The sequence below is a fragment of the Thermobia domestica genome, unplaced genomic scaffold, assembly GCF_964235325.1.
Source record: "Thermobia domestica unplaced genomic scaffold, izTheDome1.hap1.1 HAP1_SCAFFOLD_449, whole genome shotgun sequence".
In the NCBI taxonomy this organism is placed as follows: Eukaryota; Metazoa; Arthropoda; class Insecta; order Zygentoma; family Lepismatidae; genus Thermobia; species Thermobia domestica.
This window is the reverse complement of record NW_027656159.1, coordinates 28,151-150,432: the sequence shown is the minus strand read 5'-3', so window position 1 is coordinate 150,432 and position 122,282 is coordinate 28,151. Positions and strand designations below refer to the sequence as shown.

Below are 122,282 nucleotides of genomic sequence, written 5' to 3'. Positions count from 1 at the left end.
AGACACTAAAGACATAAAACATGGATTGTTGATGACTAGAAGACTGTGATATTGTCCGATGGGTGACCTTTCTCTTATTTCCCAATAACAGGTAAAATGTATAATGAACGCCGAAAGAGAAGTAATACACTGGATTATCTAATTCCCATCGTATAATGGCGGCTTTGTGTTGGTATGGGATAGAAGTGTCCACGTGCGGGTATTAGGGCGTAAGTTGAACCTATGAGAATGTTTAGAGGATATTGAAAATTATACAATAAAACTGAACAATGGTAAATTTGAGGAAGATAAAGATATATTTGGGACTTACAATGGTATATTTATAGGGATAATGGTAAATTGTGAGAAAATGGTAAATTTAGGACAAGAATGGTAACTTTCTGGAGAAAATGAGAAATTTGTTAGTTGCGCCCTTGAAAGGGATGGGTATCCCCTGTATGGGCCCCATGGACGTTTTAAATGATCAGATGCGCCGTATGGTAGGCCATATAGTTGCTGTTTCCTACAATAACTCAATACTACAAGATTACAATGCGCGAATACACGCATTCACATGAATACACGCATGCTCAGAGATGGTTTGAGGAATATCAATATAAAACTTAAACATATCCACTGCTCATTTTATCTGTCTTCAAAATTATTGAATATCTATGGCTATGGCTAGTTTTAAAGGAGAAAGTCTAGCGCAAATTTAACTGACGCAGCTGAGTGGTTCACTGCATCAAGGACAAACCATCTTGAAACGCTTCGATTGTAAATAGTGACAAATACGAGCTGTATTAAAGCCTAACCGAAAAGGTCCCTTACATTTACTTTCTGATTATATGATTATGTACTGCTTACCTCCTATGCATCCAAAATGTCTGTGTGGGTTCCTCCATGTTCGTAGCATAGCCTCATGCTCCCCTATGTATTTCCGAGTGTTCAGCCGCAACAGCATATCAGAGGTGGCTTTTTGAAATGGTACACGACCTATAACTTTCAGTTCCCACTTCGCCGAGGATCAAGAACAATTCCTGTTGCAAATGCTTTTATTTGCGATCCAGTAACATTGGTCGTGAAGGTGCTCCTTTGCCAAAACACATCACGAGTAGTTCATTGTTTAATACATTGTTTCTAATGTGATTCCACTTTAACGGCCACTAAAGAATCGTCCACCGTGAAGATGTTTGTATCTAGCATTATAACTAACTGGACTGAACTGTTTGCTTGTTTTTTGTGTCACCAGAGCACAAAAATTAAGGCAGCAGTACCAACTGCACTATAAAGGAAACAAGAGCAAAACATTACTGTCAGTTTAATATTAACAAGAAATATATTCATTAACCTTTATACGATTTGATAATATAATGTAATATTGACTGTGAAGAAACTTCCCAACAAGGCTGTATAGGTTAACGATGGTCCAAAGTCGTAGTAACGAACCAAATTGTAGTTTTATATTTCACTGTATTACTTTGATTAGTGTCTGTGCATACACATATAGAGTTATACTCAAGTGTACGAACGAAAATGTCAATATTACAAGACACTTACAAAAGAATTTAATTTAAATATTGATCCAATACTAATATTACTTCTGGCTTTATATCTTTATTTGTTCGTATATCTCTGTCTATATGGCTAATACATATGCCTCCAGCTCAGGAGATTCGGGTACGATTCCTGGTGGGACCTAATGTGATTGAGTCGTGGGAGACTCAATCCACGTCTTATACAGTCTTGGTACTGAAAGGATGTAAACTTTGAATTAATGAAATCAACCGTTACATTTGTTTTACTGCTTATAAAATTCAATATTTATTCTGTATTTCTAATATTCCATGAAAATAAAGTTTTCTTTTTTTAGTTTACTAAGTTTTCTCAGTTTATTTCAATTTGTAAATTTAACTTTCACTCAGTTTAACAAAGTCGCTAAATGCTATATAAATAACATGTTACCTTTATATTAGTTTCAGGTATTAATATTATTTTGCCTTTGCTATGAATTTAGAAGTAACAAGTCTGTCTCTTACAGTACAATGGTTGTAATTTCGTTCACAAAATGGCTGAATTTTGGGCGTCTAGGGTTATCTATAACAGCTCGGAAGATGTTTATGAAATTAATGGTGAGTAGCAAGTTGTCAATTTTATAAATATTATAATTTCATGATCTGTTCTTAAAAGATGAAATTATTACAATTGTGATTCATAATAACAGTACGTCTTAGTATTTTATTCACGTTCAGTAATAGCTCACAATAAATCTAATTGTAGTTGCTTGCTGAGAAGCTTGCTACTTGACATCAAAAGATATCGCTAGTGTCCAGGGAATTTGCAGACTATCCGAAACCTTGATGGGAAGAACTAGAGTGAATGTAATAGATAAACAAGAATTGAATAAAACAAAGTTACTTTGTATCTATATATAATTGTGCATTAATTTTTATGCACTTTAATCATAAATCAATAATAGATCATTTTAGCAATGAGTTAATACAGTGAATATAACTCATAGCAGAAAAATATTGTATTCAGCTACTACAGAGTTATAGTCGAGCTGTAAGTTAGTCTGCATAATTCTTCAACAGTAAAATAAAAGAAGAGTTAGCAGAATTTGAAGAATAATCAATAATATTGAGTGTGGAGTTGATCATAAACATAAAATCTTCCAGGATGTTACTTTAAAAAGAGACGTTTGTCTACTGGTAATTACTTTTTCTCAACTTAGATTACTGCAAAAATGAAGTCGACTTAAAACTAAACAGAAATAGAAAACAAGCGTCTCATTTGACTGGTTGGTTTCACTAGGTCCCTCCTTCAAACCTGATTGGTATTAATTCTTGACCTGAGTGATCTCCTTCTGTGTGCCTTTTGAAGTATTTGATCCCAAATGCTGAGTGCCTCAAAAACAATAATGTAATCAATGCCCTAAGTGGTCAAATCAATTGCTTTCATATCCAAATCGAATAGTGTGGTTTACTCTTGATCTAGAGGTTCGTTGCCTACATTTTATACTAGGTTTAACGTGCTTGCTTTAATTATTCGGGGTCCAACTTAATTCCATCTATAATTCTAGAAATATACTTCTGACATTCGTGATATGAGTTGTTTCTTTAGAAGGAATAGTAATTATTCGTTGGACTTTAGGGCCCCTTTTCAGCACCTGTGCTATGTGAGACGTGGAGTTACAGTTTACGCTGGAATCCAAACCACCATAATCTATTTAAGTTTCAAAGTTATCTCAGTGGAAATCGAAACCTTAAACCTACGCACCAAAGGGGCGCGCGCTGACCACTAGACCAGCGGAAGGACTGGTGTACAAGTATATGAATCAATTAAACAAAACTAATGTTCCATGATTAAGAAAAAAATACATAATTTTGTGATATGTCACTGATTTGTGTTTTATTACCCTCTAATCGTTAATTCACAATTCTATGATTTGTTGCCCCATATCACAGAATATGACTTTACCTCTTACATCACCAGCGCAGTTAATACTTACATCAGTGAGGTGCAAAATCTATTTGCCAGGACAGTCCAACGATTTATTATAGATATGCACTAAGACATCGTAGCCGCATGGAAGGTCCTCAATTTTTCAGAGATAGCAGAACAATGTCGGCAAGATACTTAAACACTATTAAGTTCAACTAAAATAAAACTTACTACTTTCACTTCACATATTTTATATTTAAAGTCTTTCTGGCGCAAACTTTGATGTTATTTTTGAAGTAAATGTTTTACATGATCTATAATGGTAGTTAACGCAGTCCTGTAACTGTCCTCGAGCAATCTTATATATAAAACTTGTGGCATCTGCGAGTCCTGTATGCCTGAACTTCATCTTCTTCAGAAACATCGTGGATGCAAACCCTCGGGAAAATATTTGTTCTATTACAGACGAGTTAGGCATACACCATATCACTGTTGTTCGCCGGATCAATACAATTTGGTAAGATGAAAGAGTTGGACTCGTGGGGGTGGACATGAGTTCACACCGACGAACAAGAACTGCCATCTAAAGATATGAAGTTCTCTGAGTATAAAGAATATCCGGAAGATTTACCTGTATATGATTGCCAGTTTTTGTGAAGAAGGAATCTACTACCACACTCATAAATGGTCAGGACAATGTTGGATCTTGATCAGAGTCCAAGACGTTTTCCAAAACTTATGGATGATGTGGATGCTGACATCATGATCTATGGTGGGGTTGATCCTCTATGTCTTTCTCTATCGAGGGGAAAGCATCAGTACAAATCGTTACAGTGGTGAAGTCCATGAAATGAACCACAACATTACTTTCTTGCATCCAGAAACGTTCAAAAACATTATATACTCATATTGCAGGACAATGCAAGCAAAAATCGTCGTTGTTATCTCAGATATAATTCAATATCATCAATGCAAAGAATAAATTATTTGTATAAGATCAACTTGATGAACTCAAAAGAGAAAGGATTTTTGTAAGCATCAAAATTGACGGCGTAATGTTGATATGTACCGCTATGATATTATCACCACGATTTGCACAAATACAAAGTACGGCATTTTGCCTTTGTCATTATTCCTGTTCAAAAAACAATATTTTCTTAAAGCAAGACAAACGATCAATAATGTTCGTTAAAAAGAAAGCTACGCTTCGGAATAAATTGTAACATAAATATACATTTTTTGAAATGTAACTCTATTATTCTTTTATTGAAAATAACATAAGCAACTCAAATTACAAAATACTCTGTTTTATCATTCTTGTTATTGATTTCAAAAACAAACTAAATTTTGTACAAAATACTCCGTTAAATTTTAATGCGTGCATTAAACGATTGTTTCATATTTGAAAATCTTTACAGAAGATTGTTATTTAAATTCAATACATTTTTATCCAAGATTTGAAGGAAAGAATGCTATTAGAATAATTAAATTTTCGTCTGATTTGTGTATCGCTATAGTTACTATTTTGAAAAAAAATTCTGAATATTTGTTTTTTTAAATAAGTATATTTGAATCTCATGCTTAAAATTAGCACTATTTCTGGCCCTTAACAAAATCTTTTGTGGGTCTTGGTTTGTTAGTAAGACAATAAACTATAGTAAGCTTAATACAATGAGAGTATCTTTTCAGTTCTAATACTTCTTTTCTTTCCTGCTAAAATGAAGAAATTAAAAGTAGCACTCACAAATAAACAAACGTGATAATCAATTTTTCTCTGTGGATGATGATATAACTTTATATATAATTTTCATGATCGATTTATGAGAAAGGAAAGAAAATATTTATTCAAATTAAAAGCGTTTGGAGGAATTATTTGAGCACTTGTGGCTGAAGTATGATAGCATTTTACACACTAGTTTATTCTTTCATTATTTATTTGTGTTGTATAGAGAGTTCGTTTCCTACTTAACACGTGTTGGGAAATATGAAAGTTACGAAATAAAAGGTTTATTTTCTACTTCATTATATTTCTTAATATTTTTATTTGTTCCTTTTTATTTACACTTACAGACGTAATGGGACCAGATGAGGACCATTCAAGAATTAATAACTCTGTTTTCACAAATGTAGTGGCTGGTTATTCATTATATTTATCACAGTAAGTTCAATTCTAATTTAAATATCTTAGATTGAAGTTACAATTAACATTTAGGTTTTCATTCTCTTCGGATATGCACTGTGGCAATTGAATTCCAGCATTACTTTCATGAACTGAATATTACCTGCAGGTGATATACCTTCAGCTTTCTATGTAATCACTTCCACTCTTGATGTACAACTTTCCTCGCTAGTGCAGTGACTGGACTTGTTGAAGAAGTATCTTCCTGGATGTTCTTCAGCTTATTAGCCACAACTGATTTGATGGACTCTACGTTCTCAAATATGATTAACTTGAGGTAGAGTTTTAACTTCGGGAACAAAAGTAGTGTTCTGAACCCAAATCTAATGGTTACAATCTATGTACGATGACTGTCACCTGTTTTTGGCCAAAAAAACTACCTAACAGCTGCACTCTTGGTATCAATAAAGGCAATCAACTAATTACTTTTAGAAATGATTCCTGGTTGATACTGTCGTTTAGTAATAGGATTGTATTTGATTATCATGTTTCATTCCTTGTGACAGTGGTGTTAAGGAAATCTGAAAACGGGTCCACTGTTGGGATGAAGATTTTGCAACTTGTTACTCGTTGCCTCTTCTGTTTAACATTCATATTGTTTGTTACAAAACAGGCGAGCAACTTTCTTTTCCCAAAATCTTCATGGATGTTACACGTAATGGTGCTCTTATTGGTGGTAAGGATACTGCAAATTGTCCATAGGCTCTGATGATTGTTCCAGTAAGAAGGTTCCTGACAGAGTCCACAACTTTGTCACATCTTTGTGTGCTTGGACGTCTTATTCTTTCTTATCCTCCAACTACTCTGCAGAAAGCAGTATTCTGTAGAAACCAGTAAATATTCTGTAAAATGCAATACTGATCTTTCCAATTTTACGCAAATTCTGATTGCAGCTCCCTGATCCATACTGGAAAAGAACACGTTCGAGTACTCTGCTGTATGCTGTTCGGAGTGTGTTAATCGTTACTCCAATTATGGACACTAGCGGCGCTGTTATCCTTTCTGCAATAAACCGGTTTCTCTTTTTGCAATAATAATAATAATAATAATAATAATAATAATAATAATAATAATAATAATAATAATAATAATAATAATAATAATAATAATAATAATAATTCAGAGAATTTTATTGCTGCATATTATAGTATTATACTTTATTTTGTTCTTTCTTTTAAGATGTTGTTAGGTTTTCTTCTATTGATACTTTAGTGGAAAACGCTGCTTATGTTTGTATAATGTACATGTGTCGTGAATCTCCTAACGTAGTGAAGAACACAAAACGCATAAAGATTGATATATTAGTTTGTACCGTATGACAGAATTTCAGCACCTATTGTATTTTGAATTAGATGTAATTATCAACTGCGCAAAACTGTTATTGTTGTTTGTTGTATTGTAGATCCAGTTATTTTTAATGTTAGTTGTAACTATTTTGAATATCTCGTGTAGATATTACATACTGTATTCTAAATTATACAAGTAATTTAACTATCTTTATAGCTTAAGGCATCCAGAGATTCTATGCCGCCTACCATTTGATAATATTTTGTGCTAATCCAATCCAATTTGGAGCATTATTACCAATTTCCGTAAAATCCTACCTCATATTATCTACCAATCTTCACATCGTGTTACTAAAGGGCTTTACCTTTTCTTGTGTTTCAACTAACATTTTCTATGGTTTGGGTACAAAACCTCGCGGCCAGAACCTCGCGGCGACAACCTCGCGGACCAAAACCTCGCCTGGCCAAAACCTCGCCTCCCAAAACCTCGCGGGCCAAAATCTCGCCAGGCCGAAACCTCGCCTGGCCAAAACCTCGCCGCCCAAAACCTCGCGGGACAAAATCTCGCCAGGCCAAAACCCCGCCTGGCCAAAACCTCGCGGGCCAAAATCTCGCGGGGCCAAAACCTCGCGCCCCAAAATATCGCCATACCCAAAATCTCGCCTGACCAAAATGTAAATGTTCCAACAGATGGTAAGGATGACGGTATAAAAGACGCTGTTTCAGAAGAAGTATCACGGGTATTTGACCAAGTCCCGCGATACCATATGAAAATTCTATTTCTGTATTAGAGGATTTCAATGTGAAGGTAGGGCGACAGGATGTTTTTAAACTGGTTATAGGGAAAGAAAGTCTGCATAAGGAAAGTAATGACAACTAACGAGGTTAGTTTCGTGAACTTTGGAACATCCAAAAACTTAAAATTTTAACAAAAATCTAATAATATTTATGAAAGTATGAAATAATATATGAGTTTTTACGACGTCCCTTGATTATGTCCTATAGGTTAAAGGAGACGTAGATGACCAGGATGAAGGAAATGATCGAATAAAGAAAGTGGGAGGAAACGGGAATAACCCGAGAAAGCCCACGCACACAATGTTTTGTATATTATTATTATTATTTGTAATGTGGAATTGCATATTAGGAAACACATTGGGTAAATTTTAAAGAAAAGTTTCATTCGCGGTGAGGTTTTGGCCCGGCGAGGTTTTGGGCGGCGAGGTTTTGGCCACGCGAGGTTTTGGGCGGCGAGGTTTTGGCCACGCGAGGTTTTGGCCCGGCGAGATTTTGTCCCGCGAGGTTTTGGCCGGCGAGATTTTGGGCGGCGATGTTTCGGCCGCGAGATTTTGTCCGTATACCATTTTCTATACCTCAATATATTCCATGCAACCCATTTTACTCGCCAGTAATAATTATTTCCACACAACTCACAATGTGTAATAACATGTATACATTATAGATTTGAACATTGAGTAATATTCTGTTTTCTCTTTCTTAGTTTAATTTTGATCTAAGTAATTCCCTCAATTCTCAGGACTTCACTCTATAATGTTGTACATCGTTTTCTGTTTTTACATGTATACGTCCGAGTTTGATCCGGAAGCTTCTAGAAACTTGGTGCTGTAACATTGTATGGTTTTCTCCTTGCTATCTATGGTTTTCTCCTTGCTATTCGTTCTCTTAATGCTGGTTTCAACATTTTCCTCAGAAAAACATTATGCAACTTTCTGGACTTTATCTAATATTCCATTTGTCTACCTAACTTTGAATAAAACTTTAAATTAAGACATTTGTGTGTTCTGAAGTTTTTTTTCATTTAATGTTCCACTGATTGCTCTTTTGATGTTTTCTCAATGACTTCTTCTCCTACACTATGTAACGTTTCCTCTTTTCCATTTGTTGGTGTTTCCTTTCACTAACTCTTTTCTCTTCCATCTTTTTAGTCTATACTTTTCCCTATGAGTTCACCCCAAATTCTAAGTGTTTATGTTTCAATTAGCTAAATAATGATAATGTAGATATTTATACATTCTTGAATATTCGTAACCATTTTGGTCAGGATGTTATTCTGTCATTAGTTACTTGTTGTATTCTACTGTTCTTGGTATCCATTGAAATTACTCCAAAATATTTAAATTTGTATACCTCTTCTGCTTTGTTAAAATCCATTGCAATATATACGCTTTTCAGAAATACTAGAGTATGCCTAGGTACATTTACTATATTTAGTGTCAGAATTATTCTTAACACGCTTTTAATAATATTGTTTGGGTCTCATGCCTTACACAATTAATTATGTGTGATAATATCAAGAATGACAAAATTTGAATTTATTAGTTCTCGAACTGAACTTCTGGAAAAAAGCAAAAAAGGTTATTTATTTGAAATTACGAACACTAAATACAGATAGATAAAAATCGAAATTATTTTTTAATTTCTATTTCTTTTCAGCGCAACCAACAGTTCAATTACATTACAGACAAGAAAAATTTCTGTTTTATATTAACTTGTTTCTTTATGTATAGCTTTAAACTAATAAACTTGAAGGTTGTTTCCTTTGTCCATATTCCAAAAATCACCTTGCCATTAATCTTCACTTATTAGATGTTCTCGGCGATTCTCCAACGATGACTCTTTTGGATTACCGTTGTCCTTCTACAGGTAGATGTTCTACATGTAATTGATGGACAGATGACTAGGATGAAGTCCACGCAGATGCAAAAGAGCTTGGTTTCAGCGGCAATGAACATACCCAAAGTACAGACGATTTTCTGAATGTCGTGTCACTCTTATAAAATATCAAAGAACGTAAATATAAATGTTACTTTTATTATCCGTCGGTAAAACTTAGACTTAAAAATCACAAATCGTGAACCGAGCATGTACAGTGTGCCACATAAATTCTTGAGGTACAAAGTCCGTGAGTTAGGCAACCCAACTAACGCCCGCTCCAAGATCAATTATGCCTGGTACAGCAACTACAACAGCAGCATGAAGTTGCCCCCACCTGTTAACAAATCCTAAAGATTTTCTTTGTGCAGGAGTGAGGCAAAACACTGGTTGACAAAATGACAAAAGCGATCTTTCCATACTTGTACTCACAGTACACAGCACAGTACCAGGAAAAAATATACAGACACCAGAGGCGCCGATGAGAAGATAACAGATGGGAACATAAATAATTTTATAATTAACTCAAACGAGGGATTATATAAACAAGTTAACTTACTTCAAATTACTATACATATATGCATATCAAATAATATGTGGACAGATTATGCGGTATATGTAGTACCGGTGTGTTATTCTTTTAAATAAAAACAAAACCTTGCGCTGAGTTTTGAAACTATTAACAGTAGTCCTACCTGCAAATCAATTAAAGTATGGATGGGTCATTCAGGGGAAGAACCCAGCCCCTAATGAAAATTTTGGGGGTCTAAGAGGATCAGAGCTCCTAGGCTTCGGCTGATTGATACGTAATGTTACTTCGAAAGGAGGTCTTGTCTGATTTCACTAATCGTTAAATTACTTTTGAGAATGCTAAATATTGGCATACAGTAATTTATTTGTAAATATTAAAAATGCAAAATTCGATAACACTTAAACAAGTTGGAGAACTTATCCGTACTAAGCGTATTTCCCCCTAGGTTGCAAATATAACGGAGAATTCCTGATTTGTATAATATTTGTGAAAATTTAAACATTGAAACACAAGGAGAAAAGAGGAAAATATAGTGTCAATAAACAACAATCTAAAAATGCATGAAATTAACGGTTAATATCAAATATAGAACCATTAACAGAATTAACTTTGTAACACGTTTTCTCCATTCATTTTCTTCCTTTATTTTCAGGATTACATCATCACTAAATTTCTCCACTGGAGATTATCTTTCATGTAGCAGCATCCCTGTAAATGAAACATTTTAAAAAGTGTAAATGTCGAAAGGGAGAATCGAACGCGGATTGCTGGATTAGGAAACCACAACGCTAACAACTCGTTTAAAATGTTACTTTCTCTGGCTCGCCTAAATAAAGAGTCTTTTCTGTTCTCCCAAAACAGTAGCCTATTAATAGTCAAATTGTTTAGCAAAACACAGAAATATGTAATTGAGAGCTCGGAGGGCATTATATCACTGTATTCACTAAATTATCAACATTACAGATTCTTGAAAAACAAAATACAAAACCCCTTTATTTTGAATCAAATACAGCGCGTATATTGTTCACGTAAAAAGCTAAAGACGAATCAATCACTGCGTAGTAATCGTGGTTTAGTGGTTAAGGCGCTCGACCAGTAATCTGAAGGTAATCGAATCGAATCGGATCCACGAACGACCAGTACTTATTTTTACTTTAGAATTTTTGGTGACGATTGATCGGCGATGACACATGTTTTATTACCTTCAGATATTTGAATACTCGGATGTTTCAATACTTGAACTATCAAATTTTCAGTAATAATAGTAATAATAGTAATAATAATAATAATAATAATAATAATAGTAATAGTAATAGTAATAATAATAATAATAAACTAATAATAATTATTATCTCACAGAGGATTAAAGGTTAGGAGCTTATTATCTCTCAGGGCATAACATTACAACCAGAAATGTAACATTTGGCAAGAATATTTCGGTTTTGTTTAGTGTTGCTCACAAGAAGAGGAATTTCTCATCTCGTTTCTAAAACAAAACAAACAAAATTGAGACTAGAATTAACATTCTACATTCAAGACGGACAAAGCTAACTCAAATAATCGTTTCGCTTTGGAGATGGGAAACGAGACGAGACGAAAAGTTTCGTAAACATTTCTCGTTTTATCTAGATTCTCGAAATAGTGTATACCCATTTTTTAACTAACAATTACCTTGTAGAGTGAATCTTATATGCTATTTTCTTACTTTGTACTTCGAAGCTCATTGGATTTATTATGATCTGTATTTATTATGATCTGTATAAGTATTTTTGTAGCATAGCTTTTATAATTACTTCTGCATATCCTAAGAGTTAGTTTATTATATCCTTACTGTTCAGTTATATTCAGTTATTTTTATTACAGTTATTTCCCTCAAAACGTACAGTAGAATACTTTCTACATGAAAGTTTAGTGTAACGCTTTTGTTTAAAATTGTGGTAGTTGCAGAAGTGTGCCCAGGAGGTCCGATCAACCTCCCAAAATCCCGACTTCTCGGTAAGTTTTGCCTAATTTTAGGGCAACTTTAAAATTTTAAATAGCATTATTATTATTATTATTATTATTATTATTATTATTATTATTATTATTGTTGTTGTTGTTACTGAAGATTTAAGACCTCAATATTACGTTCTATTGCAATGTAAATAAGCATACTACAGTTGATAGGAAAAGGAAAAAAAAGAAATTTTCGAAGGATTAGTGTCCGAAAGGAAACGAGGGTTGAGAAAGAAGGTGTCAGCTCCTGGACAGTATTAATATCGAAACTTCGGAAACATATCCCTAAAATGTTCACAAATATTATACAAATCAGGAACCTTCCGTTATATTTGCAACCTAAAGGAAAATTCGCTTAGTACAGATAAGTTCTCCAACTCGTTTGTGTGTTATTAGGCCAGTCAATCAAGGGTCGAATAAGGAAAAAATGGTGGAAAGTTGGAACAAATTTTATTTTCTTTATGTAAGGGTCTGTAACAACATACTAATTTTGCACCACTCTCCCACCCCGGATTTGGCCGCCATCTTGGAAAAATTGAGCCAACTTTTTTTTTGTAAATATCTCGCATGGAAAGCGTTTCAGAGCAAAACATGTTATTACAAAAAATAATCTACATTAAATTCTCTACAAGAAATGTTCTCTTTATTTTTTCTCTAGGATGCACCGTTTAGATGTTATAGGCGTGGCAAATTACGCATTTTTCTTTCAGCATCGCTTTATAGCAGGACCTTAAGAAAATTTTTCTGATGCTATTTTGTTTATTGATTTTTCTTATATAAAATATAAATTAATATATTTTTCATTCATTGCAGGTGTGACTAAGGATAAATAATCAGGTCTATTAGATCATCTATGTTCAAGATGTCAGCTAAAAAATGTTTTATCTGTGAGAAACTTCTCGGTGATGGTGTTACATGTATGGTAAAAGAACATTAGTAGACTGCAGTATTGAAGTGAAAGATGGAAACGGCTGTAAACTTAAGGGACTGAGAAGTGTTACACTTCCTGAAAAGAGTAGCAACGTTTAACAAAAACAAGAAGTAGCAAAGCGTTGTTATTACAACGTACTTCATCACCTACGCCGATAACCCTTAGGTCAGAAGTCCTAAGATTTGATTTTCAAGAAGCATACCTGCTTTGTATACAGTGTTAATCAGATGGATTTTTAAAGGGACAGGATAAAAAATTGTGAGTGATCGTAGAGTGTACATCGTGCCAAGTTAAAGATTCTATTATGGAGGCAGCCCACAGAAGAAATGACGAATGGGGCAAAGAAGTTAGTATTAGGATTGTCAATGTAGGTGCTGGTGAAGCCAGATATCATTCCTCATGCATGAAAAGGTTCTACAAGATTTTCTCTGGAATGAAACGTGGTCGTCCGAAAGATAATGTTTCAGATCTAATGTCTTATGCTTTCAACTACCTTGAAGCTCACAAAGAAGAGTGTCAAATTTAATTCAGTGAAATTTTTCAAGATTATAAAGATACACGGCCAACTGAAAAAGCAATAAGAATTAAACTAAAAGAAAATTACTCAGAAGATATTTTGATATCAACAAACAAAGAATGTAGGATGCAGAAGAGCCGAAACTTGAAAGAGAGCTTCCTCAGAATAAGGTGCACACAATCCTAACGAAGAGAGGACACTAATAAAATGCTTACTACCATACTTTTGATTAAGATGCACCGCAAGTCCTACTTGCAATGAGGCTGAAAGATATTTCGGTGTAGCTGCTGTAATTATGACATTAGAAATTGTTATCCTTTTCTCCCCCATTTTGTGCTATTCCCTGTCTTGTTTTTCAAGATAATAGTATCGAGAAGGCATTTTAAGGTTCCAGAAATGAATGAATCAACGTCATTCAAAGATTATCTGCTGATGGCTATTCATCAGTTTCATAAATCTGAGATCTGGTATCTTCAGCAATTATTTGCCCGGCTGTCATTATGATTCTCAACTTCTTTTCGTCCATATACTTACGCTTTTGACGATCATACCATGCATACGTGAGAATTGTATGCCCTGTATCACGGAAGCAAACTATGGACTTCATGTTTTTTGTTTGTTGGTATAATAATATCTTCTGAGTCATTTTCTTTCAGTTTCGCTCTTATTGTTTTTTTTTTCAGTTGGTAATGCAATCATTATAATCTTGAAAAATTTCATTGAATGATAATTGGCACTCTTCCTTGTTAGCTTCCATAATAGAATCTTTAACTTGAAAGGTTTCGACGCGATGTACACTCTTACGCTCACTCACAATTTTTTTAGCCTGTCCATTTAAAATTCATCTGATTAACATTGTCTACAAAACAGATAGGCTTATTGAAAATTAAATCTTAGTACTTCTGACCTAAGGGTTACACTAGCCAACAACATTTCACTTTTTTTCTGTAACTGGCATGAAAACAGCTAATCTTTATGTTTTCGGGTATGTTGATAACGAAAATGTTAATAAAAATGCAAGATTAGCTTTCGTTTGGAAGTCACGGTAACTTTTAAGTTATTGCCTATATAAAATTATGCATGTATTTTCCTTGTTATTATTCCTCGGAGAAAGGTCACTGAAGGCGCAACCGCTTTGCCTGGAGTTTGTAGTTTTCTGCTTGGGATTCAGTGATTAGTGTCCAACAATAATGAGCTAACATTGAAGTACTCCACATTCCCTAGTATCTCATTTCCATGTCCGAAATTTGCTGGTGGAAGCATTCCTTGTGCTCGTCGCTTACAGCAGCACCATAGTTGTCAGGAAAGAAGTCCTTTTGGAAATCTAAGAAATGTAACCTGTAAGAACATGTTGCATCCCAGTCTATCGTAGTAGTGCAGAAGATTTGCCACAAGGTCCTTACAGTTTCCTGCCCTCTTATTTCCTAGAAAATTTTTTGACACTTGGACAAAGGCAGGTAGGACATGAACAGGCAGTCCGTCTGCGTGAGGCACTGGTCGCATGGCCGACGGTATGTTAGGATATGTCAAGAAAGATTTTTCTTCTTGGAAATACCATACGTTTATGGAGTTGTTATACAAAAGTAATAATCATTCGCATGGTTTGGTGATTCTCGTCATATCATGGGAATATCAAAGTCCATTGAAGGTCCTTTACGATACAACCACGAATGAAGACTCAAGACACAAAATTGCAACATACTTGAGGAGCCCAGGGATTGTCGTGGTCCCTGATTTCACAGCCGAAGTACGGTCTGTACGCATTCATAATATATGCCGTTATTAGTCTCCTTTGCGATTCAATATAGCCTGCCTGCTATGTAGTAAAATTTGTCAGTACTGTTTACACATTTCCGAGGCGTAATGAATCACAGCAATTAGTGACCACAAGCGCTAACTACACTTCAGCAACACCTTTTTCCAGAACACAATTTGTAACAGACTGAAACTACAGTTAAAGGAAACATGCTCCGCTCCTCTCTTCTTCTTCCCCTTCCCCTCCCCTAGTTGCTATGTGCCCGGGCTAAAAATAGCAACAAAATACACATAGCTATGGCTGCCTTGTAGGTAACTTAATCAGTCTGTCTACCATCAACGAGTTTTTGAAGCCTAATGGGAAGGAATTGACAATGAATACAAATAAAATAAATAATACTTATAATTAAATGCACGCCCCCTTTAACTTTCAAACGAGAGCTAATTTGAGTTTTTCATTGTCGTTTTCGTCATCAGAGTAGTCGATATAGTTAACAAACATCCATTTTATTCCAGTTAATTTTTATTGTTGAATAGTGTTATCGGTGTAGGTGATGAAGTACGTTGTAATAGCAACGCTTTGCTACTTCTTGTTTTTGTGCAAACTTTTCTACTCTTTTCATGAAGTGTAACACTTCTCAGTCCCTTAAGTTGATATTCAGTTTCACTTTAATACTGAATACTACTAATGTTTTCAGTCCCTTTTCTTGTACTATACATGTAACACCATCACCGAGAAGTTTCTATCAGATAAAATATTTTTCAGCTGACATCTTGAACATAGATGATCTAATAGACCTGATTACTTATCCTTAGTCGCACCTGAATTGAATGAAAAATATATTAATTTGTATTTTCTATAAAAAGAATCACCAAAACAAAATAATATAAGAAAATTTTCATTAAGGTTCTGCTACAAAGCGATGCTGAAAGAAAAATGCGTAATTTGTCATGCCTATAACATCTAAACGGTGCATCCTAGAGAAAAAATGAAGAGATCATTTCTTGTAGAGAATTTAATGTAGATTATTTTTGTAACAAAATGTTTTGCTCTAAAACGCGTTACATGCGAGATATTTACAAGAAAAATAAAATTGGCGCCATTTTTCCAAGATGACGGCCAAATCCGGGATGGTAGAGTGGTGCAAAATTAGTATGTTGTTACGGACACTTGTATAAAGAAAATAAAGTTTGTTCCAGCTTTCCACCATTTTTTCCTTACTCGACCCTAAATAATCCTTTATTGACTGGCCTATATCGAATTTTGCGTTTTTAATATTTACAAATAAATTACTGCATACCAAAATTTAGCATTTTCAATAGTTATTTAACGAATAATGAAATCGGGCAAGATCTTCTTTCGAAGTAACATTACGTATCAATCATTGGCGCCGGAACCTAGAAACTCAAGTCCTGTTAGACCCCCAAAATTTTGATTAGGGGCTGAGTTCTTCCCCTGAATGATCCATCCATACTTTAATTGATTTGCAGGTAGGACAACTGTGAATAATTTCAAAACTCAGCGCAAGGCTTTGTGTTTACTTTAAAAATAATCTAATACATATACCGCATAATCTATGCGTACATTATTTTATAGGATATATGTATTGTTATTTGAAGTAAGTTAACTTGTTTATACGACTATAATCCCTCGTTTGAATTGATTGTAAAATTATTTAAGTGCCCTGACTGATATCTTCTCATCGGCGTCTCTGGTGTCCGTATATAGTTTTGGTACTGTGCTGTGTACTGTGAGTACATGTATGGGAATACTCCCTTTTGTCATTTTGTCAGCCAGCGTTTCGCCTCACTCATGCACAAAAACACTTTACGATTTGTTCTTTCAACAGGTAAAGGCAATTCCAAGGCAATTCCAAGGCTATTCTAGCTACTCTACCAGGCGTAATTAATCTAGGAGCGGGCGTTAGTTGGGTTCCTTAAGTCACGGATTTTGTACCTCAAGAATTTTTGTGGCCCACTGTGCATGTTCGTCAATGTCCGTATTGCCTCCAACTCTCCCTTTTCGTCACCAATCTGTCGGTTTTGTTCTGTGATCTCTGTCATTTTTTTAAGCTTAATGAATTACCACACAGATGGAGAAAACGCAAGGTTTAACATTTTTCCATCACATTGATTACACAACCACATAAAACATTATAATGTTCTGTTCAGCGGATCCCAGGCTATGTATTCGATGTAGCTTGTTATACAAAATCCAAACGAAACCCCAGGACAACATACTGTGACAACTTTTTATGGTCGAAAAACTTGAGCGATTTTGTGTAGTTAGGATACAAGTAACACAGTCACACAAAACACAAAAGTTCTGTGCAGCAGAATCCAAGCTATGTATTCGATGTATTTTGTTACGCCGAATCCAAATTTCGAAACCCCAGGACGTTTGAAGGTATCAATTTTTTATGGGCAAATAAGTTCAGCGAATTTGGACAGGAAGGATACACATGTTTCGGCCATAAAACAAAATTGACACGGCCAATCAACCTGAGGTTTTAAAATTTGGTTCTGTGTAACAAAGTACATTGAATGCATACTCTGGGACCCGCTACAAAGACCTTTTTTTATATTCTTTTGTCCGTCGTGTTATCTCCGATTACTTCATCAAGATATTATGATAAATTGGAAGTTGATATACACCCAAATAATTATTTTAAACTTCACATACAGTATTTTTTTTTATTAGTTGCATTTCTTACATCTTATACTTTATGAAATGTTGACCTCCTTTAAGATTAGTATAGAATGATTTACCCTAACAGTCAACAATGTGACTTGGTCGCTTCCGGATACATTTTGCCAACAACTGGATACACACCATGTATTTCGATAATTTGTGTATAACACTAAACGTCTATTTTATTCCTCCATCAATTTCTATCTGCCGACTCCTCTTTACCTTTTCTCTAGTAGTTCCAGTTTTTAATTTATTCGTTAGAATCTTTCTTTTCTGTTTTATGGGAGTAACCATATCGAAATCACGTGAATAAAGATTTTAAGCTTTCCCAGTACACGTTGAAATGCGAATGAAGTTTGCTGGCGTGAGTTCCGGCCACGTTATGTACAAAAGAACCCACGTGACCTCTCTTAGGCAATGAGTTGCTTAGAGTAAGCTCCTTCTGCACTTACCTGACCTACAAGAAACACAACAGTGCCGTATTTTTAGTAGTAAAGCTTAATTGGTCGCCGCTTATGACAATTTGTACTGTGCATCTGACTGACTTGTTATGTTGATGTTTACTTATAAACTCTATTTTGATTTTCCGAGTATTCAGTTTTTAAGGAATTGTAATCTTGTTTGCTTTCTTTTCCTTCGACATATTTAACCTTTCCCATCCATCACGGCTCGCGATCGTTCATCCTTCACAATATTACTAATAACAAAAAATAATATAAATCAATTTTCACTTCCAAACATTCAGTTGCATACCTAATTAAGGACATCTTCTAATAGCTGTCACAATTGAAGTCTATTTGTCCATCTCTTAGGATTTATTTTGAATGTTTCCGAAAGGAATAAACCAGAATAGAAAATACAAGATTTTTCAATTATCCTGAGAACTATGTCTAATATTGTCTAATGTCTAATATTGTAAGTGATATGTAAATCCTAAGACAAAGAAATACTCTGTAGTTGTTTGCATACAACAACATTATTGTGTTAAACATAGTGTGTTATGTATGGAGTGCTTTTTCCTCAAGGGTCTAAAACAATTTCTTTATAATAGTTTTTTTTAAATCTTCTTATGGGTGTTGAATACCTGTATAATCTACGAGTTTTGGCCTTCTAATTTATATAGTTTTTCTTTGATTTTCGATTTGATTTTAACGTCCTTTTCAGCAGCGAGGCTATATGAGATGAGACCTACTGATTAACGTGGAATCCGAACCACATGAGTTCCCGCCGGGAATCGAACCCTGGTCTCTCACTCCAAAGGACGCGTATGCTAACCGCTTAGCCACGGAGAAGTTCACTTCTTTTCAAATGAACTGAAATTTGAATGTTATTATTTTTACAGATTTCTTATTCAAATCTCTTTTATTGTTCCACTCTTTAGGATAATTAAATTTTGTGGCATATTATTTTAATATTTATAATTTAAATTCAATTTATATGATATCAAATTTATAAAATTGCACATGGATTTTTACAAGACAAGGAACGTTTATTGGATTTAAAGAAGATATCAGTTAAATCAAATCATTAAAATTTCAATTTAAATGAAGTATTATTCAGTACACTCTTAACCTGTTACAGACATTATTTGGAGTTGTCCTTTCGAGCTTTATGGTAAATACGCAGACAATGAAATTAAAGGTGCTTGCTATCTGCTAATTCAACAGAAAGCTATTCTTCCGAAGTGAATGCTATTTGTATGCTAACTTAAGATTGTTAACATGACATTTTACTAATTACTTAATGTTCTGATAAGGTACGCTTCATGTTTGTGCCAGGACAACATGACATCTATCTCTGATGAGTGGGCAGATATCGCATGGAAACTGAAATTACCATTTGATTCTGAGAGACAGTATCATCCCGAATATGATGGATATCCTTTCGGTAAGATTTCGAAATTAAATGTAATACTAATCTCAATATATGTGGTTGAACATTTTAGCTCTAACTAGTTTAGAATCACTACTTAAGCATTGCATTATACGGAACAAAAATAAAATTCGAATGTGCTAATAATTACTTAGCTCTTGTAATAATAACTTAATCCAAATATTAATATTTGATCTAAAAAGATTCCTTAATTAGTACAATGCTGCCGTTTCCATTAAACGTTTATTTACTTCAGGCGCGTCAACACCTCTCAGATAAGATGTTCTTATCCTCCAGATAATTTCTCACTGGAAACTGAGCTTTCCCGCGCTGAATTCGGTAACATTAAGCACGTATCTAATAAGAGGCTCGTCAAATAGATAATGTAATTTAGTATTTTCTATCTATTCTTAGGTTTGCTGCTTGGATATTTTTATGTGAAACTAAGTAATTCAACAACAATTTTACTAACAATTAGTATTCACGGTAGTATTTATTATTATTTATTACATTTACATAGTATAAAATTATATATATATATATAAATATATATATATATATATATATATATATATATATATATATATATATATATATATATATATATATATATATTATATAGAACTACATTCATAGTAAAATGTTTCATATAAAATATATTATACAAAATTTTCTTACGTACAGGAATCTCAATTATTATTAATTTTAATATTTACGAAACGAAAATATCAGAAAGCTTTAAGGTAAAAAAAATCATAAAGAAGTGAAGCAGGTGACTTTGTACCACAGCTGAGAGTTTACAACAGGACAAATGTCTCTAATAAAGTTCTAATATTGTGAGAAAATGAACATTTTTATGGATATGTTGGCGCTTCACCGCTCTCAGGTTTTCGAGCAACATAGAAGCTACGGCACTAATGTTATCATAATTCGTAGACCTTACATTTTTTTAAGAGAACAGCTTTCCATCATGTCAAGATATTTTTAAGTAATTAGTGGAATCTTGATGTAAATCTTGACATGTTCAATTTGTTTCAGTCATATTCGTTTAGTTGGCTTGCATTGATAAATGTTTAATGCCCCTTTGCAGCTTCAATGGTAGGTCTTATATGAGACAAGATCTACTGTAAAGTGGGACCCGAGCCACTACTTGGGCTTGTATGCCAGGTAGAAACCTACTTGCACCGAGAATCAAACACAGGGCTATGCATGCAGAAAACACATGCGTTAATTACTTAGCCAGGACGAAGCACTACAGTTTCGTTTGAACTAATATAATTTCACATAAATCAAAGGAGCTGTTTCTAATAACACAAATCATTTGTCCTCTTGCAGTAAGATTCTTAAGTGTATCGAGCGTAAAACTTAAAAAAAAAGAAAAAAAAACATGAGCGTCGCCGCTGTTCAAATGGCTTCTTGTCGCAATAGCCGAGAGGTTTCGGGAGCTTTGCCTGGAAATGAAATTAAATCTTTGAGTTTTACGTCCCACGGTTATGCCGGTTAGGCTAAAGGAGACGGTGATGATGAGTAATGAATGAAATCGTGGAATGAGGAAAGTGGGAGGAAACGGGAGAACCCCTAGAAAACCCACGCACACGATGTTTGTCCACTACAAAGTTCACTTGGCGGGGGCTGAGATCGAACCCGGAACCCCAAGCACCTGAGGTGAACGCTCTACCACTGAGCCACCGCGGCCCCGGAGCTTTGCTTGGGTCACAAGCTGCAATTCATTGTGAGTTCAAGATTAAAAACATACATGTTTAACTGCTCTCGAAATTTGTGTGTTCGTGACTTCAGCAAAAGTGTTTTTATTATCGAAATAAAGTGAGAGGTTAATCAGTTAACATTTTTTAAAGTGGCTAGCGCGTGCGCTTTTCGTGCATTAGGTCCCGGGTTCGATTCCCAGTGAGAAAACCTTGGAAATTGAACATATTACACTGGTATAAATTTTACCTTAAATTGTGGGTCTGTCTCTCATAGCCGCTGTGCTGAAAAATGTACTAAATTCCAATCCGACCAATAACCCACAAAGTTGTATTTCAAGGAATTATTATTATTATTATTATTATTATTATTATTATTATTATTATTATTATTATTATTATTATTATTATTATTATTATTATTATTATTTTTAGACGATCGAAATGAAAAATAGTAATTGGTTTACTGTGAAGGTTAAATCACATGTATTATACAATAACCTCTTAATAAAATTTAAACTTTTCGTATGATGGGAAGAATTCAGTATCCGAAATAGAATAATTTCATTAAAGAGTACAATTTTTGACTGATGTCTCAGTTATCAAATTGCAAGGTTACTAGAAGGAAAGGTTGGGCTATACGCACAGACGCTTCGCTCCTCGTTTTGCGTGACGTCACCAGCGAGGAGCAGCAAGTAGGTATAGAGGTGTACGAAGCAGCTAGAATATCTTTTTTCTTTCTTCATGCATAATATTTTCGCTGTCACAACATTCTCCTACACACAAACTACAAATAAATAAATAGATAATAAGCCAGCAATAAATAGAACATCTTCTTAACGCAATTTATATTATGGAAAATTAACGATGTACCTGTGTTTCATGATCATTTATTTATTTTTTGATGAGATAGATAATTGTTGAATTATAATTACCATTTAAATGTATTTATATCTGAAATGTTACTGTGAATGTATTTAAGCAAAGTTGCAGATAAATATGTGTTTTACCAGGACAATCTGAAATTTCCGTTGCCTGGAGTTAAAGTAAATGCGGAACCAATGTTAAGGTGAGTCCCACACCCGGCATAAATAGATTACTTTGTGATTACTGATAGCAATATCTCAAGAAATACTTAAAACCACGGATAATAATAATAATAATAATAATAATAATAATAATAATAATAATAATAATAATAATAATAATATATCGTTGATGCATTCACTTGCGGAAGCCCTTTGATGCCTATCAATTTATTTTGTTCAATATACAGCACTCAGGCTTAAAGTTTAAAATTGCCAATTCATATCATCTTCACATGATTATTAAAACGGAACCCATCCGTGTTAAACATAATGTCGACTATCCATCACAGATTATATTTAATGTAACGATTGTTGACGCTATGATTGCACTTCGTGACATTAATAGTATACAGTCCTGAAAAATGTATTTGGTTTATATCTAAATATTTGTATGTTAACTAGTGTTACGAATCGAGGCGAGACGAGAAATTAGGTTTTCTCGTCTTGTAGAATCGAATTTCGAAAAACGCTTTTTTCGTCTCGCCTCGAAGTTTCTCTAGCCTCTTGTATAAATTTGTGTACAAAATTTGTCCTGACTTCCTAAAGTCATGAGAGATCCACGAAGGATGAGATATAACAACATTTAAACCATATTTATTATTGGAGTATATTGTGCATCTTCGAATGCTCTTCATTGTGTTCTTACAATCACTTTATCAATTTATAGTTTTTTTTTTTTTTAAACGATGAACCATGCAACACTAAATCAGTGTTTAAGGTTTAATACTTGGGTGAACTCGTGTTGCCAATGAGGCTCATGAAGCTTCTCATCTTGCCTCGCAAACGAGACGAGAACTCCCATATTTTTAAATTTAAACGAATTTAATAGATTCTTCTCGTCTCGAACTGCAGACGAGACGAGACATTTCTCCCCCCCCCGGTCTCGTCTCGTGGACAACACTAATCTCAACAATGAATTAGAAATAGTTAACCTGCTAGTTTTCCTCAACGGTCAAACTCTTCCATTCTGTGGTGCAAGGCGTGGGGCAACAGCCCCACCTGTTCTACTCATACGACGTCCCGGAGTTTTACTCTGATTTCTAACTCAAGTAAAGATCTAGAGGACCAATAAGCAGAAAAACTATTGAAAAATAATTTTAAATTATGAACTTCATGCGTACATAGAATTTTTTGAAAATGAATAAGGAAAATAAACTTACTTTATTTTACTTTGAAATCGGGAAATCGGCTCCCCCTAGAAAATTTTCTTCGGTGCCTATGATCCTGACTGAGGACCTTTGTCTTTTCTTCACTATTTTGGCATGGAGGGACTAAAATTATCAGTTGAGTATGAATGGTGCAAATCAAAGGCGTATACATGCATAAAGAAATCGATTGATTGTACACTTGATAATAATTTAGAACAACTTTTAACTCTAAAACAAACCGATGAAATATAAGTGTCACTGTTAATATTAAACAAACTGAAAATAGTTTGAAAAATATATCGGTAAATATCGGTGTTTATTTGCCAATGCCGATACCGATACTCCCAAAAGTGGCTGATATTACCGATACCGATATATCGGTACATCCCTAATTCTATAATGTGAAACACTTGGAGATGAAAGATAAATACACGTAAAAATACATATGTACACACGTACTCAAGTTCACACTATCTTACAATATTGCATGTCTGTACACCCAAGCCCACGTAAAGAAATCTTCCGAGATATAGACCTTTTCTCTATTAAATAATATTCGTCCACTTACACTGCTAGGAAAGAAAGCAACACAATTCAACATAGAAAAAAAACAAAATAAATAAAGAGTTGTTTGTGGTCTTACTAGCAAATCTTCGCGCGCCAAGCAGACGACAAGCTCTAAGTTCCTCGCTGGTGACGTCACTGTGAAGAGAGCGTGAAAGTAGAGGTTCTGGACATAGGTTAAGAGCACCCCCTGATCAAATTGTATGCCCAAGCTCTTGTTATGATAAGTTTTCTTTTTGCACACATCCTTGATCAGAAGTTTAGATTAACGCTGATTTTTTTTAAAAATTTCTGTAGGGGAAACAATCAAACAGGGAGACGTGGTTCTTCTTGGCTATCCTCTGCTTTATAATATGGATCCTCAGGTTCGGCGAAATGACTTGGAAGCGTACGAAAACGTAACGAGGGAAACTGGCCCGGCCATGACATGGAGCATGCACGCTATTGGTCACTTGGACTTAGACGAACAAGAAACTGCTATTGTGCTTTTCAATCGTAGCTTCCAGGACTATTTACGAGAGCCATTCAAGGTACACAGTTTAGAAGTTCATTTCCAATATAAATATTGAACATATTTAATCTTTATTAGGCTATCACACGTAAATGATTAATATTTCTTTCCTGGTTGTTTGTTTTGCATTTATGTCGTTTGTCACTAGCGATATTCGGAAGGACATCTACAGTTTTAGTTAGTTGGATTTGAGTTTAGCGTTCCGTTCAGCGCCGAGGCTATATGAGACGTGGATCTTCAGCTTAACGTAAGATCCGAACCACATGAACTCGTGCTGGAAATCGAATCCGGGTCTTCGACATCAAAAGTGCGTAACCTATCCACATAGTCACAAGAGAGCTCACGTGCAGTTTTACAATGGGATCTGAAGCAATGAACACTCTCTCGCATCTGGATACAAACAACTTAGAATTTCGTACAACAAAACTGGTTATATAAGAAACGGCTTACATGGGTATTTTAGTGATGTGTGGTCAGTACTCTTGACGTTAATTAGATGAGTCAAATAATTTCGTCACTTTCTGTCACAAGAAAAGTTTAAGTTTCTAATAGTTGCATTTTCGGTTTCAAATAGTATGGATGGCAAACAAGTAAAACATAAGCTTATATGCGAGGCGTTCAGAGCACAAGAAAAGAAGTTCAAACGTCAAAGTTGTCAGAAAAAGATAAATATAATTGTATTGTACGCTTCAATATAAGGAAAAATAAACAGTTTCTTACATTACAAGAGTTATTTACAATCTTTTTGGACACTAATAAGCTCTAGAAAGAACTTCAAGAGGAGATTTCAAAGATGAAATGTGTCCCAAATGACCAAAAGTGGACTTTATTTCCATGTTCAGTTTATGTTTCACATTTATTTTAACGCAATATATTTCCTTATCTTTTTTACCCTTTAAAGTGTATTATTATGGGAAATAGAACAGAAATTAGAGTTCTCTATTTTTAATGCTTATTAATCTACTCGAAACGTAAACATTGGAAGTGCCACATGTAGCATGTTTCTTTGGAAGCTAAACGTACTAGGGGAAGTAAGTCATACTTGATCTTTCCGCTTAAAACACTAGAAGGACCGGATGAGTCAAAATGACCCATTACCATATTTTAATATTCCACTGTAAACGTACTTGAAATACTAAGTGAATAATATTTTATGAATTTGTTAATGCTATTGGCCTTAACAAATTCATAAAACATTATTCACTTAGTATTTCAAGTACGTTTACAGTGGAATATTAAAATATGGTGATGGGTCATTTTGACCCATCCGGTCCTTCTAGTGTTAATACATTTGTTTCAAGACCACCGAAAAAAATGAGGTAAAAGTACTGGATGAAGTACGCCGTGCCTGACCTTTCTATTTAGGACGTTCTTTGAATTCACCGGAAACAAATGAATCTGAAAGTAGTGGTAGAAGTTTGTTATGTTCGATTCTTTCATTAAACACATTTTTTTAGAATCCACTGAATATATTGGAAGGCGAAAGTATTGGCGATCATACGTCATGATTTACTCATCCAATGAAATGCGTTGTCTTCTTGAAAGCCTAAAGACAAAAAATACAGTGAAATTATTGGAGAACAGATCATTAAGAAGATGAAGTATGCAGATGATATGGTTATTACATAGCTAGAACCGAAGAAGGACTACAGGAGATGATTGAAAAAATGAGTGGACACTGGAGAACTAGGGGAAGATGGGGTAATAAGGGACAAAATGGCTGGTAATTCGGTTAATCATCAGAAAAAACGAAAAACAATCCACAGCTTACTGTATCCTTCTGTGTACAAGTCTAAAAACACTCATTGCTTTTAGGTGACTTCTTTACCTTCTTTTCTGAGTTTCAAAAAGTCTCTACCAAAAACTTTAGGTGCCTAAAGTCAGGTTTTTTCGTGAAGATTGTTTTACTTCCTACTTGCAAATGTTTTTTTTTTTAATTGGTTGCATAAATTTGTCCAGCAGTAATAAATGAGCTTGCCAGAAAATGCACTGTCCTCCTCATGATGATATTCAGAAAGTGAATAAAGTGTTTATCTTTTATGGTCCTGTAATTTTATTAGAAAATGATCCGTTTCTTTTTAAAAGAGCTGTACTTGTAAATATTAACAGGCTTTATTCTGTTAAAAAAGAGAGAATCTTTGGTTTTAAAAGTTTGTCTAGGCGTGTTTTCTGTTTTAGGGCTTAAAGTTTTATTCAATTATTGTTAAAAGTATTCAGGCAGGCTATTTTTTATTTCGGTATAGCCTAATTAATTTTGTATAGCCTGCTGTGTAAAAAGTCACTGCAGCATAAAGAGTAGCTTTACGATGTAGGCCTTACCTTTTTGATTAAAAAAAAAAAGGTTTATATGACTACAATGTGTAATTTTGTCATTCCAAAATGTTCAGAATGAGTGAAAAACTTCACAAATTATGAAAAGATGTAATTTGTGTAATTAAAAGCATTCACTTTGAAGTACGCTTTTCATTAACCTTAATTTTCACATGGCAATTGGCAGAAAAGTAGCCAGAACAAAAACATGTAAAAAGGTAGGGCAATAGAATACATCTTAGACATACCCCTTGTAACTCCATTTAATGACTAGACACAGTACGAAAGAAATCTGGGCAGCTTCTCTTATTACCCCATACGGGTAATGAGAAACAACAACTGAAATTTTAAAACAATTTTTTTCGCAGGCTTCCTGTACATTGGAAAAAATAAAATAGTTTTCTATTGAGTTGTCTAGTAACAAAGTATATATATACAAAGAACCAGAAATGTGACTTGAAAACTGTTAACACTTTAAATTGCTTTTGTCTCTTACTACTCGAAGAGTCACTTATTACCCCATCTTCCCCTATAAGGAATGGAAATCAACGTCAAAAAGGCGAAAGTCATCAGAATATTCCGTGCAAACGCACCCTTACGGAACAGAGTAGAACAAAGAAAACTTGAAGAGGCCGATAATTTCAAATATCTGAGAAGTATTTTGACGAGAGACGCTTTCTTCACCAAAGAGACCAGGTCAAGAGTAGTCATTGGCAAAGAAGCACTCAACAAGAAAAGATCACTATTAACTAGCAGGCTCAATATTGGACTTAGGAAGAATTTGGTGAAGTGCTATATATGGGACATTGGACTGTATAGTTCAGAGAAGAAATATTGAGAGAACTTCGAAACGTGGTGTTGAAGGAAAATGAAGAAGATAAAATATACAGAGAAAGCAACAAAGGAAGATGTTTTAAAACAGAGAGGAAAGAAGATACTTCTAGCCACCATCCTTCGTAGGAAGACCAATTAGATTGAACACATCTTGCAATGAAATTATCGTCTTCATAGAAGGAAAGATGGAAGGAAAGCGAGAAATATGAACAAGAACACAACTGATCGATGAGGTGAAAATTCGAAGAAAATATTCGGAGTTGAAAGAGGAAACTGAAGATAGAGAGACGTGGAAGAAACATTTCCGGGTCCAAATCTAAAAATTAAAAAAAAAAAAAAAAAAAAAAATAGTCTCAGGATCTGCCAAAAGGTAGAATACTTAATAGGGTGGTTCGAAAAAAGATATTTTTCTATTTCCGGAACGCTATAGTACGCAAAAGTTATCATTGGTATAGACAAGAAAGAAAAAGAAAAAGTTTTATTTACATATCTTCGCATCGCCGTTGAAATGTGAAAAATCCGGTTAGAACAATAAAGCTTCATTTTTTTTAAAGAAAAAAAAGGACTGAAGAATATAGGACGAGGACCCTATATGGCCTAAAAGTTTCTTCAAGTATGTAAAAACAACTTTAAAATAAATAAACTACATTTATATGATATCTTCTGGTCGCGCATCGCTGTCAAAAATGCGCACAATTTGCAAATTTAGCAAAATTTTAGAGTTTAACATTTTTTAAATTTTCTTCAAACAAGTAAGAGAAGGACGCTACTCACCACCAGGGGGTGGCTATACTTGAAATTCCACTACCTAGCCAGCCATACAATGATTATGGTGTATTATTTACTATTGTATTTACTAATTTATAATTTCATATAATTCGTCCCCTACAAATTTCCATTTGCCCCTTTATTTTTGTCCATTACTAATGATTTTAAACTCTGATTTATACGAGGGTAGAGGGGTCTCAGGGTAAAGCGTTCACTTCTGGTGCATGGGGTCCTTGGTTCGATCCCAGCTCGCACTAAGTGAACTTTGTGGTGGACAAACACCGTCTGCGGGGTTTTCTCGAGATTTTCCCGTTTCCTTCCACTTTCTTCATGCCACCGTTTCATTCATTTCTCATCATCACTGTCTATTTTAGCATAGCCGGCATAACCGTGGGATATAGAACTTAAGGATTTAATTTTTTTCTGATTTAGAAAATATTTTAAAATGTAGGCATTGATGATCTTGACAATAGTGTAGCTCTGATGAAGCCTCTCTAGCACTGTGTCCACACACTCTACAAGTTATTGAATTTGAACCTATCAATTGTATGATTCCTGAAGTAGACAGGCAGATACTCAGTAAAGAAAAACTGTATTTACTAGACATATCAAAAGTCATCCAGTTAGGACACTGCTCTGAAGACTTTTCAGTTCGTGACTCTAACTCTTTATCACATTCAAAATGGCTCACTATAGCTAATAGAGTTCTGCGGCTATACATTAGTGTGGAAAGTCCTTCAGATAATGAGGCAAATTGTCACCTTTATCTTAAAGTTATATATGCCTATATAATTTGCCATTACGTTGAGCAACAATTTGACTGAAAGTCCACAACATGTTTACGAGATCAGAAAACGCGGTATTTTACCAGAAGAACTGAAATAAGTTGTAGACCCCGTTATAGAACGGAATGCTTACTTTGCTCATCCCGAAAATTTGCTTTTGGCAATGGTCATTGATGGTAGAAACCACATTCGAGAGCTTAGGTACAGACGACTTTTTGAAGGCAAGGCTCTTGAAAGTGATCCTGTTAGACATTTTTTCCACCAAACACTAACTTTGTAATTAAAGGTTACACCGAAATAATATTTGGGATACTTGCAATCTTACTTCTCCTCATCTGTTAAGACCATTCAATAATGACTAAATAAGGTAGTTTATAAGCAGATACTAAGCTAGTTATGAATTTCAAGAAGTTCCCATCTCATACTCATGTTGTCGGAAAATGCGTTAAGCTTGTGGCGGAAGTTTTCGGTATAGTGCATAGGCACATTGCTAGAGATGGCTTCATCAGAGCTACACTATTATCAAGATCATCCATGCCTAAATTTTCACTTAGATCAGAAAAAATGAAAAATGGAGTCTTTTAAGTTTTACGTCCCATGCTTATGCCAGCTAGGCTAAAGGAGACGGTGATGATGAGATATGAACGAAATGATGAAATGCAGAATGTGGGAGGAAAAGGAAGAATCTCGAGATAACCGACACACACGGTGCTTGCCCACCTGAAAACTCACTTGTTGCGAGCTGGGATCGAACCAAGAACCCCATGCACAAGAGGTTATCCTCTACCACATTGCCACCGCTACCCCCACATAAATCAGAGTTTAAAATCATTAGTAATGGACAAAAATAAAGGGGACGAATTATGTGAAATTATAAATTTGTAAATACAATAGTAAATAATACACACTAATCATTATATGGCTGGTTAGGTACTGGGATTCCAAGTGCAGCCATCCTCTCGTGGTGAGTAGCGTCCTTCTCTTAGTTGTTTTAAGAATATAAAAAAAAATGTTAAAAACTCAAATTTTGCTAAATTTGCAAATTTTTGACGGGGATGCGGGACCGGAAGATATCACATAAATATAGTTTATTTATTTTAAAGTTGTTTTTACATACTTGAAGAAACTTTTAGGCCATATAGAGTCCTCGTCCTATATTCTTCAGTGTTTTTAGAAAAATATTGAAAATGTATTGTTTTTACCGGATTTTTCAAATTTCAACGGCGATGCGGGACCGAAAGATATTTAAATATGTTTTTTTTTTTTCTTGCCTATACCAATGGCAACTTTTGCGCACCGGAAATAGAAATACCAATAGCGTTCCGGAAATAGAAAAATATTTTTTTCGAACCACCCTAATAATAATAATAATAATAATAATAATAATAATAATAATAATAATAATAATAATAATAATAATAATAATAATAATAATAATAATTATTATTATTATTATTATTATTATTATTATTATTATTATTATTATTATTATTATTATTATTATTATTATTATTACAGTGTTTTACATTTTAAATAAAGTATACATTGATATACGTACAAAGTAAATAAAGGGGAAGAAAGAGTATTAGCATTAATGTTGTGAAAAATGAATAAAGAGGGAGAGGACACAACAAGAATAGTATATATCATGTCAGAGGGATGTAATAAAATATGCAGTAAACAGAATAAGAAACAGTTTGTAATTAATCGAGCGATATAAATCTATTGCTTGGAAGGAAACAAAAATGTTAAAGGTTATAACAATGCATTAATGCTTCGGGACAAGAGAATTGACAATTACTATAGTTTAATAGCAAGCAGTAACAATTCAAGAAGGTAAAAACTAACCCAGGCTATGATAGGTGAATCATGAGTTTACTATAAACTTTCAAAAATATATAAATAATGCCTTAAATAATTTTAGGTACTTAAAATAATGTGGGGGGGGGGGAAGGCTTTTCCGGCCCCGAGCTAGAACCGCCACTGATGACAAGTTACCTAAACGTATGTAGCTGTTTATGACACTTGATTTTCAGTTTCGTAAGCAAACGTGGATGTAGAAAAAAATAATAACATCGAATAAAAACAGTTCAGTTTCTAATTGTTAAAATTAAAGGGTGTAATAGACACAGAATGCGGTTGCTTGTTTGACCTATTTGTTTATTGCATGTATTTTGATTTTAATTAAATTGCAGGTGTGGACAGAAGTAAAGCCTCCTTACCTTGGTGCTGTGAACTTTCTCACTGGGATGGGAGGATTCCTGCAAGCGGTTATATTTGGGTATGGTGGCATTAGAATACGCTTGGAATCTCTTGAGGTTAATCCCAAGCTTCCACCAGAAACTACTCTTCTCAACATTACAGGTAAATAGATAGTTTGGTGAAAATAAAATCAAACACTTATATTTTGATAGTGTCATCACAAGAGTAAAATCATTGTTGCAGTATAAATAGGTGTTTAATAAATTGGGTTGAGTTGGGTTTAACGTCCCGTTCAGCAGCGAGGCTATATGAAACGTGGACCTTGATTACCGTGGAATCCGAACCACATGAGCTCCCTTCGAAGTGTTTAATAAAATGCACTAGGATTTGTGGAACTTATATGCTCATGACATAAAAATCCTGTTTAAATTTCCGGTTTAAGATTTTGCGGATTAAAACAAAATATTTCTACAGGATGAGTTGCTATTACTAGTACACTGTTCACAATTTCTCAAAAGTAGGATATTACAGACAAATGAATATGTTCTTTTATGTTTCTTGGATGATATCTCCGAGCAATATTGACTATATCTTAAGCATATGTATATATATATAAATAATCTGTTATGATATGATATACACAAAGATCATTATCACAGAAACAATTTATCATAATTTATTCTATGCTATTTATAACAATAACATATGCTGTTTAAGAAATATGGATGGAATTTAGTACGGTGATACGTTAATAGGGGCCATTAACTAGAATGTTAGTATGCTAAGTATACTAGCAATTTTCATATTGCACATTTTACTAGTGAGTTTGCTCCGCTCAATTTTCCATTTCTAATACTATTGCCTCGTATATACATGGTACAGTATAATAAACTAATAGAATATAACATACTTACTACAATCTTACCTAATACTGATCAGGATTGTAACTCATATTCGACTCACCCACCAGACTCTAAAAAACTTTGAAGCATGTATTCAAATAATTTTTGATTTTAAAGAACTTTACATACAGGTATTGCTTACTGCTACTAGCAAAGATAACACTTTCACGAAGTGGTGTAGATAATTTCACTGTTGTAACAGATGCTCAAAATTTTGTCTAATTTAGGGAGTTATATTCTCTAATCAGATAATTGAGCTCTTCTTCGGCTGATTGACCTTCGGCTGATTGGATTCGTTCTAGTTCTCGACAACTCAAGTACAAAAAAAAAAACAAAAAAAAACAATAAATTGAAACTTTACTAGGAAACTTGTCTCGAACCAAGTTGTTCCGAATTAGACCCCAACATCCTATGACCGGCCCTGATGAGAGGGGTCTGTATTTGCAATTAGTCTACATTTAAGGAAGCTAAGGAGTTTTGTTCCTTGCAATTTGAAGAGAGAATATTGTTTAGTCGGAGTTCATAGACAGGTTTTCTGGAGGTTCAGAAATAGGTACTTCTTTGTCATGAAGATCCAGGCCGAATCACATTGGGAATATTATACACATTTTTTTGCTTTTTCTTCATGGAGTTCCATTTCTCAATTGCGGGAACTACACAGAAACATAATAATCAGTAATCCTAGCGCTAGACTTCTACTAGTTAAACCAATGGGTACTGCAAATGGCACATACAACGTACCTTCTATTATATTAACCCATGCGTTCAATTTCTACGTAAACGTAGTACAGTACACGAGTGTCCTTTTTTTCTTCTTGATTCCCTGTCTAACAGCCAAGATTCACACACACAGAACGTCATTTCTACAGATCGCTAAATTGAACTCCTCTTCGAAACAAATGTTATATCACACCGCTAATACAGCAGAAATAGTTCACAATATTGAAACACTTCCCGAGATGTCTACTTCACTATAACAGAAGAATTACAACTGAAACCATCACAACGCAGTTATCATGGAAGCACATCGCGATGTCATTAAGCACAATATTACTATAATACAATTTTCATACAATTTATATGAACTAAAAATTCTTAATAGATGGAAATGCTAAATACGCATCATACGATAAATATATGTACAGCGATAAGAGCTGGTAACATTAAAAGTATGATATTTCTCATTAGAATATGATCCATTAGCTAGTATTACGAAAAATATGACACGCTCTCGCAGTGTTTATATCTTCATTTTTATGAAACTGGACTTGATTCACTCTTGCTTTTCAACTTTATCAAAGAGTGATAAAGAAGATAAATCCTTATCATAAAACAGTGCAAAGTAAATTTTATTTATTCACAGCTTAACTGTATAATCATCAGTTTTTGAATAAATTTCAGGTATCAACTACCTTGGAAGTGTTTTTGGTATGGAGATAACCGATGATAATGTAACCATTCGCCTTACCAAGGAAAGCTCTACTTATCCACTTGTGATTGTTGTAAATGATGAAGAAATACCGTTAACTGATACAGGTTAGTTGTGTCATGTCATTATCATAGTATCAGACTAACGCACAAAGATGAGTCAAAAGTCTTGCAATATTTCCATAATTCAAATATCAGGCGCGTATATACGTCGTGATCAACTGTAAGTACAAGATTAAACTTGACCAAGATATAATGTAACGGACGTACGAGTACGTCTCTAGAATATTTAAGCAATAAGCGCAGACCAACACAGTCTTGGAATGGTGCAAATCCTGATGACAAAGCAAAAATATTTACTTAAGACACTTATTAACAACTATATTTTTTTTTTTTTAAATTCTCCACGTTTCACACCAAATTTAGTCCTTTAACGTTTGAGAAAAAATCTTTCAACTAACAAGTTTACGAGTGTAGAATATAGCACCAATTACTTTAGGATATATATATATATATATACAGGGTGGCCCAAAAGTAGATACACAATCCCGTACTGATCAACTATTGTTTTTTATATAATTTCTTATAGTTATCCATCAGGTAGACTTAGTTTCTTTATTATTTGTTCTTAATATCTCTTTACATATATCTTAACCTCGGAACAGAAGAAGCAAATACACCTATAAGCTAGAATGTTATACTTGATCAATGCAAGGGTGCATACCTACTTTTGGTCCCCCCTATATATATATATAGGGTGGTAAGAAAGTATTGGACAAACTTCGGGAGCTGATTCCTGGCACCGAAACAAGTAAAAAAGTCCTGTGGAACTTTGGTCAGTGAGGGATAGTTTCGGCGATATATTGTGCCAACAGCGTGGAAAAATAAACATCAGATTGCTGTTACTCAAAAACAACGCAACATAGAGAGTGCGGTTTAGACTTTAAGTCATACCTGCTCGATTAAAAAATGTATGCTTCAAACCTCAAAGGAACGTAGAGGTTACTTGTCAGGTGCTATTCAACAGGTTCGTTAGAACCGGTTGTTAAAACATTTCGAGTTCGCAGAACTGTTTGTTATACTCAGACATAAACACACATACACATGACCTAACCAAGAGTGAAAGAAGCCCAAAAAAAAAAAAAATAGTGAAGACACCTCTGTACTTTTCCCGCTCGCTTGTATTGTAAGGGATCGTCCACATATTACGTAACGCGGCAATGGGTAGAGGGAATTCGGCTTGGCGTTACGAAGTATGTAAGGAAGGAGGAGGAAGTTAACGTTTTCGTTACGTAACGTATTTTTTTCTGTAATCTTTATTTTTATTCCCAGGTTTATGTGCACTCTTTTAAACGAAAAATGTTTTTCAGTTCTTTTCATTTTTATAAATAAATATTTATATTGTTTGGATAATTGAGAACATAAGGCCTGTATAAATTGAATCATGCAGAAGGGATCTGAAGACGCTACTAGACACCAGCATGACTGGTAACGAACCCTGCGTGTATTACAATACAATAATGCTATGTTTTGTGGCTATCGCTGCAATCCATTTACTGTACACGCTTTCCTGGTGTTAGTTGTTGGCGATCGTAACCACTGCTTGAAAATGCCCTCGCGTTCCCACTCGTATCAAGAATAGATTTAAAACTTCTTATTATAATCATTACCCACTCTATTCTTCCAAGAGGTGTAGCATGTGAAACACAAGAAAATCTTTTTCAGGAAATAATATTTTCCGCGACGATGCAAGCAAAATAAGATATTAAAAACCGAATTCGTCGGATATTCGCCTTTTACTGTTAAAATATTATTATGGTGCTATCATCTTCTAATAGTTTAATTTGTTGGCGAAACCACTACAAATATATTCAAAACACAAGCGTTTTGTAATGAAAAGTTCTGCCATTAAAATTTTTTTTTTTTATTGTGATGACCCCTAAAATAAGCAAAATTGTGAAAATACGAAAATCGAAAAGCGTTACGTAACAAAGGGTTTGGGGTTCAGCCTTGCATTACAAAGTGTGACAAGAGAGAGGGATAGAATTGATCAAAAACAGTGCTACGTAATATGTGAACGGCCCCTAATGCCTATTACGTATGTTACCTTTCTGCAATACGTTTCAGTATGATAACAATGTCTTCATTAGATCTCGAGATATGTACTTTCGAAGCAATGCATACGAACTAAAGTGGTCTTTTCATCGATATCTCAATCGATTGCTTGTCATGACCAATACTATCATTCCTCACAATATGGCACTTTCCTGATGAGACGCCATATATGTATATGTATCCGATTCATACACAGCGATGTTGAATATCTCCATATACCTGATTTCAGATTCATAGCATGTTTCCTTGTAATTTGGATCCGCCATTTTGATTTGTAAACATTTGATGTCAGATTCGTATTCAGCTACCTTTCAAACCTATATATACCACGTCTCAAAACAATTACGTCATAGCGTCTTATTTTATTCATGTTTTCTGGTGTTTCGGAGCGAGCCTTGTTCTGAACTTTAAATGGCCGCCACGCCCCCCCCCCCTACAGACCTCATTCAAGCGAGATATTTCACATGTGAAGTATGCTCGGTGTGACCTTTCCAACGATATATAACACATGCAGATCCCCGCGTACCCCTTCATGTACTGCTCTAGTGAGACTATATGAGACGTAGAACTACAATAAAAGATGGAATCTGAACCACTGTAATGCGTGGAAATTTCTCAAGGCTACGGAACGTCGTATATCAAATGCACACATGTTAGCCACTAGTCCAGTGAGGAAAGCCAAACTGTATTCTGTTTAGTTATGAAGTCTACAAAATTAACTTGTTGTGTTGCATTCTAAGCAATGCATATATGTTCTTATTTTATATCATATTTTCTGTCATAGAAATTCAATTTTCAGCTAAATGACCACATATCATAATACAGTCATAAGCAGCTATTAAATTCTCCTATAACCATTTGATATAATTTAATGTATTTAATTAATTTTGCTCAATGTACTTGTAAAAAACTATTCATTTTTCAATTTTAAAACCATTATTATTGTTTCCAGTAACTGTACCCCGAACGAAATTTGAAATTAAGACTACTACTTCAACCAATTGCCCTCTTCCGGAAGATCTAATTGGTCAAAAAGGTTCCAGACCAAGGCCTTCGGAAACTCAAGAAGACACAAGATTTTCAGCTCTTATCAGTGAAATAAAAAGAATTATTGTAACTCTTATTCCTTAAGGTTGGATTAATAATATGTTTGTTGAGCATATATGACAAAATATGTAATAAAAATAAATATATATGGTAAGCATAATTTATTTGTAATCATTATTTTCATTTCATTAGTTCTATCAGTTAAGGAAAGAAAATATTGCTTAAAGAACTTTAGGAATGATCTCACGGGCAATAATTTGTTTTTGGATCAGGGGCCCCAAATTTTTGAATGGCCCCCCTGAATCGAGTTCTCGTATTTTCTACGGAATAACCACATCATACTGAGTTAAGTGATAGTTTGGATTTGGCTACATTATATGTATTTTTTCAGATATAAGGCCTACAAGAAAACTTTTGTCTGAAATATATTGAATGTTTTCATAGAAAAAGTTAAACTAATGTTAAAAATTTGGCAAAGTTACGCATACATAACATGAAAGCTTTTGGTTTATTTGGCTTAAATTGTACAGTTAATATTGAAACTGGAATCCATAGCCCCCCAAATCTCATTTGGGATGCCATGTATTTTTATGAATATATATTATTGAGCTGAGCGAAGCGAAGCTCTTATACTCGGGTTAGCCGTTTGGTTGTCCGCGAACTCCTCCTAGACCGTTTGGCCGATCTCAACCAAACTTAGCACGCTGATAGAGTATGTCGTGCTGAGTGACAACATAGGTCGAAATAAAAAATCCGATGTACCATCGAGGAATAATCACCGAAAAACGCTTCCTCCTAGACCGTTTGGCCAATCTCAACCAAACTTAGCACGCTGATAGAGTATGTCGTGCTGAGTGACAACATAGGTCGAAATCAAAAATCCGATGTACCATCGAGGAATAATCACCGAAAAACGCTTGCATAGACTTAACATGGGGAAAAAGTTTTCACGCGATTTTTTTGTGAACAATTAAAAATGGCATTTATTATTACATAATGGCCAGGAATGATTACGTAGTTTAAGCTCGCTCAGCTCATTTCATTGCAATCGGGTACATCCATTGCATTCCTAGTTTATATGCATCTTTTATTGTTATACGTATTTTTTATGAATGGGCTCCCACAAAGTTACAGAGAAATCGGAGCCCTTGCTGATAGGCAATCAAAAGGAACTCTCCTTCTCTTTCTTTGCTATACAACGAAAAAATGAAAAGAAAAGAAAAGAAAGAAAACAAGAAAAACAAGTAGCAGACTACATTTTCACCCCAATGCCTTTAACATTGATGCCACTGGGAAGATACTGCTGTTTCTTTTAGCTTTTATCAGCCTCTGCTACTAATACGTTTGCATTTCATTTTGAAAGGATGCATTAATTATTGTTTATAAACTAAAGATAGCTTTAATTACTCAATAATTCTTATATTTAAAAGTGGTAGAACATTGTAAGGGTAACCAATTCTGTTGTGACTCTATCTTTGTACCAAATTTCAAAAAAGATTGTCTTGTATGTGATTTGATAATCGAATACGTAGAGTATTGATTTATGAAAACATCGAATCTATTTAGCATTTATGTGTATATTTATTTATAATAAATTGAGTTGATTTTACTTTAGCGTCCCGTTCAGCAGCGAAGCTATATGAGACGTGGACCTACTGATTAACGTAGAATCCGAACCACATGAGCTCCCGTCGGGAATCGAACCCGGGTCTCCCACGCCAAAGGCGCGTACGCTAACCGCTTAGCCAAGAAGGAGATCATTATAATAAATTGAGCTGTATATTTAATGCTAGTACATAGCTCAATTGATACTTAATGCAGGAAAATTTCATGTCTTGCAATTAAAAGAAAAAAAATAAGTATAAGAATTTCTAGACGTTAGTTTATTAGAGAATATGGCGAAACAGGCTTTTTCTCTTATCATTTGAAGGTCCGTTGTTATCATATTATCGGTCTCGCACTTCACCCGTACATATTACATTTCCTTTTGGACTTTCTTCGTACGAAATTAAGGTGTGAATTCTGTAAATAGCGTATTGCATTAAATTTAAAATATCAGTCTAATGTTTCTTCCTGGGAGAAACATTTCAAGGCCTAAACTGAAAATTAAGAACAAAAACTCTTATTAGTCCCTTAATAATAATAATAATAATAATAATAATAATAATAATAATAATAATAATAATAATAATAATAATAATAATAATAATAATAATAATAATATCTAACAGATGTGATAGTTTTTTTTACACTAACACGTATTAATGTGATGATGTATTTTAAATATCTATTATTCATCCCACAGAATTGACAGAACATTAAACCAAACTTCCTAGCATGAATTGTATTCATACACGATTAAGTCCTATTCATTAGTTACCCACATGTTTCCATATACCTACGAGAACGATCTTGCATCGTTTTGCCTAATCCTCGTTTCGCCTAACCAATTATCTGACACTTTTATGACAGATAAAAGATAAGCTTTATGTCCGCCATTTTAGGCGAAATAAGAATACTCGTTTGGCCTAATCCTCGTTTTGCCTAAAATGGTGGACTATAAAAAAATCGTTGAGATGAAACTGGAGGGAAATTTTTCGAAAAAAAAAATATTCCCTACTATGTGAAGAACTGAGAAATACAAATTAGTTTTCCCATAACTAATTTGTAATAGGACTATTTGCTTTCGGAAAAATGTTTCGACAATTGTACAGTTACTTTTCCGTTCCATTTTGAGAATATTAATGCCCCCACAGGGTGTATAGTGACTATATTTGAGATGAAAGAAACACAAAAAGTTACACCTCTTATTAATTTTGTTTAAAGGTGAGTGCTGTTCAAAAGTAATTTTTAGTTTGCAGTTTGTTTCCAAATATCTGATATTGTCAAATGGTACTGCTAATCGATACGTTAAAGGAAATATAGTTTGTGTGTTTCTTCTTATGTAGGTGCAAAAGTTATTTCATTGTAGGTTTTGCTGATCTTTCAGACGATTTCATTCCAGTTTCAACGCTTTTTTGAAACTGTTAATGCATTATAAGAGATCCGATTGTGATTCTATTCTAATTTACAATTCGTATGATATTTGTAACTATTTCGAGCTAGATCTGACAAAAAATCCCTAAATTTGTTCATAACTTAACAATGGACAATTGTGATCGCAATGAGTGATTTGTGACAAATCGTTCCGCTGACAAATTGCTCTTTGGATAATTCTACAATTCAAACATCTCAATGTGTTACTGACAAAGAAAGAAGAAAAACATATTTCATTTCTTATTATTACTTTTGAAATTACAACTTTTGAGTTTAATTTCCACTCGTTTCACATACTACCGGGAATGTCCATAGCATAAGTCTCTGAGATGCACATTGAGATTGAAATCCAGGCTTCTCGGTGGTTGTTTCAGCAGGAAGAAGTTGAATGCTCCTCCAAACAAGTGGTGGCCAACCGGGATCTGTTACGAGGGTGGTTGTTCTGCTGGTACACTCCATTTGCACTCGTATGACAGAAATAAAGATATAGTTGACTCTGGTAATCTTCGTACTTCGATACAATACGGGTGAATAGTAGGTACCAAAGGTCCAAAACATTGCTTACAGAAAAATCTATAAATCAACATGGTCTCCGTTATCTTGTACAATTCCAACCTGACATGATTTCGTTGGGCTGGCACCAAATTATAGATCACTATCGGCGTGATGAGGTTGAAATCGAGACTCATCGCACCAGGGTTTGCTGGTTTAAACCAGCTGTTAAAAACAAAGGTTAAAAAAAAAAACGAAAAATGTTCGTAAAAGTGTAAGTGTTAACACATTTAGGGGTTATCACGTTTCACTCCCGTATATTATTCGTATTATATTCAGACCTAAATTTCCCATTCATTACTCAAAAAGATTATACTACAAAAGCAACTTTTGTATTTTTTTTATAAGTTTATGAATGCTTGTTTTGTGATTTTTTTAATGGTTTGTTATTATTGTTATGCAATTTCAATCAAAGAAAAATTCTAAATATTGTTTCGTTTTAATAATTTTTACTATTGATAAAATACATCGAAATGCTGTAGTTTTTTGGGGGAGAGGAGGGTTCATACAAATCCTACGAGAGGCATTTATTGAAATCAGAAGTATCTTTGGTATTTATTTATGTATAAATGGGTCAGAGCCAAGTGGACTCAAATAATTCGTATCTTTATTCAGTTTTCATACAAATATTCAAATTAAGTCTATTTCTTCTTCTTCTCGTTGTATTTCTCTATCTTGGACTAATAAAAGTCGTAATGAACTAACTTGGACTAAATTAGTTCTTCTGTACTCTGCAGCATTTTGAAATTGTCCATATGCAATTCTGTATAATGGTTTCACTTGTGCAACGGGTTATCTTTTTGTCCTGAAATGGCTCTTGACAGTTACATTAACAAGTACCTAAAGATCAGCACAATGTATTTTTACCAGGAGTCCTTCATGAGTGAGTCGGCAGACATATCGCATTTGTGGTCAATTAGTCCCGGTTTCGAGTTCAAATGGAGGACAATTTCTCTCGGATGTAAGCCGAGAAGCGCTTTGATTCCGCTTTAAGCTTATGTGACCTCTTCCAGCATAACCCGGTTGTTGCACAATAACACCAAAATGGAACAAACTTATTTCTCTCCATATGTGATATAAATACATACAGCAAATTATTTATACTAAAAAACTGGTTTAAACTCAAAAAGACCGGGTTTAAACAAAAAACGGGTTTATTTTTTTAAACATGATTTTTGCCAACCCTGCATCGCACCATGCTACTCGTTTTTATGATCCAGTCACGGCATTCTGTTGCCAGTGTAAAACATTAACCGTAGTGACATATAATGACAATTAGTAGACCCTAACCTCATGGGTTATCGGCTTCTGAAGTCCATACGATGAAATGAACGTTGTCTACTAACTATCCGGCTTAACCCCTTATTCAGTTGGGTGTCCGTCTTGGCAAAGGTTTACTGGTGTTTGGTGCAGTAAGCAAAGTTATGAAAACATTTATACCTTACATGCTAGTTTCTTTTAACATTGTTAAATTACTGTAGATTTCCAAATTATGCAGATTCAATATTGAAACCGGAAATATATCTATAACTTACGGCAGGAATAGAGTGATAATGTGAGACATGCAACCTGTTTATCGGAAACTGAATTCTCATCAAAAACGATTTCTCATTATCTCTTACGATTTTTAATATTTAGGAATCAATATTGAAACCGAAAGTTGTACTAGTTCTTTCATAGAAGACTCAAACTGAGATGAAATCTATTCTTAAGATTTGGAATCCATACCATAAATCGTTTGGATCGTTAGAGAATGTGTCGATATATATACGATATATGAGTAGGCCAATGGCAAAACCCGTTAAATTCACTTAAAAAAAATGAGATAGTGGTTGCACTGGACACCTTAGTTGGAAAGCTATTATTTCCAAATAGTATTCAGTAGAAAAAGCCATTTTAACTAGTTGAAAATTGAGATTGAAATATGTGCCAATTACCAAAACTTGTTAAATCCATCATGGCAACAGATGCAAAACCAGTTAAATCACTCTTCCATATTCAGTTTCATAAACTGTTAAATCCCAAACCTGCAAATAACCTCATGAAAAGCAGAATCAAACCTGGTTAATTCCAGATTTCAAATAATTTGTGGTTTCGTAGAGGATTAGTCTAGTAATCTGAATATTTATTGCAACTCTTCGTAAATCATTTGAAATTTTATTTGGCAGAATTTGAAGTGTGTGCTTTCATTATTCTTTTTTATTTTTGGACTGAAAATTGAAAAAAAAAAAAAGAAAATGAAATCTTTAGTTTTACGTCCCACGATAATGCCGGTCAGGCTAAAGGAGACGGTGATGATGAGAAATGAATGAAATGGTGGAATGAAGAAAGTGGGAGAAAACGGGAGAACCCCGAGAAAACCCACGAGCACGGTGTTTGTCCACCACAAAGTCCACATGGCGCGAGCTGGGATCGAACCAGGGCTAAGCACCGGAGGTGAACGCTCTACTACTGAGCCACCGCGCATCCTGGACTGAAAATGGAGACACTGTACGTCTTAACCTAACTGTTTGCGAAACTTTTCTGTGCTTATTTGCTTTTCTTTAATAATTAGTAGACAAATGGACGCAAAGTTGAAAGAAAACGATACTCTAAGCAGCGATGATCATGATTTTGTTATCAGACAACACCAAAATTGTGTAGAAAACGTACAAGACACATGAAAAACTGGAAACGAAATGCAGCCAAAAAGACAAGGTGAGTGGATGGTTAAAAGTCGTTTGTTTTGTATTTCAGGGTAACTCTTTACTGTGAACATTGTTGGATTAGGTTCTTCTCTAAACGGTCTCTTCAGCTTCAGCAGAACCTCTTTCTTAAAATGTCTCGTGTCAATTATCATTCAAAATTATAACATGCTTCTGGTACAACATGTTAACAAATTTTGCCACTTATTTATCATTTCTGATTCTCTTTCTGCCACTGTTTTGCTCAAACTCAACATTTGCACACTTTGTTTTGCTATATTTCAAATTCATATATTGGGATAGTTGGCAAATTAATATTCACCTATGTTAGTCCATAAAAGGTTACGAACTCTTCTAAAATATAGTCATTCAGTTTAGAAATGTATACGGATAGGTATAACTCCGCTTGTAGTTACGAAGGGTTTGACGATTGAAAGCAGCTCAAAGCTCACGTTTTACAAAGAGGTTTTTGAGGAATAGAAAACCGAGAAAATGGTGATGCACCAGAGGACGACGACGATATGGATTTCCATTTAGTAGATGATGATGGAGAGGAGGTTACATAATTCAATTTTTTGCACATTTGGATCCATTGTTTTCAATTTAGAACAAAATTAATGTAGCATTTATGTATCCATATTCATTTGTGCCAATCTTGTGCAATGTGTAGTTGATAATACATTTTTAAAAATGTATATGAATTGTCCAATTCAAAATTGATTATCCTGAATCTAATTGTCTGGTTTTGAAATATATTATGCAAAAATCGATCTTCTTAATTTCTGAAATCGAAAAATAAACCAAAAAGAATATTTAGGGGCTTCTTCTGGTTATTAATTTTGAGGGAAAAAAGTTTTGAAAAACAAATTCCACAAAACGGAGAGAATCTCCTGATTTGGGCCGAAGAAGGCATTTATTGTGGGACTAAATTCAGCAAAACACTTCTACGGGGATCTCTAAAAACATGTGTAATTCACAATAATGGAGTTGCGTGCATTGGCATGATTTCTCTGCTTTGGGGAGAAAAAAAGGTTAGACTTGATGGTGACTAGTGTTGTGAAGGCCTGAAAAAAACGGAAATTTTGGGATAAAAAAACAACAGCTTTTTACCTTTGTTTTTACCGAGCTTGGAAAAATTGAAATTTTCGAATATTTTACCATATTTTGCTTTTACAATAAAAACTATTTTATATATACTAGTTTACAGTTAAGTTCATTGAGTAGTTATGTTTCTTGTATTAGAATAGAGAAATTTTGTGACAACAAATATATTTGCACCACTCCTTTAAAACTAGGACTGTGATAGGATGGAGTTTGGCTACGAAAGATACTTAAATATAATCCTAGTTAGATTAATTAATATAGACACATTTAAAGTATCTTAAGTAATCTTATAAGGGCAGGGAAGTGTCAAAATAACAGGGCCAGTATCATTTTAGTTAATACTAATATGTTAAAATCAAATATATATTTTATGGAGGTACGTATCTTTCTTGTGCTGTGTAAAATTTCCGGAAATTTTTGAACCCATGAGAAAAAAATTGTTGGGAAGTATTGGCAAAACCCTGAAAATATAATTTAAAAACTATTTCTTCGCCTGATACTAATTTCATTTGCTGTGACGAGCCAGCAGCATATATACAACGTATTTCGCTAGTAGAAAAACTACTTAAACAACAGCTTTTAAATTTGATTTTTAGTTTTTTGATTTCTGAATATTGTTCAAACAACTCGGAAAGAGAGATTATCTTATTTACATGTACATACATACACATGTACATGTGCGTAAATTTGAGCAGCGAATACAAAATTTAACATGTGAAACTTCCGTTCGTTATTATTAAAGACTAGCGGAATACCCGTGCTTCGCATAGGGAGAATACGTTTCATTTTTTTTTTTGTATAAGGGGCACCAAAACTGTCACCAATGAACGTACGGATCCCAAAAACTATGAATTCGACACTAGTATCACTCATTTTCAATTAATTTTACATTTAATTAAAATCTAACGCAGTATCTCCACGGAATTAGACGCAATTTCTTTGCAAAGTGACATTACTACTATTTCTCAATGGTGTTAATCGGACAAGTTGCTGATGAATATTAGAAAATGCAAAGTAGTATTATACACCTGAAAAATGAACTATGTACGCAATATGTATACTATTAATCAAACGCCAATTGAGAGAGTGGATCTTGGAGTCACTCTGCAGTCAAACCTATCATTCGATATTCATGTCAACAGAGTAGTTGGTGAGGCCTTTAGGAACCTTGGCTTTGTGATAAGATTAAGAAGTGATTTTTTTCTAACCCTAATGTCCTTAAAACATTATGCACTGCCTATGTACGGTCTAAGGTGGAATGTGTAGCAATAATATAGGGCTCTAATAGTAAGAAATATGTAAACAAAATCGAAAACATTCTAAATAAACTTGTGGGCTTTTTAACATATAAAAAAGCAAGGATATATCCAAAATTTGAGGACTATGAAGGTCTTCGAAACAAATATTCATTACAATCTCTTGAAAGCAGAAGAAGTAATTTCATTTCATAAAATAATTCATGGTGCAATAGATTCAGAATATTTGTTATCAGGAATCAAAATTCACGTCCCACATAGAGCAACGAGACCCCACAATGGCATACAGGGTATTCCATCTCTCAGCGCAAAGGACTAATGCACTGGATGTATCGCCTGTCAGAAAAATGTGTATATTGTATAATAAGATGTCACAAGAACACCCAGATATAGATATTTTTATTTATAAACAAAATTTTCATTCTACATATATTTCCTGTATTCTGTATATCGTGTAAATCTGTATTTTAACGTATATTTTGCTTTCATATTATTATTTTATTATATATGTATTTTACAGTGTATTACGATACAATTGAGATCATATTATTGTGTTATTATATAATATGTGTATGTTAATGTATTACCATAGATGAGGGAAAACTGTAATTAGGCATTTGCCTGTTGTGTTTCCGAAATAAATGTCACTCTTCCCCTTTACGAGTACTGATGGGGGCTGAATTTGTAATTAAACGGCATCAAAAGTGTTACTGTTCATCTCAGCCACCCCAAAAACTATGGTTTCGATACTAATATCGGCCATTTTCCATTATTTTTATTTACCCACCCCTTCTCCCTCCCCCAAGTCGCGGGTCTCAATTTGGATTTAAACGGCATCGGTAGTGTTACTGTTGATCACAGCAACCCCAAAAACTATGAATTCGACACTAATATATGTCATTTCCAATCATTTGTATATATATTCCCCCTTCTCCCTTCCCCCAAGTCACGGCACTGAATTTGAATTTAAACGGCATTAGAAGTGTCACTGCTCATCTCAGCGACCCCGAAAACTATGGATTCGACACTAATATCCGTCATTTTCGATTATTTTTTTTTTTATATATAATCCCCTTCCGCCTCCCTAAAGTTTCGGCGTTCAATTTGAATTAAACTGCATCTGAAGTGTCACTGTTCACCTCAGCGTCCCCGAAAACTATGGATTCACACTAATATCGATTATTTTGCATCATTTTTATATATCTTCCTCTCCTCCAATTTATGGGGATAAATTTGGATTTAAACGGCATCGAAAGTGTCACTGTTCACCTCAGCGACCCCGAAAACTATGGATTCGACACTGATATCGGCTATTTTCATTCACTTTTATATACGTATATCTCCCCTTCTCCCTCCCCTAAGTTGCGGGCGTGAAGTTTTATTTAAACAGCATCGGAAGTGTTACTGTTGATTTGAAAAACCCCGAAAACTATGGATTTGGCATTAATAACTGTCATTATCGATGAAAATTAATTTAAGCTTCATCGGAAATGTCACTGTTCATGTCAGCAAACCCAAAAACTATAGGTTCGACAGTAATATTGGTCGTTTCAATATATATCCGCCAGGCCCGTACCTCATCTATGTTGAAATTTTTTTTTATCGAGATCAGTCTGGTGGTTCAAGAGTTGTAAGTTACAAATATATCCACTTTCATTTTAATATATACAGATAATTTGTCGCCCTAGAAAAAAAAAAGTATTTGCCTACATACAAAATTTTGTTCATAAATTTATATTAAAATCTGTGGTTGAATATTAAATAATAGTAATTGTATGTCTTTGTGCATGAGAATTATTGAAATTTGCCTGTGCTCTTTCTTTTAAGAACTAATTTGGTTAAAATTAACAAAATTTCACCAGATCAAAGAGTACATTAAGTACTCAGTTTCATTCAAGAGCCCTATTTGTTGCAACAGAAACGCTTCATGATGGCAGATGTGTATGCAACTGTAAAAGTTCTGTAATTAATGCACAACGAGGTGAAACGACTAAAAGGCACATGAAGAAGATGACTGCAGACTATTAATTTTCAAGAATAGTTACAACAGTATCATTTTCGAATGTTTCTTTTTCAAATATTCACAATATTGAAATTTCTTTCTGAACTTACATTTTTCACGCGTTCGAAAAATAAAACGGTTCCATTACAAGTAAAACTAACCTAATACAAAGATTTTTGTTATTTTCCTAGTTTTTCCAATTTTCCAGAAAGAAACCGGAAAAACGGTTTACCAGCAGGGTCAAAATTTCCGGAAATTTTACAACACTATTCGTGACTTTGTCAAATTTCTTAGAACTGACTCTATGAGAATTTACGTAAATTCAGTTTAATGAAACTTGCGTTGAAACTAGAAAAAGTTTATATACTGTAAATGTTTGTAATACTTTCATTGAAACTTATTCTCCCCGTGCGAAGAATGAGCGCTTCTGTTAGTATTGAAATAAATTATTATTTTCCACAGTTTTTTTTATTTTATTTCATGAATAACTTGATAGGTTACATATTAACATAAGGTAAACAATATTATGATTTAATGTAAGAATTTTCAGCGTGAATAAAGACATAAAGGAATAGTTCTATGGGAGCATTTCATTCAGTTGCATTAAAAGATTGTACCCCCCTCCTCCGACGATGCTGCCGATGTCAAGATTAGAAATCTGCTCCTCCAAGACAAGGAAAAGTATCTTCTCTAGAGGAACCTGAATCGTATCTGTCAACAGATTCAACAATGTGCTTGCTAAGTCACTTAACGGATCATCTAATACGCTTAGGCCATCCAAGGTTAAGTCCAACGAGCTGCAGAGAAAAAGAAGAAATTACGTCATTAGATACGTCATGCAACGATATTTCATTCCATGTTCCACTTAATACACATATATATTTCACTTCATTTGTGTCAATGTACAAATTAGAGTCAATTACACTTACCATGTGTTGAAACGGTAAGAGTGAGAAAGGGGATATCGAAACTAGTGTTACACTGTGAGCTTTTAAAAATGGAAATCATTAAAACATTACCCTCAATATAGTCAGTAACTCACAATATGTGTCTTCCTCTGAGTGTTTTGCCCGAAGACAGGTTCCAGCCCATTTACCCTTTGTTTCCATGGCACGAATTCATGTTCGATACACTCTTGAGGTTAATCATTACATCACTTTTTTTTCAAAAGCCCTAGAACCCTTTAAGCAGATTTTTTTGTACCCAATCGCTGGACAGCTTTAACACATTCTTTTTGCCATGTTTATTTGCGCCTTGGTATATCTTGTGATGATGCTTCTGTCTTTTTTCGGATGATTTGTTTCAAGATTGTTTCATTCAAGTATTGTAAGAAAAAAATCTTTGAGTTTTACGTCCCACGGTTATGCCGGTTAGGCTAAAGGAGACGGTGATGATGAGTAATGAATGAAATGGTGGAATGAAGAAAGTGGGAGGAAACGGGAGAACCCCGAGAAAACCCACGCACACGGTGTTTGTCCACCACAAAGTTCACTTGGCGGGGGCTGGGATCGAACCCGGGACCCCTAGCACCAGAGGTGAACGCTCTACCACTGAGCCACCGCGGCCCCAAAGTATTGTAAGAAAATACCATTAAATATCACTTACTTCATTTCTTTTTGAATATAGAAGTAATTTCGGCTGCTAAAATTGTTGCTGATACATTATTCTAAATATTTGAGGAAAAAGAGTGCTTCCACATCTCTATGGGCGGTACGCCATCATTAATGTCTTCGCTTTAGATTCTAGCTTCCATACCTTCTGTTCTTCAAACCCTTCATGAACTTACCCTAACTTATTTATAGTCATATTTTGCAATGTGACATTCATTCCAACCAATTTCACATGCGCATCTACATATAAATCTACGTCTGAAGCGGTAAACTCAATTCCCAAGGTGATATTAGTCAAACCCAACAGAGCAGTTTCGACGGTATACGCAACCTGGAAAAAGATAAAAATATTCAATATATTTTAAGACATATGTAGAGCAATATAAATGAAGGAAGAATGCTAATGTGCAGTTATGCTGAAATTATTCTACATTTGTCAGTATCTTAATGTTTTTTGAAGTACAGGCGTGAAACATAATGGGCCTTATGCAGAGTCGTTTTGACGTATGATTAGCGTCATAATAAAGGCCTGGCTACTGCAGGAAACATATGTTAGTAGTCTAACTCTTTAGTATGACAATAATCACTCGTGCCTAGGCTTCCGATACACAGTAAGTAAATATTGAATTTTTGAAGGTCTACAGGGAAAATGTGAGGGAAGAGGTAGAAGCACGGTATGATAGAAACACGGAGAAGAAAGGAAGTTCTTTGTGTGAATCGCAAATAAAAGCATGAAATTTTAAACATGGATTGTTTTTCTTACACAGAAAGTTCTATTCTAAGAGACGGGTTGTGGAATTCAGTACAGTGGTCACAGGTATAGTAACATTGGACATTTTTGGAAGTTGCACTTCAACTTTGAAGGATTATGTCTAGTGATGAGCAAATGCAAGACCAAGACTAAGACCGGGGTGGTCTTGGTCTTGGTCTTGCACATCCGGTCTTGGTCTTGGTCTTGCACTGGAACCCTTGGTCTTGGTCTTGCACAACCAGTCCTGGTCTTGGTTTTGGTCTTGCATGCAAGAGTCTTGCAAGTCTTGCATTTAAGAAATCTCAAGCTTTTCATAGGTAAATTTTACTATGGATATAAGGGATAATAAACTACAATGCGCCAATACTAACGGAAATACAATGTATGTTTCTAAATGTAATGTACTTTAACTTCGTGTAAATATGATGATAGTGTATAACATAGATGATGACCTTTATTTTTTAAAAAAACAGAAAATTGCTACTTCAAGACGAAGAGACTAGCTGAGGACCACCGAACGTCGAACCTTCTCAGTTGAAGCAAGTAACCTGCCAATAATGGCAGAATAGGTATTATGATGACGATGATATATTTAGCAATATTGACCAAAGAAGAAGAGAGAGAACATTAAATAATAATTATTATAATCAAACCTCTTAATATTTTAGAATAGTTTGAGTGGAAACTGAAAACGACTCAACTGTCTATGTCTTTTGTGTAATTTATATAAATACTGTTGACCTGCATTAGAAATACAAAATAACGGCATCATACTCCAAATTATTTGAAGTTTCACTTTTGAATATGGATTACTAGCATCAATTACCCACTTCTTTGGGTTAAACTAAAAATAAAATAAAATAAAATAAAAAATCGTGTCAGTCACCTTTTTACTATTAGTAAAGCGCTCTCTCTGATATCGGTTATTTTCGATTATTTTTATATTTCTCTCCTCTCCTCCTCCTAAAGTTGCGGGGCTGAATTTGGATTTAAACGGCATTAGAAATGTCACTGTTCTCTCAGAGACCCCGGAAACTATGGATTAGACACTAATATCGGTCATTTTTTAACAAACTTATATATCTCCTCCTCCCCCATGTTGCGAGGCACGGCATCGGTAGTGGATTTGTTCATCTCAATGACATCGAAAACCATAACTTCGACATTGATAATGGCCATTTTCGATAACTTTATATATCTCGTTCCTTCCCGAAGTTGCGGTGCTGAATTTGCATTTAAACAGAATCGGAAGTATCACTGTTCACCTTATCGACGCCGAAAACTATGGATTCGACACTAATATCTGATCATTTTCGATCATTTATATATATATATATATATATATATATATATATATATATATATATATATATATATATCCCCTACTTTCCGCCAAGCTACAGGGCTGAATTTAGATTTAAACATTATCGGAGGTATATGTAATTATATCAGCGACCCCCAAAACTATAGATTCCATTTTAATATCGGTCATTTTCGATCATTTTTAAATATTTTCCCCTCGCCCTCCCCTAAACTGCACCGTTAAAGAGATATGACAGAAACCATCTCAGGTCCGATCCTCATCTATGTTGAAAACGAGATCGGGTCTCGGAGCAAGGCCATACCCCTGTAGTCGACACCTATGGTGTACGGTATTATCGATGTTCAATACTACATTTCTCTTTAGTTTTGGAAGACGGAAACCACTAGTATGTTTTGAAATGAAATGAAATATCTAGTTTAACGTCCCATGATTATGGACCAAGGCTAAGGGAGACGGTAATGATGAGAAATGACCAAAATGGTGGAAAGAAGAAAGAAGGAGGAAACAGAAAAACGCCGAGAAAATCCACGCACATAGTGTTTGTCCACCAAAAAAGCTCATATGCCGCAAGATGACACCTGAGTGGTTTGAAAACGAGCAATATCTACAGAGAACGCGAATAACCAATTCAGAAAACGACATATTGTAGCTACATGCTACAGAGGCAGATTGACTCACACGAATTGCATAAACTACTGGGAACACATTCACTCCAGCAGCATTTTTAGTCAAGCCAAGAAATCCATCTCTTTCTTTTTAAAATTCTATAAAGAAAAATCAAGTAATGCCGGTACTTGAGCAAGAGTCTTGGTCTTGCAAATATGGTCTTGGTCTTAGTCTTGGTCTTGCATCGGATTCCTGGTCTTGGTTTTGGTCTTGCATGCAAGACTCTTGCAAAAACTGCAAGACCAAGACTCTTGTGCTCATCACTAATTATATCTATTAATCTGAAGTCATCATTACCCGTTACGAAGAGTTGCGGACCCAAAGGAGTTGTTTCTTACTTAATTAAATGCTCACTAGAAACGGAAACAATACTGATACATAATTTTACAAAACAGAGGGAAAAAAGTAACATTTTGGACATTTTTGCTTAAATTTTAAGCCATTGCTAGTGTATACATGAATGACTTTTTCGATTAATCTGAAATTTCCTGCACATAAACTACTAACGTTTCTAACAGAGGTACTCTTACCCTCACTAAGAATATTAGGATTTTTTTAAAAAAAAAAAAAGTGGAAATTTGATGCAACCTAATACACAGCTACCGTTAAGTCACCGTTACCCGTTACAATGTTAACGGATTGACTGCACTGAAAATTCTTCCCAGATAATCGTTTTAGATAACTACCGCAAAAAACTAAATATTCGAATACATGTATGGGATGAGAGATATGTATACCTACCGTTAAACCCATTATTACCTTTTGAGATATTAACGGGCTGACCTTATTAACGAATTTGGCCAAGGTAATTGTCCTAGCTATCTATTACAAAAGATGAATTTAAGAAATTCGCTACCGTTCAAGGGTTATCGTGGGAAGTAACAGAAGGATGGACGAACTAACAACACAACCTCATAAGTTTCACTGTGTGATCCTAATAAATGTGGTCGAATATATAATTCATTAAGCACCATTTTGTTAAAGTGCCTTAATTTTTTTTTTTTTTTTTTTTTTTTTTTTTGGTCATTGTGCTCAGAATCAACATGCAAGCAAAATTTATGAAGAAATAAAGGGTTCAGAAATGTTCTTTCCACCTTCGAGGAACACGCATTACAATATAGAAATTTCAATCAATAGATAGAAAACTAAATTACATTCTTATAATGACAGTTAATACAAAGAATACAAAGCTACATAGGTATATACGTATATACATGAAATCTACCTGGAAATCTGCGATTCCAACATTCACTTTAAGATCTATCCCTCCTAATGCACTTGTTAATTCACATGGACCAGTCCTTCGAACTGTAGATAAGCCTGTTAGTCTTCCATTGTACAGTCTTAGAAACCCATTTATTGGAAAACCAAGGATCTGTAATGTATTTTAATCGTATAGTTTGGAGTGCATAAAATAAAATCTATTAAGATAATGCATTAGTTATTTAATGTTTGTTGACATTTAAATTACTGAGGTATAAAATTATAATTTGAATCCTTAAAAGTAACTAAATTATGCTGTGATCTGTATTTTTTTTAAAAGAATGAATTAGAAGAAAATATATCGAGTATAATTGCCGATTATATTCTTATAAACGATTGTTAAGTTACTCATACGTAGAGCTCACAGACGTACCAGTTTAGCACAGACAGTTACGGATTTTCCTGATAATTTCAGCAAGGAGCAATTGTGATAATTATGTATGTTTCCATAGGATGTCATGGATTTTTAAATAGACATCTGTGAGCAGTGCTGCCGACAACCATTGAAGAAAATAGGCTAGATGGCGTTCAGAAATAAGCTTTTCACACAAAAAATGCCTAAATTTGAACTGCTAACCTACAACCCACATTGTAGATTTTAAACACCTTTTTTGTGTGTAGATTATAAGTGAGTTATAGTAAAATTTGAAATGTTGAATTTTATTCGCTGAAGACTAAGCAATACACATGAACTTATCATCATCATCATAGGTATTCTGCCTTTATTGGCAGGTCACTTGCAGCAGCTGAGAAGCTTCCATGCTCCACGGTCCTCCGTTAACCTCTTCGTCTCCACGTATGATCTTTCTGTTTTTATATCATCCATTAATTGTAGTCTCCTTCGTCCCCTCCCTCTCTTTCCCGCCACCATACCCTCTAGGATGTCCCTCATGATACAATCTCTTCTTAGGCAATGTCCCAACCAGTTTCTCTTCCTCTTCCTAATAATATCTAAAAGTGTTCTTTTCTCACCCACCATTTCTAACACTCTCTCATCCGTTTTCCGCTCGACCCAACTAATTCTTTCCATTCTTCTCCATACTCACATTTCGAAGGCTTCCAGTCGATTTTCGTCACCTTTACGTAATGCCCACGTTTCCGGCCCAGACAGTACAACACTCCACATGAAGCATTTTATGAGTCTTTTTATCAACTCTTTATTCAAAGTCCCACAAAACAGACTTTTTTCCTTCTAAAGGCTTCTTTTGCCATTCCTATCCTTTCTTTTATTTCACATTCGCACTTCATGTTATTACTAAGAATACTACCCAGATATCGAAAACTATTCACTTGTTCTATTTTCTCCCCTCCTACTTTTATATTTGACACAGACCCCTACGTTCCAATCACCGTGGCTTTTGTCTTTCTAACATTTATTTTCATCCCATATTCTTCAAAGCCCTTTCTCATTTTTTCTAACATTTTATTGATTTTCTTTTCAGATTCTGCAAGAAACGCCATATCGTCTGCAAATCACTTGCATCTAATCATTCTACCTCCTACCGAAATGCCATCATCATAATGTAGACTCTTTTTCACTATCTCTTCTAGATAGACATTAAACAGTGTTGGCGAGAGGCAGCATCCTTGTCGAACTCCCCTTCCAATTGCACTCTCTTCCGTCAGTTCTTCCCCTATCCTTAAACCTACTTGTTGGTTCATGTATAAGTTTCTTATGAGTCTTCTATCTTTCCATTCCAACCCTATCTTTGTTAGAACTCCCAACAACAATTCCCAATTCACGCGGTCAAAAGCCTTTTCTAGATCAATAAATACAACATACACCTCTTTCCCTTTTTCTATAAATCTTTCACCGATCGCCCTTAATAATCCAATTGCATCTCTTGTGCCCATGCCTCTTCTCAACCCGAACTGCTCCTCCTCAACATCTTTATTTGTTCTTTCATATAACCTTCTGTTCAGTATTCGGAGCAGAATTTTAGCTGCATGAGATATGAGACTAATAGTTCTATAATCCTCACATCTCTTTGGGTTCGATTTCTTAGCCATCGGTATCATGATCGTTTTCAGAAAGTCTTATGGCCATTCTCCTGTTTCATATATTTCATTGCATAGTCGCAGCAATTCTTTCTTTCCCTTGTCTCCTATATTTTTAATGAATTCGATTGGTATGTTATCTATTCCGGTTGCCTTTCCATTCCTAATCTCGGATATAGTCTTTTCAAATTCATCCCGAAGAATACTAAATTCTTTATCATCCTCGCCTACTTCATTTTCTACTTCAACATTTAGGCTACACGGTCCCTACTTTCATATGTTTTCTACGTATTCTTTTCACCTTCCTATGACCTCATTTCTCTCGCTGACTACGTTCCCATTCTTATTTTCTACTGCCATCATAATACCCCCTTGTTTCCTTCGAAATTCCATAGATTTCACCTCCTTGTACACCTTGTCTCAAAAAGGTTGAGCGCATTCTTTATTGGTGTTTTGAGGCAATAATTTTCTAAGTCCAGCTTCGGGTATCTTCGGGAAAAAGTAAGCCAGGTTCGAACCTCCAAGCCAGCGTTTGCAATCGGGAAAAAGTTTGCAGATGTGTTTTTCTTCTTTTAAATATAATAAGACTTGTTACCAAGTGTTTAAAACAGCAACATTGATTGAAATACTTAATGATACAATATTTCGAAACTTTTTTTTTTTTTAATGTCAGCACATGCTTGTTTGTCATTTAGCTCTCCATACGTAATGGAACATTTAAATACGTTAAAGAATCTTAAAGAATGTAAAAGAATGCTCAAAGTTAAGAAATAGAACATAATTATCGCCTGAGTACTAAAATTAAAGTCAAAGTAGAACAGAAACAGCGTTTGTAATGGTTATGAATGTCATAATTATCTTGAGATCCGTTATACATCGCTAGAAGCATAGTTCTAGAAATCCTTATGCTAGCTCATTGGTAAGCTGTCGGATTTCAAATCATAAGGTTGAGAGTTCGAATCCCGTCTAGGTTAATCCTTTTTTTAAATTATATTTTCCGCAATGCATGAAAAATTATATAAAATAATTACATTAGAATACATAAGTTCTGTATATATAAAATAATCATTGCAGAACATAGTAATTATTATGTTTAAAATATAACATCTGAGATAATTTTCACAGTAGGTCGGTATTATATATGAGGATGTAAATACAAGTTAAGAAACTTGTTCAATAGCAATAAATAAATCATGTAGTGTATTTATTTGCAGCTATTTGTCATATAGAGGGTAATTCTCAACATTCATAATACAGAATGTCATTTATGTTTTTGAAAAGTTATTCGGTGCATAAACAGAAGGTATAAACAGAGAATCCAGAGTCGGAACGCTCGCAAAAAATTCATGAACCCCAAAGGTCACGTGAGCAGACTGGAATTGTCCTTATGAAGCATGCCACAGCAGAAAGTCTTTACATAGATTTTCAATTAAATTTTTGATATATGCTTTTGCAATGTGGAAGTGGTGATGCCTTGAGTCGCCCTCTCTCGCTCGCTCGCTCGCTCACTCTCTATTTATACAGAATATAAAAGTGGATTTATGTGTGTATTTCAACATAATTCTGATATATCTAGAGCAATTTTAACTACATTTCTTACAGTCTGGAAAAAGAGTACTGTCGGGATACATATCAAAAATGCTAGAAACAGGTCGATATTAGTATCGAATCCATAGTTTCGTGGTCGATAAGGTGAATAGTTCTACTTTCAATTCAAGTCCAATTAAGCCCCCATTAGCACCCAGGGTGGTTACGTAGCGACATAAAGATATCGAAATCTTTCGATATTAGAATCGAATCGTAAGTTTTCAGCGCCGCTAACAGTGCAGCATTTCCCATTACTCCACATTAGTCCCATTGCCTAGAGGGCAACATATTTGCAGAGTGCAAAGTTTAAAACTTGAATAATATTTTCATTTTTTCCGTATGGAAAAGTTATAAATCAAGAGCAAATATACTATTTCACGAACAATCCTCTTTTACTATTCTAATATGTTTAATAATAGCGTAAGAAATCTAATAGTAATTCAGAACATGTTTCACAGTTGTTATTTTTTGTTACATAGTTGTAGCTGTAGCATATAGTGAGTGGAATTTAACTGTAATAAATTCACTAATTTACCATATTCGAATTAAGTTTTATTTTTAAGTTCGGGATGAAGGGGCGGAGAAATATATAGTTATTGGGGGCACCGAGCTTTTCTACATTTTACTTTCAAGCTCTCCATTTTTCTTTTGTCATTTGTTCCTAATAAAAAAAGTTCAGTCACTTTTGGATTGTCATAGGATAGTAGGAGTTGGATTTTGGGATGCAGCCTGTGAGATTCTAGAGGAGCTAACTGCTTGAAAAAATATTTTTGAATCATCTGTAACATATGAAATAAGGATATGTATCATAAAAAATTGAAAGTAACTATGTCTGCGTAATCATCACGGTCAAATTGCAAAGTCAAATGAATTGACGTTTGGTATATAATCAGGCTCCAATCCCAACTGGGAAGTTATCATACGCGTGTCACTTTCATTATAATACATATCCTTAGGGGGAGTAGAAGTCCGAATTTTTGCGAAAAATTTAGTATCTCACAAGCCGTTCAACTGAGAGCTGAAATTCAGCATATAACTCTTTATTAAAAATAAAGAGAATATGTCCTGGCATTTTTTAAAATTATCTTTTATGAGCGGGGGGACGGGGGTGCATTTTCTATATATTGGAAATTGGTAGTGGGTTGATTTATAAAAATAATCGAAAACGATTGATATTAGTTGAGAAACAAATTGAGTAATGCAAACTAAAGTTCTTTTTGAATTTTATACCCACTGCTTTCTATTTATAATTGCTGAAGCTGGTGTTTAATATATGGAGCGTTCCGAGCATAAGGCAATCAAGCCATAAAGTTAGAGAAAAATGGCCATAAAATTTGTATTCTAAACTTAATTACATGGGCATTTTCAATTAGCACGGCATGCTTATTAGTTTCTCTCTCTCTCTTTTTTTTTACGTTGGTCTACTTTTCCTTGATTTGAAACTTTCAAATTTTACCCTATTTTCTACTGAAATGTGTCTGTAAGGCAACAAAGAAATAATTATATATGATAAATTTAAATTCATTTTAATTTGGAAGATGAGAAACACTTTGCCATTATATATCGTAAAGGTCAGACCCACCAGTATTGTAACAGAGAGGTGCTTGAGCCATTAACGGTAGAAATTCAAACTCCGGTAAGTGATAATTTCACAGTCTTGTTTTATTACAAGTGTAACCTCTTTAGCCAATGGAGAGGAGGAAGTGGGCCATCGGTCAGAGTTGATGTCGATGGGTTTTGGTGGGTCGGAGTTGGTCACAATGGTTCAGAGTGGTTCATAGTTGGTGGTGGGTCAGAGTGGATCACGATGGTTGATGGGTCAGAGTGGGCCAATGGGGCATTTGGGTGGTGGGTGATAGTGGGTCATGGTGGGTCGTGGATCAAATTTTCATTGACCCACAGCATCTCTGGTTAAAATTGTACTAAAGATAAGAGGCACCGAAGATGCATGTCGGCTATTATGCTCAAATTTTGCTCATGGATAGTACTCCACCAGGAAGCAATAAATCTGAAACGGTTCACGGTATCACCTTCTAGAACTCGAGATGTAGGGGTTTGTCTGATTGGCTAAATTAAGACGTCAATGATTTATCCTTCAACAACCAAGCTTTTTATGATCGTTTCCGTGGGGAAGTCAGAAGAACACGTGTCTAGTAATCGTAATATTGATAGTTTGCGTCCACCCCGGGTATTTGTTTTGTGTTTTTTTGATTCACCTAAATATAAACAAATCACACATATAGGCATTTTGACATATTTTGGGAGAGTAATTTTGTGGTTCGTTGGCGTTTCATCGCGTCTCTGCTGCTGGTAGTAAAATTTTCAAAATGGAACTTGGGCCACCACGGATCGTCGCTGCGGGGCCACCAATTTCTGGCGAGAGGTCAATAGTTGACCATCTGTAGTCCACCGACGCTTACAGCTTAGAGTAATGAACGATGTCTTTGCCTTGTAGAGTTCATGACTACCGACGTCGGCAGTCAACTAGCTTTTAGTATTCCTTTACTAACCATCTATAGTTCATGTTTGTACACGGTGTTGTCATAATAATAATAATAATAATAATAATAATAATAATAATAATAATAATAATAATAATAATAATAATAATAATAATAATAATAATAATAATAAAAATAATAATAATAATTTTTATTATTATTATTATTATTATTATTATTATTATTATTATTATTATTATTATTATTTGTAGTAATAGTAGTATAATTGATGATAGAATAATTATTGTCTATGTATTGTCTAGGTAGGACTACACACAGGATTTAGCTCGTTTTGGTTCGACTTGACTTTAATCCGAGTCGAGTTGGAAGATATTTTTCGCGCCGAGTCCAAGAGTAGACCTCAAAGATGTCTGTTTCGAGTCGAGTCGAGTTTCAAAGAAAAGTCGTTCGTGCCTATCCCTACTAATGAGAGCTTAATCGGAGTTAAGCGAAATTGAAAGTCTCACTATTTATCTAAGCGACCCCGAAAACTATGAATCTAATATCGATCATTTTCTAGCAATCTTTTATATGTATCCCCCTCCCATTCACCATAGGTAACCCGACAGCACTCTTTTCGAAACTATAAGAAATGTGGTTAAAATTACTCTAGGCCAGTGGTTCTCAATCTAATTCCTATCACGATCCCCTTTTATCACACGCTCTTGCCAGCGACCCTTTTCTAATTTGTTTTATAATAAGCTTGTGTGGGATTTTTAACATACCTATTTCTATAATAGTAGAATCCATTTTTTTGTTTATAGTGAACAGTGCCATGGAAAATCAGCGCCCGGGGCAAGAGTATAGTACGATGTCACCGTATATATGAGTGACGTCGACAGACTAGCTACGAAGCGCCACCATGGTTGGCACGAAGCTCAATAACATTTTCAAAATAAACCCTACCTTTCCTTAATTTTGAGCACATTTTATTACTTTTTCCTTCTATTTTACACATGTGCACATGCACTTTCCTAACATGAGTAACACAATTCCTCCGAAATGTGTGGCCCCTTTTTTCGACGCCCGGCACTGACAGTGGATACAGTAACTGTAATATCTATATTCCCAACGACGAAGGTGCTGGTTCAAGATGGATGTTAAACTCCTTCATTGAAGAGGCCATTAACGTATCCGATCTAAGCCCACAACTTCTTGACCAAATAATAGAATGATTATGCGACAAGTCTTTGCAACTGGTTTTTTGTAACGAAGACTTGGACAAGTTCTGCCTGATGAGGAGAGAAGAATATCCTGGTCTGGGCATTGCTGCTTTAAAAGTAATAATTCCATTTGCTATATCGTACTTGTGCGAAAGTGTGTTTTTTTATGGTAAACATTAAAACAAAGATAAGAAATCGCTTATCAGTTGAAAATGGCTTGATAATGTTCGTCATGAAGATTGAACCGGACATTGCTGAACTAGTGAAATTACACCATGCTTAGGTGTCTCATTAGGTTTTAATTTTAATTGTATTTCAATGTGCAGGTTTTGTTGCATGTGTATTTTTCTAGTATTTCTATATACAGTTCTCATTAGTTTTATATCATACCTCTTTGATTTAAATTCATTTTTAAACAACTCTACTAACTAAGTAACTCTATGGCCTATGGAACCCGGAGGTTCAATGCCGCGTTCACAAAAGCTCTACACTGACTTCTATACTTAGCCAATTGGATCCAGTTTCTACTTTGTATATTCGTATCTCAGCGAGATCCATCTTAATATTGTCCTCCCATCTGCGCCTAGGTCTTCCTAATGGTCGTTTTCCGATTGGTCTTCCAGTCAAGATTTTGAAAGCGTTTCACCATTCTTCCATTCTAGCTACATGACCTGCCCACCTAAGCCTTCTAGACTTGACGACCCTAAGAATGTTGGGTAAACCGTATAAACTATGTAGTTCCTCGTTATGAAGTTTCCGCCATTCCCCATTCCCGTTCCTCTTGGGTTCGAATATTCGTCTAAGGATCTTGTTCTCAAATACTTTTAGTCTATGTTCTTCCCTCAAAGTAAGCGACCATGTTTCGCAACCATACAGAACAACAGGCATGATTATCGTTTTGTATATTTTAAGCTTCAAATTTCTCGACAGAATTCGCGACGACAAGAGACTTTGAACCGAATAGTAACACGAATTCTACACCCTTTGAAAATGTTCAGTAGACTTATTTTTTATTGTTCTTTACAGTGTGTATAAAAAATAAAAGTATGCCTATCAGAACAAAATTAAAAATAATATTTAAAAATAATTTCTGGTATTAGATTCTAACTATATTTATCTCTTCCGCCTATCTTCGCGATCCCCTAGGGGCCGCGACTCCCAGGTTGAGAAACCCTGCTCTAGGCATACATGAGTTATGTTGGAACATACATACTTACACTTTTATGTGTATAAATGCAGATAAGAGAGAGTTGAGAGAGAGCGATTAAGGAATTACCGCTCTCAATCTCTTCACTTTACTTTTGCGATTCGCGAATTTCTTACGTGACAGTTTGGGGCTAGCTAGTTTTTTGTCTTGGACCACGATCCGATTTTCGATATGCTCTACCTAAATGCTATAATGCGAATATTGAGAAGTTATCTGCGATGAAAGTAGCTGCAAATAAATACATTACATAACTTATTTATTGCTATTACACGATTTTTTAAAATTTGTATTCAATATTCACACATAACACACCGAGTTCTGTCAATACCTCAGATGTTATATTTTAAAGATAAGAATTACTTATGTCGTGAAATGATATGAATATATATATTCTACTGATATATACAACTGGTGATATGAATATATATATTCAACTGATATATACAACTGATGAATTGTAATGTAACTATTTTACATAATTTTCATGCATTGAGGAAAGTAGAATATCATAAAAGAATTTCACCTGAACGTATATCGAACTCACGATTTAAATGCTTGGTGGTGTACCACTGAGCTAACATGACCGCTTTTCGGAAGCTGCTTCTGAAATATAACTGAGCTCATACGTAAATGCTCTTTTCCGTATGGAAATCACAATGACGAAACGAGAGTGTAGTCTCGAAATATTGTATCATTAAGTATTTCAATGTTACTTTTTTCTACACTTAATACCATTTCAACATGTCTTATTATATTTAACAGAAGGAAAAACATATCTGTACATCGTTTACCGATTACTAAGGTTGGCTTTGGAGGTTCGAACCAGCAGATTTAGTTTACTGTTTTCCGAAGATACCCGAAGTTGGACTTCGAAAGAGTTTGTCTCAAAACAGCTATCATCATATCGCTCAGTCTGTTTGGTATATGGTATATGTTTTTATACGTGTAAAGTCAGTATAACAATTCATTCTTTAAACAGCTTTTCGTATGTATTAATATCCCTTTATAAAAACTGTTTTTGATATTATTATTACGGCGCACCATTTTCAGATTTCTTTCGCGAGTCGTTGACCAAGTCGTTCCCCACCAGCGTTGCCAGACTCACAGCTCGGAATTATTCCAAAACCTGATCGAACTTATGCTAGATTCGGTCAAATTATGCTAGATCCTCATAATTACTAATTCAGGAGTTTAAAAAAACGAAGTTGAGATACGATAACGTAACTTAAAATACACAGAGAGCAAGAATGCATGGATAGAACTCAATACTTCATGCACCAAAATTTTAACTCAGCTAAATTAATGCAGTCGTTGCCAGACTTAATGGCGTATATATCGTATAAATGAATGCAAAGTTTTTGTTTACATATTTTGAAAGAAAATTACTTCGCAGCATAAGGGGAGTTGGGAATCGTCTGCTGGGGGGGGGGCGGCAGATTTTTGGTCGGTCTCGGAGCTGTCATTTCAGGAATAAATATGATCATGAAGTCAGAAATAAAGATGGTGAAGTTGTCAAAAAGTTGGGGGAGAATAGCCCCCATAGCTCCGCCCATGCCTCGGAGTTAAAGGATTAGAAAACCCTGGGTGGAGCCACAAAAAAGCCCAAAGACGTTTCGAACTTACTTCGGAAAATAAGACTGCCTGTATGGTTTACCGACTGTATGAATCAATGGAAGAGGATACCTTTCTGCCGTTCTTTTTCTTCCCACGATCAACTTCTTTCTCATCTCCAGGTTTTACGGCTTTTTGATAAACTTGCTGAAATTGTGCTAGATTTGGGCAGGATGCTAAAAGCAAGATGCTAGAGACATGCAAATTATGCTAGATCTAGCTTCATTATGCTAGATCTGGCAACGCTGTTCCCCACAATAGGCGTGTCGTGCAAGTAACCAATCACACGTCAGGTACTAGCTTTTACCTATTGCTTCCTTCTCACAGCTCAGAACATTGGTAACTATGGATAGACGTACAGCAGTAATTACTTTATGGGAGTTGGAAGGTTATTCTGCAACTGCAGCTAGCAGGCGAGTAGGTGTCCCGGCCTCTACAGGAAGGCGATGGATTCGGAAATATGGTGCTACAGGTCAGACTGATAATTTACGATCTCCTGGTCGTCCGCATGTGTCAACCGAAGCCCAAGATGCGAGATTAGTAAACGAAGCCCGGTTAGAACCCACTAAGGACGTCTAGACAGCTAAGGGAAGTTTCTCTCTTTCCTGGTAGAAAGCATACAGCTCTGCGAAGGCTTCGTCATGCTGGGTTACGTGGCCGTGTTGCTGCCGTGAAGGAAAAACTCTCAGACGACCACAAAATTTACCGTCTCGCGTTTGCACACGCGAATGTGGTTCTCAATTGGGAAAACGTAGTTTTCTCAGATGAATCCATATTCACAACATCAAAGGAGGGACGCCGTTTTGTGTATCGTCCGAGAGGCACCCGATATGACCATGGATATGTGGCTGCTTGCAATCGCAGTGGCCATGTATCTATTTTATGTTGGGGTTGGATTTCCAGTCGCGGAGCAGGACAGCTTCATAGAATTGAAGGACATCTGGACAATGCTCAGTACTTAGACATTATCAGTAATATCATGGTGCTATCTGTACGAGTATTTCAGCCTGATGGTGTAATTCAGTTCCAGCAATACCAGTCGCCAATACATACTTCCCGTGTGATTCAGGAATGGTTCGCAGGGCACCCTGAGATTGATTTAATCGACTGGCCGCTCGTGGAGCAGACCTCAATCTCATGGAAAATATATGGGCAGAAGTGAAGCGTACTCTAAGGGAAAGTTGGCCTGAGGCAGATCCATCAAGAACTCAGGATGACCTGTGGCATCTTGTTTCCGAAGCATGGCTGGAGGTAGGGGAAGGAGATAGATTTGTCACCCATGTAATAGATTCCATACCCAGAAGAATGGAGCGTGTAATAAATTCAGAAGGGTCTTGGACACAATATTAATGTCCCCGCCTCAACTCCCGAAAACAGCCCTTTTCAGGGCTACCTAAACGCTTCTGAAAATATTTCTAGAAGTAAACCACTCCTTGTATACGATTTCTGTGCAATCCTACTAACAAAAGAATGATAATTAGCTGTAGGCTTTGAACTCAAGACCTCTTTATTGGCAAGTCCGTACTCTACCAGTGAGCTAACATGAACACGCAAACCCAACCTGAAGAAACACGACTTTCAATTTCTGGTATTCGATGACAATGATGCTCATATACTTTGCAAATGTTGTATTCAACTTGGGATATTCCGCAACACACACATAAACAAAGCGAAAGAGAGAGAGAGAGAGAGAGAGAGAGAGAGGTGAATATACAAAAGCATATTCAACGTATTCGAATGAGACTCTAAGTAACGACATTCCGTTCTAAAGAGAGTTTGTGTTTCTTCCCGTGACGTTAAGGGGATCGGGAAAAGTTATGTGTCTTGAAGCAGGATACGACTTTGGATACTCTGTTTATACACTTTCTATATCCGTAGGAATATATTGTATTTCACGAATGTAAATGACATGCTGTAATGAGAATATTGAGAAGTTACATCTGTATGACAAATAGATGCAAATAAATACACTACATAACTTATTTATTGCTATTAAATGATTTTCCTAACTTGTATTTACATCCTCATATATACCGACCTACTGTGAAAATTATCTCAGATGTTATATTTTAAACATAATAATTACTATGTTCTGCAATGATTATTTTATATATACAGAACTTATGTATTCTAATGTAATTATTTTATATAATTTTTCATGCATTGCGGAAAATATAATTTAAAAAAAGGATTAACCTAGACGGGATTCGAACTCTCAACCTTATGATTTGAAATCCGACAGCTTACCAATGAGCTAGCACAAGGACTTCTAGAACTATGCTTCTAGCGATGTATAACGGATCTCAAGATAATTATGACATTCATATCCATTACAAACGCTGTTCCTGTTCTACTTTGACTTTTATTTTAGTACTCAGGCGATAATTATGTTCTATTTCTTAACTTTGAGCATTCTTTTACATTCTTTAAGATTCTTTAACGTATTTAAATGTTCCATTACGTATGGAGAGCTAAATGACAAACAAGCATGTGCTGACATTAAAAAAAAAAAAAAGTTTCGAAATATTGTATCATTAAGTATTTCAATCAATGTTGCTGTTTTAAACACTTGGTAACAAGTCTTATTATATTTAAAAGAAGAAAAACACATCTGCAAACTTTTTCCCGATTGCAAAGACTGGCTTGGAGGTTCGAACCTGGCTTACTTTTTCCCGAAGATACCCGAAGCTGGACTTAGAAAATTTTTGCCTCAAAACACCAATAAAGAATGCGCTCAACCTTTTTGAGACAAGGTGTACATTTCCTCATATTTTTTAACTCTTTCTAGTTTTTCTATGTCCTCGCATTTTCTTTTGTAAAACTCTTCCCTCGCTTGGTCTGTTTCTCTTCGTAATTCATTATTTAACTTTCTGTACATCTTTCTGCCCTCTTCTGTATCAACCTGTTTCCACATCTTCCTCTCCTTCATTTTCTGTAACATCTGCTCTGTAACCCATGTTTTCTTAGAATTTTTGTGTTCGCGGTAACCTACAGCTTCTTCTGCAACCTGCTGTAAGCAACGTTTAATATGCTCCCACCGTACGTTATTACCTGCGCCTATCCTTTCCTTTGAATATTTTTTCTTCGAATTTTTCAACGAAAAGATTTCTTATTTCCTCGTTTTTCAACTTTTCAGTATTCAACACTTTGTTACCTATTTTTCTTCTGCCTACATTTTTCAGTTGAATATCTACTTCGGCCAGCACAAGATTATGATCAGAGAAAACATCAGCCCCAGGAAGGGTCTTCGCGTTCTTTAAGCTATTCCGATACCTGTCCTGAATCATAACATAGTCTTTCTGATATCTACCGCCGTCTATTGGTGATTTCCATGTATATCTTCTTCTCTTGTGCTGATTGAACCAAGTGTTCAAAATTACTAGTGAATTTTGTCTACAGAAATTCTGTCTACATGAACTTAAATTACAATAAAATCCATCAACAACTCATCTAGTTTCTGAAAGTCAACAGCCAATTAAAATAAATCATCAATGAATACATTATCCCTGGAACTGGATGAACCATCGTTGGATTGTGGATTGGTTGTGTTTGTATAGAATGCCGTTGTCTCAATTTTCAGCAGTACTTCTTTTGGCAGGTCATATCCTTACTAAAACAGTTCTTATTTCTCCGTATACCCATATGAATCATCATGATTGCATTGAAAGTTTTCAAGCAATTATATACCCTATTTGTTTGCTTTAAGGTGGATCACTAGATGTTCTCGGTGCTATGCTAAACGCTGCTTGCATAGTGTGGCGTTGCCAGATAGTGTCGAGTGTTTACTTCTGCCAGATAATAAAGGAAGTTATCATGGAATTCTGCTTGGATATTTACTGGAGAAATTAATTTTCGACCCTTACCAGAATTCACAGGTAAGTTCCGCTTCTCGAACTGCAACGCTAGAATTTAGGAATTTTCTTATTTTGACTATTACAATAAGCGTACAAATTTGGGAACAATAAATTATGGCGTTCTGCGCATACTTCCTCTCAAAATTTATTTCCTTAAATGCAAATTAATATTTAAATAAAATATGAAACACAACACGAAAAACGGTCAAAAAATATACGTATCTATTTCGTAATAAGATTGTTACTTTAAAATACTTTACACATACAAATAAACATTTCATAAAAATGAGCACTTCTAGTAAGATCTGACAGTAAGTGCTATGTTGTGTGCTCATTGTAAAACAAATCAAATATTTTCCTTTATTTGTTACCTTTTTCGATATTAGAAGACACAACCAAATGAATCAGTGTCCTGTGTTTTAGCTGAACCATAACTCTTATCTTATAGTACAATCAGGATTGCCACACTTGGTACAATTGTACCAAATTCAGCCCTTTTTGTCATTCATCGGTCCGTTGGTACTACGCTGGTATTTTCAGCCCCTTTTGTGAAAAAGGTGGTACAATTCTACCCAATTCAGCACCATTTAACAAATACTTGTCACATTTGCAAGTGTCAGTAAGACTTTTTGAATATCTCTTTCTTGTGATGTCTTTCAGGGAAGGTTCTAGACCCTGGACGAGTTTTACATTTTTTACAAATGTCAGTTTACCTACCTTATATTCTTCTTACAGTCTATTATCCTCCTCCGGTCGTGAAATAAGCGAGAATAAGGTGCAATAATTTATATTTTAATATTTTATTATAACGTACTGTTAGACACGAACTCGGAGATGGTTGATTTGTTTCTCGTTATATATATTTATTAATCATGATGGTTTTTGTTTATTGATCAGTTTGAAATAGAGGCGCGTTTGATTTCCTTATATATATACCGAATGTAATTGTTTTCCCTTTTAATTTGCTGCCTCTGTCATACTTCTTACGTGTGAGAAAAGTTTCATCTACTTCCACGGTTGTTCGGGATTCTCCTATTTGTATGTTTTTAAAAAGTAATTTTCAAAAAGAGCACTTTCTCGATTTGACTCTTGAAAGAGGGGGAGCGAGTGTTCTAGAATTTTACCTCTTTTAGTTTTGTGTTATAGAGCCATGTATTGCACTGGTGTAAAATAATGAATTCAGCCCTTTTTGTTTTGATTTGGTACTATTTTTCAGCTCACTTCAGAGCTAGGACTGTGGCAACACTGAGAACAATATTTATAATATGTAACGTTTCACTGGCAGTAGTTAAGGGAATGAGCTAAATATGTACTAACTTCCGGGTGGTGATCCACCTTCATAAACAAAAAGTATTTCTGTGGCTTGAAGAATCGAACAGTTTACTACATTTGTATTAGGAAACTTTCATTCTTTGCAATGAAATGCGAAAATTGAAATAATTAAAAAGTAGCAAACGAGCCCGTTACGGGAGCGGCATTATTTTTTTTCTAGTCGATAAGTATTGTTAAGTAGTTGTAAATTGGTTGATGGGGAGAGAGAATAAGAGTGGAAAAGTTGCGTAATAAAACAGCCTCTGTCTACAGAAATCAATTAATACGATAATACATGATGAAAAAATAGGCTAACTTAAAAAATACATATTTTCAAAGAAAAAGTATTTTTCAGAATTAGTTTAACGGCTAATAAAAAAATCCTAAATGGCAAAAGTTTCGGAAAATAAGCTATATTTAAGGCTATAAGCATTTCATAGGTCTGTATGGCTAAAAGCCGCCCCTAATATTCTAGGTTTAGCCAAAAGGTTAAATTGTCATCACTGTCTGTGAGCCCTGAGTTAGTCTGGGTTTGATATTAAATTGTATGATGATTGTGGAATTACCTTGACTAGTATTACTACAGAAGAAAGCAGATACGTTGTATAGAAAAAGACGTTTTCTGACAGTAATGAAGGTGAACTCTAAAGTATTTTATATCTTGTATTTAACAGTGTTTCCCATAGACAGTGAACGTGTTTCGTATCCAATTGCCTGGTAATAAGAAATGTTCGCATTATTTACGTTAATCATCCTGTTTAGAATAATATTTTCCTTTTATACTTGTGCGAAGTTGATTGTTGCTTGCTAGACGATTTGAGCTTGTTCTACCTTTTAAGTATCTCTTCATTCAATGTAAGAATAACTTAACCAAAGAACAAGAAGAACCAAATAAATTAATATTATTATTAAAATAAATGGATGACTGATTATGGTTTAAGAATGTCAGCCTATTGTTCAAGTGTGTACTATATTCCTCTCATATTTCATTGGTAACATATAGTGTTAATTTTATGTAGAAGAGTTTTGCCTGTTTACTACGTTTCGTTTTGCTGTTAATAATGACTTAATAAACCTGGTAAAGTTAACTAATATCCTGTCCACAAGCTATTCTGGAACTATTACTAAATGATGAACGTCTAGTGTAATCACATTCTAAGGGTGTTGGTAAGGTTTTACTTATGGGTTAATCTTAGTTTCGTTCTTGATGTACGGTATGCGAAACGCTGATAGCAATAACACTAGCCAACAGTGAAAATGTAATTGGAATGAAATAAGTGTTTGTTAACTATAATGACCACACTAATAACGAAAACAACAATGAAAAACTCAAATTAGCTCTCGTTTCCAAGTTAAAGGGGGTGCATTTAATTACAAGTATTATATTCTATTAGCATTCATTGTCAATTTTTTTCCATTAGGCTTCGAAATCTCGCTGATGGTAGACAGAATGATTATTTTTTTTTACAGACAACAATAACTATGTGTATTTTGTCGCTATTTTTAGCCCGGGCTTATAGCAACTAGGGGGAGGGAAATGGGAAGAAGGCAGGAGAGGAGCATGTCTCATTTAAGCGTAGTTTCAGTCTGTTACAAATTGTGGTCTGTTCGTGTTCTGGAAAAAGGTGTTACTGAAGTGTAGTTAGTGCATATGGTCACTAATTCCTGTAATTCATTATGCCTCACAAATGCCCCCATCAGGAAGTCGCGGTCGGAAACAGGGATTGCCGCCGTCGACGGTGGCAGGCCGCCGGCACCCGTCCGCTACGGCACTATGATCTACTTGTTCAAAGTTGCCGACCTTTAGCCAAGGCGGCAAGCGGTCGAAAATCGTAAAATAAGATATCCTTTGCCGACTGTTGCCGACCGCCAGAGTCGGCAAAACATTCGGAAAGACCTCTTTCCGATCCTCTGCCGACACCTTATGCTGGCCTCTTTTCGACGGCGGCGCCGGAGCATTTAATGCTCATTTTCGGCTGTTTGCCGACTGCTCGGCAAGGCAATTATTTGTCGTGGTCGAAAATCGGGCGGAAAGACGCCGGAGTCCGGCGCCGGCAATCCAACCGCGTCACCTGGTCGGCATGGACAAATTGTCCGACTGTAGGCGGCAGGATCCTGATAGGGGCGTAAACAGTGGTGACAGGCTACATTGAAATCGCAAAGGATACCAATAACGCCATAGTATATTAGGGAGGCGTACAGATCGTACTTTGACTGTGCAATCGGGAACGCGACAAGCCCTGGGTTCCCCTGTTTTGTGCAATAATACTCGTATAATATAGATGCATACGTAGTTAGTGAAGAACAAAGAAAGCAGGGTTTGAAACTGAAGTAGGGAAATAAAACAAGAATAAATGTGAGTAAGGTATATTAACATAACCATAAGTTATTAGGAAAATAACGTTTAAAAAGTTTTATGTTCCTCTGTTCACGGCTGACCATCAGCGGAACCTTATCTTCTGAATTTCTCGAAACTTTCGTTTCTTGTTCAAGAATTGCGCAGCATGACTTTATTCTTATAACTAGATTGAGTAGTGCTGTTCATCCTAAAATGAAATTCTTTTCTGCCTTAGTTTCATCACCACGTATATTTGTCTCTATTTCTAATACGCATATCTAGTTTTTTAACAGACTACTCTAATATTTTTAATCTTTGGTATAGCTGGCTTGAATCTACGTAACGTAGTCACTAAGTTTATATTCGTGAATGTCAACAATTTCTTTGTTTGTAGTTCTAGCTTCACTCTTCATTCCTATTTTATAACAATATACAATACTACACATTTACAAAATTCGATTTTTCCTTCACGTTTCAATAAGTAGATTGATTAAGTGTTTCATACAAGTATTGATAAGAAAAACGTAACATTAGGATCACGATTTGGAAACCTACCTCCATTTGATATGAATCTGAATCAACGGGTAAATACGTTGGATCTGAAGTATTTCTCAGTTCTGCACGCTCGTTTGCTAATGCATTGTCTATCATGCTGTCAGCACTTGCTCTCAACAACATTAAAGCTCCTCTGAAAAAAGATTAAAATTAAAGATAAATTAAATTTATCTTTCATTGCATCGTGTATTTCATATAGCAAATGCTAATTTGATGAGTTATCGAGCTACCTCTAAGAACTAATTCACGCATGTTAACAACATCCTTGATGACTAATTTAAAATTGCGATACATTAGTTTCATGAGGACGCCTTTCATGAGAGAGCACGTCTAATAGCTTCTTTCAATTCATTGATCACAGCATAACGTCATATAGCAACAATATTCTTGATAAATCTCCAGAGTGAATTGCTACAGTTCGTTAAGTCCGGGCTTCGAGGTGACGGGTCAAGTTGAGCAATCATTAAGGCGTCCCTTGGCCAACCTAATATTCTGGAAACATTTCATTTGAGATATTTTCGAACCGAACTGGCAAAATGAGGACGCACTCCAGTTTACTGAAACCAACATATCACCGTAACCTCTCGGATTAACAAAAGGGAATGAATTAGTTTCTTAGCATATCAATATATCGATTGTGGTTAACAGGTCTATCAACAAAATATGGATTGTGAATGTGTTTATCATGACATGGGGAGAGTTATTATTCTCTCCATAAAAATAAAAGGTTTCCTTTCACCAGAAGACATCGTTTTTGCTCGTGAGATTCGAAAATCACTTTTATGCGTGTCGGAACACTGTCAACCACTTACAGAAGGAGTCACGTGTATCCTTCGTTTAGTTTAAATAATTTTTAGATAATTCCTGAACAAATTTCTGTATATATGGATGTAATTTTAAATCATGTTTCATATGAAGAGTGTGAGGCAAGAACATGATAACCAACACATTTTTAATTGCTGAGTTATGCAGCATCCGATAGAGAGCAACGCCTACAGCTTCGTTTAATCATGTCCGTTTAATCCTTTATGTACAGTTTTATGTGAAAAATCAGCTTTCCAACTTTGCAAATGAATTCTACAGCAAAGAAACTCTAATTTCTTAAAATAGTAACATATTGTGGGTTACCAAGTTCTTGCCTCATACCCGTCATATGCTTATGGAGAGTTTACCCGTGGGTTTACCAAGTTCCGCGAACCGTTTGCGAGTTGACTACATTGAAGCTGTTACAATTTGCGCCACAACATCTCTGCATTTTTTCTTCTCTTTTCTACCACTTCGTCCTTAACTGTCGGTAGAGAACTGTTTCTATTCTCAATTCAAAAGTTTTCTCTTTAGATTGAACTCCCGCCGAATCATAGCTGGAAATCCTCATGTACCTGTCCCAACGTTTCACCATTCTGGAATTTTTGGAAACTCAAATGCTTGTGATGACATGTTCTTCAATTGTGTATCAAAAATGTAATGTATTGTACCAATATATTTGTGGTTTATGAAAAATAATCATCGTTGTAATAATTTATAAGAGCCACAATTTACACGTTATAAGAAACAAGTACATTATAATTCTGTCACATACTGTATATTTGCTGTTTATATAATCATAGTAAACATAGCTCGAGTAATAAAAAACTTAAGAGATGAAGGGACTTTGTGCAGGGCTGTGTGTAAAATAGTGTACAATTCGATACATTCAATGTATAAGACAAGTCCAACATAAGCACCAATTATAGAAAATATACCCCAATTCAATAGTAGTTTATTTAAGTTCATTAAATAACTAAATGAAACTTCCTGAATATTAATAATAGCGCTACTTGTAATTTTGCACAAACTTATAATCATTATTTAACATCCACAAAGTTCACTGAATACTCTTCCTGTTGACCGTTATAGGCTGAGAAGTAGAAACACTTCTTCTGGTAATTCTGTCCTTCATATTTAGATAAAATAGTTATTGTTATTATTTATTGATGAAAGTTATTTTGAAGTAATGAAGAGAGTAAAATATGAAAGCACTCACCTTGCCTAAATGTGTTCTTTTATTTGCACATTCTGTCAAGAAAATATCCGGAGTTTCTCACTTAAAAATCTGGTGCAAAATATTTAGTAAATCTTTTTCTTCTGCAAGATAACAACACTATAACTAGTTATGATATCCAATATCAGCGCGGTCGGTAAACTAATTTCTTTACATCTACTGGTTTTCTTTGTCGATTTTTACAATGAATAAAAGTATTGAGCCAAGAGTTTGCCTGCAATTACGCGTCGACGGAATTTTGAGTGCAGACCTTTTGAAAATGCTGGAAATGCCTTGGAGGTTATTTTAATAGCATAAGAGTGGTACAAAGCATTCAAACAAGGCCGAGAAATGTGTAAAGATTTGTCTCGTTCTGGCCGTCCGTCAAAATCTTCAACCCATAAATACATCAACAAAGTAAAATATATCGTGATGGAAAATCTTCATGTAACCTTGAGAGAGATAAACCAAACCTCAAAATTTCATGCGAAACCATTCCTGTTGATAATTTGGACATGAGTCGCGCCACCACACGATTTCTTACGAAAGAGCTCAATTTTCTTCGAGAAGAACGTCGGAAACAAGTTTGTAAAGGCATTCTCGATTGACTCATATCCAATCCTACAATCATGAAACGCATTATTATAGGAAGCAAGACATAGGTTTACGAGTTTGATATGAAAACAGGTCAACAAGAAGCTGAATGCAGAGGATTAAAATGTTAAATCGCTGCAAAATTAAAGTAAAGCTAGCTGCTTGAATAACATTACCGTGGTGTTGTGTATTCAGAATTCCCAGCAGAGTGACAAACAATCAACAAAGCATGCTACTATAGTGTCGAGGCGTTTACGTGAAAATTTTCGTCGCAAGACTCGAACTATGGGACTACAATAGAGGTCAAGACTATTTAAACATGGTTTGAGAAAGTTTTTAGCCATGGGGAGTGTCAACCGACGGCCTGCCTCGGGCAAAGCACAAACATTTGAGGAAACTGTGGATGAGATCAGGGAGGCCTTCACTAGAAACCCAACAAAGTCAGTTCGTAGAGCTTGACGCGAGCTGAACGTCCACAATCAAAGGTCCATAAGGTGCTCCATAAAAGACTGCGTTTGTATGCATATAAGGTGCAAATCGTTGAGTCGCTACAGCCCTATGACCTACCAAAAAGAACCAATTTTGCAATGGAGATTCTGGAGCAGATCGAGGAGAGGGTGATTTTCAGTGATGAGGCAACCTTCCACACATCAGGCAAGGTAAATCGTCCCAATGTGAGCATTTGGGGTTCCGAACCCTCATACGTTGTTTGTGCATATGTCAGAGATAGCGAGAAAGTGAATACGTGGTGTGCTTTGGGACGTGACAGAATTATCCGACCGTTTTTCTTCATGAAGCACACAACAACTGGTCCCGTTTATTTGGACATGCTTGAACACTTTGCTTTTCCATAGTTACTCCCTTTGCAACCAAACGAGATATTCCAACAGGATGGTGCCCTACCGCAATTGGTGATTAGATGTTAGTATTGCTTTAGTCCGAACGTTTCCATAGTGATTGATTGGACGCGATGGACCCACTCCTTGGATACCGCGATCTCCAGACGTAACCCCTATAGATTTCTTCCTTTGGGGTTATGTCAAAGATAGAGTCTACACCACACCTGCTGTACACCACATGTACGTAATATTCCTGCTGTTTGTCACAAAACTGAAGAAGCCATCAACTGGATCATACCGAACATGATGCACAACAAATGGTGGAAGATTTAATATCGACCGGACATTCCTGATAGTTGCTAAAGGGGCCCATATAGAAATGCATATATAGACAGAAACTGTTTGAGTTGCTTTTCAAGATGCCGCAAGCCGTTATTCTCTAGCACTAATAGTTTCTATGCAACTAATATTTGTAATCAGGGAGGTTTCATGTGAACCCCATGTATATTTTCCAAGCATCCTGCATATATCCATTCTATTTTACCTCCAATCGATTCTGTTTTACTTCCACATGAAAGGAGAAAATTTCTCAAAGTGCACGTTTTGACCATTATTATCACTTTCCGGATCCGTGGTTTTTGGGCTATTTTTTTAGACTTTCAGTCAAGCAGCTACTGCATCATCACTATTTATCCTAGGACCATGGTTCATACCTCATTCTCTTCAGAATGGAGCTGGCTTTCAAATGGTACTACTTCAATGCTCATACCATATACCAGGAGCGGGAAAAATGATGTCAAAGGGAAAATTTCGGAGGGATTTTTTTCTCGCACTTTGGGACCCTCTGGAGCGGGTCTGTGTGAACGTAGCCATCTAAAAAAATCTGATAAATAGCACTTGGTATACTGAATGTGTGTGCTAAATTTCAAGTTTGTATCTTGAATACTAAGGGTGGGAGAAATTTTATCAGGAATTCCCACCATGCCCCAAATTACCGTAAAATACCATGATCTCAGGTAAAAAATTTCATGACACATCCCTAATTACCCTAGGGTCATGTTTCGCCCATCATTCTCTTCAGAATAGAACTGCCTTTCAGACGGTATGACTCACGTGTCTCCATCATGTATCTAAGGCGGGAAAATGAGGAAAAACGCGATTTTTTGGGTCTAAATATCCTTTTTTTTCAACTTTTAGCCCCCCTCGACCCCCCTGTTTTAACACAGAGATCTGAAAAATCTGGTAAATACTACTCGGTGGGCTGAATGTTTATGCACAATTCCAATTTTCCAGGTGCAAAAGTAAGCCCGTCAAAAAAATATACCGACAATGTCCCATATTCCCGTATACAGAGGGAAATTTTTAAACATTCCCTGGGACATCCCTAATTACCCTAGGGTCATGTTTTGCCCATCATTCTTTTCAGAATAGAACTGCCTTTCAGGCGGTACCATTCACTTGTCCCCATCATGTATCTAAGGCGGGAAAATCCCGTGAAAGGGATTTTTTTGGTAAAAATTTCACTTTTTCAACGTTTAGCCCCTCTGTACCCTCCTGTTTTAACGCAGAAATGTGAAAAAAATCTGGTAAATACTACTCGGTGGACTGAATGTTTGTGCAAAATTTCAATCTTTTACGTGCAAAAATAAGCCCGCCAAAAATACTTTACATAAACCCCCCAAAAAAATATTACACGAAAATATATATTTTAGAATTATGACGTCATCACCTCCTATGTCTCGACGCAGGAAGGTGTGAAACCATACGTAATGTCTTCTACAATGCCTCTGGACTTGAAAAACAAAAAAACCCGGACGAAAAAGTTCAAATAGGAGAATTATAACGCAATGTACCATGAAACACCTAGTATGATACAGATTGTACCATGGAATCCCCTTATACGTCATATGTGAAAGGAAGACAGTAAATTAGTATATTATAGAACTTTCTACACTTTATACAGATATATAAAAAAAACACTCTGAGAACAACCGTTTAAGAGAGGGAGAAGATAATTTCATTCAAAGGATGTTTCTATTCATTTTCATACATACTCTTATAAACAACAACGTAATTATCAAGGAACATATATACACTTCTAGATGAAAATTTCTCCGATTCTAAGTAATCGCCTAATTTTATCTACGTCATCCTAATCTTTTTTGGTTTCGTTGCCTCATCTCTTTCCATTTGTGTTTATTATTCTTTTCCTTGTTTCATGGTATACAGCCAATATTTGCAAATGCTCTTGAAACACTATTTCTTTGTGCATTCTTGCCTACTGCAACCTTTTAGTGTCTTTATCTGCCCTGGAATATATATATCTTAGTCACCTTCCTGATACACGTATACAGGTGTTTATGAACTATACCGACAAACTGTAAGAGGTGATTCCTCACATCAAAATAAGATAAAAAGTTCATATGGACATATGGCGAAAAGTGCATAGTTTCAGAGCTATGGCTGTCCAAAATCGCAAAAAAGGTAAATTTCAATGGACTCTATTTCGAATTCTAGAAACTGTGGATGGTAGTTCTTATCAGCGTAAAGGAAGCCACGCATACACAATCCAAATGTGCATATTTCATCAATTGTCAATAGGTGTAGAGGGCATTACTTACTGGGTGTAATTCTCAAATATTTTTTAATTCAGTTTTCAGGTATACCCTGATCTCAAGGAGGGTCCAAAGTAGAAAGGAGGTAAACCTTTACAAAAATGATCTTCCAATGCTTCGGCTTCAAGGCAGAAGTGTTAGGAACTGGCAGCTACATGTTTCTTTGTGCTCGGAATAACGTGTGATGATATGTATTTCGTCACGGTATATTTCATGTTTCCTTCACTTTGATGCGTGAAAGAAAACATCGCACAATATGTTTTCCCGAGTCCGAAGACCGTGCTGCTGACGACCCTTAACACTTTTGACATCGCGCCGAAAGATTTTGTGTTCACTGCTATCAATGTTTATCGTTTGCCTAATTTGGACCAGACACAAAGTCAGAGCATATCTCAAAATTCGATTGACGGCAAGACTGGGAATTTCACCCTGCAGGGAATAATCTGTACACCCATTGAACATTAATGAAATACTCATTTTAGGATTGCGTATGGGTGACTTCCTTTATTCTGATAAAGACCACCATCTACAGTCTCCCGACTTCGAAATAGGGCCTCTTGAAATTTGACTTTTTCGCGATTTTGGACAGCCCTAGCTCTGAAACTATGCACTTTTCGTCATAGGTCCATATGAACTTTTTCTCTTATTTTGATGTGAGGAATTACCTGTTAAAGTATGTCGGTATAGCTGATTATCACCCTGTATATAATTTATTTTTCTATCTTCTCTTATTAGAGTTCGGAAACATTCTGCTATGTTTCGTTGAACGACTGTGAACCATAGTTGTTGGTCTAATAAACATTCGGGTCTCTGAATCATATTTCAAAATAGATACCAATATAAGCTTTATACAGTATACGCAAAATAAACATAAACTTTTCGAGAAATACTTATCATATTTTACTTTCTAATATTTATGTTCCTATCTAATAAAATTCAGCGTACTCTAGTATGACTGATGATTGTGCTTAATAAATACTACCAGCCATTGTGATTTCTATCAGATAGGCGTAACATCCGGCAATTCCGTTTTAACTTATATTTTTTTTTTAATTTTTTAAAATTTATATATTAATTATATTGTATATTGTTGTTTTAGCTGTATCGTAATATCATAACTTGAAAATAAATTTTTAATGTTAACCTTTGCTACATCATACACACAAGGAGATTGACGGAAGTATAACTCACCGATTTGAATGAAACTTCGGGCCGCAGTGACTGAGGGGTAGAGCGGTCACCTCTAGTGCAAGGGGTCCTAGATTCAATCCCAGCTCCCGCCAGGTGAAGTTTGTGGTGGACACACACCGTGTGCTTTGGTTTCTCCGGGTTCTCACGTTTCCTACCACTTTCTTCATTCCACCATTTCATTCATTCCTCATCATCATCACCGCCTCCTTTAGCCTAGCCGGCATAAGCGTGGGACGTAAAACTCAAAGATTTCATTTCATTTTTGAATGAAACTTCGCAAACTTGTCGAACATCCAAAAATCATCGTTCCTTTTTTTTATTTTATTTCGACAATTGTGCGGGTTTAATGGTAGAAATCACCTTTGGTATTACTGGTCTCCAGGTATACACAGAAAACAAGAAAACATACTGTCAGTGCTGTTTTAGGATTCAGAATCTGACATGAAAATCCCAAAATTCAAAATGGCGGATTCAATATTCTGATTAAAATTACAGAAAATCTGGTTTGAATGCTCTACAGTTAGCCAAGAACAAATACAGTTGGCAGTGGTTACTGCGAGAAGGTTGCAGACCGATTTGAAACCTCTTTCTGTACTTATTTTATCGGGATGCTTGATTAAAGTGAGTCTGCACCTCTCATTTTTCGGGGTGCTTATTTATACTGACAAGGAAACTTTTTCTGGTGTCACACGAAATGTGGAATGAGACTATGGTCAATCGATCTGTGTTAGTGAACAAAAAAATCCATAGGCGGGAAAAACCCTCCATCACAACCGTTCCGTACTTATGGGGGGAAGAGTAGGGGCACTGGCAACACAACGCGTTGTGGATAATGAGACGAAATATGGCGCGAGTTCGATGAAACTATGCATAGAAGCGCAGTTAAACATATCCTACAATGTGAAATTACATTCGACAATATTCTGACAAGTGAGGGAAGAGGCGTAGCACGTAAGGACAGAGGAGGAGGACGGGTAGTGTGGAGTACAGCGTAGGGGGGAAGTTCCATTGAAGGTATGAACACATACGAGCTGGACTTGAGAGGAATAGTATAGAAATATATCATGGACATGGTCAAATACATGAGTGGAGAGTAGAAAGGCAAGGGAGCAACGTCCCTCACCTTCTGAACTAATCTTTCAATGTATAATGGTGTAGGTGCAGTGCATTCAGACAGGGGCGTATATCGTTGTCATACTTGTATGTCGTCATCATCATCATCATAAACATTTGAAATTGAATGCCTACATGTATGCAACAGCTTGTACACATCGGACGTAACTCCATAGCTCTCTTTCTTCCATTTCTGCTTCACGGTGTCGTCTACATTATGTCTATAGTTTGTGATTGATTACTTGACAATGTATTATTACTGTACCATTCCCCTGACGTCTTGCTTTTCCGTTTTCCTCAATTATATGACAATTTTTACTTGCGCTTACCCGTCCACTCCTCTGTCGTTATGTGCTATGCCTCTGCCCTCAGTTGTCTGAGTATGATCGAATATAATGTGACATTGTAGTATATGTTTTGCTTCTACTCGTATTTTCATCAAACTCGCTCCATATTTCGTCTCATTATCCACAACCTGTTGTTTTAGCAGTGCCCCTACTCCCCCCCATTAGTACGGAACGGTTGCGATCGAGGGTTTTTCCCGCCTATGAATTTTCTTGTTCACTAACACAAATCGATTGACCATTTCGTGTGACACCAGAAAAAGATCTCTAGCCTCTCAGTATTGGTGGTGCATATTTATAGTGAGTCCTGTTGGCTCTCACTGGTCACGGTGCTTATTTTTAGTAAATCTCTTAGCCTCTCACTCTGTCAGAACATTAGTTATCCTCAATTGTTACAATTATGAATTTACTGAGAAAACGTTTTACAGTAATTATAAAACTGATTATGAGTTAGTGATTAGATCTTAATTATATTATTACGAAGATGTAAATTTATGTTAAAGTTGTAGAGGAAGGCAATGTCAGTAAAATGTTTCAAGAAGTTTTTCCACGGCCTGAAGAACTGCTGAACCATACCAGTTGATTTTGCAGAAATGGTTTCTATTTTGAGATACTCTTTTGTTCTTAAAATAGGTTCAAAAATTGGACTACTCAACGAATCTAATAACAAACGTCTCGTTAAAATAATTACAGAAAGGGGTTTCAGATTGATCTGCAACCCCCTAGCAGTAACCCCTACCAACCATAATTATTCTTGGCTAACTGCAGAGCATTTCAAAGAAGAAGACGTTTTGTAATTCTGATCACCATATTGGATCTGCCATTTTGAATTTTGTGATTTTCGCGTCAGATTCTGAATCAGGTGTCCTAAAACACCTGCAGTGGCGGATCCAAGGGGGCGATCGGGGCGATTGCCCCCTCAGAAGAGAAAACTTTCTTATTTTATATATATAAATAAAACCCATCCCAGAGTTTGAAGCTCTTAAAAGTAGCTCAAGGTAGCAATATGACTCCCCCCCCAGAAGTCGATACTGGATCCGCCCCTGTCGCGTGGTATATTTTCTTCTACATTAAATGATTGTTTTCTACCTATGCTTGGAAACCACCCCTAAAATTCAAAGAATGGTTTCTACCCTTACACCCGCACCATTACTGAAATAAACATATACTTGTCGATCACTTTTCGATGTTCTACAAACATGCAAAGTTTCATTCAAATCGATGAGTTACACTTCATTAGTCTCCTTGTCAGAAACTGTCCTATTAAAAATGGCATCTTTCCAAACGAATTCACAAGAAAGTGTTTTCAACAAATTACCACTAGCTTATTAATTGCTGGAAAGAAAAAGAAAACTATATTCATACACCTTATGCAGATTTCGAAGTCTTTTGTTTTCTAACGATTTAATAAGTGATTTGGTGTTCGTGATTGTTTTAATTTTCATTCGGTAAGTTTTCTTTCATTATCCTACAATGAAAGGAACATGCTTTATAATTTGTAGTAATATATGGAAATATGATAATCATGATTTTAATAAATACATATTAAGGTAAAAAAATTCAATGGAACATACTCTCAATCTCATACAAACTGTACGCAATTTACAGTATGATTATCAAGCCTATAGAGATAATATTACTTATTAATTGTAAAGCAGTGGAAAAGAAAGGTTCAAATGTCAAACACAGAAAAGCTAAATAATTATGCTTTTGGGGACAGACTCATTCCTAAAATTTAGGGTTTAGAGTTGCCCCTGCAGTTGTTTTTCATAAAAATTAGGAAAATTGACACGAGAAATGAGGTAATAACTGATGATTTGGAGTTCTTAGGTGATGTTTAAGAGTGTAAATTGGGCAATAAAGGTATGTTTAATACGAAAAAAGATATCTAGAAGTGGGTACTATTTGCAAAACAAGGTTTTGATGATTCAGTAGCATGGTAGTGGTATAGGATGGAAAATCGATGCGTTAAATGTGATATTTCCGCATTGAATTCTACAGAATTATAAAAGAATAATGAAAACAATCTAGTAAATTTTTATGAGAACCACGGATTACTGAATTTAAGTGGTGATCGAAGCTTCTATGAAAACGTGTTCCAGTCACTGTACTAGTCTAACTAAAGTGTTACCGGGTAACTAACCAAACCTAACCTAAACTAACCTAACCTAGCATTTTTTGATGTTATAACTGCATTTTTCTAGGTTTGAAACTGGAGAGGCACCTCTGAACTGAAGCCAAAAATTGATACTTTTTTGCTAAATATAGCCTAATTTTAAAGTATCAGCTATAGCAAATATAGCCATAGCAAGTTGATACTTTTTGCTAAATATGCGTTGTTTTGGCCCTCAGAATTCAGAATTAACCCGAATGTTGTATAGCAAGGGAGGGTAATTTTGCGCAGGTTTAGAATAGGTCACAAATAATAAAAAGTACTTCATTTATCTTGTTATGAACAGTTCCGAGACATTTTGTACTGTTACGTACCTGGCGCATGCCTAGAAAGTTATATACACAATAGATTAATAATAAACTTGCGAACTGGTGTGCGATAAAAAAAATATTTATACCAAAAACGCATCTATCTGTGGTTTTCGTAGCTGAAACGATTCCCTGAAACATTCTACAATCTCATTTTCGTGTAGCATGCTCAAGTCATTGAGCACAGATTGATAATATACGTGCAAACTGATGTGCCATAAAAACGAATATTTATGCGAAAAACACATTAACCTGTACTAGGTATCGTATTCAAGTAAGAATTGTATCAATTCTGACTCAGGCCAGGGCGAATATGATAGGTCCACGAGATAGGACGGGATTGTATTCGTAGGGAGAAGGGGCGAAGCAACGTGGGCATACACAAAAACTAAGAAAGGAACACTCACCATCATGCCCTAGATAGCCACTATGAGCAAGCATTGTATCTATTCCTCGTCTTGGTGCAGGTTAATTTTAATAGGGTCATTACTAGTGCATGCAGTATAGAAGATGTGAAAACACATTATCAATCAACTTGTATGTAGTAATCATTGCAAGTTAAGGTGCTTCTAATTCTATCCGGGAGGAAAGAAAATTAGTACGCAAATTCTATTGTAGAAGATGGCACATTTGTGAATATTCGTGAAAAGGATTAAGATTATTAATTCTACTACTTCGGGCATCCCTCGGAGAGTAGACTTTTTATTATTATTTCCCATTTCCATAGTTTATTCAGTTCTCTACGAATATTTCTGGTGATATTTACAATGTAAACCAGTCTACTTTGAGGACATTCGCTATTCACTTGTGTTACTTCCTACTAAACTTGTATATTTTTGCATTTCCTCCTCTTAATGTTGATTTTCTTTGAACACTTGCATTTTCCCAGTCTATCTATCAAGTAGTTATACGGTACTTATAAATTATGTTATAATAAGTGTAAAGAGTTATGGAAGATGGTAGTCCCTTTACTATTGGCGGCGGACGGCGGAATCGACCTTGCTCTTTTCCTCGGTTTAGAGTTTTCTGTGAGTTTTCACTTTGCATTTTTAAGTTTTAGTGAAAGGCATAAATATTACAGGAAAATAACAACGAATTAAATATATGTTTTACATACAGAATTATTAAAATTAATTTTAGATACTTTACTCAACACGAAAAATTCAAGCCATTCAAGAAGTGGGATAGTGATTTTGTCAACACTCTCAACGTATTTCTCCTGTATGAATGCCTCAATAGATTCTGTAGAAGTCATTTGGTTACATACTTATTATAATCCTACGCAGTGGCGTATTTAGGGGGGGGGGGCTTCCGGGCTTAAGCCCCCCCCGAAATCTTACTTACTATAGTAAAGTATATGAAATATCTTGCAGAATTTTCACATTTTCAGGCAAAGCCCCCCCCCCCCCGAAAGAGGAAAAGCCCCTCCCGAAACAAAATCGTAAATACGCCACTGATCCTACGCATTAACACTGTAATTGGGAAGAGATTTAGAAGCTAAGTAATCTGAAAGGTTAACAAGATGCATTTGTTTTATATTTATAATACTTATTAACTTGTAAAGTACTGTAAGGGCACGATAATATTTTCATGCTTCATTGAATTCAAGTAGCATTCGATTACAATAAAACAAATGAATAATTCACTTGACCACTTATTTTCGGCATCAGGAAGTATACCAACTGTTTAAAATATAATCTAAATCACGCGTGTTCCTACCGGAAATAGAATGCTGGTATCTTATCCAAACTTTGCTAATCATATATTTATGAAACTCAAAAAGAGTAAAGATCCGCAACGAAAGACTAGAACCAGATTTCCTGAATCCCTACGAGTGGTTTCCTCATCTTAAATCTACTCTACATGACTTAATTCCACGATAGTTCTGATCTTCACGCTAGTAAAAACAGTACAAAAAACATGTTGATATATTTCTTTATAAAATGTATTTTTTTTCAATATTTGGCAATTCTTTGCATACATATTGGTATTGTTAATTCATAACTACCATATTTTTTAATTACAATTTTAACACTTATCTATGTGTGGTTTTCATAGTAATTTTTCATAGGTAAATCAATGTAAAATATTTTATTTGAGAATATTCAATCCTTCTCTAAATACTTTTTTAAGAACTTAATTGAGCTGTTCCCTTTAAGCTTTTCAGTCATAAATGACAGTGTGATTATAATGTACTAGGCCTGGTTGGATTAAGGTTTCTTTCAGCACTGAAACTTTAAGAGAAACTTAAACACAGAGTCTCTCACGCCGAAGATGTATACGTTATGAATATAGCAGCGACGGAGCTCTACAAAAATCTTTTGAGTTTTACGTCCCACGGTTATGCCGGTGAGGCTAAAGGAGACGGTAATGATGAGTAATGAATGAAATGGTGGAATGAAGAAAGTGGGAGGAAACGGGAGAACCCCGAGGAAACCCACGCACCCAGTGTTTGTCCACCACAAAGTTCACTTGGCGGGGGCTGGGATTGAGCATGGGACTCCAAGCACCACAGGTGAACGCTCTACCACTGAGCCACCGCTGCCCCGGAGCTCTACAAGTGTATGTCCGGGAGTTTAAATAAATTCAAAGCTAATAGCTTATATGCACTTACGATGAACGGTAAGATCATGCATTGTGATTTACAATATTGCCAAATCTCTTATAAACAGCAATCAGAGTTGGAGACTACACATTAAAATAAAGATAAAATTCGTGTTCGGTTGTTCTGCATTCGTATACAAGAATAAGTGATCATGTCTTTTAAATATTGTTTTCCTTATCAGTAATAAAAAGAGGTAGATTCCAAAAGAGCCTAAGTCAATTTTTGTCAATTTTGAGATATTGGTTCTATTAAGTTCCATTTCAGCATCTCCGTATACTGAACTGGATTTCACGCGAAAACCTCATAAATCAAATTAATTGCAGGCAAAAGAAAACAGCGTTGTTTTCCAAAATGTCCTTAGTCAACGGCATTCTCTGAAGTTATTTTCTGACTTACGCCTAGAAACACATAAAACTCCTGCTTAGATAATTTCACCGTTATTTTACGAAAAATAGGCAATTACAATTTTGTTTTACATATATTACTTCCATTTCACAGAAATAGAATGATGGAAACACATACAAAAAAATCGTCTCCTAAAAAACTTACATTTTTGACTTAGGCTCTTTTGGAATTGAGTTCTTTATATTGCAAATGCATATCACTTTATGATTATATAATAGAGAGTCATTTGCTTGAAATATAAGCTTGTATTTTTACATATAGCTCACCCGTTTCCTATTATTCCTGTACTTTCTATACACAATACTTAATGTTAGGTTAAAAATCCGTTATTTCTCGTTATGGATTCCCTATCGGGCCAAACACTCCTTCACAATCAAAGTCTTCTGATTGGGGTTATTGCTGTGAATCATACGCCAATTACTATAACCTTGGCAGTCGGGATTTACAAGTGCTATTCTCAGCAGCAAATGATTCAGTGCTTGATGATAAGGTATAGCAGTAACAGTCAGTGTTGCAGACAAAAAATTCTTGTACACAATGTCCTCATTGTGATAAACGAAAATTCATATTTTGTGAACGCAGGATACCACTGTCGAATAAAAAGAATACACAAAAAGTCGACCCTATCAAATGCAGAGATGTACCGATGCTAACCAAGTGATTACCGCATTACGGGCATCCTTCAGACAGATTGAGAATTAAATACATGTATTGCTTATTTCTAAGGATCCTTGTTGCTTTAAGACCACTTCTCCACCATCATTGTGTCATTGTATCTAGGCCTATCAGAGTAGATTTTCTGTGTAATATTTTACTTGACAGCGACATTGTTCCGAATTCAATAAATATTCGGCATTATATCAGATAATGATTTGAGTGTTTCACGAGTGTCCAAAATAAATGGGCCTACAAAGCCACCGCTTAACCACATCAGCTAAGAGAAAAAAGGAGTCGGAAGAAAACTCTGAGTAATTGATTCCGTATTGCCACTGAGAACCGTCATGTGACTGTAGTGCAAATGAAAAAGGAACACAGCAGCATTTCTCAGGCCTCGTGCAGACAATCACAGACCACCACAAGCTACATACCAAGGACATACGGGGTCAAGCTGAACAGGTAAAACTGCTTATAAGGGACCATTGCTTTAGCAGAACACCAATCGTGCCGCAAGCACGCAACATAGACCGCTGATTACTACAAACGTTTAAATCGTCGGACAAGTAATCATATTATTTCAAAGTAGTCGTCGTGCTTTGTGTGCCGGACGCCTGAATGATCCGCGGAGTCTCGGCCCAATCGTGAACCATTGCAGTGGCTCTGATCGTGTGGGCCCAACAAACTAATATTCAGTGTGTATTGAGTTGACATCAGTGGTGTTACTGCCCGTAATTATCACCATATTAGGGGACCAGGTGCATCTTATGGTCTAAATGTTATTTCCGAGCAATGAAGGTAATGCGCCTATTCACACAGCTAGGATTATTTCGATGTAGTTTGAGAAATGTCGAGATGAAGTTGAATATATCTCCTGTTCAGCACAATCCTCGAACCTGAACATAATTGGAAATGTGTGGTGGTTTTTGGGACATAAATCATTTGCAGGTTTCCACTTCCAACCTCTATCATGGAACTGAATAATGCACTGCTCAAGAAATTGTGAACTATTCTACGCACTTCCATTCACGACCTCTATGATTCCATTTCATGTTGAATTAGAGATATTCTGTGAACGAAACATTATATTAATCTGCTAATCACTTTTTCAGTGATTTCCATTAAATTAACAAGGATAGGCTTGTTCTATTTTTCCGGAAAATATTTTTATGCCTTTTGACAGGAAAATAACGAAATTGTGAAGGTTAACGTTCTTCAAACTTCTTATGACAAGTTTGGATTGAGACTGAAGACTTACTACACACAAAAGATGTCTAATGTTTTTCGCCTCATTTGCACAAGAAATGATTGGCGTTGCACAGAAAATTCGATAGTAGAAGGAATGAGATGTGCTGGACGCTCAAATGTTGCTTACCAATTGAAGTAGTAATGTAGGGAATAGTTTGTACAGACAAGAAGAAAATGCATAGAATGAGCTAAGAAAAAGACTCACATGAGACTCATGGAACTGCTTCGAATTTGAGTGCAATGCTGAAGTGATAGTCACACAACTGATTTTTTTTCAATACATATTATATGTGCATATGGAACGACCGTTCGTTTAATTACCACTGGGACATATAGGTCCCATCCAAAGTGTCAGTGGGACGCATACGTCCCACCATTCAAGATAGAAATTGCGGGGAAACTTTTTTGTTTCTTGTTGCTTTTGACTAGGTACTAATTCAAATTAATCACACCCTAATGTCGTTTTTGCTCTGAAAATATAATCGGTAATGAAAGGATTAAACTGTATGTCAACATCTTATATAGTCTCGGAGCTGAAAAGTGTTGCTAAACACCAACAAACAAAAGCAAACAAACATTTAAATTGTAGGCGTAGTATTATTATCATCGAAAAAGGGAGTGTACGTGATATTAACTGACAATAATTGAAATAAAAGTCACATTGCATGCCTGTGCTTCACAACATGAATCTGCTCTATTTGTAACCTACACAATTTTACGAATTTCTAAATAGAAGTAACTACGCTTGTCATGTTTTAATTGAAGTAATCATAAGAGATGTTTCCTAACCAATTTTAATTGAATTATGTTCAGTAATGTTCTTACTATATTGTATTTCAGGTTTCTTGGGATAAGCGGTTGAGATTTTCACATAAATTAGACACGAGATTGGAGATTATTATGGCTCCTATTGAAAACGTTGCAAATGGTACAAAAAGCGGAAATAAGAGAAGGAAACCACGCAACTATAAGTACAGTCGATACATCCAAAGAGTGCTAACTCAAGTTCATCCAGGCATGACTATCTCAAGAGAAGCCTATGAAGTTCTGGATAATTTTATGAGTGATATATTTGATCGCATTGCCACAGAAGCCTCTTATCTGGCCAAGTCCAGCAAAAGATCGACACTCCAAACGAAAGACATTCAAACGGCTACAAAACTGGTTCTACAAGGTCAGTTGGCTGCACACGCAATTAGTGAAGCAATGAGAGCTCTCACTATGTACCAGAAGTCCACATGAATATACGCAACAATTAACTGTTATTGTGTGACTATAAATTTTAGTAGTTATTTATTTGATACTTTTTTCATTGCCAGGTGGATAGTTGGTAGAGAAATGTTATTTGATAATGCAATTAAGAGACATTTAGCATTTTCCTAATCAGAAATATTAAACAAAAAACAAAACCTTTAATTTTGAGGTGTACTAGAAAGAGAAACAAACTTTAGGCAATGGTACTGTAAGTTGAATTTTGATTAAGCGAAAAATTGTGTGATATTTTGACTGTACAAAAGTTATACACAATCATACAATTTACGAGATTATTTTTAAGTTTTATATTTTGTATATAATCTTTAAAAAGAATTATCGATCTTTAATATACCTAGAATTTTAAATGTAAATTTCCATTTGATAAAACCCACAAAGTATTTTTTAATTTCGAATAATATACTGTATATTGTATTTCGTATTATTGTATTTAAATGATAGACACAAAATTTAATACATAATAAATACATCTCTTTTTAAATCTGATAGTAGTTTTATCATATATAATACTGTCTTGAAACTAAAAATGCATTACTCACCATTTCGTACCAATTTATATATATATATATATATATATATATATATATATATATATATATATATATATATATATATATATATATATATATATATATTATATCTATTATATAAAAGAGAACGCACAAATCCTTTGTTTCCTCATCACGCTAATACGGCTGAACCAATTTCTTTTATTTTTGGGGGGTTATTAGGATTTGGACCCTAGATGGTTTTTATCATATCACTTTAATTTTTAATTACCAGTGTCTTGAGATAATTGACCATTCAAGTGTCCATAACGTACAAATCCTTTGTTAGTTCATCATAGGTAAAAATAAACGTATTTATATGCAACCCGCATGACCGTGTCACTCGGCGGGTTAACATAAATGACAGGCGATATAATGTTAACATTTACTGCAATCTACTATGGTTTTTATCATATCACTTGAAAGCGAAAACTTCCGGGATGACCGCAGCGAAGCGGGGCGGGTTAACATAAATGACAGGCGATATAATGTTAAGATTTACTGCAATCTTCTATGGTTTTTATCATATCACTTGAAAGCGAAAAAGTAAAAATTATCTAAGTAACAAAGTTTATTGCGTTCCGGGGTGACCGCAGCGAAGCGGGGTGAACGCTGCTAGTATATATATATATATATATATATATATATATATATATATATATATATATATATATATATATATATATATATATATATATATATATATATATATTGTTCGCCACTGAACTACTATGATTGTGGTAATCCAAGAAAATTTCAACTAAAATTCAAATCTTTAAGTTTTACGTCCAACGGTTATGCCGGTTAGGCTAAAGGAGACGGTGATGATGAGAGATGAGTGAAATGAAAGTGGGAGGAAACAAGAAAACCTCGAGGAAACTCACGAGCACGGTGTTTGTTCACCACAAAGTCCACACAGCGCGAGCTGGGATCGAACCAGGGACCCCAAGCACCGGAGGTGAACGCTCTACCATTGAGCCATCGCGCCCCCTCAACTAAAATTCACTGTAAGCCCTTATCCATAACCAGTGTTAATTTCCTATTGATTTAAATTCATCCTACTTCCATATTTTTATATATTGTCCCTAATATTTGAGTAATTTCACATAGAGTTTTCACTGATTTCCAGCAAATTGTTACGTTGATAGTTTTGTAAAATTAAACATTACTCTAATAGGCCTACCTATCAACAATATACAAGTAGTGACGTAAGCAAATGTTGCAGACAGATTACACTACAAACTTTTCGTTTTATTTTGCCCTTAAATTCGGTTTTATTTTTTACCCGAATCCAGTGTTAATTTTAGCGAAGAAATCATTTTACGTGGCTCTTATTTTCTAGAATAGATACATGTAGACTGACTTTAACTGAGCATCAATTCAGGTGTCTAACCAATGGACACAAACTTTATCAAGAATTGGACAAGAGTTCTGAGGAAAATGAGGAAATGTTGAGTTCTGTGAGGACACTTTAAACCTTTTACTTACTCTGAATATAATTTAATATTTTGTACAGTTCCCTAACATATAGAAAATTATTTTTCCTCCATAACTTACAACTGCACAAAGAAACATTAATAAGCACAAGTTACACTTTTTCAACCCTCCTTACCCCATTAAGCCCCAAGAAACGCTAAATTATTTGCTTCAGATGTACAGATTCTTATATGTTTCGTACTGAACATGTAGTTTCTTTCCCGTCTTCAATTCTCGAAGGACAAACCTGCTAATGCTTTTACATTTTGTTTTGAGAGATTTTTGCTTCTAACTGTCATCACACCATTGTACTCTAAGAAATATATTTCAGAGCCTAGGTTCGAAGCAGGTAATAATATTGTTCGAATAGCATAAGAAACAAAATCTTTGTGTACTATTCCAAATGCACACAGATTTTCCAAAAGGTTCAATTTGTTCTCAAACGACCGCTTCGATATGTCATTTAAATATAAGATAGGCTTTCGTGATCTTTTGAGATGGGATTTTCTCTCTTCTCCTTCCATTTTTCAGCCTAGCTCTTCTGATATTGAATCTTTTGCAGAGTAAACTAGAATTGAATATAACATGAAATTGTTGAAACTTTTTTTACCGACGGGGCCTGGAAAGTAACTTAAAGTATTTTAAAATCCCCCCATGTCAGCAAAGTCATTCAAGCAATGAACCAGCTCGAAGAACTTGCATTCATGCACAGGGGTGGAAAAGTCAAACATGATGTTAAGGGTTCGATCTTTACTCCACTATCGGAATTTTAAACTTTAACACTCGAAGATGGAATTGTGTTCCACTTGTACATCTCCTGTTCTCTTTTGTCTCCATATACATATACTTAACGGTTTAATAGAAACACCTGAAATCAGTGCAACTTACCAGATTAATGTTCTGTTGGATCATCTATCACCCTGAGAACAGCTCTGATGCGACATGGAATAGAGTCATGGGGGTAGCCAATTGAATATGTTATACCATTCCCCAGAGCAGTGTCGTTCATTTATGTGAGAGAGGATGGAAGCGAAAATTTGCACTGAATTTGTCTCTAAAATGAAGCACAGATATTCAATTGCGTTCATGTCCAGGGATTGGGTAAGCAATGCAATGCAAGGTATTCACCTTTATCCTTATTTTGTTAAAATGACACCGCAACTTTTACCGTTGTGTGGATGGCCATAACCCGAGAACAAAATTGATAGACGTAGAGTGAAAGGAATATATGTATGTTCAATTTCTTGACACAATATCCTACCACTGCAACATATTTTTATCATCTAGCTGTAAGCTTATTTACTTCGACTCTGCTGATCTTACAGCTTTCGAAAAATGCCTAAATAACTACTTCGTTATCCATGATGCAAGTAATAATGATTAACAATCGTAAATCGATACTACGTGATGTGTTTACATTATTCATTTAACCTGCATTTTCTTACAGTAGTTTTCATCCTTTTGAACACTACGAACTCCTTTTGCTTGATCCCGTACGACCCCATTCTTCCACACAACTAATAATAAGTCATTACATGTGTTAAAACTACCTTTACGACGACCCATACGTCTATCAGGGACAAAGTTTTTCTTTCTTTTTCTTTTTTTTTCGAAACAGAGCACACAGATCACTCGTGGCTTAGTATACAGGCTTTGGTGCGGAAGACCCGGGTACAATTCCCGGTGGGAACTTGTGTGATTGGTATTTCACGTTAAGTTGTAGTTCAACCTCTTATATAGGCTTCCTGCTGAATGGAACGGTTAATCATCAATCCAAACAACCTAAGTGGGGCAGGGTAACTCTGTGATAGAGGACAAACGTCTTGTGCTACGAGTTTCGGGTTCGAACCCAGACCATGAATGTTTGTGTAGACAACATCGTGTCCGTGAATTTCCACAGTGTTTTCCAAAATATGATTTTATAATTGTTAGCTTTTATTAATTACCTGTTTTCATTAACCTAAAATGCATAACCATGAGACGTTAGAGTTCCGTTTAGCTCAAGTTCCTCTGAGAATTCATTCTGTACTTAGACAAAAAAAACTAATAAAATATGCGCGTATCTCCTTCTTTCGAGTTCTAACAATGTTCGTCTAGCTTGAACAATACACTACGATTTATATTCGTTGAAATATTGCACTTGGTAGCTCTTTATTTCCTCATTAAGCTTTTAGTAAAATATCCCAGAATTTTCAAGTTTCTTTGTGGGGTCACCATTGTTCCGCCCCTGCAAAATAGTCAATAGTACATTAGTGGAATCGTTAACTAAAAATAATGTACATTTTCCTTACTCTACTTCGATCCGATATTTTATGAATCTCTCAGAGGTGGTTGGTGAACAAACACCTGATATATCAATATCTATCTATCTATCTATCTATCTATCTATCTATCTATCTATCTATCTATCTATAGCTTCAACCGGTCGCTTCGTCCCCGAGTAGTAGATAAAAAAGAAATATATTTTCGTCAACTTTTCTCATGTCCTAGCTTAACAAATTGTTTTCCTTGAAGTCAAAGAAAATGTTTCTGTAACATGTATGAAAAACCATGAGTTTGTTGGTGAAATGTATCTCAATCTTCCATTGACCTTTTTTCCGCAAAATACTAATTAATTAGTTAATTAATTTGAATGTTTTGTTGCGGAAAGTTCATTTTAGGGTGTTATTATTGTACTAAGAATTATCTACTATAGTATCTATTCACAAATAAAAAAGTTGACTTTTTTTCAGAAGTGAAGTCTATGTTGGTTTGTATACCTTACATGGGCTTCTCGCACTAAGTCAAAAATGATAAAAATCAACTTTAAAAATTTACTGCGGGCAAACTATTTGTTATTTTTTAACCGGATTTGAAGAATATGCTAGGGTTTTACACAAAGAATCTTAGAAAAAAATTGCGCCCCATTCCGTTAATAATAACGTAAGATAATTTTTAAAAAATATATACTTTTCAAAAAATCAAGGTCGCTGACTCCCCTAAAATCTGAAAAAAGCTTATATTTTTAAAACTGTTGTCTTTAGTGCATCTAGGTTTGAATATGTTGGCTATCTGAACTTGCTTTTAATATCACTAAAGTTTGTTTTATTATCTACATCGAAAATTAATTAATTAAAAATGATGTTTTCTTATTTTTGAAACCGGTCGCCTCTCGACTTTGAAGTGTTTCCAATTGCTGGATATTACCCCACATGTTCTCAACCAATCAAATAATTCTATTTGGTTGTGCGACGAAAGAGCGTTTAACAACTTCTAAATTTCTATATGGCAATTTTGAAATTATGTTTAAAAATAGTAACTACTCTCAGAGCTACCAACATTTTAAGAATATATTCTTGTAACACTAGCGAATGAAAATCCTTGGCGGGATACTGAATTTGCATGAGGAGAGACGATACAGTTCAAGGTCATAGAAGTAGAGGGCGCAATTGTGCAAAGACAATGAAGAAGCAAAGTGGGAATCGAATCTTACGGTAGCTCCATGCAGGGGAGGAGTTGTCTAAGATACATAATGTTCGCGTGCGAGAGAGAGAGAGAGGAAGGGAGTGAGTGAATGTGTGTGTTTGTGAGAGAGAGAAAGAGAACCATGTTGTCAGTGAAATGAATCAATTCAACCGTTCGCGCTTCATTGAGTACAAAATAGTTTTCTTTGTAAACACCTTTCTTGGAAGTTGTTTCAATGTGTTGATTATTTTTCATTAAAAGCGCTTTTTTAAAGGATAATATAAGCATTTGTTGCTAAAGGTATATTTCTGTTTATCTTCTGCTCTGTAACATACGCACCAGTATAGCCAGCAATTTTTTTTCCTATGGGAGCAGGACTTCTTTTAGAAGGGGTGAACATTTTACACTAAAAGCAAACCAAGTTTGTTTCATATTTATTATTTATTCTCTACTTTATTAAAATATGGGTCCTGAGACTATGTAAAACAAAAAAAAAATAGACTGTAGATATGCAAGTTTATAAGGAAACAAAAATTGTTCATCGTAGTCCACTTATTTGACTTGCATTAACATAGATACTAAGAACGATGAAATATTAGAGGAAAATTCAGTAATAAATTCGCTAGTGAGTACATTCAGTTGGTCAAATAAGTGTAACAAATTGGGAGCAGTAGCGGTTTCTGAGGGAAGTCACGTCGGTAAAAATTTAAATTTTATTATTACAAGACTTGTAACTAAAATTTTACAAACGCATAGAACACATATTAACTTCAAATCTGTAATTCTTTTCAACAAATGTAAATACCAATGAAATTATAATATCAAAAATTGCACTCTTACCAATTAAAGTATCTACATTAGCACATTTCACTTTTGCTTTACTGAGATATCTATTTAATACCAACTATTCAAACCAAATAGTTATTTCTTAAACACTGTTTTGTCTATATATAGACCTATAAAATTGAAAGTGACAATTTTCGTAACTTAATAACTTTTGAACCACCCGACCGATCTCAATTAATTTTCATCATAAATAAGGTTGAGCCTGGGATCTTTTCACTTTGAAGGTGCAACTTGGAGCAGGGGATGGGTATATATATATATATATATATATATATATATATATATATATATATATATATATATATATATATATATAAATGTAGTGGTGCTATTCTAATTTCTTATATATAGTATAAGGATATATATATAACTCTCTTAGGAAACAAACTATACAAGGTAGACAAAACGAAAATATTTATTGGATACCGCAAGTGACATGTACACAGCATCCTAATACAATGTAGTGTGACGAAATTAGGCTAGGTAGCACTGCGAATATCTTGGAGACGGGTTAGCCAAGATAGATGGTTCACAAAAAATGTTGGGAAGATCTTAATCGAGCAATGGACCAACAATTTATTATTGATAATGATACGTATGCGTTTCATATATAAATACCCTCACCACTACACTCATGTGATCCCAGTTCTCATTCTTGATACCTGAGCTTTTGAGATTAAGAAATAAACGGTTATACCTTGTTTTGATAGATCATATGTTTAACCCTGTAGATGTAAGAATTTCTAGAAACAAAGATGCTTAAACTAAAATTTTCTGTTCCTGGATATAACTGGGTGAAAATTACTTCATGTTTGGTTCTAACAAACGTTTGTGCGAACTCGAAATATTTTAACAACTTGTTCTGGCGAACCGGCTGAATAGCACCACTATATATATCGTGGTATAGCACCACTATATATAGCACCACTAAATGATCGTAAATTACCGACATTAATGTCCAATCCATAGTTTTCGGGGTCACGGAGACGAACAGTAACACTTCCGATGCCATTTAAATCCAAAAGTATCCCCCATTAGTACTCCTAAGGGGAGACGGTAGCATGTAAAAATAATTGAAATTGACAGATATTAGTGTCGAATTCCTAGCTTTTGGGATCCCTCAGTTGATTAATGACAGTTTTATTGCCTTTCATATTCCAATTGAAACGTTGAGTTGATTTTGAGTTTTACGCCCCGTTCAGCAGCGAGGCTATATGAGACGTGGACCTACTGATTGACGTGGAATCCGAACCTCATGAGCTCCCACTGGGAATCGAACCCGGGTCTCCCACGCCAAGGGCGCATACGCTTAGCCACGAAGGAGATCCGAATTGAAACGCATTCTCCCTATGCGAAGAACGGGTATTGTGCTAGTCATAACCGAAAAAAAGAAGAAAAAGATTCGTGAAACTAAATTTTATACAGATTAGCAACTACCCTTTTGGAAAACAACATAAAATAATCAACCTTCTTTTTACCTTTCTTCCTTCTTTTTTCGATAATTTCCACCTTCAACAAGAAGCTAAGAGAAAAAAGCTTTGTTCGGCTTCAAACATGGAACAACACTCCAACATGGAAAGTAGCAACATTATCTTTATTAAAAAAAAAAAAAGTCAGGGCTACCATTTAGAAGAAGCTCAACAGACTTATCTAATCGTAAGTGCAACACTGCCCCTATGCTCTATATAAGGCAGGCCGCGGTGGCTCAGCTGCAAAGCGCTCACCTCTGGTGCGAAGGGTCTTTGGTTCGACCTAAGTTCTACCAAATAGAATTTGTGGTGGATAAACGCTTTGTGCGTGGGTTCTCCCGTTTTATTCTACGTTCTTCATTCCACTTCTTTCATTATCATTGTCACCGCCGTCATAGCCTTGAAGCAAATCATGAAACTCGAAAGTATAGGAGAGGAAAAAAATTGCTATTGGACTGCCTGTGATCTCAGCTGGTTGTGTAAGGAGCTTTTCTGTTATAAAACATGAATAAGAACTATGTTAAATGGTACATTTTCGAAATTGATTCTGCTTAACTTAGTCACATTGTTAAGCACAATTGAGACCCCAATGGGTATTTGCAGATAGGGGAGGGGCTAGTGGAAACGTCGCCTCGGGCGCTGATTCCAAGAGGCGTCTAAGGAGCAAGAAGGAAAAAGTGTTGGAAATGAGTAAACATTCCCAAAACAGTATTAGCGGTCTGTTAAAGCCATATTGTTGCCAGTTTGCAAAGAAGTAGATTTGTTAAAAGTTTTCTTCTAAGCTCCGCTCGCAATCCAAACTTCTTAATAGGAGTCAGAACAGGTTTGCACTTATTATTTCTCAGTAATAGTTAAGAAAGTCATTATATACCCAAGAAGGGCCGTACCGTGGGGGAAGCGAGCGGGGCGAATGCCCCGGGCGCCGAAGTAAGGGGGCGAAAAATTCGGGAGAAAAAAGGAAAAATGATACGAAAAATTGTTTGGATGAGTATGGGAGCGCCGTCGTATACTCTCGCCCCGGGCGCTGATTTTCCACGGCACGGCCCTGTACATAAGTATGATTCCTTAATGATTATGTGATATACAAGCTGCCGAGTAATGATTTGTAGTGTTTTCAAAATTGGAAACGGTGAAAGTCTCAAATACGTGTTAGGCGTTTTAATGACGATGAGTTTGGTTTGTTAATCACACTTTTCTACCCAATCGGATTAATCACGGCAGTCAGAATGAAAGTATAAAAAATAAGGCGGGTTAAGAAACACACACAACCTGCTGTTTACGAGGGAATGTTAAAAATGAAGGTAAAGAAGGCAAATAATAACATTTTTTAACCTGAAGCAGTTGTAGAATGGGGGCTTAAGGGATCAGAACTTAATCCAATGAATTTCGTCTTTTTCAAAGACTGATCGCTACCAGTATTTGCTTTTGGTCCATTAACATATGAAATGCTTTCAATTTGAAGGACTTTATTGGGATCATTTTTCCATCAAACAGGACACGTAAGCTCCACTGTACAACACGTATTGATCGTTTTTTTTTTTTTTTTTTTTTTGTTTTCAATGTGACATGTGGACCCTCCTCTTCCATCAGCAGTAACCAGGTCACCTGTGAGTGTCGTGGTGTGAAAGTGGTGCGGTAAAATGGGCGACCTGACAGACTTCCAAAGAGGCATGATCCTTGGTGCCCGTCTGGTTGGAGCTTTAGTGGCAACAGTGGCGAACATTGTGGGGTTATCGAAAGGCACTGTGTTCAATGTCACCATGGCATACACAATGGGCAAACGACTTCTACAAAGCACAACAGTGGTCGAAAGGCAACCCTATCAGATAGGGACCAAAGGGCATTAAAACGGATTGTAGCAGCTAAAAAGAAGACCACTGCAATGAAAATTACGTCTGAACTCAATTCCGGCCTACAGAACCCGGTTTCATCGAAAACAGTGCGACGGGAACTTCATAAATTGAAAATTCATGGCAGGGCCCCTGGTCACAGAGTAAATGCAAAGAGGCGTATCCAGTGGTGCAAGGATCACAAGGCGTGGACTCGTGATCAGTGGAAACACGTAATATGGCCCTATGAATCGACCTTCACGTTGTTTCCAACAACCGGTCATGTTTACGTATGGAGAACACCGTCGCAAGCCTATGATACAGACTGTCTGCTCACAACTGTAAAGCATGGGGGTGGTTCTGTTACAGTATGGGCAGTGATATCGTGGTTTTCTGCAAGTCCCATCATAGCCTTGCATGGAATGATGAATGTTAAAGTGTATGAGACCATTTTGGAGGACCAGATTCTCCCATGGCTCAAATATTGTTCCCTGATGGTGATAGCATCTACCAAGATGATTTGGCACCCTATCACACTGCAAAAACGGTGAAATCATTGTTTCAGGAGCATGACCAGGAGCTATCACACCTCCCCTGGTTCCCGCAATCACCAGATCTGACATCATTGAGCTATTGTGGTCTGAGTTAGAAAGGCGTGTTCGGTCTCATTACCCTCCACCAGCATCCCTTAAAGAACTGGAGCGTGTTTTGGAGGAACAATGGTACAAAATTCTACACATCACATTTCAGGAGCTGTATACGTCCATTCCACGTAGGATCCAAGCTGTCTTGGACGCAAAAGGAGGTCCCACACGATACTAGATATGATTTTCACAGTTTTGCAAACGTTTTAGATTTTTTTGTCAAACCCCTATATATATAGTCATAAAATAATTTAAATTTAAAATGCTATTTGTGTGGTCACATACAGAATAAAATTACAATTTGTAAATTTCTATTACTGTTCTCCAAATGGATTTAAAGAAGTTTTGTCAAATTTTACAACAACTCTCAGTTATGAAAGAAAACATAATGATCGCTTTTCGGGAGGACCGCGTTGCCTCAGTGGTAGAGCGCTCACCTCTGGTGCACGGGGACCCGCGTTCAATCCCAACTCCCGCCAAGTGAATCTTGTGGCGGGCGAACACTGTGTGCGTGGATTTTCTCGTTTTTTTTTTCGTTTCCTTCCTCTTCCTTCATTCCGTAGATTATGCACTTTTTCGTTTTAGCTATTATATCCAATTCCAATCTGTATATATAGTATAATTTGTATATATATCGAAAATATCATCATACTCTCTTGTTAGAGGTAACTAAACCCGTGAATCTAAGTTAAAAAGAAAAAAAGTAAAGAAAAAGTTATTGGAGGAAACTGAAGAGCATAAACACGAAGCACAGTGAGGTTTTGTAAGAGTAAGAACATAGCATACGACTAAAATAAAAGAAAGTAATATTTGTAATAATTAATATTTCCAAACCGATTTTAACAATGGCATATATCATTTTAAACAAATTTGTGATAGGATCGATTTTGATTGATCAGTTACACGAGAGTATAGAGTTCAAAACTATAGAAACTGTTTGCTCATAGTTGCTCATTTTTAAAAATTGGTCCAGTCAGTAGCTTGGTAAAAGATCTTGGGCCTTATGCAGAGTCGTTGTGACGCGTGATTAGTGCCTTACTAAGGAGTTCGACTAATATGTTTCCTGCAGTACTCAGGCCTTTAGTATGACGCTAATCATACGTCAAAACGACTCTTCATATTACCCCTTATGTTCATACCATACGCGAGGGTTGTCAAACTATATGTGAATAGGAGGAAATACAGTGCCACCACGCAGAAAGGCACGTGAAGCATTAATTGATATGGTAATGCCTTTTTTTTTTTTTTTTTTTTTTTTTTTACAGTTGGAAACAAATGAACATGAAAGAAGGAATATAGAGCTACTATGAGCAGACGAAGATCTTGATTAACGCTTGAACATCTGAACTAAGTCTCAATTCATCCTTTTCCTGCATGGTACAATCCGCGGCAAAAAACCTGCAACATGAGGATGTAAGTTTATTGTGAAACTACGCCTAACAGCACACGGAATGAACATAACGTCTAAGTGGAACGAATCACGCCAGGATAAACCTCGGCCTCCTCCCGTGCACACTTATTTTGGAGCAGAATACTTCGTCATTTCACAATAAACTTATATGCTCATGTTGCAGGTTTTTTGCCGCGGATTGTACAACTCTAACATTGTATTGGGATCTTTAAAATATTTGAAACAGCTTACTTATTTATTATTATTACCACTTCGGATTTTTGAGCCAAATGTCATATTCCAGTTTTAACAGGATTTCTGTTTATATATATAAATATAACTTCTTGTAAGGGGCCCAAGCAAAGAGCAGGAAATTTTGTTTGGTAGCACTAGATTCTTTTTGCATGCTTTAAAATATAGTTTTATATTATATTGTAGTGAAATGGTGGTTAAATGTCTGAGAGGGGGGGGAGACGCGTGACCATCAGGAAAGTGTTCGACCCCTCTGACGTCGTGACTGTGATGGGTATAGGCGGAAGAAATCGACTTTTTGCAATAATTAAATTGAAATTTGGAAACTCACAACGATAAAAAAAAAAAAAAAGAAAAATTGTTACGCGTGATTTTTAGTTTGGTTTAGAAAATTTTCTTCAGGATACACTGGTTAAACACAAAGTTATGGATAAGGTATAAAGCTCAATCTTGTGCATTTATTTTGTGTGGTACGTACAGATTTAAAGATCAATTAAATTTCAACCGAAGTCAGCAGATTGGATGCATGATGGGAATCGTCCTCCCAAAATCTTCTGGGAGCAACATTATACACTGACTTTGATAGGCCTATTGTTTTTTTTTTTTTTTTTTGCTATTACTATTTTTTTTCTAGATTCCAGTACGTAATACGAGTATAGTTGTTAGTCAGTATGTCTGAGTTATCTATCTGAAGCAGGGTCATTGTTTGAGGAAAACAGGAGAGCAATTGTTCCTCTGAGTTTGAGAAATACGTATTAATCAATTGTATAATAATATACTAATAAAAAAAAATAATTTTTTATGTGAGTGAATAATCTTGCCCCCATTTAGCAAAATTTGCTGGTGTCGAAGGCAGAGTTCAGGCCACTTATTATTCTAAACTAGTTAGGTAGCAGTAGGGTAGTCAATTTCATTCCCCTGTGGTTCCAAATGGGAAATTACAAACTGGCATTTATATGCTGGAGTAGAGAAACTGGTTGAGAAATAGGATTAAAATTGAATTGGATTCTTAGTTTAGCGCCCCTTTCAGCAGCGAGGCTATATGAAACGTGGTTCTACAACTTAATGTGGAATCTGAACCACATGAGTTCCCGCCGGCAGTCGAAGCCGTGTCTTCCACGCCACAGGCGTCCGGTGACAGTCCTAATGGCACTCAAATCCAAGTTTAGGCAAGAACGAACATGGCAGCTGGTCGGTGTTGCTCTTCGGCATTTCTATATTGCACTTATATTATGCTTATATATTGCTTTATTTATTTATTTCATTGATTTATTTACCTTTAAATATGGTATATTGTATAAATCTTATCTTCTCCATGCAAAGAACGGGTATTTCAGTTAGTATAAAATCATTCACCAAGTAGATACCTTGCTTCAGGAAATTGTACATACTGAAATTGAACTAAGCATTCTTAAGTTTAAAAAAGAAAAATGTGGTACGTGAAGGTATTTTTTTTCCTGGTAAAGTTGACTTTCATATATTCTCATTCCGTCCCTCTTAGGAAGTTTGCGTGGAGTGCACTTAGCGCCCGTAGATTTAGCGCCCACATATAATATCGTATACTTAGCGCCCAGAAAATATTTGATGCTTATCAGTGTGCTAGGGTTGACCAAAGAGAGAACTAGTTTATATGTATAAATGTAGTTTCGTACTCAAATCATCTATCCCATCCCCTCTCTTTTGACGACTAAAGAACAAAACTTTTTCACTTGAAAGATCCTGCTATACTTCCTGCACAATTGTCATGTCACTTTTAAAACCCCTTAGGCAAGTTGAAAGAAATGTGTTCTTTTCTTCCTCTTCTGTTCATCACCGTCAACTCTAACACTCTGACTTTTCATGTATATACATCTGTAATTACGTACAATTTAATTACGACTTAAGAGCATTACCATATCACCTATGAGATTTTCATATATGGATGTGAATTCATGTGCCAGCGTTATTTTAAAATTTATATAGTTTTAAATAATAATAATTACACACACCTTAATGCAAATACTACTGCATGGAAAACTGCAATTATTTATGCACATTGCATAACTTCATTTCCTATCGTAAATACAGGGTGTCAAAAAATTTAAATGCCAAAATTTGCTGGGTAATTCTTTATATCAAATGAAAATAAAACGTTCTAATGAACATGTGTCAAGTTATATAAGCCGCCCTAAACGCAATCAATCACATTTTAAACCCTAGTTTAAAAATAATGGAACATATCGTAAGTAGTTAAAGAAATTCGGCAAGAACTAGTATTTCCTCTATCTAACTATCCATACAAGGATACACTTTTAACCCTAGGACCACGGGCGGCGATTAGGGGGGAAAGGGGGGCAGTTGCCCCTTCACTTTTTGAAATGACCCATTAATGTATATAGTTTCATTTGGAAATATAAAGTTTTGTATGTATTATTGGTTCATAGAATACAAATGGTGCCATAAAATATTTGCCGTTCCATGAGTACGTATTGGTTATCTTTCCGTAAAGTTAAGAAAGCTACAGAAATTGCGTTTTAAAAATGTCACTAAAAATGGCCCAAAAATTAAGCTGTTGGAGCGAGACAATTCGAGCGTACTTTCATTTTATCTTACAAGGGCTCGATATGTTAGTAAGCCGCTCTGGATCTAATTGAGATATCATTTCGCAAGAAAAGAAGTCCTTCACAAGTTATTCTTTAATTGCACAAAAATTTACAGTTCCTAAAACAGTTCTTTTCTTGAAAAATTGGCACTTCTTTTCTTCTTTCTTATAGTAAGGAATATTTTGATTTAATTTTTTTCAGTTTAACATCCTGTTCAGCAGCGAAGCTATGTGAGACGTGAACTTAATGATTAACGTAGAGTCCGAACCACGTGAGCTCCCTCCGGGAATTGAACCCAGGTCTCCCACGTCAAAGGTGCGTACGTTAACCGCTTAGCCACGAAGGAGCTCAGTAAGGAATATATAATTTTGCAGTGTAATATACGAGTTTAGGGGTGTACATATACAGTTTTGTTATACAATTAAATTTAGTAAATTCAACATAATTCTAGGTTTTAGGATTATTTTGTATAACTGGAATGTGGAGTGACTAAGTATTGTTGAGTTTTGATGTATTCCAAGAAAATGAAAACTGTATCTAATGGCAACGAACATGTTTCGGGAAGCTGCAAAAGTATTTCTTTGAATGTCGTAGCATATGCTTGTAGTATTCACTGTCTTTCTAAGAGTAATAACACATATAATAACATGCGTGGAATTAAAAATATAAGTTGTTCATTAATTTCCAGTTTCAATATAACTTTTGCAGAACAAGCCTTATTATCCATTACTATGATTATTTGATTAATATTATCCTTTCTATTTATTTGTTTTGCAAATTTGTTATTAAATAGGTCCCTAATCTGATCACACAATTTTCCAGACAGAATTTTAAGATGCATGATTTTATGATTTTTTTATTTCATGAACAAGGAACCAGATCTCTTCTTACACCTTCGTTGTATAAGAGTACAAAGAGTTAGTATCTTGTGTTGCTCTTGTCAATTTACGTAACAAAATATGAAACAAGATATACGGTATTTTAACTGAAAAAGATAGTTATACAGTTATACAGCCTTTAGTCTATATAACAGTCTCCTAATAGTTATACAGCCTTTAGTCTAACAAAGTGCTACAAGCAACCAGGAAAAGTAACATTGACATACAAATACTGTATTCAGATCATGTCTTGCCTCCCCACTTTTAACGTCCAACCGCCGCCACTGCCTAGGACTACCAGGTGGGTCCATTGCACTCGTACGCATACTTTCTTTAATAATTACTAAGGCTTAATAAGTATTGAGATTCTATGACATTTCCCTGGTTGTGTTCTTGTATTATGTTATATACGTATATTTTTTTTTCATTTCCGTGAGTTAAGTGATAGTTTTTAAAATTTATAGCATTGGGTACCGAGTGGGTCCATTAAACTCGAGCCTTAATGAAGAAATATGAGGATAGATTCAGAATAGATTGAGATTGTGGCTCGTAGCGGAGTGAACGTTCTGATAATCTTCTAACTGTCCCAATGAAGTCAGATATAACATATTGCAACTTTATGTGTTATTATTTAGTTTGATTGATTTAATTATTTGCAATTTTGCTTATTGTTTTCTTTATTTATTCACTTATATAAGTCCATTGTCAGAAGCATAATAGTTGCTTTTGTCTATCAAACTGTATTAATTTTCCATTGTATGGAGTTGCGTATCCAGGGGGAGTTTCCCGGGATATGAACTCCCAAGAACCAAAATTTTAAAAAGTTGCTAGAATAAAATCTAAATTTGCGCTTTCAGTCTCCACATTAACAAAAAAGTTTTCCGGAGTAGGACACTGACACACCACCCCCCCGAATAGAAATCCTGGCTTTGCCACTGATTGTATGTAAGTTTTGTTTATTGTTAGTATGTTTTGATCATTGCACGTGGTAGACAAACAGATCACTAACAATACACGTCACTATTGATGGTAGAGGAGGAATATTTTTGGTAAATCAATAAACAATGAAGAAATTGATTCCCGACAGACGATAAGATATTAGCAGACTTATATACAAATGCAACTGAAGTTTCTTGTTCAGGTACCGATATTGAAATGAGACGTTGATTAGTTTTCTTATCCAGAGGATTGGTTAGAAGTTTGAAGCGTAGCACCTATAGCTAATACAAAAGCACGTGCTAATGCAAAAAGCAAAACTCCGGATAAAAGCGATCCTACATGGGGTGCCTTATGTTTTGATGACAACATCGGCGCTATTAGAATACCTGATGATGAATTGTTCCTAATTTGTGAAGTTGCAGATTCTTCACACACTCTGCAATATAATTTTATTCTTACATATAATATGACTGTAGACGAACAATTTCTCATTTTTTTGGGTGCGCTGTCTCTTTTGACAATATATACCCAGTAAGATCACCCATTGCAAAACACAATGCACAACTATCCTGAAGTTGTCACTTCTAGAGCGGAGGAAAAAACTCAAAGTTATCATATATTACAACACAACAAAATCATACGTTCACACTAACAATCATATGGCTCGCTGTTACACCACAAAACAATGAACAAAATGGCCTATGACAGTATTTTACATAACTGATGTAAGTGGACTCAACACTTATGGTATTGTGTCATCAAAGCGTAATTTCAAACGAGAAACAAACATTAAAAAGTTTGAAATTCCGTAAATTTTTCATTTCTTCTGGTTAGCAGTTCGCCAACGTTGAGAAGAAATCACGGAGTATTGAAGCTTCCCACCATACTGAAGAGGAACAGCCTAAGAAAGTCTCTCCAGCAAAGAGGGAGCACAAATCAAGAACTTTTTGCCGCAAATGCAAGCTACATGAATGTACTGACATTTAATATTTTCCAAGTGTAACACTCCGATTTTGATAAAATTTGGCAGGTAGATATTACACATGAAATAAATGAATACGTGTTTTTTTTTCTTTTCTGGGGAAAGCTGTTTTAAGGGGTAAAAGCCTCCACCCAAAATTTGGAGAAATTTGAGGCCGGAAAGACAAGAAGAAGTTAGTCGAAGTGAATGAAATTGTTCACAGATATTATAAACGTTAAATGATGGAATATATGTTTCGTACTTTCCCGGGAAAAATGGTTGGGTGGGGCACAGACCCCTTCAAACCTTTGATCTCGAAATATCAAAAGCGCTAATAACAGTACGTTAAACATGCCTAAAGGACATGGAGAATTGTAAGGAAATTTTGGGTAGGGACAATATAGAAAAAATAAATGAACACTTCTTTGTTATTTCCTGCAGAAAATATGTTTTTAGGGGCAAAAGTCTCCACCGAAAATTTTGAAATTGACGACCGAAAGGCATGAAGAAGTAGACCGGAATGAACGAAATTGTGTGCATATATTGTAGACGTAAAATGACAGAATATTGTGTGCATTTTTCTGGAAAAGATGGTTGGGTGGGGTACAGACCCCTTCAAACATTTAATCACGATTTATCAAAGTGTTCATTAGTATAGTGAAAAGTACCTAAAGGGACATGGAGAATTGTAACGAAACTGTGTTTAGAGACAATACGCAAAAAAATATACGAATACGTATTTTTAATTTCTGCGGAAAAACTGTGGTGTGACTAAGTCCCTCCGAAAAAAAAGTAATCATTACCGCAGAAGCGCAGGTAGTTTTCACAGGAAAATACGACACGTATTCTCTCATTTTACGTCTACAATATTTGTGGACATTTTCATTTATTACAGTATATTTCTTTCTGGGCTCGTGGAGTTGAATTTCGTATTTTTAGGAGGGGGCCCTTTGTCACACTTTTGTTTTTCTGCACAAAATCAAAAACACGTAATCATTTATTTTCTTTTATTTTCTTTCTTTCTTTATTTATTTTTGCGTAATGTTCCTACACAAACTATCGTTGCAATTATGTCCAACCGTTTTTCCCAGGAAAATACGAAACATCTATTCCTTCGTTTTACGTTTATAGCATCTGTGCACAATATTATTCACTTCGGTTCACTTCTTGCCTTTCGGGACTCAAATTTCAAAATTTTGGGTGGGGGCTTTTGCCCCCTAAAACTGTTTTTCCGCTGAAAAGATAAAACATGCATTCGTTTATTTCATGTGTAATATCTACCTGCTAAATTTTATCAAAATCGGAGTGTTACACTTGGGAAGTGTTACATGTGAGAACAGCAGAATTGTATGAGAAGAGTCTTTGGGAAATTATACTGTAACTCGTTACAATTCAATAAAACAATTACCTGTGAATAATTAATTTTTAAATTTTGTTACGCAGAAATAAATTTCCTTCTTGCAAATTTTAATATTATATTTCTCAATAGTGTTTTACTTCATAATAAAACGTTCCTTTTGCGAAAAAAGAAAAGGTTTGTATTTAGTTTTACGTTCAATGGTTTTGCCGGGTAGGCTAAGGAAGACTTGAATTTACTGATTATAGTGGAACCCGAACCACTTTGGTCACTCAATGCTCTCCCACCAGGAATCGAACCTTGAACCTCATACGCCAAAGGCTTGCGTGCTTGCCACTAGACCAGCGGGGAGGGATAAAACAAACAAATATTGTAATATGTAAATTAAATTCACAACCAGGCGTGGCTAGTGAGGGAAGTCGTAAGCCAAAGCGTTCCAGACAAGTCACACGAACACGAAGTACATACTGCAGCACTTGGGATTGGCGAATTTTTACAGGGAGAATGAGAAAGTCCGATTTCTATGGAATGGTGGACGGATTTGTTTTCCTTCTCTCTGACAAGGGTCAGAAGGGATGGATTATTTACAGCAAATCGTACCAGAAGAAACTGAAGAATTCCTAATTTATTTTGATCAACATTACGTATCAGGTAGTCTCTGGAGTATGCGACTTTCATCTTATGGTGATCTTACGATTCGATTTCTTTGCTAGCCTCTTTTGTTTCCTCGCAACATACCCGTTCATATAGCAACATTACAGAAAGAGACACGAACGAGTAAATTGACACAAGCTTCGAATTTGAAATTCCAAAAGATTGAACCTGTTCATCCTTCCTTGTGGATGGACATTGCAAAAGAATGAGGCCATGGTTTCAACTGCATCGAACAAGAGTAGCGAGATGAATTACCGAAGAAGAGGATAAAATGGAAGACGATTAACCTTCAAAGGAGCTTGTTCAACTTATTGATGGATTATTCTCAAGGAAACACCATACTCGTTCAATATCTGATTGGAATTGATTACTGCATAAGGCTGTAACTTTAGGGTATAATGTGTACAATAAGGTTCGTAGAGCGATTAACTTATTGGTTCGTAAAGAAACGTTCTTTTTATTATAGAACGTTACGTTGTTTTTCAGTGCTTGTAGTGTATGATATCAATTGCTTAATTATATACATTTATATTACTCATAAAGTTGTGAAATATATATCAGACTTAATGCGGCTAGCTTGTTAGATGTTTTTTTTTTTTCTGAAACTGTGTAATACCATATGATAATTTGACTTTTTCTTTTTTGGTATCGAAACCGATGTTGTTATATTGTCAGAGTTACCATATGTCAGGTTTTTACCGGGACAGTCCCGGTTTGAAAGCTCTTGAAATGAAATGAAACCTCGGTGATTGTGGGAATGAATGAAATGGTGGAATGAAGAAAGTGAGAGAAAACGGGAGAACTCCGAGTTTATCCATGTACCCAGCGTCTGACTACCACAAAGCCCATTTGACGCAAGATGGGATAAAACCAGGGATCCCATGAACCAGAAGTGAGTGTTTCTACCACTGAACCACCGTGACCTCCATGAAGACTCTTATCCCGGTGTTTCGCCAGTTTACATTTTGTCCCGGTTCTCAGTCGTGAGAATATGTTCACCGTTTTTTGTATGCCTTATCCTCATTGCGGTATTCTAGATTACGTCTGTTTTACATAGTTTTCACATTAAAAGCTAAATATGTAACCGTAGTTTATAGTACATATAATATTGTAGAGCATTGCATACCACGAAGTACAGTTACATACATGCATACATGCATATATATATATATATATATATATATATATATATATATATATATATATAACTACGTTTCTGCGTTTCATCCTTTCTCCCGGAGGTTATGATTCATTGAAGCGTCATAATCAGTGCGGTTGGTGGTCTCTCTGTCTCTCTCTCGCTCTCTCTCTCTCCCTCTTCATAACGGTTTTACTTAGTGGACGCTAAGTACACGGAACATGGATGTAAGAAAATAACAGGAATTAACGACCTGTGGAAAGAGTGGTAAAATGAACTGGACATCCCTGATTGTGAGATAAAATCAATATAAAATTCCTTCTGTGAGCCAGAAACACTGGGCGCTAAGTCTACGGGCGCTACATGCACGGAACCGAAGTTTGAAGGCCTGGAGTAGTGTATTTTTGTCTATTTTCCGCCGGAGGCTACGTGATTCATTTCTAACCATGGTCACACTCACCAAAGAACAATATTATTATTATTGTACGAATTTATAACTTCTTAATTACTATATAACTCATATATGATGTATAATTCAGAACAGTAGGGGAATTGTTCTATTTATTGAATTGTAACTAGCTTCCTGTATATTTGATTTATTACAGGCCTACAGGCGTTTCTGGTATTTTGTTCAAACAAATGCATTGACTGTGTTCTATGTGCATAAATGATTTAAATAAGTCTAAACTTAGGAATTTCTACCTAACAGAGGAATAAAATTTAAAATTAATTTATTTAAATAAAAACTGAATTTGTCGTAGAAGATTGTTCAGAAGATTATTGTAGTCAATAGTTACGGGTTACCATCGAGGCCGAAACTTAGAATCCAGTCTCAATAGCTATCGCCTATATTGACGGCATGATACTTTGTCTTATTTCTGAAAATATAATTCAAATTTTCTAGTGATAACACACCAAATGTTCATTATCCCAGTGAATAATGAAATACAAATGTTCTCCACACTATACGTAATAGATTTTATATTAAAGTAAAATAAAATACAATGATTTTCCATATCCTGCGTTTTCCCATATTGTCATTTTCATTTAATAATTGACACTTCCCCTTTGAAAAAAAAATATACTAGTTTCTTTTCCATTCTTTCCAGGAAGTGCATGATGTAAACAGACCCTTAAACACACCTTTTAATGCACTGAAACATCAGCAGAGTTGATAATTCAGAATGTTAATTTATGAGAACCACGTTTTCCTTTGTAACCCCTTACAGAGACCTCATCCGATTAGTTATAAGTGTAAATGAAAAATTCATTTTTCCGCTCCATGGTTTCCAAGCTACTCCAACGAAAGAAACTGAAAATTAATGACAGAACATCCATACGTATGGATTATTTGTCAATTTACCTGTTTTGTAAAAAAAAAAAAAAAAAAAAAAAAAAAAAAAAAAAAAAAAAAAAATTACATCTAGCGACACTGCGTGGTTCCTAGTGTACTTCAATCGTTGCTTTCTGGTTTAAAAATATATGCATGAACAAGGCTTCTTTATGGTATAACCATTATTTGTGTATCTCTTCAGATTCAAAAGTTCTACTATCCCAAACTCCAGGTTGCATTGTATATTGGACACCCTCTATTTATATTATGCGAGTAAGGTAGAGCTAGGAAAAAAAATGCAAATCTGAGTTGATCAGTTAGAGTTTTTTTTTTTTACCTCTTATATCTTAAGCTTTACGCAACACGAAAGCCACATTTAACATATGATGCGAACAAATATCCTCCTGACGCCCAGAGGAAATCGAGTACATGAAGCAGGAGGAATCTTAACTGCTGTCCAATTGCACAACATAAGGCGCTTCTGCTACTGTTCGTCTGCCGAAGCAAAATTTGAAGTGTAGAAATTACCCTACACTTCAACTCAACAAAGCTAGAGATATCCGCAGAAACGAACGGGCAAATGTCATATGTTTTGTAGAGATGGCTCTACGCGGGGTGTCAGGAGGATATATACGTTCCGATTCAAAATGGGGTAAAGGAAAAAAAAACTTTGTTTTCTTTCTAGTTTAACGACCCACGATTATGCATCGAGGCTATGGGAGACGGTGATGATAAGACGAACGGGTCTAGAAAATGAAAGGCGGAAATTTTGGCACCGGAAATTTTGGCACCAGTAGTTTTGACACGGTAATTTTGGCACCGGTAATTTTGGCACCAAGAAGCGAAGCAAACGGAAATTTTGGCACCATTTATAATAGAAATACAGAAAATGTGAGAAAATACTCTGAATGTAATAGATATTTAAATTTACATGTTATTAACTAGAACTGCTCCAGCGCGACGAATCAAACCAGTGACGAATGTACAGTCAGCGACAAAATTTCTTTCTCTTCTGTAAAATTTATTTTGCTTATAACTTTGGAATTGATGGACTGATTTGAGTACTTTTCTGAAATTTACCGAAAACTATATCTGCTTTAAGTTGCTGAATATTGCACTCAAATCTGTTCGTCCATTCGAGAGATATTCGCGGAAGAAATTTTAACATAGGAAAAGAGCTTTTGTTACTGACAGTACAGACACCGGTAAAGATACTATTGGCAGTTTCATTATATATTCAAAGCAAGTTAAAATTCCCCTCTAATGGGTTTGTATTTTACTTTCAAGTGCAAACAGTAAAAGCTAATTGGAACCAAGGAAATTGAAGTACAGAGAAAGAAAATTAGAAAATACTCTGGATATAATAGATGTTAATGTACCAATTTATTTTGCAGAGGAGATTACATCGAGATTCTTTCCATCGAAACTTCCGGCTCCCCTCTCACGCATATCCCAAAGCCTCATTAAAAGTTTAAGATTGAAATTGAAACAAATCCCTGAACGTGATTGGCTTGTCACACGGCGGCGCTGAAATCCGATTGGCCGGTCAACGGATGTTGTCGAAAAGTAAAAGTATAATTCAGTATATGATTTTACTTCATTATTTTCAGTAGTGTCATTAACTGAAAGCATGGATGTGATAAGGTCAACGCGAGGAGGCGAGAAATTGTGTTTAGAGGGGTATATGTATACAAAACATAAGATTTCGAAAGAAAGTATTCGGTGGAGATGTTGTAAAAGAGTTAGTCTACAGTGCCCAGGAATTTTGAACAGTGATTTAAATAAGTGCAATACAGTTTTGATTCACGAACATATACGGTGACGAAGATGCAGTGAAGGTTGAAAGTAAAATACAAACCCAGTGCAGTGAACATAGTGCAGTCTTCAGCAACTCAAAGAAGATACAGTTTTCTATAAATTACAGAAAATTTCTCAAATCAGTCCATCAATTCCAAAGTTATAGGCAAATAAATTTTACAGAAGAGAAAGAAATTTTGTCGCTGACTGTACATTTGTCACTGGTTTGATTCGTCGCGCTGGAACAGTCCTAGTTAACATATGAACATATGAATTTAAATATCTATTACATTCGGAGTATTTTCTCACATTTTCTGTACTTCAATTCTAAATGGTGCCAAAACTTCCGTTTGCTTCGTTTCTTGGTGCCAAAATTACCGTGTCAAAACTACTGGTGCCAAAATTTCCGGTGCCAAAATTACCGCGCCCCTAGGAAAATTTGGTGTAAGAAACTCGGTGTAGAAAAATTCGGTGTACAGAAAATTCGGTGTACGGAAAACTCGATGTGGGGTAATTTAGGTGTAAAGTAGATTCGGTGTAAAACCTATTGAATATTACCACTTACGATAACTTACGACACTTCATATTGTGAAAACGAAAACCATAAAATGTAACGAATAACCTATTTCAAGAAAAGCAAATTTATTTATTTATTTTCTATTTATTTTATTATTATTATTATTATTATTATTATTATTATTATTATTATTATTATTATTATTATTATTATTATTATTACTATTTTTGCCTTGAGTCCAATACCTCTTGCATGTCTTTTGCGGGGTGTTACTATAAATTACTTTTCATCACACAATAAAGCTGACACTTTTTTCACAATTAAAACAATTACAGCTATAAGTTCAGAGAATAGTTATAGAAACAACTAAAGACACCTTTCATATAGTGCATCATAGACCATATACGGGGTGATTTGTGTTTTAAACTCACGAATTTCATTTGGGTCTAGAATTTCTAACTGAAGTCCGATTTTCATGCGGTTTTTGGCAAATGATCAAGGAAGGATGGGAGATTTATGGAATTGTGTTTACTGGTTTAAATTAATTTGGGGTAATGTAAGCCACGCCTCTAGAAAAACAGCAAATATTCGCCAGTGTACCTTATAATTGGAATTATGTGAGACGCGGTGTGGAGATATGAGTTTCTTCGTTAGATGGCAACCTAGCCTAGGTCAATAAGAAACAGGAAACTGGCCGTTATATTGAGAATTATGCTGTGCTACTGTATCAATGTGATCAAGACACAGTTACAATAATGTACTCTTTGGAGCAACGTGATTTTATCGTTAAAAAGTTTTTGGAGAACGGAATCTGTTGTTGCTACGCAAAGGGTATTTACAAGCACTTTTGCCTCACGTTCTGCCCCAGACAGGAACATAATATGGTCGTTAGTGAATAAATTGCAAGGAACAGGACCGCTTCTGAGTGAGATAGGGAAGCATCGGACCCCCTGGTGGGTGTTGTGGAAGATGTCAGTTACCGACTCTTTAAGTCGCTCAAAAAATCTCTCTGTCGTTTGTAGTGAGAAACCGGCTATAGCTATTCAACATGTGATTTATGTGTATTACCACTAACACTTAATTTGTATTCTAGCACTTAATTTGTATTCTAACACTTAATTTGTATTCTTCAATTTCGCTTCAAATATTCAATATCTCATTCGAACTATAAGGTACACTGGCGAATATTTGCTGTTTTTCTTGCGTGCTGCTCGATATTACCCCGGATGAATTTAAACCAGTAAACATAGTCCCATAAATCTCCCATCTTTCCTTGATCATTTGTACCAAACCGAATGAAAATCGGACTTCAGTTAGAAATTCTAGAGCCAAATGAAATCCGCGAGTATTAAAAGAATCACTCTGTATATGCCGTACACATGTAAGATGCAAAAATATATTGATAAAAAAAAGTCTTAGTGGAACGGGAAATATAAAGCAGGATGGATTTATCAGATAATAGTTGTACAAATAGTTGACTTCTCCTCCAATCAGACACTTCAGTTTGTTTGCCTTAAGTTAAGGCAAACAAGTACTGCAACCCTATTGACTCCTTATTGACTTCTCCTCCAATCAGGCGTAGATACTTCAGTTGAGGCATTTATTTTTACATATTTCAGTAACACAAATAAACTATGTCGTTTTTGAAGACTTTAGATTTAAATATTTATTTATAAAATAGACATAAAATCATTACAACATTTTTGGAAAAACTCGTCGAAATGTAGAATTCAAATTATTTCAGGAACACAATTTTTTAAATTTCTTATAGTAGACAGTAAAAGTATGTTCTACACAAAGTTTGAATTTAAAACTAACACGTTCCTTTATCTTCAAACTTAAGTTTCTAATGGATTCTACGGTCTACTACAACAAATCTTTCTTTCCACCTAGGATTCCCCACACCGAATTTTCCGTACACCAAATTTTCCGTGCACCGAATTTTCTTACACCAAGTTTTCCTACACCGAATTTTGCTACACCGAGATTTCCTACACCGAATTTTCCTGCTCCCAAGACGAACGATATTGGTGCTGTCTTGAAAGTAGGAGGAAACGTGAGAGGAAGACCCACGCAGACGGTATTTATCCACCACAAAACCCACTTGGTGGGAACTCTAATGGAAAGCGAGATCTCACTGTTCAGAGGCGAGCGATCTACCACTGAGCTACCGTGGCCCCGAATGCCATTTCTTTTGGGATTCTCCTGAACATAAGCAGAACCATAGTCTGTCATATTCTCATATATGAGCTCCCTCATGGCTGTATGGTTAACATACGCGTCTTTGGCACGGGATAGCCGGGTTCGATTAATGGTGGGATTTCGTCTTGTTCGGATGCATGTTAATTTGTAGACCCACGTCTTATATAACCTTGCTGCTGAACACAACGCTAAAACCCAATTCAACTCAACTAATATTCTCATTTATAAATGTGAGACTCGTAGTTTTTTTTTTAAGTACACTATATTATCTAAGAAGAAATGACGCATAAAATTAAAAAAAAAAAACATTAAATAATATGTACTAACTGGGATGTTATTGTGGTTAACTGATAAAAATTTTGCTCTGTTGTGAGATCTCACAAAATTTAGATTTCATCTCAATATGTAGAATTATGTATCATATGGTTTCCTATGAGTTTTAGGCTAGACGCTGACATCCAACTATCTATTGCGCAAAAGCTTATAGTATCATGGGTACCACTACTTTATATTATATTGCAATAATGTGTAAATACTGTATTAATTTGATTAAATTTGAGAGTCGCGATTTTAAACAAATTGAAAATTCTGCAACTGTGATCAAACGGTTTGTTTAGTTTCTTTGGTAAATTCAAACTTTCTTTCTTAGGTTTATTATTTGTATATGCAACAATCTTGCAAGTGTGTGCAGCTCCCAAGTTTGTGTGGTGTTCGCCTCTGTTAAGGAAACATAATACGATAGAGTCGTTCTTCAAAATTCTACAATATTGTTAGTTTTCAATGAGGAAAAAAGCTTCTCCAACGATGAGATATCAAATGATAAATCTAAATGAGATTGACAACATAGTATGCTGGAGTGTAAAAGCTCACATATAATTTTCGAGAAAATAAAAGAAAAAAATTTAAGAATTAGTTCGTATAAAAATCATGCTACTTATTGAGATGAAAGTAATACTGAAATATGTCCTCTTCATTATGACACAAGCAAGATTACAGTACGTACTATGGTACAGAGATGGTGTGGATCAATGAAAACTTGACCCACGACCCACTGACTCACCACTCATCGTGATCCATGAACCACTGACCCACCGTGACCCACTCTGAACCACTACCAACCATGACTACTCCGGGCCACCACCCATCATGAACCTCTGGAACTCACTCCGACCCACCAAAACCCATCATCATCTACTTTGCCCAAAGATTCACGCCTTCTTCTCTACTGACTAAAGAGTTTACACTTGTAATAAAACAAGGTTGTGAAATTATCAGTAATCGACGTTTGAACTTCTGCGGTGAATCACGCAAGTACCGCTCTGTTACAAAAACGGTGGATCTGACCTTTACGATATAAAATGGTAAAGTGTTTGTCATGGGCCAAATTACGATAAACTTAAATTTAATCATCATATATAGAAGTATTTTCCTGTTGAATTACTAATACTTTCCAGTGGAAAATTGAATGAAATTTGAGACTCCATTCAAGGTATAGCAGACCAACGTAAAGGAGTAAAAATGATGTAGTTTTCCATATAATTAAGCATACCGTACAAACTTCAATTTTCATTAACTAAGCTTACAATATAAATTTTGTCTATTTTTTTCTCACAATTTTATGGCTTAATTGCCTTGTGCTCTGAACGCTCCATATAATAAACATACGATTCAGCAATTATTATAGTAGAAAGCAGTGGATATATAATGCGAAGCACTGTATTTCTTGTTTCTTAATTAAAAATTATTTCTCAATTTATTTTTCAACTAATATCGATCATTTTCGCTTACTTTTAAAATCAACCCACTACCAGTTTTCCATATATAGAAAGATTTATAAAAAATGTTAGAACACGTTCTGTTTATTTTTAATAAAATGTTAATATCCTGAATTTCAGCTCCGTCAGTTGAACAACTTGTGAGATACACAATTTTTTGCAAAAATTCGGACCCCCACTTCCCCCTTTGTATATGTATTATAATGAAAGTGATATAGCATTTCAGTTCAGACTGGAGCCTAACTATATTCATTTCATTTGGTTTTGCCATTTGGTCGTGATCATCACGTGCAGATAGTTACAGTCATTTTTATGTAATAATTCATATAGTACAGCTGATTCAAAAATATATTTTTCCAGTAGTTAACACCTCTAAAAACTCACAGGCTGTATCTGGAAAGCCAGGTTGTAAGTCCTGTTACTATTATTACAATTATTACCTGTACCTGAAGTTTTTTTTCCACTTAAATATACATGTATACACTCCTCTTAGATAAGTAAACAGAAACAAATGAAAAAGGAAGGAAAATGGAGGCCTTGAAAGTAAAACATACTTAGAAATTCACCAGTGTTTACCGCTGTCTATAGGGATGCGCACGAATCGAGACAAGTCTCGAGTCTCGACTCGACTCGACTCAAATTCGAGTCGAGATTCGAGTTGAGACAACTCTGTAAAATTCGAGACGAGTCGAGACAGACGTATTTCTCGACTCGAATTTTCGAGTCGAGAGTGTTCGTAAAAATCTCGACTCTACTCGAATGTCTCGAAAATCTTTCTATAATTTTTAATATTATTTTGAAGAAAGTACTTACTCAGAAACAATCTTGAAACTAATTCAAGTGAGCACCCATGCATAGACGTAACTTAGGGGGGCAAGGGGCAACTGCCCCACCGCATTTCTGAAGTTTAATAGGATAGTCATCCAGTGTTATCTATGAACTGAGCTGAAGCGAATACAACACCATTTTGCTTAATTTTATGTTTTTGTTTCACAGTATTAAGGTCTTGAGGCGACTAACCAGGCCAAGAGAACGGAGGGGCAAGGAAGGGAAAAGATAGCGACTCTGGCCTGACAAAAGGTACCAGGTAGAACTTCAGTCACTCAGTCAGGATGGCCGGTCGGAACAGAGTTCGTGGCCATGCTCCACCTTTAAAATGCTGCTCGTTAGGCATACACACTGCCCAGGGCTTAAAGTGGTTTCAGTGAATAGCCACCTCACCAGAATGCTTATCCACAGTTGTTTGCGAGAACGCAGTCAACAATGAAAGTAAATAATCCATGATCCATGTTCCAGATCTGGTTTGATAGATCATACTAGTCGTTTCATAGACGGAACCAAAATATTAGTTAGAAATTAATGCATAGTTTGTACAGTGACTGTTGTTGCACACGAACTAAATTCTGACAACAGGCTGATTTGCCAGAACTTTGTGCCGAGCGTTCCGGCTCACTTTAAGCCTTGACACTGCCTCTCTACTACTAGCTTGGTAATTGTCACTCACTTTCGATGCATGTGTTCTGAATTGATTCACACCTCACTTTATTGCTTTTTTCGTTTTTAGACATTACATGTTCCTTTACGACGGTAATAATAATTTATAAACTGTATTGTCATGATTTTTTATTTTTCTGTTATATCATAAATGCTTGTAATTTGAATAAATATAGGACTTATTCGGACATTTTTTTTGGGGGGGGAGGATCACAGAGGCAGTGTAAAATTGTGATTGAATATATATTTTAAAGAAATTTCTCATGTTCAGAGATGTTCATATACCTTCTCTCTTACTGATTCTGGCTGTTTCCTAGGCAATGGACAGTTATTAAAATTTTGTCTTACGGTACCTATGCTGATATTATTATAAAATGTTCGACTGTAAACTGTCTTTAAGTCTGAAAAATGTTCTAGAATAACAATGGGAATTGAACTCTGATTTTAATCATATCTGGTAATGTCTTGCAATAAATGTTTTGCCACATCCATCTTAATAAAGGTTAGTGAACTTTGAGCGTGCTGGAGAAAGGGAATGCGGTGTACGTTGATGGTCAAAGGAAGAACAGGTCGGTCTGTTGTCTGGGATACAGGCTGTTTTATAAGGATAAGCAGAGACATCAGAACACGGCTCTTTGTCGGAAATCTTGTGGTCCTAAATACAAAATATATTTTAATCCTTTCTCTGTGTCACAAAAATAGCAACATCTATTGTTGTAAAGTGGAAAGGGAGAATTGTAAGGTTAAAACAACGAGTTATTTTTACTAATAGCCACCCTGGCACCCAAACCAAAAATAATACACTTGAATTATTCTGAAGTTGGTGTTTGCTGTGAGCAAGAGCCCCCCAAAGCTCATATGGGCCCCCATGTATTTTTTAAATATGTATATTTATATGCATTTTGTATTGTTATATGTATTTTTTATGAATATACAAACCCACGTCTGGATGGCCCCTCCCCCCAGAGTTACAGAGAAATCGGCGCCCTTGGCAGTGAGCAGTTCGTTTGTTTTTTTCTGTATATATAGCCTTCACGTGTATCGGTGTATAGTGGTTTCATTTTTTATATTTTATCTAGGGTGTTTGAAGATTTCTCAAGTTTCACAGGAAGTTGTGACTAATATGCAGTGCTCAAAAAAAAAAAAAAAAAAAAACTTTGTTGGAATAATTTAGTAAGAAGCCGAAACTTAGCAATATTGACAGTGGCAGCGGAGATAATGAAATAGTGACTAAACAATCTACTTCTTGCGTTTCAGAAGATAAGAATTCAAGTGCTAGTGTGAAAATTTTACAAGCAAACAAACAAGTTAATATTTCCATTTCCGATGATACTATAATAATTAAACAGAATAGTTAGGGATTAGCTTACGCACTTTCTTATTACGATAGTCTTGTTCGATTCTCATTAGAAGCTCATTTCGTTCGGGCCCCAAGTTAAAATGAAAGTGCATTTCCCATATAGTTTCGGTGCTGAAAAGAGACGACATAATTTAAACTAAACGATCAAGCAAAGTGATTATTCATTAGCGACCAGTCGAAACCACTCAGAACCTTGAAGTTTAGACAAGACAGCTGCTGCTTTTATTTGATATTTTATTAACAAACATTTTGTTTCTTATTGGCATTATCTAAAAAAGTTTTCTTGTCCGCTAGAAATCTTTTCAGACGAATGGCCACATCAGTTTGGCACGGATTATTCACAGGTGAAATTTTCCCACGGGATCACCCTGATAAATATGTCATAGTTCACATCAGAGTATTCCCCGAGGCGGTAAGTTTCAAACGATCCCGCTTCATGAGGATACCTTATTACAACTACAATGTTGAAAATTGACTAAATATTTATTTGAATATTTCACTTAAAGTTTGACATTTTCAATAATAATAATAATAATAATAATAATAATAATAATAATAATAATAATAATAATAATAATAATAATAATAATAATAATAATAATAATAATAATATGGTATTTTGATCTAAAAGGTGCAAAGTGTTGCAACTTTATAGTGTCCATATAGAAATGCGTGTAACTCTGAAAAGGTTAATTGAAATGTGTTTAAAATTTAAAAGGTAATCATAATTTTAGGACATTTAGGTTGTTATATCTTATTAAGGATAGGGTGGACTGTCCTCATGCTAGTGTAGTAATGAAAGGCTGAATAGTGTATATTTTGGAAAAAGTTTCATTTTAATTATTGACCCTGTTAATGTTATGTACGAATGACATGTTTGTACCATAAAAAATTAGTTTTATTGATTTTTATCGCATGAGGATTGCTTATAAGTATTAAGATTCGCACAAGTCATTCAGCTCAATGACATCTATTGATTGATGAATGTCTTATTTTGGACGTTTTTCCATGGAACGGCAATTGTTAACTGATAGAAATTAGCGTTGACCACAAAGTATTGCTATTATAATATGATTTTATTGTTGAATCCAAAGAGGCTATATAGACTATCAATAGTAGGAGTTTTTTATACGTATATTGATAAGAACATTTTTTTTCAGTTTAAGGTAGAACTACATCATTATCCTAAAGTATTGCTGAAAATGTCCCTTAGTAAGATCCTTCTACGTTTCTTCGTGTCACTTCTACCCTCTACCCTCTATATATAGTCTAAATCTCTAAAAAATGAAAGCTAGCTCATGGAACTAAATACTACTATGCCTTCCACGCTAATTAGTGCCTAGAGCGAGCACCTGCGATTCAGAAATTTAAATGGACTACAGTGATTCGGGTTCCACTCTAAACTCCCATCAAATCAATCAACCAACTAGTGACGTACACAAAATTTCATGAGGGAATAAGTTCAATCACCCAAAATCTCATTGTTTCAAACACATTTTTGAACACATGTCTTAATATAGTAATTGTTTATTTTTTCATAGTATCTTGTTAAATGGGGAGTTAAAACCAGGAAATCCCGCCTTTCTGTACTCCACTGCAACCAATTTACATATTACGAGTAAATGTGTAAATTACGAGTATTAATGGTAAATTTCTCCCTACCAAAACGCATTGTAGCACACTTTATTTTGTGAAACATTAAGTATTTTGACGAGATTTTCCAATTTCTTCAAAAGGTAGCTACTTTCTAATGATTGAGAAGAATGTTTGCTATTTTACCTTTATGTTGCGCGAGGGACATTCGAAATCCTTCCTAGAGATTTTATTAAAACAGGTTTCCAGAATTTTGTCTTGATACATTGGACAGTGTGACTTCTAGGTGTGTAAAGGGGAGGACATACAGACCGAATCAGAAAGCCAGTTTTAAGTCATGTATATGACATGAAACGCGTAAATCCGACGAAACTTTTGTTTTGAATTATAACCACAAGACTCTTTACTAGTACTGTTGTTCCAAAGCCAAAAGCACATCCTACCTGTAAACTATCTCTTCACATACATCGTGACGTGATCTCTTCAGGCTTTCCTAAGAAAATTACTTTTATACGGAAGTAATTATTAAATTCGATGCCCCTTACCCTAGAGAAACTTATACACAACCTTATGATTAAACTTTGGTCCGATACGTTGATACTGACATGAAAGACATGAACTGACATAGTCTTTTCAACATATAAGAGCCCTAAAATATGTAAATCTGTTCAGTGGCGTATTTAGGGGGAGGTGCACCCGGCTCGAGCTCCCTCATTGAGTGCAAAGTTTTTTTTTTTTTTTTTTAATGTACTTGCAACGATAAGAGAGAAACTCACGAAATTGTCACCTA

The 122,282-nt window shown here is 35.3% G+C and overlaps 2 protein-coding genes and 1 long non-coding RNA gene across 3 annotated transcripts; 2 read left to right on the top strand and 1 right to left on the bottom strand.

Annotated features, from left to right (window-relative positions):
• Window positions 1-2,022: 2,022 nt before the first annotated feature.
• Window positions 2,023-37,414, top strand: LOC145676878 (protein-glucosylgalactosylhydroxylysine glucosidase-like). Its single transcript, XM_081747661.1, has 7 exons — window positions 2,023-2,111; window positions 5,494-5,581; window positions 19,740-19,870; window positions 24,656-24,888; window positions 31,762-31,930; window positions 34,072-34,206; window positions 37,166-37,414. Exons 1-7 carry the CDS (start codon window positions 2,048-2,050, stop codon window positions 37,342-37,344), a joined length of 999 nt encoding a protein of 332 aa, XP_081603787.1. The 5' UTR covers window positions 2,023-2,047; the 3' UTR covers window positions 37,345-37,414.
• Window positions 37,415-48,379: 10,965 nt separating this feature from the next.
• Window positions 48,380-71,755, bottom strand: LOC145676877 (mite allergen Der p 7-like). Its single transcript, XM_081747660.1, has 4 exons — window positions 71,634-71,755; window positions 53,471-53,620; window positions 49,681-49,835; window positions 48,380-48,691 (listed from the first exon to the last, which is right to left on the bottom strand). Exons 1-4 carry the CDS (start codon window positions 71,727-71,729, stop codon window positions 48,472-48,474), a joined length of 621 nt encoding a protein of 206 aa, XP_081603786.1. The 5' UTR covers window positions 71,730-71,755; the 3' UTR covers window positions 48,380-48,471.
• A 9,948-nt stretch (window positions 71,756-81,703) lies between these two features.
• LOC145676876 (uncharacterized) lies at window positions 81,704-89,495 on the top strand. The gene is made up of 2 exons (XR_014129504.1): window positions 81,704-81,797; window positions 88,583-89,495. It is a non-coding gene; the product is annotated as an uncharacterized LOC145676876 (long non-coding RNA).
• Window positions 89,496-122,282: the final 32,787 nt, after the last annotated feature.

What these genes read in the sequence shown, in the direction of transcription:
- LOC145676878 (XM_081747661.1), top strand. Translation starts at nt 2,048, where the DNA reads ATGGCTGAATTTTGGGCGTCTAGGGTTATCTATAACAGCTCGGAAGAT. An exon ending in AGATGTTTATGAAATTAATG is followed by an intron (nt 2,112 to 5,493) that starts GTGAGTAGCAAG and finishes TTACACTTACAG; the next exon opens with ACGTAATGGGACCAGATGAG. An exon ending in TACTCTTCTCAACATTACAG is followed by an intron (nt 31,931 to 34,071) that starts GTAAATAGATAG and finishes AATAAATTTCAG; the next exon opens with GTATCAACTACCTTGGAAGT.
- LOC145676877 (XM_081747660.1), bottom strand. Translation starts at nt 71,729, where the DNA reads ATGATAGACAATGCATTAGCAAACGAGCGTGCAGAACTGAGAAATACT. An exon ending in CAGATTCATATCAAATGGAG is followed by an intron (nt 53,621 to 71,633) that starts GTAGGTTTCCAA and finishes AATACATTACAG; the next exon opens with ATCCTTGGTTTTCCAATAAA. An exon ending in TTGGAATCGCAGATTTCCAG is followed by an intron (nt 49,836 to 53,470) that starts GTAGATTTCATG and finishes ATCTTTTTCCAG; the next exon opens with GTTGCGTATACCGTCGAAAC.